Source organism: Cantharellus anzutake (assembly GCF_015039405.1).
Source record: "Cantharellus anzutake strain C23 chromosome Unknown EI90scaffold_20, whole genome shotgun sequence".
NCBI classification, from domain to species: domain Eukaryota; kingdom Fungi; phylum Basidiomycota; class Agaricomycetes; order Cantharellales; family Hydnaceae; genus Cantharellus; species Cantharellus anzutake.
In genome coordinates this window covers 1037492-1171549 of record NW_024066970.1, presented here as the reverse complement: position 1 = coordinate 1171549, position 134058 = coordinate 1037492, and the positions used below count along the sequence as shown (strand labels likewise).

The window sequence follows — 134058 nt, the reverse complement described above, 5'->3', positions numbered from 1 at the left end:
GTTCTAATGCATTCATTGTTGTTTTTATTGGAATTAGGTGGACATTGGACGTCAACCTGTGATTACCCAGAGGTAATCATATCCCAAGCTTGTTGGGAATGGACCTGTGAAGTCCATGGCTATTGACAACCATGGTGTCTCCAGGGTCGGGAGTGGGTGAAGCAGTCCGGGATTTCTCCTGGTGCTTTCCTTTGTTGTTTGACAAGTTCCGCAAGACCTGCAGAACTTGTGGGTATCCTTCCTCATCGACTTCCACCAGAAGTATTGATGGAGGGTTTCCACTGTTTTCTTGGATCCTAAGTGTCCAAGTGTTTCGTGGATATTGTCGAGGATTATTCCTCGAATGGACTTCCTTTCGTAGTTCCCTTTCGGGACTACGATTTGGGTCGTTCCTCCTTCTCCAAGTCAGGTTATCAGCCCATCTTTTATGGAGAAGTTTTTGAAATTCCCTGGGTTCTTGTCAGGGGATGGACCCTGGGTCCCCATGACCCCTCTCTCTATAGCCCACAGCCCTGTGTGTAAACAGCCTATCCTAAGGCATAACCTACTGTGGGTAAGAAAGTGTATAGATAAATAGAAAGTAGGCTACACTTGCTGGGTAAGAAAGTGAGAAGAAGGTTAACTTCTCACTTTCCCACAGTGGCCCCAATATGGCGAAAACTTCCGGGGATACCCGGAAGTCACATGAGGTGGGATCCGGGGTCGGATCATGCGGCACGCGGAGCGTGCGGCGCAGGAAGTGCGCGGGAAGTGGAGCGGGTCCGGACGCGGGTCCAGGTCCGGGCTAAGTCAGGGTATGTGCCCTGACAGTTCTCTAGGATTTCCCAGTGGATCTGGCTTTGCAAGTATCCAGATTTTATTGCCTCAATGAGGTCTTTTCCTTTGAATTGTTTTCAAAGGTTCTCTTCTGGAATTATGATTTCTTCCAGGTTTTGGGTGCTCCCCCCTAGAGCTTCCTCTAGGGTATTTCTCACACATATTGCTGTGAGTCTCTTTCTCTCTGAGTTTTTACTCAGGGTACTGCTTAGCAGCAGTTCTTTGTATTCCTCGATTCTGTCAGGGATACATTTTTGTCCAGATGGATGTCCACCGACATGTAGTCGTCAAAATGCAGATCCTTGTCTGTTGACGAGTCATAGTACTGTGAGAGTGCATCTGCCACTTTGTTCTTGTGGCCTTCCACGTATTTTATTTCGCAATTAAAGCTTGCGAAGAAGGCTTGCCATTGTTAGAACAGGCAGATGTCAGGGCACGCCTTCGGGTCGCTAGCGTAAGTAGCACATTGCCACATGACCCGTATCTCCATCAGCTTCTTCTTCTTTTCGTCTTCTTCATCTCCGATCTGATCCGATCTGCAGCTGTTGGTTATGACACTGCATGATCTTCTATCATTCTTGATCCGATACTACCGGTTATTAGCTAGTTGACTAGTTGCCACCTCTATCATGTATATATGACCGTGTGCTGGGATGGGCATGTCCCCCAGCTTTGATATCAATTAGGTTTCTGGGGCATCCTTCGTTGCGAGCACGCACGACCCTGACAGCGGATTCAGACGACTCCGGAGTGGAATTGGAGACTTAGCATGGAAGGACCTTGGCCTCAGCGACTCAAGTGGAGCGCTGTACCATTGCTGTTTGTCCATTTGGTCCTTAATTTCACAGTAGGTGAGCAGGAAGTCTCTAGGGGGCATTTCAGGTCGATTTCAGACTGAGGTTACAAGTTACTATGTACATTGTATATAAGGAGGGGTCTGGAATCAAAAGGAGTGAGGGTAGGACGAAAGGAGACAAAGGGAGCTGGAAAGAGGAACAACACCGAGGGTCAAGGGTTTGACTCAATGGTGTTTCCCAAAGGAGGAGTGAAGGGCCAAGGCCCAAGGAGGAAGGAAGGAGGTTGGGAGTGGGGAATGGCTAGCTGACTGAATAGAAAGGAAGCAGCAGCCCAAATAGGAATGAGGGAGTATAGGGGAATTGAATGGAGCAATGCAATAGTTGCAAGGTCCGACATAAGTCCGGAAAGTCCGAACTCGGAAGTTAAACTCCGGAATATTGGCAAACATAATTAAATGGAATGAGCTAATCAATACAATGGATATAAGCGGAGGTGGGGTCAAAGTCCGAGGTTGGAGCTAAGACCGGAGGTTCCGGAGACGGAGACGCAAACGGGATTCCGGAGCGGAGGTCCGGAGTCGGGAGCATAGATGTTGCATGCTCATCTGGAAGGTGTCGAGGTTGAGGTCGGAACTAGGATGTCCCAGAGTCAGACCAAAGGTGGTGTCAGAGCCGGAGGTGGGATAACCTCTTGGGAGTTGGCAAGGAGAAGGTGACGGAAGGGAAGTAGGGCTCCGGAGTCAGTTTCGGAGTTCTGGGAGCCTGGAGCGGAGGTCGGGATTGTATGGATTTGACAGCCATCTCAGGTGTCTACCTGAGTTGTGGTTTTTCGCTTTGAAATATTCCAAAGCTTTGTGGTCTGTGATTACTGTGAATTCACGGCCTCCCATGAGATCATCTTGCCATCTCATGAGTGCTTCAAGGATGCCCAGTGCCTTGAGCTCATAGGTGAAGTACCTACGTTGTGTGTTGGTGAACTTTTTGGACATGAATGCGGCCAGGTGGCAAGTCTGCCACTTTTCACCTTGTCCAATTAGTGTGCCCATGCCTGCTGGGCATGCATCTGTTATGACCCAGACATGGAGTTTGGTCCTCTCTTCTTCTGAGAGGCTTTCCGGTGGGTTCCACTGGATGGGCTTCAGGATGAGAGCCCTGCATGCTAGATATTTGATCTCGTCAAAGCATTTCTGGTGGAGTGGTGTCCACCTGAATGTCTGCTTGTTTGAGCAGATTGTCTGCAGTGGTCCTGTGTAACCACTGATGTTTGGCATGAATATCGATAGATATTCTACCATTCCCAGGAATCTTAGGACTCCTGTGTGGTCTACTGGCTCTCGCCAGTTGCGGATTTTTTCCATTTTATCCACTTGAGTGTGGATGCCTTGTTCATCCACATGGCTTCCTAGAACATCTAGGATTGGAGCAAATGGCTGGAATTTTTTCCAGATTATTGTCAGGGCACGCTGCCACTGCCGCCACCTCCTTTCCTTTTGTCTCATCCTCTCATCTTCTCTCCTTTCCTTCTTCTCTTTTTCTATCCTTATACAGACAACCTCTCTTTCTTTCCTACACTTGTAGCACGGACGCACCCAACGCTGAGCACCCCATAGGGGCACCCCAATGCTGGATGCGCCGCACACTCCTACTTGTATTTCCCCTCCAACACTCGGGATCGACTGCGGAGCCACCTGCGGAGCCACCTGCGGTAACCTTCTTCTCATTTCCCGCTTCAGGCAAGTACCCTAGTTTAGTCTAGCTTCCCACCCTAATAACAATACATTTCCCACTTCAGCCTAAGAAGCCACACAGGGATGTAGACCCAAGTGAGGGCTGCCCACTATATGGTCTTACTGCCCCGCCGCCATCCGGGCTGCTAGTGCCAAGCGCTACGCCACTACCTCTGCCTTCCTTGAGCTGTTGTAAGGGGGCAAGGGATCTACCACCCTAACGAGAAAGAGAGGGGGCCACAGAGTTGGGAATGCTCAGGGGAGGTTCGGATGAAGAGGAAGGGGGGAGGAGAAATGGTCCGGGTGCGATGTGATAAAAATGATAAATCTCGTAAATCTCACTAGAAATCAAACTAATGGGAACTCTGTCCCTACACTGTGTCTTGAGCCTGTTTGGCTTCGTATTCGCCGCTCTGGGTGCTGGTAACGTCTGCTAGAACTTCATGTTCGTTTGGGAGCACCTCTCTCTGTTGGGGGAGTCCTCTTTTTTTGTAAATACAGGGAAGAGGCAGTTATAAATATGAAAGAAATACATGGAAATCCGAATGATCCGACGGGTTTAGGACGGCAACAGATCCACAAGGAACAAATAAGAAAAAAGCAATATCAAAGAAATATTGATGTTGTTAAGGAAATAAGGAACCATGGCGATCGGAACAACCGCTGAGCCAAATCCGTCGCTCGTAACATTGTTCGACTTGTGTTGACAAGGGCTTTCCAACGATACCAAATTCGTCCGGATCGGTGGAGAATTGATGGAGATACAGAGGAAGCGGCGGAATATGCAGGTGACAGTTGCCCAATTTGGAAACTGATGGTTGTCCGTGGTCAGGAATGGCTTGAAAAAATCGGAAAAAATATAGAAAACGTGGAAGGGGTATATGGAACAATGGTAGATGTGTTTCGGGGGTGGGGTGCTTGACATCGGTGGTAGAATCGTGATAATCAGCTCGTTTGCATGGTACTGGCTGTGCCTGCCTACAACGTCTGACATATCAATCTTGGATTGGTATGTTGCTCTGGCGACTGTCAGGGGACGGACCCCGGGTCCCCATGACCCCTCTCTACAGTCCACAGTCTGGCCTGTAAACACAGCCCATCTCAGGGCATAGCTACTGTGGGTAAGAAAGTGTATAGATAAATAGAAAGTAGGCTACACTTGCCTACTGTGGGTAAGAAAGTGAGAAGAAGGTTAACTTCTCACTTTCCCACAGTGGCCCCAATATGGCGAAAACTTCCGGGGATACCCGGAAGTCACATGAAGGGTAGGAACCGGGCCCGGAGCATGCAGCATGTGGAGCATGCAGGGTGGAGGTGCACATGCGGGTCCAGGTCCGGGTCCGGACATGGGTCCGGGTCCGGGCTAGTCAGGGTGTGTGCCCTGACAGCAACTGATTCTTGGATCAGTCACATGTCTGGCATTGGTGTGATGTCAAGGATCGTGTTTGAGTCATGATTCCTCAGGTCTATTACCGTGCACAAAGATCCATCTGCTTTGCAGATACACAGCAGCAGGCATGCTCGCTCGCTGTTCGTGGGATACCACCATCCTGCTTTTACATAGCAATCTATTTTGGTCACTAGTGCTTCCTGCAGTGCTGCAGGACATCTCAGGGTGTTTTCCCGAAATTTCTTGTTTGGATCCTTCAACAGGATTCAATGGTTCACCTCCCTCAAGGGAGGCATTTCTAATGGCGCTGGTGCCATTACGGTTTCGAATTTCTCTCTCCACCACTCCCTGAGTATTTCGAACTCAGGGTTGTTCATGGAGAGACCTTCCAGATGTGGTATGTCTGGAAGTTCTAGTCCTTCCAGACTAGGATTGGGCCAACCTTCAGGGTACTTTCTTTCGATTACCCTGAGGTGTGTTTCAATCCTGCCTCCCTGTCAGGGGGGCTTCTTTTTTGGTTGTTCTCAGGCTCTTGCTTGAGTTTTCCATCTGTGTGATCTTGTTGCATGGTCTTCACTGACTCCAAGGGTATCTATGTTGCCCTTGTTCACCATTCTCACTTTGTGGGACCGGAAGTCTAAGCTTACCTGGTTTTTTGTTTAACCAGGGGGCGCCAAATATGGCATCGTATTTATTGATGTGAAGTAGTGTTTTTCTATGTGGCTGTTGATCTCAACATCCACGTTTGTTCCAAACAGGATCTGTGATATTGTTCCTTTCATCCCCATTTGAAGGATGACTGGGTTCTCCAATTGGAGAATTGGGATGTGGACTGCATGGATGAAGTCCGGCAATATAGTGTCCGTTTTGGCTCCACTGTCGAATAGCGCATAGGCTTTTATGCCTGCTATTTTTATGTGAGCCGTCAGTGTTCTCTTTGTTGAGAGCAGTCCATTTGCAGGGTATTTTCCTGCATCTTTTGAGATGCGGAATTTCGCATCAAACAAGGGGGTCTGGGTTTCAATGGACTTTTGGTCCTTCTTCCCTTTCTCCTTGTTTTCCTTGGGTACTTTGGTGTATTTCCCCAAGGCATCTTTTCTTGGTGCTTCCACCAAGGCTTCAGCAACTTTTTCATCTGCCATGTTTTCTAACTGGCATGCTACAGCCAGTTTGATTTTATAATTTATGTTGTCATAATCGACAACTGACATCAGGCCCATCCTTATGGTCCCGACGTTGACTTCCTCACCCTCTGAGTCAGGTGAGTATTGAGGTCCTTTGTATGGGTCCTCTACTTCAAAGCTTGATGCTCCGGAGTTACCAGAGTCATTCTCTGGTTTTTCGTCTGATGAGTCTTCCAACTCCTCTTCTGATGCGTTCAGGATCTCCATGGTGGCTATGCACCTTGGTTTTTCATCGCTCATTGCATTGTGTCTTGGTGTTAGAACTGGGTGAGGGCAGACGATTCCGGAAGGGAACCGGAGACTTAGCAAGGAGGGACCTTGGCCTCAGCAACTCAAGTGGAGCACTGTGCCATTACTGTTTGTCCATTTGGTCCTTAATTTCATAGAAGGCAAGCAGGAAGTCTCTAGGGGGCATTTCAGGTCGATTTTAGACTAAGGGCCCAAAACGAGTATGTACAAGCACCAATATATAATGGAGAGGGTGAAAGCACAAGGGAAACAAAGGGAGTCCGAATCGGAACAAACACAAAGGGATGGTGGAAGTGGAGCGGTACTGAAGGTCATAGGGCAGAACCTGTAGTACATCCGAAAGGAGATAGGGAGGGCGAGGCCCAGAGGGGCAGGAGGGTGAGGTGAAGTGGGGATGATGACTAACTGGCTAGAATGGGAAGAAGCAGCAGTCCAAATAGGGATGAGGGGAAAATGCAAGAGATACATTACAAGCAGCGAAAGTGCCGAAGATGATCTGTGGAGCTCGGAGGTTGCAGAGCTTACAGAGGTTATGGAGGCAGGGTTGAAAGTCTGAGGAATATTGGCAATGGTGTTTATGTAGTATGAGGTCACCAATGCAATGGACTAAAGCCGAGGTGGAGTCAAAGTCCGAGGTTGGAGCTATTGTCAGGATCCCGACCCCAGCTGGGAGTGGCCAGAGGGCGAGGCCGGGTGTGGAAGCTGGGGTACTCTCCCCAGGTGCTAACTCCTCAAAGTCGCTGAGGGGACTGGCCTCAGCCTTCACAGGGAATGAGCTGAGAAGAAGGGTAAGCTTCTCAGCCCCTGTGAGGCCGACACAAAAGGACCTAGGAACTATACAGTTCCCGCTTGCTGCTGACTTCCATAACGGGTGTGACCCGTGGGAAAGTTCTGGTGAGCTGCTCGCCAGAACGTTCCCATGGGTTCGCGCACACGTGTCATTATGTGAAACAGTGGGGGGAAGGATAAGGGGAATGGGGAAATGTGGAGAGAGGGTGGTTAGGAGAAGGGTGAGGGTGTCTGAGGGTGAGTGGGGTCAAGGGCTGTGCCCTGACAGCTATGACGGAATCTCGGAGCGAAGGTACGAGCGTAGTCCGAGTATGGGGTACGGGACAGTGGCAGAAGGTCATAACTTAGCAGAGGGTCGGTGGAAGAGGGTCAGAGGGAAGAGAGAGGAGAGAGGAAAGGAGAGAGGAGTGGAGGAGAGGAAAGGTGTCAGGTCCAAAGGTGAGTATCGGAGTGGATGGGAGAAGGGTAGGAGGGTGATGGAAAGGTGGAGGTGTCATGAGGAGGAAGAGGAGGAGTGAGAGGAGTGATGTTCAGTCCAAGAGTATCAGAGCGAATGGAGATGAGAAGGAAGCTAACTTCTCACCTTCCCACAGTGGCCACAATATCAGCAAAACTTCCGGGGATACCCGGAAGTCACATGAAGGGGTAGGAACCGGGCCCGGAGCATGCAGCGCATGGAGTGTGCGTGCGTGCGTGCGGGAAGCGTGGTGGGTGGAAGCGGGTCCGGACGTGGGTCCGGGTCCAGGCTAGTCAGGGTGTGTTCCCTGACACGAAGGTGAATATCAGAATGGACAGCGATAGGGTAGGACTCCAGAGGTGGTGAAGATGGAGGTCCAGAAGTCGGTTCGGGATCAGGTATGCATGGATATGACACTTGGGCAATCTTTCGTTTGCCCTATTTTGCCGCATCTGCTGCAAATTGGAACTGACTTTTGGTCAGTTTTCCTCGAGTTTTTCGAGGGTGTATCCTCTTTCCATCTGGGTTTCGGCTCTTTGGCCTTTTTTCCTGATGGGAGGGCTCTACTGCAGCTCGTGGTTGCTGTGGTAGTTGTTCGGGTATAATATCCCAATTTGTAGGCTGAAGACATCTTCAGCCAATCGATTATCTCATCTACACGAGATATTGCTTTTAACATCCCCTCATTTGAGAAGTCCGCTCTGATTCTATCATGAGCGATCATTTCCCTCTTCCATTCAAGGGGAATGTAGTTTAGGAACCTGGCATTGAAGGATGCCTGGTCTGGCGGTGTCACCATCTGGGACGCTGCTTTAGACAGTTCTAGGTAGAACTGTTTTAGGCTTCATATTTAACATTGCAGTACTTCTTTGTCGCATTCAATGTGGCAGAGGCTTTAATGAAGGTTCTCATCAATATGTTGAGAACTTCGAGGAACATGCCCTCATCTCCTCTGAGGAGAGTTTCATCTCGGAGTCTTATTCCGAGGTCGAACACGGGTCCCCCTAATCCACGAATCAAGCAGTCCAGATGGACTTTGTTGAATTGGGGACCTTTGCATCCTTGCGAAGCGAGGAATCCCAGTAGTTCTGTGAACCACTGCCAGAACGATTCCATGTCATTCTCCCCTGACCATTTCTTGTCAGGGAAAGCCAGCCCATTTTTTAGGGCTTCAGGCTTCACTCCCTCTGGGTAGGGAGTGGGTATTCTCACTTCGGCCATTCTTATGGCCTTTTCATACCATTTCTCCAGGTACTCCTCTTGCTCCCCTGCCTTTGCAGGGTCGCTATCCAATGGAGATCTCTCCTTTGGGGGGTTTTTGCTGGGGGAAATCTTCCTTGCAGCGTTTCTTTGGTTTCAGGAGAATTCGCCTGAAGTTGTATTTGGATTCTCTCATTGTTTTGAGAGAGTGTGGTTGAGTTACCTCTCTGTTCGAGAGGTCCATCGTAAGTGGACGTTTGGCTGAACCTTTGGTACATGCCAATTCTCCTCCTAATTTCTGAACAATGCCTTCTTTCAGCATCGTCTTCTCCTATCCTTGGGAGAAGGATCTCCTTAGCATCTCTGTTGAGTTGCTGATGATACTCCAGTGTGCTTTCACTGGTGGTTCTTTTTGTGAATTTTTCACGAGTTCTATTTTTGTCCTGGCCCGTGGTCCAGGGGTATTTTTTTGTTTCCTCACTATTTTATGAGAAGTTTATCTCCTTCAGCAAGTCCGTTTGCTTGCTGATTTTTTCAGTCAATGCGTCAATTGCCTTGGCCATTCTTTCTAGAGTTATCTCTAGACAAGCCGTACTATTGTGGTTTGTTTCCTCAATCTTTTTTTGGATCAAGTTTATCGCATTTATTATGCATGATTCCTGGTTTTCCAGGAGGAAGTTTGGTTGGGCGAGCAGTGACTCTCCCCAGTTGACATTGCCACTTCTGGGGGTTCCAGAAGGGGTTCTTGGAGTGAACACTCCACACTCGCTTTGTTTGGGCGAGGCCATTGCGGAGGGTGCTTCCCTTTCATAGAGGGGTCTGTTTGCTGGTTTTTCCTTACTTTTCTGTAAGGCTTCCTCAGCGAACTCCCTCATTTCAGTTTGCCTGCTCTTCATTATCTTGGAGACCTCCTCCGAGGTTGGCAACCTTGCCTTGTCTGGCATGGCATGGGGTAGTGTAAACAGCGGAAGTTCTTTTGGAGCTTCCATGCTCTGGGAGATCCTGCTCTCAGGCCATTTTTTCGTGCCTTCTCAGGCTGGAAGCCTGAGAAGAAGTTGGTCTTTGCTTTCCGTCCTCCATTCGGACGGAACCTGGAGCAAGTCCAGTAGTTTTTGGGATAGCCAACATGGAGGCTCTTCCCTTTGTTTTCCTTTGTCTGCCTTTGGGGCTTGACTTGGGGACATGGGGGAGGACTCCAGGGGATAGTTGGGCCCTGGAGTTTCCTGCGACTCTATCTGATCAACTTTTTGGGCTGATCGTTCAGTGCTTACGCATTTATTGTGCAAGTCAATCACCTCGTGAGGAGATCTTCCCCAGCTTGGGTTAGATTGGTATATTGTGGAGTTCTAAGGGTATTGGGCCCCACACTTACTCCATGTAAGTTTCTAAAACCTTCAGGGGCCAGCCCTGAGGTGGTTGCTATTACCGGATCATGTTGATCCTCGTCGTTGTCTGATGATGGCTGTTGATTTGAATCTCCCATGATGGGAGATTGCAGTTTCTTAATGAACTGCTCGTTTCTTTTTAGTGTCGCTGCAGACACAACCCTGCCCTTGTGGGCATGTTTAGGTGCCATTGGCACTACCAAGTCAGATGTTAAGATTGATGAGTTTTTGTGGGTTGTGTTGTAAAACACACCTCATACACTTAAAAAAGTGTGAGGTCTCAGGGTAGCTCAGCACACAGAGCCGTAAGTGATACAAGAGTGTGTATTTTATGATAGTGTGTAAGCAGTTACCCAGAGGTTCCCACTTACCCATGTGACTATATGTATCTAATTACATGTGGCTCGGGGTTCAGGGCTATTGCCCTGACAGTTACCGGGTTAGCAGGATGATGGGCTATAACCCAGAAGTGGAAAGGAGGGATCAGCCCAAAGGTAGACTTTGCAGGGAAGGCAACTGAGTTGCCTGGTGGAAGTGGGGATGTGCTTGCAGACATCAGAGCTGTCCGGAGACCTTTGGGGTTCCATACTTAGGGAGGTGTAGGTAATATATTGAAATGAGGGGGTGGTGACCATCAGGGGAGTCAGAGGGGATTGCAGAAACTGGAGGCTCTGAGGTCAGTGATGATGGAGCGGAGGCAATCCAGAAGGACCAGAGGTGATGGAAGGTGATGGCCATGGATGGATATGACAGAAGTGTCAGGGCACACCCGCCTGACCTGGCTCCACCTGCCCTGACCTGGTATCCCACTCACCTTTATTCCTCACCCTTCATCACGGTTCCTCATTTCTTGTTCTTCCTTCTGTCCTTTTGTTCTTTTGTTCCTTTTGTTCTTTCTTCTATCTTTATCTACATGGATGACCTTTCCCCATATCTATGTATTATTGACCCACCTGCAATGCACACACAACACACCCAGCCCTGGACAACCTAGACAGCCTCATGGTGCAACTGTTAGAGACCAGAAGCGAGATGAAGGAGTTGTCTCCATGGTGGAGGGCTTCAGCCTCAGTGACTCAGACCAGGAGCACTGTGCCAAGTTACATGTCTGTGCCCTAATTTACTTACTGGCAACGAGAACTAAAAAGGGGGATCAACTCTAGTCGATTTTATCACTGAAGTGTAACCTATCTACAAGTTAAGTATATAGTTACTGTTACAAAAATGGGGCCGGAAGTGCCCATTTTCGTCCATTCTGGCACAGGAATAGGGAAGGGGGTTGGACATAATGGTTTACAGGTGGTTTCACAGATGGTTTGACATGTGGTGTAACAGATGTTAGCACAGTGGGTTTTTGGTTAATTATTGATTGGTTAAACTATATTACTATATAAATCACATGATACAGAACCCATAAGAGTGTAAAATGGAAATTCTCATTTCCACAACAGTTACAGTGAGGCGGTCTCATGAATGGCAGGACCAAGCGGAGCAGAGCTAATGGAGTTAAACATTAGCTGACTGAATATTACCAACGAGTCGGGTTACAGAGTTAGCAGAATGGCAGGTGATAACTGTCATATCCATCCATGGCCATCGACTTCCACTACCTCCAATCTCTCTGGACTACCTCTGCTCCTTCTTCACTAACCTTGGAGCTCCTGCATTCCGCAGTCACCTCAGTATCCCTCGATGGTCACCACCCCCTCTTTTCAATTTATTACCTATGCCTCCCTAAGTATGGAGCCCCAAAGGCTTCCGGACAGCTCCGACGTCCGCTAGCGCACTCCCACCTCCGCTGGGCAATACACTCGCTTGCCCTGCAAGCCCACCTTTGGGCCTATCCCTCCTTTCTGTTTCTGGGTTATCACCTACCACTCCAATAACCCCATAACCTGACTTGTCGGTAATATTCAATCGGCTAATGTTTAACCCCATTAGCTCCACTCCGCTTGGCTCTGCCATTTGCGGGCCTGCCCTCGTTGTAACTATATATACTCAACTTGTACATAGGTTACACCTCAGTAATAAAATCGACTAGAGTTTACCCCCTTGTCAGACACTGGTCCGGGGTCAGCACCAAAGGTCACCGTTGCAGGCCGCTATAGGCCGCGATGGCTGTGATGCTGCGAACAAGGCCCAAGGGTAGGGCATTTGGCCTCAGCGACTCTAAAGGAGCACTGTGCCCCCTAGCTGTCTCTTGGCCCTCATTTCAGACTTACTGGGGTTGCCTTGTTGGGGTCAGGACTTAGAGGTCATGGTCAAATTGATATTAGAGCTAAGGTACAATGGGGTATCATACAGGATATATATAGGGAGAAAGAATGAATGGAAGCGGACCCGGGCCGAAGGCCGAAGGGTCCGGAAGCAAACATGAATAAGGAGCGGGGTTGGCCGCACAGCGGCTGGCAATGACTGAGGGTCAAAACAAACAATAACAGATAAATAACGGAAGGAGTGTAGGGCCATGATAGCGGTGATGGTATTGTAGCAGCACCAGACTCGGAGTTGGGCCGGAGTCGGGCACGGGAATGGTAGCGGCCCTGTAGGGGCCAAGTGGGTGGGGTAGAGGAGTCATGCTGGGCACGGTGCCAGAGGCAGACTCAGGGTGGGAAGGTTGGTGTGGCTGTGGGGGAGTCGGCCAGGTGCAGGGGAGCCTAGGGGCAAGTGGGGGAGTGAGCAGGGTGTCCTCAGGGAGGATAGGGCTGAGGTTGGGGCTCGCGCTTGCGCTTGTGTAGTGGGAATGGGCTCAGGTGGTGTCGGGACAGGCAGGGAATGGGCCGGAATGCACAGCCATGACACCCCTTCAGTTCTGGTTGCCAGTTAGTAAGTTAGGGCACAGACATGTTACTTGGCACAGTGCTCCTGGCATAAGTCGCTGAGGCCGAAGCCCTCTGCCATGGAGACATTCCTTTGTCTTGACCTGGTCTCTGACAATAACCCAGAAATGGAAAGGAGGGATAGGCCCAAAGGTAGACTTGCAGGGCAAGCAAGTGAATTGCCCAGTGGGGGCAGGAGTGCGCTAGTGGACGTTGGAGCTGTCTGGAGGCCTTTGGGGCTCCATACTTAGGGAGGCATAGGTTATATTGAAAAGAGGGGGTGGTGACCATCGAGGGAGTTGGAGGTGATTGCGGAATATGGGAGCTCTAGGTTAGTGAAGAAAGAGAAAAAAAAAAAAAAAAAAAAAAAAAAAAAAAAAAAAAAAAAAAAAAAAAAAAAAAAAAAAAAAAAAAAAAAAAAAAAAAAAAAAAAAAAAAAAAAAAAAAAAAAAAAAAAAAAAAAAAAAAAAAAAAAAAAAAAAAAAAAAAAAAAAAAAAAAAAAAAAGAGTAGTCCAGAAGGATTGGAGGTAGTGGAAGATGATGGCCATGGATGGATATGACAGCAACCCAGCACGTGTGCATGCAGCACATGCCCTCAGGATCCCCCATGGGGACACCCAGATGACTGCAGCTGTATGCAGGGTGACATGGCAAACCTCATGTGACCCAAGCCGCATGTACATAAAGGTACCTGGGGTGGAAACCGAAGAAGTAACCTTCTTCTCACAGTTCCCACTTCAGTCTGAGTGGCCAGGGACCGTTGTCCCACATCAGGCCCATCAGTACACATGCCTGCTCCACACCCCACAACGGCCTCAGTGCTGGGCGTTACACCTGGGCCCCTTCGACCCCGGACATGTCCCTGACAAGAAGTTGTCCATGGTAGAAGGAAAAGGATGGATGGATGGAAAGAGAGAGAAGAAAGAGAACATCAGCAAAAGGTCCTCAGGGTTTCACTTCAAATGGTTTGAAAACAATTGAGTTCACTTCTGAACTGAATTGAAACGTGACACCTTTACTAAAATGCTTTGGGAAATTGGTCAATTCGGCCAGTTTCATTGTATTAGAAGCAACAGGATCATCAGAAGTGTCCAAAGTTGACCGCGACAATTTCCTGATGAAGGAGGGGCAGGGTAGAGTGGGTCCGGGTCAGCCCGGGTCGGGCAGGTATGCCCTGACATCCACCCCACTGCGGAGGTCCTTACACTCGATGCGGTGTGCATGGACAAGACAAATACCGTGATGTTGGGACAAGGCCTACCAAACAATGCACTGACAATGCGGGACCTAGTGGTGGAACCAACTCCAACCCCGACTCCCTACCCATTCATGAACACAGGCAACATGCCAATTGACCCCAACAATCTCTTTGTGAACACGGAATATGTGCCATCGGTTGCCCCCCCAAACTTGTAATGCTGGCATCCTTTTCACTTTTGAGCATTATTAGCCATATGAATGGCCTTTCAATGGCAGCGCTACAGACAGAGCATTTGGATGGCACCACTGAAGAAGTGGCTGGGGCGAGCTCTTCAGCTCCAAAGAACAACTAGACTATGTTGTAAGTGCAGGTTCTAAATTTATTTTTATTGTTCCCTTTATTATATATGGCTTCATAAGGATAGAAAATCGCATATAAGCCAGAACACTTTGTAGATAGAAAAGACAGAGATCTTGTATTTTACGCCCTCTAGTGTAATACCGAGTTCGACTTGGTTCAGCGACTTCTGATTAGCTTAAGTCTCTTAACCACTTGAACTCAATCGCCGGCCTCTGCCGACGTTCAGGTCCCTCACATTTTTGTAGGGTTCACCGTGTGCATCCACACCTGCTAAAGAGTAACAGGAAAATGAAAGAAACACAAATGACTGAGTACAAGAAGCGGGCAAAGCACAGGGGAAAGATTGTGAAGCAGGTCATGCAGCACTGTTCTATTTCAATAGAATTAGAAGCGTACTGCCCTCCACTTGTTTGTTCCAGTTGGATCCCGAACGTCTTTGATAGCATGGCTCGTTAAGTCCTGCTTTAGCTGACGAGGCGACACCAGATTATCCTGGTGACTTAACCGATCGGCTAACAGACCCGCAACCAATGCAGCTGACATCGCAGTGCCACTCGCAGTCCCCCACCCGCCGCCGTTTAAAGGAACGAGAGCACTGGTGCCTTCGGCAAAAATGTTAACCGCAGGTCCATAGTTGGAGAACGATGCAACCCGAGTCGGACCACAGCTTTCAATAGCTCCAACGGCGATAGCGCGAACAGCGGTAGCAGGACTGACACTCTCTTTTACGTTTATGTTGTGGTCCCCTGCAGGGACTACAATGTGCAAACCCCTCCTGACGGCATCATTGACGACCTTATTAAGAATGCGATCAAACTCGGTGGCGAAGGATATTATGAAGATGGTATGGAATCTGGTGGAGGCAAATCGGTCGCAAGCGAGCTGGACGGCTGCGATTACGTTGGTCGTCGGTGCTGTGCCTGATTTGGAGAAAACCTTGATCGAAAAAATGGTGGGCCAGGTCGTCACGCCATAAATGTTCCCCACTGCTCTCCCGGCCACCATTGTGCCATGACCGTTGAAATCTACGAAGGCGTCACCATCATCAACGGCCTGCACTCACAAGCAGATATGGGTGAACATGTATTACAGTGCATAAAGAGATACGCACAACACCTCCAATTATACGGGTCGTCCGTCCCTGTTCAGAAACCAGGGGTGCTTACGGTCGATACCGGAATCTCCCAATATAATCTCCACTGGCTTCCTAGAGGCGCGTCCTCCGAGTTCGCCTGGGTCATCCCTTAGTTCGGCTGGGACATCGTTGACCTCTGTCACAAGCCCCTCATTCACTTCATGGAGGCCATCGTAAATGGAAACTATGGCGTCAGCTTCGACATATTCAACTTCGGGGCAACTGAAAATTCGAGAAAGCGATGCTCCAGTTACATGTGCAGAGTAGCCATTGAGCACTACGATAGTTAGCCTATCTTCGAGGCGAAATTCCCCAATATCAACTTACTTTCATACCGGTGATTGATTGAAAATTCTGACCCAGGGCTCCGGCCGGATATCCGAGTGATACCTTCGATATGATGTTCCATATCTTCACCAGATTTCAGCACACTAAGCAATGAGTCAGCCAGTATTATGCTATGCCGTGTGTTAGACATACACAATGTACGAGTCGGGCTTTACTGGACCCTCGGCTTGGTACGAACAGAAGCAGCAAGGGCCATTGTGGTAGTGAAAACGAATACAGCAATGGGAATGACCATGGTTGAGAACTTCATTGGCCAACAGGTGAGAGCACAAGGAAGACTGAGAGACGTCCATATATATAGTGTATCAGCACAATGTGAAACCCGGTTTTTGCCTTGGTCCGCGCAACGCGCGACCTGGTGTTGGTCCCGGGAATAACCGGCGACCGCCGCCTGAAGTGGCCGAACATGCCACTCTTGCAAGCCTGGTCACCATCAACATTGCCATCGGCTAAGACCTCACCTGAATCTTCCCGCAGTTGTTGTTATATTTTTCAATCAAACTGTGAACTCAAAACTAGGGCTCCTACCAGATCGGATTGATCCGCAGATTGATCAGGCTAATCAACCAGGATCCGAACCATACCAGTCGGAGGACACCTACTACTCGTGACCCAATGAATATAAAATGGTATGTGGGGATTGCTGGTCAACCAACCTTCTTAGATAGTGTTCAACCATCTGAGTAGCTGCACTGATGCTCTGGTGCACTGAGTATGCAAGGGCCTGAAGGTGTCAGGGCATGGCCTATCTGGCTACCCTGACCCCCTATGCTGGAAGGAGAGAAGCTGTAAGCTGATCCAGGTTGATCGGGAGAATGCAGGTAAAATCCCTCATTCTCTCACACCACTATCTTCCACCATGCATCACCCCTTTCCCACATCTCGCTTATGATTACCCAAATGTATTAGTCTTCTTGTCATGTTATTCTTCCTATCGGTTGCCATGTACTGTGCAGTTGCATCCGGAGTGTGACAAAAAGTACTGAACCGGCAGGTGTGACACCCAACCGGCGAACTTACCATAAAAGGAAGGCAATACTATCGGATGTTGATCATAACTAAATGTAAAAGAATTGGATGAGGAAATGGCCATTTTTCGTATTTACTTCCAAAAAAGGGAAATTTGAATTACAGTTTGCACAGCCACCCTGAAACCAGGTTTACAGTGTGACCTTGAGGCCAGCATGATGCATGACAGGTTGTTGGTCATGTTAGTACAGTATCTCCATTGTAGCTGCACTTTAGTAGGCCATGGTGCCTATGTGTGAGGTCTCAGGGTAGCTCAGCACACAGAGCTGTAAGTGATACAAGTGTGTGTATTTTACGGTAGTGTGTAAGCAGTTACCCGGAGGTTCCCGCTTACCCATATGACTATATGTATCTAATTACATGTGGCTCAGGGTTCGGGGCTATTGCCCTGACATTCTCCCCCCTTGCGTTGCATTTGCGATGCATACAAGGTTGATGGTGAAGAAAATAATGTTTTAGGAATTGGTTTACATTGAGTTTGAAATTATCAATGAGTGTTTTGTTGTTGCCACTTTAAAGTGGGCGATTTTTGTACATGTCGGTGAAGGAGAGAGAAAGGGTTTAGGGAATAAGTGAGTGTGGGCCATCACTTTGAAGTAAACGGCAATACATGGGTATCGCAGGGAGAAAAGTAGTGGAGTTTGTCGAAAATGAATTTTGACCCAAAGGTTGTATGTCTTTGGTGTTCCTCACTTGTTCTGTGAGGGTTCGTGTGTAAGTGGTGTTTACACATGAGCGGTGGTGGATGTGGGTCTTTTGACGGAGTAGAGATTTCCGCAATTGTTACTTGCAGTTCCTTGCATACAGTATTGTGTGTGGGGCCTTGAGTTGGGGGAAGGTGTTTTCATGGGCGCCTCGATGGCATATTACCATGTCACTTTCCCTTTCCTCAAGGGTGAAGGGTGGAGTCATTGCCCTGGAGGAGGGTTTTCCTCCGGGTTGTTCATCTGGACATCCAATTGCTGCATCGGATGCGATGACATAGCCTGGGCTACATTGTCGAGCTGTGGGCTCAACGAAGTGGGCGCTCCCTGGGTGGGAGCAGGTTGTTGTGTTCCTGAGCTACTTGGCTCAGGTGTGGAGTACAGTAGGTCTACTGTTCTTCCCATGGGGAAGGGTGGTCATTGGGCTGGTTGTCCAGCATGGAGACTTGCATCTCTTTCCCAGTATTTGGAAGCTTTCGCTTCCTGCTCCACAGTTCTTGCGGCATGTTCCTCAGGAGTCCTGAGTGGTTTGAACTGGGACTTTAGATTGGTGGCTTTGCCTAGACTTTCCCAGGAGATTTTTCCCTTGTTCTCCGGGGAATTATACTCCTCCACGAGTCTTGCAATACTCAGGAGTCCCAAGAAGTATTTCTTGGTTTCCTTCGCTTTTTCGCAAAGGGTTCTGTGTACCTTGCCGCTTTTGAAGGCGGCTTCGGCCTGTTTGTACCAGTGTACGAATTCTTTCCCACTCACGCTTGTCCACCAAGCGTATGCGGCGTCGTGCACCGCTTCTGACCCCGCTATTCTCCTCATGGGGAAGTTGGGGTCGATTGTTACATCGACTGGAGCTTCGACTTTGCTGAACTCGTTGAGTTCGGCAGTCTTGTATAGCATGTGGACACTTCCCTGCAGGGTAGCTTGCCCATAGGGTGCTGAGGTACTCAGCGGCCTGCCACCTCTGGCAGTGGTCCCCATTTTAGGGTCTGCCATCGGTTGCCTACCGCTCTCCCTCTTCCCCTCGACATGGGTTTGCCCTTCTGAGGGCGGGCCCTTATGCAACCTGGACAGGGTTGCCTGCCCACAGGGTGGCAGGATAGTTGGTGCCCCACCCCTTGGTGTGCTAGTCCCCATGTGGGGTCGCACCTCATGAGGCCCGGAACCATATCCCCTCCCCCTGACCTGGGAGGCCCCTGTCATAATGGGTTTGGCAGCAAGGTCTGCCAGTGCACGTGCCTCTCTGAGCTCACGTTTCAGTAATTTGATCTCCCTTTTTTGGAGATCGACCTCTCTCTCTGTGTCTTTCAGAGAGTCGAAGATGCCCTCAGCATCTCTTCATGCTCTGTTGTATTTGCACCTCCAGTGGGTGCAATGGTCACAGGCGTCTTCTGACACCCTCGAGTTATCAGACTGTGCCCGTTTGGACAGTCTGGATGAGGAGCTGCTGTCACTCCCTCGTCTCCCTCCTACGACGAGGGACTTCATCTCTTTCAGCTCCTCATGGAGCTGACCTGTCTGAGCAGCTACCACTGATGCGATGGCTGATTCCCAGCCTGCATTTGGCTGGGGTGTTGTTGGACCTGGGCCAAATTGGCCAATCCAGGGGTTGATCTGGCCAGGGAAGTTCCCTGGGGAGTATACCTGGGGCTGCAGCAGCAAATGCTGCCCCTGGAATGGCACTTGTTGTGCCATCGGTGCAGTTTGCACTGCATATGGTTGGAAGCCCCTTTGAGGAGGCTGGGGGTATGCGGTGCCTGTTAGCAACACAGATGGTTGTTGGTTCGTGGCACTCATTTGTGCTGCGTGCGTCGTGTAGTCCATGGTGCTTATCTGCGCCTGGTGTTGTTGTTGTTCTGGGGAGCCTTGCTCCCTGGGTTGTCGTATTTTGATGTCCAGTGGCTGGTTTGGATCGAATCGAGGGTTGCCTCCCCCAGAGAACAACATTTCATCGTTATGTTTCTCTTGGTGGTGGGAGGGGTTTTTGTTCTTGCATGCATGGGATTTGCTGCTGTTGTGTGTGCTTTTACATGTGAGCCTGTGGTTCATGTGGTCTAGGTGAGTTACTCACCCAGAACTTTCCCACGCTCTTGGCTGTGGGCCATCGTCCCTCGGCTTTACTTCCTCTGCCTCCATTTTTGGGGGCGTAGTGATGCCGAGAGTTCCCTGTCTTCTTTGATGGGGAGTTTTCCGGTTCCCTTACATTTTGTAATGTGAGGTACTCGTCCAGGTGGACGAGGTCATTGCAATTTCCTAGGGGTTCCCATGTGGTGTCCCCTAGTTCCCATTTAACCTTAAACCAGAGTTCGTTTTGAACCCATGTGTGGTTTAAGATTTTGCAAACTACTGCTTCGCAATCAGGGTCTTCCCCAAAATCGTAGAATATGTTTACTTCCCTATTTGGGAAGATTTCTTGGTCATTCGGCTCGTGAGGTACAAGCCAGGATACGTGGAATCTTGGGTGGATTCCACGTTGTTCAAGTTGTGGTGGCAACTTGAGGACATAGCTTGACATCTCTGGAAATGTTTCCAGAATTTCGTAAGGCCCTATGTATAAGGGCTTTAGTTTTCCTGCCCTTCCTTTGGGTAGGTTCAGCTTATCCATGGATAAGTATGCAAGCTTGCCTTTTCTCAAAGGTGGGTCCAGGCATCTTTTCTTATTTGCCTGGATTGTTTGAGCGGTGCGATTGTGTATTATCACATCATGTGCTGCCATGAGGTTTTCCTTCACCTTTTGGGCAAAGTCATTTACTGTGAGGCCCCGGCCCATGTCTATATTCCGCCCACAACATCAGTTGATGTTGTGTCGTGTAATAATTATATCACGACGCTAATTTAGCATTGCGGAAGCTTCTCTATTTATTTGTGCCAAGAATGTATAAGATTGTATATAAACCCTCGGGGTAGCTGTAAAAGGCGGATCAGCCTTTACTTCTACCCCGTCAATATACAGCCAAATCAAGCATATACTTAGACGGACTACTGAGGCCTGAGGCAAACAGGGGAACGGAACGTTACCGTCCCCAAACTAGTAAGATACCTTTCATTTACTCCTGGGTAGTCCGAGGGTGGTGCCGTTAGGCACATCTTTGGCATATGGCCATAGATTAATTCGAATGGGGCAAATCCTGTCGATGTGTTCGAGCTCGCATTGATCGCAAATTCTGCCATCAACAGTTTCGCTGCCCAGTTACATTGATCTGGTCTAACCATCGTGCATAGTATTTGTACTACTTTTTGTATCATTCTTTCTGCTTGGCCATCACCTTGCGGGTGGAATGCAGTTGTGAATTTCAACTGCACACTAGAAATGGCTGCTGTGCAGCCCTGACCTTGCTTGTGATAAGGCTTTTGCATGTGAGGTTAACCGCCACAGCAGAACAGTTTCTGCTGAATCGTTGACCTTTCCATCAAACTGGTAGGGTCTTTTTGCACCATTATGCTGAGGTTCTTTCTACCATCACGCAACTTTTATTAAGCTGTCATGGGTGTTCTTTCCCCTCTTTTTGTTTTCCATGAGCACATTACATTAGTTATTACCCAACACCAGTTAGCTTTCCCAACGCTCTCTATTCCACTAGCTTTATCTGATTAAAAGAATGCAGTGCATTGCACTGTTGATATGAATCACGGAGGAATGTGTAATTAGTGATGGTGGATGGATCGAGGTCCAAGGCACACTCAAAAATGAGTATGACCACAGTTTAGAGGTTGAATCGGAAGTGATGCAAATGGAGTTAGAGGAAGCCACAGTGTGCAGGAAGAGTCACGTTTCAAACTGAGATTGGAATGAGGAATGTGTAGTGTTAGTCAAATTCATACTCACAGAGAGCCGACTGGGTGTCTGAAGTCTGAGCTAACATAGTTATACGAGGGGTCAAGTGATTTGTCTTATCGCAGTGGTACTACAGCGGAAGTAATTGTCATATTGGGAAAAGAGGACCCTGGGTTACAAAGGATCCTGTGAACAGCACTTGTGGGGCCTAAATGTGCAGAACCTGCCACGAAGTAGTGGGAAAAATGAGCCAGAAAGATCTTATCGCGAGAGTTGTAAGAAAGGACACATGCAGAGAAGTGGTCAATACATTTTCAGAATTCCCACCAATATATTTGCAGAATTCCCACGAATTGTGGACATGCAAGAGACCTTGCAAGCAAGGTAACTGTCAAAAACCCGGATTGTAGGGGTAAATGCATGAGTCCGAATGCAGGTGGGGCTCAACTAGAGGGGGGTCCAAGGGCTCCGGTAGTGAACCGAAGCTTCTCAGGGAGCCCGGTTCTGCTGGGTGGTACAAGAGGCTCTAAGAAGGACGCGGCCTCAGCGACTCGGAGGGAGCACTGTGCCTCCATTATGTCTCAGTTAGTCCTTGTATTTCTTATGTCTGAGGTATCTTGTAGAACAGGAACGGGATTCACTCAGAGGGACTTTGGGTGGCATTTTAGTCGAGATTAGAACTCAGGAACTACAGGTTCTAATCTATGGGTATTTATAAAGGAGAATGGGAAGGACTTAGTCAAAGTCCGAAATGACAAATGGGACAACACTGAAAGGTGCCGAATGATACTGAGAGGTACCGAAAGGTCCTGAACGATATCTTAAACAGGGAACCGAGGTGTCGGGCTGAGGAGGGCAGAGTTGGAGGCCGGAAAATGAATGGGGAAGACAAATGGGTAAAGGGGGTTAGCCGACTGAATGGTAGGAAGAAGGTAGTTGTGCTAAGAATGGAAGGTGACTAATAAGTGATAACATGAGGGAGATCACCGAAGGATGCAGGTAGCTCCAAAAGCGGAGTTGCATATCCGAAGAATGTTAGGTGACTCAAATAAATGAAATGGGTGGAGGAATGGTTTAAGGGCATGTCATGGGATGTCAGAGGTCCGTCAGGATATCGGAGCAAATCCGGGGTCTCCAAATGTTCTGACTCGGGACCGAGCTTCCGGGATGGGAGTGGCCAAGGTTCGGTGTGCTGCAACCAGACCGGAGCTGAGACAGTCAGGAGGGAAGGTGACTTGGGGAGTGGGGAGGCATGGTGTAGGGGATGGTGAAGTTGTTAGGAAGGTGTGGTGTGGTGGGAGTGCATGGGGTCGGGATTCTGGGATACTGTATGACACACACCAAGTATTCAGTGTAGTTCACGCCAAAATTTTGACATGAATTTCAAGTCTCGATCTGATATGATCGAGTGTGGTAGCCTGTGGAGTCTTACAACTTCATGAAGAAATACGAATGCTAGTTCTAGTGCATTTGTTGTTGTTTTTATTGGAATTAGGTGGACGTTGGACATCAACCTACAAATGATTACCCAGAGGTAATCATATCCCAAGCTTGTTGGGAATGGACCTGTGAAGTCCATAGCTATTGATGACCATGGTGTCTCCAGGGTCGGGAGTGGGTGAAGCAGTCCGGGATTTCTCCTGGTGCTTTTCTTTGTTGTTTGACAAGTTCCACAAGACCTGCAGAACTTGTGGGTATTCTTCCTCATTGACTTCCACCAGAAGTGTCGATGGAGGGTTTCCACTGTTTTCTTGGATCCTAAGTGTCCAAGTGTTTCATGGATGTTTTCGAGGATTATTCCTCGAATGGACTTCCTTTTGTAGTTCCCTTTCAGGACTATGATTTGGGTCGTTCCTCCTTCTCCAAGTTGGGTTATCAGCCCATCTTTTATGGAGAAGTTTTTGAAATTCCCCAGGCTCTCTAGGATTTCCCAGTGGATCTGGCTTTGTGAGTATCCAGATTTTATTGCCTCAATGAGGTCTTTCTCTTCGAATTGTTTTTGAAGGTTCTCTTCTGGAATTATGATTTCTTCCAGATTTTGGGCGCTCCCCCCTAGAGCTTCCTCTAGGGTATTTCTTGCACATATTGCTGTGAGTCTCTTTCTCTCTGAGTTTTTACTCAGGGTACTGCTTAGCAGCAGTTCTTTGTATTCCTCGATTCTGTCAGGGATAGTATCTTCTGCATTTTTGTCCAGATGGATGTCCGCCGACATGCAGTCATCAAAATGCAGATCCTCATCCATTGACAAGTTGTAGTACCATGAGAGTGCATCTGCCACTTTGTTCTTGTGGCCTTCCATGTATTTTATTTTGCAATTGAAGCTTGCAAAGAAGGCTTGCCATCTCAGGTGTCTACCTGAGTTGTGGTTTTTCACTTTGAAATATTCCAAAGCTTTGTGGTCCGTGATTACTGTGAATTCATGGCCTCCCATGAGATCATCTTGCCATCTCATGAGTGCTTTGAGGACACCCAGTGCCTTGAGCTTGTAGGCGAAGTACCTACATTGTGTGTTGGTGAACTTTTTGGACATGAATGCAGCCAGGCAGCAAGTCTGCCACTTTTCGCCTTGTCCAATTAGTGCACCCATGCCCACTGGGCATGTGTCTGTTATGACCCAGACGTGGAGTTTGGTCCTCTCTTCTTCTGAGAGGCTTTCCAGTGGATTCCACTGGATGGGCTTCAGGATCGGAGCCCTGCATGCTAGACATTTGATCTCATCAAAGCATTTCTGGTGGAGTGGTGTCCACCTGAATGTCTGCTTGTTTGAGCAGATTGTTTGCAGTGGTCCTGTGTAGCCACTGACATTTGGCATGAATATCGATAGATATTCTACCATTCCCAGGAATCTTAGGACTCCTGTGTGGTCTACTGGCTCTCGCCAGTTGTGGATTTTTTCCATTTTATCTGCTTGAGTGTGGATGCCTTGTTCATCCACACAGCTTCCTAGAACGTCTAGGATTGGGGCAAATGGCTGGAATTTTTTCCGGCTTATGTAGAATTTCACCCCCTTTAGGCAAGTGAACAACCACAACAATGCTTTATTGTGGTTCTCCACCGAGCTTGTGCTGGTGAATATATCGTCGAACCAGACGTGTAGGTGTCTGCCTACTTCTCCTCGTAGTTCCCAGGTCATCACACGCTGGAAGGTGCAGGGAGCGTTGCAGTCTCCTTGCTGCATCGTGTTCGAGTTGTATGTCCTGTGGGGCGCAGAGAATGTCGTCCTATGGACGTCGTCTGGATCCATGCATATTTGTTCATACGCATTGAAAGAGGGCTCGCGGCTCTCTATGCCAACTAAGCTCATGGGGCCAAACTCTCCAAAATCCTACTTTCTTGACTAAACTTCACTATGCTCGATCCTTAACTCCGCGGTGGGTTCTCTGGGATTTCCACAAGGTCCGGGCTCAGTGTCCACTACTCACTTGTTGTGAGCTAGATCACTGCCCTTATTCCTCCTGTTGGAATTCCACACACTCACACCCTCTCTAGCGCATCCTAGCACCTTAGAGAAAATTGGGGGAGGGGGGAACTTCTTTTTAAAATCCAGTACAGGATTATATCTAATAATTATTTTTAGAAAGAATAGATGGGAAATATTGGTACAATATGGCACCTGGATACCTTATTAGGCGAAATAATAAAAAGGGTAACAGTAACAATAAAAGAATATCAATCAATATCTGAAATGATGGCAAAATATGAAAATAAAAGAAAATAAGCGATTTCTCAACGGATTTGTGGAATTAAAGGCCGAAATTGGAAATGTAGCCGGAGATAACTCTCACACAGCCGATAAACATTTTTACCAATTTATTAGATGCCGTGGGAACGAGTGAGGCTGGAATTCTGGGTTGCCGCTTGAGATTCCCACACCCACACATACTCGTGACCTGCTGTGCCTAACTTCTCCAACACAGAACTCCGTCAATTCTCCAGCGTTTGGGATGTTCTTGGTACCGTCAGAATCGTACGAACTAGCACTATTTTTAGATACTAATTCCATACCGAGTCGTCGCATGAATGAAAGGTGGTTTTCTAATTGTGGAAACAGGTATCCGAGCCGGCGCTGCATGTGGGCGATTATCCCACCTACAGTGTCCGACATATCGATCTTGGATCGGTATGTTGCTCTGGCGACTGATTCTTGGATCAGTCGCATGTCTGGCATTGGTGTGATGTCGAGGATCGTGTTTGAGTTATGATTCCTTGCATCTATTACTGTGCACAAAGATCCATCTGCTTTGCAGATACACAGTAGTGGGCATGCTCGCTCGCTGTTCGTGGGATACCACCATCCTGCTTTTACATAGCGATCTATTTTGATCGCTAGTGCTTCCTGCAGTGCTGCAGGACATCTTGGGGTGTTTTCCTGAAATTCCTTGTTCGGATCCTTCAACAGGATTCGATGGTTCACCTCCCTCAAGGGAGGCATTTCTAATGGCGCTGGTGCCATTACGGTTTCAAATTTCTCTCTCCACCACTCCCTGAGTATTTCGAACTCGGGGTTGTTCATGGAGAGACCTTCCAGATGTGGTATGTCTGGAAGTTCTAGTCCTTCCAGACTAGGATTGGGCCAACCTTCAGGGTACTTTCTTTTGATTACCCTGAGGTGTGTTTCAATCCTGCCTTCCTGTCAGGGGGGCTTCTTTTTTGGTTGTTCTCGAGCTCTTGCTCGAGTTTTCCATCTGTGTGATCTCATCACATGGTCTTCGCTTACTCCAAGGGTATCTATGTTGCCCTTGTTTACCATTCTCACTTTGTGGGACTGGAAGTCTAAGCTTGCCTGGTTTTTGTTTAACCAGGGGGCACCAAATTGGCGTCGTATCTATCGATGTTAATTACATCGAAGTAGTGTTTTTCTACATGGCCATTGATCTCCATGTCCATGTTTGTTCCGAACAGGATCTGTGATCTTGTTCCTTTCATCCCCATTTGAAGGACGACTGGGTTCTCCAATTGGAGAATTGGGATGTGGACCGTGTGGACAAAGTCCGGCAATATAGCATCCATTTCAGCTCCACTGTCGAATAGCGCATAGGCTTTTATGCCTGCTATTTTTATGTGAGCTGTCAGCGTTCTCTTTGTTGAGAGCAGTCTGTTTGCGGGGTATTTACCCGTGTCTTTTGAGATGTGGAATTTCGCATCAAACAAGGGGGACTGGGTTTTGATGGACTTTTGGTCCTTCTTCCCTTTCTCCTTGTTTTCCTTGGGTACTTTGGCATATTTCCCCAAGGTGTCTTTTCTTGGTGCTTCCACCAAGGCTTTGGCTACTTTTTCATCTGCCATGTTTTCTAACTGGCATGCTACAGCCAGTTTGATTTTGTAATTTATGTCGTCGTGATCGACGACTGACATTGGGCCCATCCTTATGGTCCCAACATTGACTTCCCCACCCTCTGAGTCAGGTGAGTATTGAGGTCCTTTGTATGGGTCCTCTACTTTGAAGCTTGATGCTCCAGAGTTACCAGAGTTGTTCTCTGGTTTTTCGTTTGATGAGTCTTCCGACTCTTCTTCTGTTGTGGTTGCGATCTCCATGGCAGCTATGTGCCTTGGTTTTTCATCACTCGTTGCATTGTGTCTTGGGCAATCTTTCGTTTTCCCTATTTTGCCGCATTTGCCACAAATTGGAACTGACTTTTGGTTGGTTTTCCTCGAGTTTTTCAAGGATGTATCCTCTTTCCATCTGGGTTTCAGCTCTTCAGCCTTCTTTCCTGATGGGAGGGCTCTACCACAGCTCATGGTTGCCATGGTAGTTGTTTGTGTATAGTATCCTGATTTGTAGGCTGAAGACATCTTCAGCCTGTTGATTATCTTGTCTACATGAGATATTGCTTTTAACATCTCCTTGTTTGAGGAGAAGTCTGCTCTGATTCTATCATGAGCGATCATTTCCCTCTTCCATTCGAGGGGAATGTGGTTTAGGAACCTGGCGTTGAAGGATGCCTGGTCTGGCGGTGTCACCATCTGGGACGCTGCTTTAGACAGTTCTAGGTAGAACTGTTTTAGGCCTTTTTCTGCTTTGTATTTGATGTTGCAGTACTTCTTTGTCGCGTTCAATGTGGCAGAGGCTTTAATGAAAGTTCTCATCAATATGTTGAGAACTTTGAGGAACATGCTCTCGTCTCCTCTGAGGAGAGTTTCGTCTTGGAGTCTTATTCCGAGGTCGAATGTGGGTCCCCCTAATCCATGAATCAAGCAGTCCAGATGGACTTCGTCGAATTGGGGACCTTTGCATCCTTGCTTCGCGAGGAATCCCAGTAGTTCTGTGAACCACTGCCAGAACGATTCCATGTTGTTCTCCCCTGACCATTTCTTGTCAGGGAAAGCTGGCCCATTTTTTAGGGCTTCAGGCTTCACTCCTTCTGGGTAGGGAGTGAGTATTCTCACTTCAGCCATTCTTATGGCTTTTTCATACCATTTCTCCAGGTACTCCTCTTGCCCCCCTGCCTTCGTGGGGTCGCTATCCAATGGAGATCTCTCCTTTGGGGGGGTTTTTGCTGGGGGAAATCTTCCTCACAGCGTTTCTTTGGTTTCAGGCAAATTTGCCTGAAGTTGTATTTGGATTCTCTCATTGTTTTGAGAGAGTGTGGTTGAGTTACCTCTCTGTTCGAGAGGTCCATTGTAAGTGGACATTTGGCCGAACCTTTGGTACGTGCCAATTCTCCTCCTAATTTCTGAACAATGCCTTCTTTTGGCATCGTCTTCTCCTATCCTTGGGAGAAGGATCTCCTTAGCATCTCTGTCAAGTTGCTGATGATACTCCAGTGTGCTTTCACTGGTGGTCCTTTTCGTGAATTTTTCATGAGTTCTGTTTATGTCCTGGACCATGGTCCAGGGGTGTTTATTTGTTTCCTCACTTTTTTGTGAGAAGTTTATTTCCTTCAGCAAGTCCATCTGTTCGCTGATTTTTTCAGTCAACACGTCGATTGCATTGGCCATTCTTTCTAGAGTTATCTCTAGACAAGCTGTACTATTGTGGTTTGTTTCCTCAATCTTTTTTTGGATTGAGTTTATCGCATTTATTATGCGCAATTCCTGGTTTTCCAGGAGGAAGTTTGGTTGGGCAAGCAGTGACTCTCCCCAGTTGACATTGCCACTTCTGGGGGTTCCAGAAGGGGTTCTTGGAGTGAACACTCCACGCTTGCTTTGTTTAGGCAATGTTAGAGATGGGCAGATTCAGACGACTCCGGAGTGGAATCGGAGACTTAGCGTGGAGGGACCTTGGCCTCAGCGACTCAAGCGGAGTGCTGTGCCATTGCTGTTTGTCCATTTGGTCCTTAATTTCACAGTAGGTGAGCAGGAAGTCTCTAGGGGGCATTTCAGGTCGATTTCGGACTGAACCCACGAGTATGTACAAGTGCCGATATATATAATGGAAGGGGCAAAAGCACAAGGAAACAAAGGGGAACCGAATCGGAACGAAGACGTCCGAACAGGGACAAAGGGAAGAAGGAGCGGAGCGGTACCGAAAGGTCATAAGGAAGGACCTGTGATACGTCCGAAAGGAGGTAGGGAGGGCAAGGCCCAGAGGGGCAGGAGGATGAGGAGAAGTGGGGATGATGACTAACTGGCTAGAATGGGAAGAAGCAGTAGTCCAAATAGGAACGTGAGAGATACATTACAAGTGGCGAAAGTGCCGAAGGTGATCCGCGAGGCTCGGGGGTTGCGGAGCTTACGGGGGTTATGGAAGCGGGGTTGAAAGTCCAAGGGATATTGGCAATGGTGTTTACGTAGTATGAGGTCACCAATGCAATGGACTAAGACCGAGGTGGAGTCAAAGTCCGAGGTCAGGACTATGACGGAGGCTTGGAGCGAAGATACGATCGGCATCCAAGTAGGAAGTACGGGACAGCGGTGGAAGGTCGTAACTTGGCGGAAGGGTGGTGGAGGAGTACCAGAGGGAGGAGAGAGGGGAAAGGTAAGGGGGAAGGAGTGGCAGAGAGGAGGGTTGTCAGGTCCGAAGGCGAGTATCGGAGCAGACGGGGGAAGCGTAGGAGGATTACGGGAGGGTGGAGGCGTTTGCAGAGGGGGAGTGGAGTAGGAGGAGGAGGAGTAGAGGTGGCGTGGGGGGTAAGCAGGAGGTGTGTTGCCAAGACCGAAGGTGAGTATCAGAATGGCAGCGGTAGGTTATGACTCCGGAGGTGAAGAGGGTGGAGGTCCGGAAGTCAGGTTGGGGTCGGGTATGCACAGATATGACAGGCAAGGCCATTGCGGAGGGTGCTTCCCTTTCATAGAGGGGTCTGTTCACTAATTTTTCCTTACTTTTCCATAAGGCTTCCTCAGCGAACTCCCTCATTTCAGTTCACCTCCTCCAAGGTTGGTGACCTTGCCTTGTCTGGCATGGTGTGGGGGAGTGTGAACAGCGGAAGTTCTTTTGGAGCTTCCGCACTCTGGGAGATCCTGCTCTCAGGGCATATCTTTGCACCTTCTCAGGCTTTCAGCCTGAGAAGAAGTTGGTCTTCGCTTTCTGTCCTCCATTCAGATGGAACCTGGAACAAGTCCAGTAGTTTTTCAGATAGCCGACACGGGGGCTCTTCCCTTTGTTTCCCTTTGTCTGCCTTTGGGGCTTGACTTGGGGACATGAGGGAGGACTCCAGGGGATAGTTGGGCCCTGGAGTTTCCTGCAACTCTATCTGATCAGCTTTTTGGGCTGATCATTTGGCGCTTACACATTTATCGCACAAGTCAATCACCTTGTGAGGAGGTGAAGGATCTTCCCCAGCTTGGGTTAGATCAGTATGTCGTGGAGTTCTAGGGGTATTAGGCCCCACACTTACTCCACGTAAGTTTCTAAAACCTTCAGGGGCCAGCCCTGAGGTGGTTGCTAATGCCGGATTGCGTTGATCCTCATCGTTGTCTGATGACAGCTGTTGGTTTGAATCTCCCATGATGGGAGATTGCGGTTTCTTAATAAACTGCTCGTTTCTTTTTAGCATCGCTGCAGATGTGACCTTGCCCTTGCAGGTGTGTTTAGGTGCCATAGGCGCTATTGAGTCAGATGTTAAGATTGGATAGTTTTTGTGGGTTGTGTTGTAAAACACACCTCATACACTTAAAAAAGTGTGAGGTCTCAGGGTAGCTCAGCACACAGAGCTGTAAGTGATACAAGTGTGTGTATTTTACAGTAGTGTGTAAGCAGTTACCCAGAGGTTCCCACTTACCCATGTGACTATATGTATCTAATTAGATGTGGCTCAGGGTTCAGGGCTATTGCCCTGACACTATGTATATACCCTGCCTTTGCTGAGGATGGCACCTCAGCATTAACAATGACTAGGATTCTTGGGAATGTAGTCCCTGACAGAAGGGTCTGTTAGAAATGTTGGAGGAACCATGTGCTATGAGGGTACTCCAATGGAGCTAACCTGAACAGCCACATTCCTGCATTAGTGTGGGAACATTCTGGGAGAGCAACTTGCCCAGAATCCATGATGTGACTACTTAGTCACAAGACCTCTTTTGGACTAACCTGTGCCAGGCCACAGATATATTCATTCATTTTGAATTCATTTCTTTTCCCTCAGTTCTTCACGCATATTAGCTGAGACTGAGCTTCACACTTCTAGTCCAGCTCTGAGATCATAAGTTGCTCATCAACAAGAAATGCATGGCAAGGGGATTCAGACTGTTCTGGAAGTGGAACAGGACTCAAATACAGGAGGACCTTGGCCTCAGTGACTCAAGTGGAGTGCTGTGCCACTACTGTTTGTCCAAGGGGGTCGTTAATTTCAGGATTGATGAAGGACCCAACCTCTGACCTACTCCATCATTGTTCCAGTCCACTTCCAGTTTAACTTTGCTCTGTCTCCTCCTCACCTCCACCTTACCCTCCAGTTTGCCTCTGGTTCACCTCCACCTCTGTCAGGGCATGCTGCCCTGTGCCACGCCATGCCACCTCTTTCCCCTCACCCTCCTGTCTTTCTTCCTTCCTTTCTTTCTCCATATGGACAACCTTTTCCTTTACACCTGTAGCATGGATGCATCTGACATCAGGTACCCTGCATGGGTAGTACCATGCCACCAGATGTGCTGCACACCTCTACTTGTATCTCTCTCTTCTTTGACACTCAGGATCATCTGCAGAACCACCCGTGACAGCCCAGCTCCATCCGGGGCTGATGTGGCATCCTCACATGACTGATTCCCACTTGCATATAAACTGAGCCAAACAGAACTGTCATATCCATCCCCAGCCATCGACTTCCGGTCCCTCCGATCCCTCCGGTCTACCTCTGCTCCTTCTTCACTAACCTTGGAGCTCCCGTATTCCACAATCCCCTCGGTACCCCTCGATGGTCACCACCCCCTCCTTTCAATTTATTACCTATGCCTCCCTAAGTACGGAGCCCCGAAGACTTCCGGACAGCTCCAACATCCGCTAGTGCACTCCCACCTCCGCTGGGCAATACACTCGCCTGCCCTACAGAGCCCACCTTTGGGCCTATCCCTCCTTTCCGTTTCTGGGTTATCACCTGCCTTTCCGTTAACCCCGTGACCTGACTCATCGGTAATATTCAGTCGGCTAATGTTTAACCCCGTTAGCTCCACTCCGTTCGGCTCCACCAATTGCAGACCCATCTTCGCTGTAACCATATATATATCCAACTTGTACATAGGTTACACTTCAGTAATAAAATCGACTAGAGTTAACCCCCCTTGAGTTCTGGTTGCCAGTTAGTAAGTTAGGGCACAGATGTGTTACTAGGCACAGCGCTCTTGGCATAAGTCGCTGAGGCCAAAGCCCTCTGCCATGGAGACTTTCCTTCATCTCGAACCTGGTCTCTGACAAGAACCAAAGAAGCAACCTTCTTCTCATTTTCTGCTTCAGGCAAGTACCCTAACTGTCATATCCATAACAACTCCACCTCACCCCACTCCACTCTGCCACCACTCCAGTCCACCTCCAGTTCACCTCCGCCTCTGATCTCCAGTACCTTCTCTGGTACCTCTTATCCTCATCCTATACGATTATTAATATTTATATCTACCCAATATTACTATGGACCTCCTAGGACCTCCACCCACTCTGCAAAGGTTTTCCCACTTCTAGTAGCTGTTGCTAATTCCACCCTTCATCTACCCACTCCACAACACTCAATAAGGCGATTCTCTCACGAGCTCGCTGACCTGGCAAGTGGGTAAGTCCCCCTTGGGTTTTCCCCTTTGTTCCCATTTTGTCTTCTATTATGTATATAAGTCCTGTACTGTAGTTGATGGCACCTCAGTGCAAAATCGATGACTAGACTACCCCCAGAGTTCACACCTTCCTGTTCTGAAGTTAAGGACCAGACTCCTAAGCATTACCAAATGTAGGCACAGCGCTCCTCTCCAAGTCGCTGAGGCCGCAGTCCCTCTGCTTGTTCTCTACCTCTGGCCTCCTTCTGGGGAAAGGTCCAGGGACACTGCCCTCCTTGCATGTTCTTGACACTAACTTAGTTTAGTCCTTCATTTTAATAACAATACATTTTCTGCTTCAGCGTAAGAAGCCAGGGAGGGATGTGAGCCTGAGCAAGGGCTATCCACTATACCACCCCACTACTCTGCTGCCACCTGAGCTGCTAGTTCCAGGCGCTATGCCTCTGACCCTGCCTCTCCTGTGCTGTCCCTGACAGCAGGAGAAGGTTTCAACCTAATCTCCCCCACCTCCTCCAGCATGGTAACCAAAGAGCAGTACCAGGACCTCCTGACCAGGTTCCAGGAACTGCAGGCCATCCTCAAGAGCCAAATCCAAAACCCACTGCCCCTGCCCACACCCACACCTGCGCCCACACCCATAGCTGCACCTATGTCAGAGATCTGGGAATGCTGTCAGAGACTAGATTGCTGTCAGAGACTGGGATATTGTCAGAGTCGGACAAACTGTCAGAAGATGGATGGGAGATGGATTGGGTTCTGTCTGAGTTGAGGTCGGAGGTGATGCAGAGGTCTGTTGGAGCACACACATGGATATGTGGGCGGAAATATGTGGCGCATCCAGAAGTGCTGTTCAAGGTTAGCAGAGTGGGATCGTGGCCTCAGCGACTCAGGTGGAGCGCTGTGCCCTGAGCTTGACGTTTGGGGGAGATCCCATATTTATAGACTGACACTCACAGCGGACTTCAAACAAGACTTGCAGGTGGAGTGGACCTGTAGGAGGAGCGCGGACTCCGCAAGCACGGACTCAGAGGGGGGGAAGCCCCCTTTGCAGAAGGAGGGACTCAGACCAGACAGGGGGGGTACTCTAGTTGATTTCAGACTGAGGTCCCCGAAAGTATTTACAAGGTATAAGTAGGTAAGAGAAATCAAAAGAGGGACCAGTCAGTCTGGCGCGGAAATAAGCGGAAATGAGTGGGGACTTGTCAAACTAAACCAAGGACAAGAACCTGGGAAATGGGAGGCAAGGAATGAATAAGGTCAAAGCGGATCAAGTACCAATATTGACAGATTAAATGAATGAATAGGAAAGTGCAATAGCACATGGATCAAATGCCAATATTGGGGTGAACATAATAGGCACTCAGCAAGGAATGAATGTTATGTTGCTGAGTGACAAAAATGGCCAGAGGGCAAAAGCGGAGGTCAGCACGCGGCGCCGATACAAGTCTGCAAATAAGCGGGGTCGGTGCAGTGCCGACACAAGTCCGTGAACAGAGGTTGATCTGCCAGCACTGTCACACAAGGACAGCATGAAGGCCAACAGAGGTACAGAGGGAGTGGGAGTGTTGACCTGACCAGAGGTGTCAAGGGCAACCAGAAGTGGGCAGAGGGTGTGGAATGCATGGAAGCGGGGCATGGCTGTGACCACATAGTGGGAAGCGATGAGTGTGGTTCAGATGGAGACAAGGCAGGCATGACTGAATGCCGGGAGCGCCAAGGGCTCAGGAACTGGAGGTAAGGTCGGAATACCGGCAGTGTCTAGGTTCTGATTATTGGCCAAGTCTCATGCAATAAGGCAGGGGGCCAGACATGGGGTTGGGGCTGGTTAGGATGGGTTTCGGGTTGGCAGATTCGCCTATCGGCATTGGTTTGCTGCTGATGGAGCCCCGGGATTTGTTGGTCATGACAACCTAAGCCTAAAGCACCCAAGGTTGCCCCCCCTATGGCCTTCACTGGCACAAGTGAAGACCTTGACCACTTGATGGTGGAATGTGGGATCTACTTCCATGTTGCAAGCAGGAGCAGAGACCAAACTCTGAAGATGGTAGGAAAGCACTCTCACTCACTCCCCAAAGGATTAGGGAAGAAAGTAGGGGCTAGGGGTGTGACAATTGACAGGTCTGTGAAATCAACTAGGGGGAGAACTTGAGGTAACACTATGTAATCTTCAATTTCTTGTCGTGGTTAAGGGCCTCTGTTGTTAGTAGAGTGCGGAGTTGTCCAGAAGCAGAGGAGGGACTCAGGAAAGGAGGGACCTTGGCCTCAGCAACTCAGGTGGAGCGCTGTGCCATTGCTTTGTTGTCTAAGGTGGTCCTTAACTCAGGTTAGCAGGGGGAGTCTCTTTGGGGGACAATCCAGTTGTCATGGTCAATTTCAGACTGGGGGTACAGGAAACTATGTACAGAGTGTATATATAATAATACAGGAGTGGAGTCAGAGGACAAAGGGAACTGGAAGGAGGACAAAGGGGGACTGGATGAGGGAACAACCCCAAGGGTCAAGGGTTGGAACTCTATGGTGCTTCCCAAAAGGGCAAGGCCAAGAGGGGAAGGAGTGGAGTGGGTTGTGGGGAATGACAGCTGTCTAAATAAGGAGGAGGCAACAAGAGGATTAAATGACACCATACAGTAGGGACTGCAGGGTCCGGAGTTGGAAGTCAAAGTCCGGAATATTGGCTAGATGTAATAAATGAAATGTAATAAGGAATACAAGGAGCTAAGACAGAGGAGGAGGTCAAAGTCCGGAGGTGGAGATGTGACCAGAGTTCTGGAGGTGGAGGTGATGGGGTTCCAGTACAGGAGTCCAGAGCCAGAGGTGTGGAGCATCACAAACTCTGGTCTGGAAGGTACAAGGTTGGGATCAGACCACAACACCCAACATTACCTCTGGTCCAACTCCGGTTTACTCCGGGTCTGATCCCAACCTCATACCTTCCAGACCAGAGTTTGCAATGCTCCACACCTCCCGCTCCAGACTCCTGTACTGGAACCCCATCGCACATCCACCTCCGGAACTCCGGTCACATCTCCACCTCCGGACTTTGACCTCCTCCATCTTATCTCCTTGTATTCCTTTTACATTTCATTTCTTACATCTTGCCAATATTCCGGACTTAGACTTGCAACTCTGGACCCTGCAGTCTCTACTGTATGGTGTCATTTAATCCTCTTGTTGCCTCTTCCTTATTTAGACAGCTGCTTCCTTTCCATATTAGTCAGCTGTCATTCCCCACAACTGTTAGAGACCAGATCGAGACGAAGGAATGCCTCCATGGTGGAGGGCTTCAGCCTCAGTGACTTATGCCAGGAGCACTGTGCCAAGTTACACATCCGTGCCTTACAGCAACTGTCAAAAAAATCTGCGCATCAAATCTTGATGAATATATCAGGCAAAACATGTGATTTGTGATTTAGGAAAAAAATCACCGTGTCCCAATGGCACCACCAAAAAAAGATATTATTACTCACCGCTCTGCATAGTGGGCAAACACCTCAAACTCACAGCCAAGGATCTAATCATCACGATGCCTGACTCAATGAGCACACACGAAATTTCAGCAGTAACCCAGCTGTCTGCATGCACCATCCACAAGGATCTCTGTAATCCTGTTGGAATCCACAAGTGACCGGAACCTGCTGGAATATTCTGGATTGTTGTGGGAACTCCCTGTTGGAAGTTACAGCCCGACACCACTGGCGGTCCTAGGACCGTACATTCACGCTTTGAGAGCTTTGGGAAGGAGGCGCTTTTAGGGCAATCGACAGTGAACATAATGTCGCTTTGGCCCTTTGTTTTCACACTTTGGCTACCGCTCGCATTTCACTTCAGTGGCGTAGAACTGACATTAAATGTATATAAGGACAGGACTTGCACTGAGAGCCGATACATCACAATAGACGTATCGCGCTTCTCAGGTAAGTCCATCCATCACTACGTACAGACATCACAATAGACGTATCGCGCTTCTCAGTTTAACAGGTTATCAGCCCAGCTCTACTCCACCGCTTTGGAAAGTCAACCAAAGACGCCTGGCACTGTTGAACTACTTGTTCTGATTCGCCATACCTTACTTGTTCTGGACTAGCCCCGAGGAACACACTATGACCCTGAAAGACTCAACCATCGATAAGGCTGTCTTTGCTATCGCTAAGTTGAAAGGTCGCGACGACTGGAATAGATGGTCCACCAATCTCCGCTTCGCCATGGGTTATACCTGGGGATATCTAGATGGAAGCCTAGTTGAACCATCCAATAAGACAACGACTGAACATGCACAATGGATCGAAGGGGAAAGCAATACTCGCCGAAGGCTGTGGCTCTCCCTCAGTGACCCGGTCCAAGACAACGTCTTCCGTCATGCCCAGAGCACTGCTGCAACCTTGTTCCAAGCCTTGAAGGGTGTTTACCAACACACTGGAGCTTCTGCCGAATACTACGCAAGGACGAAGTACTATGAGGCCAAGATCAGCGATTATGAATCTATTTAGGATTTCTTATCCGGCCTCATGAACCTCGCCCATGAAGTAAACAAACACATACCTGGTGACCGAGGAAGCATCGAAGACCGTATGATCGCCATGCAACTCATTCACTGCCTCCCATCCTGCATGAGCACCTTGCAGACCATGCTTGTCCAGAATGCCCCAGCAGCGACCAGCGACATGGATTGGGATCTTGACAAGCTGAGGAGGGAAATAGAGACTGAAGAACTCCGTGCCCGAGTAAACGGAATGGACCTTGGAACAAAAGTCGGACCCACACATACTCCGAAGGCACTCGCCGCAGAAGAAAACATGAAGGGAAGAAGGAATGACCCTACTTGGGTAACGCGCCAAACGTGTTGGAAGTGTGGAAAGATGGGCCATCTCCGAACAAAATGCACAGCGACAGAAGCTGAAAAAGAAGCGTATCAGCAGAAGAAAGCTGCCGAGAAGGAGAACGCAAACGCAACTGAGGAGGCGAAGGCTTTGTGTGCAGAAAGCGTTGCAAATGCTGCGTCAATCACCGATGCGCCAAAGCCCTGGATCGTGGACTCAGGGTGCAGTAACCATTTCTGTCCAAACAAGGACGACTTCATAGAATACACACCTTTTGACCCCCCACGCCAAATCGCTCTTGGAAATGACAGTCGCGTCCCCTCCTTGGGTGAAGGAACCGTCTTGATCGGCTGCGTCGCTAGAGGGAAGCATGTCACCTGTCGGATCCAGAACGTACAGTACGTACCCAGCCTCAAGTATGGTCTCCTGTCTTGCAGGATCCTGATTTGCCGAGGAGTCCGGATTACGTTCGGTTCCGATGATGTCTGCAGAATCGAGGGAGCAGATGGGAAATTAGTTGCTGAGTCACGAAAAGAGTTCGCACCCATGTTCTACCTGAATCACCCATCCTTGCAGCTGACATCTACCATGACTGGGAGGGCAAACCCGGCTGCGGAAGCCCCCATCCCCTCTTTCGATCTTCTCCACAAACGTCTAGCCCACCCTGGTAAGGATGCGTTGAATGAGATGATAAAGAATGGATCAGTTCTGGGAATGGAGAATGTTCGGGATGACTCGAAGGGTTTTGATTGCGAAGCGTGCATTAGGGGGAAGATGACGAGAGGTCCTTTCGGGAGGGGACATGAGATAGCTGACAGGAGGCTGGGGTGAGTACACTCCGATGTCTGCGGACCTATGGAGGTGACATCACTTGGAAAAAGCCGATACTTCTGCACACTCATGGATGACAAGACGAGCTTCACTTGGTTCTATTCATGCTCACTTAAATCAGATTTCACGGCGTGGTTCATCAAAATGGACACATACTTTGCGAATCAGTACGGGACCCACGTCAAGATCTTGAGGATGGATAGGGGGGGGAATACCTGAACTCCATCCTGGGGACGTATTGTAAGGACAAAGGTATTGACATGGAGCAGACAGTCCCGCACACGCCTGAGCAGAACGGAGTGGCTGAGCGAGCTAATCGGAAGATCTTGGACAAAGGACGAACCTTACTGAAGGATGCTGGGGCTCCGGACTTTCTATGGGCCGACACTTTCGCCACAGCCATCTACACCATGAACCGGACCATTGACACTCACTCAAATGCGACGACGCCTTTTGAACGATTTCACAGAAGGAAGCCGAATGTCGCGCACATGAGGGTATGGTTCGCTGACATATTTGTTCACCAGCCGAAGGATTTGGGAGCACAGAAATTGGGGGAGAGGGGGCGGCGGCAAAGTTTCTAGGGTACCCAGAGAGTTCTTCCGGATACAAGGTGTATGATGAACGGACTCACAAAGTCAAAATTGTCCGCGCGCCCATTTTTTGGGAAGAAGCGAGGATCCAGCCATGTGCCGTTTTCGAATCAAGGGCACATGATGACCCCAGTGACGAGTCAGATGATTCGGATCACCTGACAGAGGCGGCAACCCCTGGACCCACGCCTGTAAGTCCACCTTGTGATCCTCTCACCGAAAGTCCATCAGATCAGTCCCCTACACCTCCCACCGTGCCTACTGCTGCCACCCAGCCCGTTGCTCGACCACAGAGGGAACGGCGTCCACCTCATTGCTTTGATCCATCAGACTATGGCGCACATGGCCGGCACAGAGACAAGATCACGAATGTATATGAGGATTTTCTGAACGAGGTACCGATTGCGGCGACCATCACCACAGAAGATGTCCTGGACATTGTATTGGATGAGGCCCACCTGGCAAACCCCATACTGACTGAGGACACCGATCTACCAGATGCTCCAACCTTGCGAGAGGCCTTGGCTGGGCCCGAGCGGGAACAATGGCATGCCACCATACTAGAGGAGCTTGCTGCCATCTGGGATGCTGGCACCTGGGACCTTGTCGACCCATCCTCAAGCATTCGTAACGTCATTGGCTGTCGATTTGTACTCAACAAGAAGCGTGGTGCTGATGGAAAAGTGACCCGTTTTAAGGCCCGCCTAGTTGCTCAAGGTTTTGGTCAATGGGAGGGAATTGATTACTTGGAGACGTTTGCTCCCATTGTAAAATCGGCCTCTCTACGTGTTTTTCTCACCATATGCGCTCGCCATGGTTGGAAAGTCTGCCAGATGGATATCAAATCGGCATATCTCAATGGGGTACTCTCGGAGGACATTTACATGCGTCAGCCAAAGGGATACGAGGAAAAGGGGAGGGAACAGATGATTGCGAAGCTTAAGAAGGGGCTCTATGGATTAAAGCAAGCTGGACGGGAGTGGTACGCAACCTTACATGACTTCCTGATTCAACTTGGATTTCGCCGAACACATGCTGACCACTCGGTCTTCGTATTCAAACGAGGACGATCCATCGTAATCATTCCCGTCTATGTTGATGACAAACTTCTTGCTGGGAACGACGAAAAACTGCTTGCATCTATCCAAGACACCATCGGGGACCGTTTTAAAGTCTCCAGCAAAGGAGAAGCATCATGGATCCTAGGGATCCGAGTTCGCCAAGACATATCAGCCGGCATGCTATCAATAGACCAGTCACAGTATATCAAGGATATCCTTGCTCGCTTCAACATGACAGACTGCACGCCATGTGTCACACCGTTGCCCACTGGGATACACTACAAACCGGCATCAACAGAAGAACATTCGAAAGTTTCCTTGTACCCCTTCCTCGAAGCTATTGGTTCTCTCATGTATGCCGCTCTAGGAACTCGCCCGGATATCTGCGCGTCTGTAAGAGCGCTGGCACCATTCGCATCGACTTTCGGACAGGAACACATCGAGGGACTCAAGCACGTAATGAAGTATCTCGCAGGGACTATGAACCGAGGGATAGTATACACAACTGGGGGAGAAGACCTCATAGGTTATACTGACGCAGATTGGGCGAACGACGTAGTAAACAGGAAGTCGGTATCCAGATATGCCTTCCTCTTGTCTGGGGGGGTGATTTCGTGGATGTCAAAGCAGCAAGTAGGTGTGGCAGGATCCTCGACGCATGCAGAGTACGTTGCAGCGGCCGAAGCAGCCAAGGAAGCGATCTGGCTCCGATGGCTCCTGGAGGAATTGCACGAAGGAACATCCAGTCCGACCACACTACACATCGATAATCGAGCTGCGAATCTACTTGCCCGAAACCCCGTCAATCACACTGCAACCAAGAGCATCGATGTCAGGTACCACTTCATACAGGAATGTATCGCGGACAGAACGATTGACCTGAAACTCATTGGGACGAATGATATGGCGGCCGACATACTCACGAAGTCCTTAGCCAAGGTAAAGCACAATCACTTCTGCCTAATGCTGGGGATGGAGTTTGTGGCCTAGATGGATACGTGGATGTTGGGCTGTGGGGGAGTGTTGGAAGTTACAGCCCGACGCCACTGGCGGTCCTAGGACCGTACATTCGCGCTTTGAGAGCTTTGGGAAGGAGGCGCTTTTAGGGCAATCGACGGTGAACATAATGTCGCTTTGGCCCTTTGTTTTCACGCTTTGGCTACCGCTCGCGTTTCACTTCAGTGGCGTAGAACTGACATTAAATGTATATAAGGACAGGACTTGCACTGAGAGCCGATACATCACAATAGATGTATCGCGCTTCTCAGGTAAGTCCATCCATCACTACGTACAGACATCACAATAGACGTATCGCGCTTCTCAGTTTAACACTCCCCAGGTAATTCCAGGACATTCATGCTTGCATATGTGCGCTTGCGCAGTTCCTTATTTTGCGTATATTCACATTGTAATACATTTTGTGTGTGTATAACTATATACGCACAGATGTGCATTGACAAGAAAGTTTCTAGCTTACTTCTGCGAGTTGAGTAGCGAATTGCCTTATCAGCAATCCCCTGACCACCTTTGCTGAGACCCGTGGCCAACAACACTCTTAGTATTCATGCTATATCATGCCTCACATGAATACGGAAGGGGCTCTTAGACCCCGGCACCACGAGCGCTAAATGCCGAGTGTATTGACACTGAAATTTACCCTGATTTCCGACCATTTTTGGACAAGCACGAGATCCAACTGGGGTCATGCATCCAAATCTGACGCGCAGATTTTTTTGACGGTTGCTGTAATTTACTTACTGGCAATGAGAACTAAAGGGGGTCAACTCTAGTCGATTTTATTGCTGGAGGTGTAACCTATTTACAAGTTGAGTATATATCGTTACAGCGAGGGCAGGCCCATAAATGGTGGGGCCGAGCAGAGTGGAGCTAACAGAGTTAAACATTAGCCGATTGAATATTACCGACAAGTCAGGTTACAGGGTTAGCGGAATGGCAGGCGATAACCCAGAAGCAGAAAGGAGGGATAGGCCCGAAGGTGGGCTTGCAGGGCAAGCAAGTGAATTGCCCAGCGGAGGCGGGAGTGCACTAGTGGATGTCGGAGCTGTCCAGAAGCCTTCGGGGCTCCGTACTTAGGGAGGCGTAGGTAATATATTGTCAGGGTTCAGCACCCTGCCCTAGGGTGCCCCAGACTCCCCAACCAATCCCTTCCTTCCATTCCTTCATTGTTGCCTTGTTGTTGCCTTTCTGTGTTGTGTATCCGCGCGCACGGGATAGCGTGGGAACTTTCTGAGCGAGCAGCTCACCCAGAATGTTCCCACGGGTCACAGCCACAGTTCTGGGCAAGCAACTTGCCCAGAACGTTCCCACGCTTACTGGGCACTGCCACCTGGATGTTCCCTCCGGGTCACACTACACAACTCTAAGAGCTGTGGGCATGTGACCCATTCCTTTATATAGCAACCATGCAGGGAGATGAGACCTTTACCCTTCTTCTCATCTCATGCCCCGCATAGTGTGAGGACAGGTTAGATGGGGGCTGAGGTCAGGGAGCCTCCGAGTCCGAGGCCGGGCCCTGACATATATTGAAAAGAGGGGGTGATGACCATTGAGGGAAGTGGAGGTGATTGCGGAATACGGGAGCTCTGAGGTTAGTGAAGAAGGAGTGGAGGTAGTCTGGAGAGATCGGAGGTAGTGGAAGTCGATGGCTGTGGATGGATATGACAGTATCCCCTTCTTAGGCCTGAACCCTTGAAGGCCCGGAATTAGTAAGGTGAGGGGAGCTATACTTACAGAATGAAAAAAAAATGAAAAAAAGGAAGTGAGGAGTCGAGGTTCCTAAGGAGCTTCAGGACCAGGCTTGTCTGGGTACCAGGAGTGGAACACTTCAATGAGGTCGGAGGTGTGATCGAGTTCACTGGCAAGGAGCCATTGTCTCTCCTCATCAGTCCCTTCATAGCCTAGCCACTTGACCAAGTAGGCAACTTGTTGTGTCTACCTCAGTCGATCTTGGAGTCGAATATCTCCTCAATCTCGAACTTCATTTCGCCTTCAATTTCTATGGGAGGTGGAGGTGGCTGGTGGCAGTTCAGAATGACATTTGGGATGGAGGGTTCAATCTGCAAAACATGGAATACCAGGTGAATGGCTCACATGTTTTCTGGCAGGTGGAGAGTGAGGGAGTGGGTTCCAATGTGGGCAATGATCTCGAATGGGCCGAGGTTTTTCTCGGAGAGCTTTTTGGAAGGTCAGGTGGAGCGGAAATACTTGGCCTTTACATAGACCGAAGTTCCCACCTCGAAAGCTGGGGCAGGACTCCGATGGGAGTCTGCTGGGCCCTGATAATGGATCTGAGCAAGGTGCATTTCCTCGCAAAGGAAGTGATGGAGGGAGTCAAGATCTACAGAGTACTCTTGGGCACGTACTGATGTTAGGTCTCGCTCCAGGTGAATGGTGATGTTTGGATGGTAGCCTTTGTTGGTGAAGAATGGAGAGACGCCTGTGGTGGCATTCAGAGTGTTGTTGTATGCAAACTCCACAAGAGGCAGGAGTTCGGACCAATTGTCCTGCTGGTAGTTACTATAGATACACAGGTACTGCTCAAGCATCTGTGTCAGGGCCCGGCCTCGGACTCGGAGGCTCCCTGACCTCAACCCCCATCTAACCTGTCCTCACACTATGCGGGGCATGAGATGTATAGTAAAAGGAAAGATAATATATACACTTGCCTATGTGGGGCATGAGATGAGAAGAAGGGTAAAGGTCTCATCTCCCCGCATGGTTGCTATATAAAGGAATGGGTCACATGCCCACAACTATACAGCTCTTAGAGTTGTGTAGTGTGACCCGGAGGGAACATCCAGGTGGCAGTGCCCAGTAAGCATGGGAACGTTCTGGGCGAGTTGCTTGCCCAGAACTGTGGCTGTGACCCGTGGGAACATTCTGGGCAAGCTGCTTGCTCAGAAAGTCCCCACGCTATCCCGTGCGCGCGGATACACAACACAGAAAGGCAACAACAAGGCAACAATGAAGGAATGGAAGGAAGGGATTGGTTGGGGAGTCTGGGGCACCCTAGGGCAGGGTGCTGAACCCTGACAGTCTGGTTCATCCATTCGGTCTGTCTGTCTCCTTCTGGATGATAACTGGAGGTGAAATGGAGGTGGATGTCAAGGGCCTTACCAAGTGAACGGAAAAAATGAGAAACAAACTCCAGATCCCTGTCAGAGGTGACATGGGAAGGAACTCCATGCTTGGAGAACACATGGAGGAGGAAGAGCTTGGCCAGTTCTGGAGAGGTGATGGTATTGTGGGTAGGAATGAAAATGCACTGTTTGGACAGGCAGTCCATGACGACCAAAATGGAAGTGAATCCGGAAGAGGAGGGTAGCTGTTTGATGAAATCCATGGAGATGGAGTTCCAAGGATGTTTGGGGATGGGGAGTTGTTTGAGTAAGCTGTAAGGCTTATGATGGGGGACTTTGGCACAGGCACAAGAAGTACAGGAGGAGATGTAGCTCTTGACAAAGTTATGGATGCCTGGCCAGGTATACTCATGATGGACTAGATCCAGAGTCCGATTTTGACCGAAGTGCCCGGAAAGCTGGGTGGTCGTGTTTGTCTCGCAAAACACGGAGACGAAGATCGTTGGAATCCGGAACGTAGATGTGGTTGTCCAGCCTTAACAGGCCTTCGGCATCAATGGACCAGTGGGAATTGGGGAGGTTGGGGGAAGCAAGATGAGAAGAGATTGTGGTATCAGAGGAGAGGGAGGCTAGAATGTCTCGATGAAGAGCCTCTGTGTCGACGAGTATGGCTGCTTGGATTACTGTAGCAGCTAGGAATGTGGCTCATAAGGACACAGTGAGCTGCTCCGAAGTGAAGACCGGTCAGAAGTTCTGCAGATTGACAGGAGCGTAGTCCATATCCCCTTCTTTGGGATAGATGTCCCAGCGTCTAGTCAACACATCTGGTTTTACTCTGAGTCTTCTGGGACAGAATTGGACAGTCATGTGGAACTGGGAGAGGAACTCTGACCAGCAGGCTTGCCACCAGGTCAAGAGTTTGGTGGTGGAAAAATACTCGAGGTTCTTGTGGTCAGTGATGACATCAATTGGAGTTCCTGAACCTTCAAGGTAGTGATGCCATGATCGGAATGCATCATGAATGGCGAGCAGTTCCTTATCATGGGTGTCATAATTGAGCTCCAGCACTGAGAGTGTTCTAGAGTGGAAAGCGATGGGGCGAATCTCTCCATCATCACAACGGATGGACAGGATTCTGGAGATCACGTAATCAGAGGCATCGGTTTCTACAATGAGGGGGGCGTCAGGTACCCAATGTGTCAGGATAGGGGCAGAAGTGAAGGCTTCTTTCAAGGTGTTGAAAGCAGAGCGACAGTTGTCAGAGAATAACCAGGGGGCTCCTTTATGCATAAGGCATGTCAAGGGGACCACAATGTTGGAGTATTGGTGGATGAAATGCCAATAGAAGTTAGCGAAGCCAAGGAAGGACTGGACATCCTTGACTTTACGGGGCTTGGGCCAATCTTGGATGGCTTTAACCTTCTCAATAGACATGGTGAGTCTGGAGGGAGAAAGGCAGTATCTGAGATATTCCATAGTGTCCATATGAAATTCGCATTTCTTTGGATTGGCATATAGGCCATGTTTGTGGAGTCTCCTAAGAACTTCTCGGACATGCTCCTGATGTGAAGCCATGTCTTCCAAGTAGGTAGGGATGTCATCTAGGTAGACTACCACAGAAACGTCCAAGAGGTCAGCAAAGATTGTGTTGACAAATCGCTGGAAGGCTGCAGGTGCATTCATGAGACCGAATGGCATGACAAGCCATTTGTAAGAACCATAGCGTGTGCAGAAGGAAGTCTTCCATTCATTGCCTGCTGCAATGCGAACCAGGTGGTAAGCATGCCAGAGGTCGAGTCTGGTATAGACTGTGGCATGGCTAGGTGCATCAAGGAGGTCTGAAATGCGGGGGAGTGGATAGCGATCCTTTTTGGTGATCTTGTTCAGCCCCCAGAAGTCAACGCAAAGATGGAGGGATCTGTCCTTCTTGTGGATGAAGAGGACCAGTGCCGCATGAGCGGAAGTAGTGGGACAAATGAACCCGGAGGCTAGGTGTTCACCTAAGAATGCCTGGAGATCCTCAAGTTCCAAAGTAGAGAGGGAGTACATAGTACCCAAGGGTGGTGAAGTGCCTTCCTTGAGGTCGATCTTCAGGTCATGCTCACAGTGTGGTGCCAGCGTCAAGGCTTTGCTCTTACTGAACACATCTGCGAACTCATGGTACTCCTTCAGAATGGCTGAGAGTTCAACGGAATCAGTGTGGGATGAGGCAGCCCTCAAGCAGCTGTCCTCAGAAGGGATGGTTAGGCTGAAGGATACCAATCCTTCAAGTCGACAAGCCTTCACAAATGCGGAACAGCTGATGAACTCAATAGATGGTAATGGAGGAATGGGAGCCTGTGGCTGAGGTGCTGGCAGAACATCAGATGGTTGGATGTCGGACGATGGCAGTGGTGCCAGAGACAACAGGGGAGAGCTCAGAGTAACTGTCTTGGTAGGTTCGGAAGTTTGGAATGTAGTACTGCTTGAGACCCAGTCAATCAATGGATTGTAGTGGGTAAGCCAGTTGTGTCCTAGGACTAGGGAACATGATCCATCCAGTGATGTGACAAAGAAAGTCGTGGGGGTGATGTTTCCGGAAGCAAAGCAGAGGGGAATATCAACGGCATGGTTTATGATTGAGTTAGTGCTACCATCAAAAAGGCATAGTTGTAGGGGCTTAATCTGATAGTGTGAGGACATCGCAGCCGGTTTGGCATATCTACATTTATTCACACCTCAGGTGGTTCATGGTGATTTGAAGGGAGTAGGTCTACTCATTCATTTCTAACCCATCCCCCGCTCATAAGAATCCATATTCTTTATGACAGGATAATATTTTAAGATGATCAACGTGCCTCAATTTGCAACTTTGGTCTGTCGATGTTGCTCAATGATCAATCACCCTCCACTACAGCGGCTATGACATCAAGTGTGCCTTCCCCTTCATTTGGTGGAACAATTAGGTACCATCAGCAAAAGTCCATTATGCTCCGGAGCATCAAGAGTGGCTGGAGCATGTGGGAGACAAAACAGCAGATTGGGCACTCCTGGAGCCAATAGTGTTCTCCTGGGAGGGGGTTCAGGAGCAGCTGGGAGTGGTGAGGAGTATGTAATGTGCCAGGAGCAGTGGGAGGAAAATTTTTGGTCTCTAAAAAGTTGAAAAAAAAAATTTAGGGAAAAATCAAAAAGAAATTCAGGAACTATAGCAGACTCCTTCCCAGTCGCTCACATGATTTCTCCGAGGTTTAGCCGCAACTTACGTTGCCTCTGAAATCTGTCGAGCGACTGGTACAACTTGCAACACGTGATGTTCCCACGCTAAGTTGTAATGAGTTGTACATAGGTTACGGAATATAATTTTTAGTATTTACGCATGCGGTCATTGTACCCAACCCAACCCGTGGAGACTAAGGGAGCACATCCAAGGTTGTGAAGTTAATATCCGGGTGTGTGCGAAGATTAACAGTTTATATATTACTTGGTTGCCAGTCACTTGTTTGTGCCTGGTGGTATAAGTGGTATAGCGCTAGCTGGGGCTATGCAGTTTTTTTGAGTGGCACATGTTCGATTCTCACTTAGGAAACTTTTTTTTTTCATACCCTCCACTCCTTAGTGTACAGAAAACAACCATTTCACACAATTATTCCATGGGAGGGCCCAAAAAAGGTTTTCCTAAGTGAGAATCGAACATGTGCCACTCAAAAAAACTGCATAGCCCCAGCTAGCGCTATACCACTTATACCACCGGGCACAAACAAGTGACTGGCAACCAAGTAATATATAAACTGTTAATCTTCGCGCACACCCGGATATTAACTTCACACCCTTGGATGTGCTCCCTTAGTCTCCACGGGTTGGGTTGGGTACAATGACCGCATGCGTAAATACTAAAAATTATATTTCGTAACCTATGTACAACTCATTACAACTTAGCGTGGGAACATCACGTGTTGCAAGTTGTACCAGTTGCTCGACAGATTTCGGAGGCAACGTAAGTTGCGGCTAAACCTCGGAGAAATCATGTGAGCGACTGGGAAGGAGTCTGGAACTATAGTGCCTTTAAAGTGCTTTCAGGACATATAATTATTTGCAAAATTGAGGAAGAAATGATGGAGAAAAATGGAAAATACTTTCGGAGACCCGAGAAATAATGAGAACTGAATTGATGGGAAAGTCTGAAAATTGAATAGGAAAGTGAGGGGAAGCCTTGTAAGCATTGTTATTTTCTGCTGTTCTGATTTTTCCTGATTGTTCTTGGTCTCACTCCCAGCTGCTCCTGGACCCTCCCAGGAGCTTTCAGGAGCTTCCAGGAGTATTGAGGAGCAGCTGGGAATGAGACCAAGAAGAATCAGGAAAAATCAGAACAGCAGAAAATAACAATGCTACAAGGCTTCCCCTCACTTTCCTATTCAATTTTCAGACTTTCCCATCAATTCAGTTCTTGGGTCTCCAAAAGTATTTTCCATTAGCTGCTCCTGGACCCTCCCAGGAGCTTCCAGGAGTATCCAGGAGTATCCAGTAGCAGCTGGGAGTGAGACCAAGAACAATCAGGGAAAATTAGAACAGCAGAAAATAACAATGCTACAAGGCTTCCCCTCACTTCCCTATTCAATTTTCAGACTTTCCCATCAATTCAGTTCTCATTATTTCTTGGGTCTCCGAAAGTATTTTCCATTTTTCATTTCTTCCTCAATTTTGCAAATAATTATATATCCTGAAAGCACTTCAAAGGCACTACAGTTCCTGAATTTTTTTGATTTTTTTCCCTAATTATTTTTTTCAACTTTTTAGAAGTCCCTATTTTTCAAATTTTCCTCATTTCCCTCTATATCCCCCCTCATTCCCCCCCTCATTCCCCCCCTCATTCTCCCCTCATTCTCCCCCTCATTTCCCCCCTCATTCTCCCCCATTTCCCCCCCTCATTCTCCCCCATTTCCCCCCCTCATTCTCCCCCATTTCCCCCCCTCATTCTCCCCCATTTCCCCCCCTCATTCTCCCCCATTTCCCCCCTCATTCTCCCCCATTTCCCCCCCTCATTCTCCCCCATTTCCCCCCCTCATTCTCCCCCATTTCCCCCTCCCCCATATTCTGCCAGCCCCATATTCTGCCAGCCTGAAAGTGATTAAGTTGCCAGATTAATCATATATCAGGCCATAAATTTTGACTGTGTATTGGTGAGTCTCAGTGTCCTTGATATATAGTATAGTGTTTGATCTAAATGTTAAGCAGTGTCTTGTTGTGTTAGTCTTGTGGTAGGAGGTATTCATGGGGGATCTTCCCTCTTTTTTTCCTTTTTCATTTTCAAATGCTCCAGGAGCTCCCAGAAGCTTCTCACCCCTATACACTTTGAAGCATTTAAATTGTATTTACTGGATATGTTTGTGCACAAAGCAATGCTCCAGGCCCTCCTGGGAGCATCAGGAAATTGTCGCAGTCAACTTTGGACACTTCTGATGATCCTGTTGCTTCTAATACAATGAAACTGGCCAAATTGACCAATTTCCCAAAGCATTTTAGTAAAGGTGTCACGTTTCAATTCAGTTCAGAAGTGAACTCAATTGTTTTCAAACCATTTGAAGTGAAACCCTGAGGACCTTTTGCTGATGAGTGCCCTGGAGTACCTAGCCAACTCCAGAGGAAATGGGCTGTTCCTGGACCGGCCAATCTCCTCCTGATTCTCCTAGTGCTCTCGATACTCTGGAGCACTCAGGAGCATAACAATTTTTTGCTGATGCGCCTCACCTCGCACCGGAGTTATTGGATGATGTTGAGAGGAGCGCTTCAAGTGATGTGTATGCTTTTGGATGCACTTGTCTTGAAGTAAGCACTCACCAGATCCCTTTCTTCAATATCACTATTGGGATCTTGTGGATGCTGAGACGTTGTTGTGCATAGATATTGTATGATTTGGAACCTTACCCCCACATTCGCTCCGATGGAGCTGTCCTCGATGCAATTCACCGTGGGGCATTACCCTTTGATTTCATGAATCATCTGGCTCCTACCTCTACATCGAAAGTCGAGACACTGTTTTGTGATCCAAATTCCCTTGTACCTCCCTTGGTGGCTGAGATACTTACCTCATGCTGGAACTTCGAGCCTGGGAAACGACCCTCTGCTCTTGAGCTTCGAGAGAAATTGGGTAATATTGGGATTGGTGGTTCAAAGTAGTAAAGTCATAGTGAGATGTGATTATTCCAGACTCACCAAGGTCTCACTCTCGATGGTTGTGCGGTTGGCCATTTTGATCCTGTACTTATTATGCTCTGGGCCTTGTCCTAGTCCTTGGTCTTCGGCATCCTGTATATCACATCCCTTGCTTTGCTTGTGCCCTGGTTGGCAGAGATGTTCAGATTCATGCTATTTTAATTTACCCTCGAATGCAACCGTTTTATGCTTTGAGGAACTCTAGCAGTTCTTGTAATCCAGTGTCAAACCCCAGTAAAGGATACATGCAATCTGGATGACGGATAGGTACTTGCGGCAACACAATTTGTTTACATTCACATGTTTTGCAGGCTAGGGGATACATTGCTTAGAATACTGTTCCGTCGCTTTCAATGTCAATAGGCGGTCCACCGGTGCTAGGTCGCTTTTGCTTCGCAATCTCACGCCCGCCCTTCCACGTTGCGCTTTCCAGAATTTGCGGTAACGATAGATTCGTTGCCCAAGTTTCTTGCGGATGGCAGCAGCAATTCGGTCCCTAATACCCCACGGCGCCACGATTTGTTGTTGTATCTGTGCAGTGTTAAAGAAATAAAGAACGTACAGGCATATAACAGTCATTGCTCGCCATTCGATAATGGCGGGTGTGAAGGTTGGAAACGAGGAATGTTGGATGAAGGATCGGGATAGAAGTTGGCTAATGAATCCTTTTTGAGTTTCAGGACTTCAAAGTCAACGAGGAGACCACCTGCGTCGAAAAATGAGTTTCACTACGCCCGAACTGAGTCGATGACGGGCTTCACCATTTCGATACTCTGGCAAACCAGTCATATCCTCAAGACCTTCAACTGTCCAACCCAACACCTTTTCGATCGGTTCAACCAAACTGTATGTTAACCATTGTGTAAGTTTATGGAAGGGAACATAGTCGTCGGCATCTTTTTCGGTGCTTTCGTTAAGCACAGCACAGTGCCAAACGTCCCCGAGAGCTACGCCAGCAAGAGTGTTGCGTACGGGCCAAATGGGTCGAAGACCATAGATGAGAGCATGGAATAAAGATGCTACGTGGATCCCTCTCTGGTTTGGTGAGAAAATTTGGGACTCTTTTTGGAGAAAATCTGTGGCACTTTAGATGAGGAAGCACGAATGGGAACGTCAAGGTTCGACAGCTGACCAACAATATTTCCGGACGTGCGTCGGGTCCGAAGTATTCGGTGTTTCGTTTCAACGCCCCTGCGAGGTTGACTAGAAGACTGGTACGGCCTTCAAGACCCGCCATGAGGTTTGAGTTTGTGTCAACTTGAAATACAGATGTGGTCTTCTCGACGGTGATTCGAGATAGTCCGGCGGCTGTCGAGGAATCAGCAAGGAAGCCACGCAGAGCGATGTCATCATACTGACCATCAACTCTGAAAGGTTGTTCGCGGTCCCCCGAAAAGTGCCCTTCCACGAAGGCGTCAAAGCTAGCAACAGCAAGCCCCTCCGATCTCGCAAACTTCTTGCCGCTGCTCTTTTCTGTGTATGTCCAGACGTTGCCAGCGCCAGCATCAAGCAAGACAGAAACCAAAATAAGGTCGACCAATCGCTTCGTTTGTTCTAGTACAGGGACCACAGTCTCCTTCCATTGTGTAAGCAGAGGTCTGACGCGTTCTCGGCCTGCGTCCAAGTGCCTCCATCGCCCGTGGGGAGGGATCTGGTAGAGCACAAACGCCCCTGTTCAAAATGAAGAGATAAGGGGAAGGCAGGAAAATCATACAGTATCGAAATTTTCCCCAAAGTCTCTCTTGTCGAGCAAGCTGATCGGATGCGTTCAAATATGCGAGCGTAGTAACATACCTTGATGATGTCAATGCAGAAATCAACGACTTGATCCTCTTTTTCAGGGAAGTACTCGAAGCAGTGGAGTTTCCCTTGAAGAGCTTTTCCATGCACGCGTGAACATCGTTCACGAATGGCAGGCAAGGTCTGGAGGTATGCGGCCTTTTGCTCGGGTGGTATAACCAGGGAAATATTCATTGTGAAAGTGGACAGATGGACGCAGTCCCAATAATGGGGACTCTCAGAGCTCTGGAACGGGAGAAGAGATGAAGAGAGCGATCACCGTGCTCGTCAGAATCGTTGGGAGTTGCCAAGGTGCTTGTCCTCGTTTGGAGCGAATGCTTATGCGTGAGAAACCTTTATTGATCGGTCGATCTCAGGAACAAAAATTTCGAGCAAAGCGTATGAATTCGTGACTTCAATGAAAAACTCTGATCAATGTATATATATGTATGCCGAAACTCCTGTTTATGAGATAGGAGAGCTGAAAAGAAGATCGGAACGTAGCACTAATTTCGTCCCTCCCGTGACTTCTCTCCCCTCGTGAAGCATGCATTCGCGACCGTGGCTAGTGCGATATCAGAAATTGTTGCGACGCGGGTGATACGTCTTGGGCTGCTTACCGATGCAATAAAGCGGATCCTCGCCGGAGCGGTGCAACTATTTCAGTCATGGTCTGCCTTTTTCCATTCGTTGGCTTAAAAAAGACAGTCTAGTGATTTGGTTTGGTGCAGTTAGTCAAGTCTGACCACAGGCTTCAACCGGCCCACAAATCCACTGACCTCTCCTCCCTCTACGCCATCTTCCCTTCCGGTAACGTACACAAGGAGAGTCCACTCGGACCAGACCCTCACCACTCGGACCATCAGCGTTAACGGAATCATCATAGTGTCGGCCAAAGTATTGTCCTTTTGAGTATCGATATAACCGAATATTTTCGTTCATCCCACACGGCACTGGCACTGGTTTCTGGTTCTGAACGAAGGATGGGACGTTGGAGACATATGGATGAAGTGCGGAATACAGTGTCCGTGCAAAGGAGGACGAAGCAATACTTAGTCGGTCTGCAGAAGTGATTCAGATTTGTTAAGAGCAACATTAGAAGCGCCAAGGACAAACCATTTAGTCTGGTTGCTTCTCCGCGCTTTGGAGGGGGTGTTTTTACGAGATTCAGCTGGCCTATGAATTTGGCAAAGGCAGCACACTCGGAATGGCTGAGGAAACCCTGAGCCCATCCATCGTCCAGCTTAGCCAAATGCCATATCGATGGCGATGAGATAGATACAGACGTGTATAATCAGGATCTGATTCGGCTCATATTCGACACAGACAAGATCTTCCTTTGGGGCGATCTCTGGCCACTCGATGGCGGTATCAAGGACAGTTGTCGTGGATCGAATTTTTGGTTTCGGCATTGCGTCTCCTATCCTTTCGAAGAAGTGCAAGAATTGGTGTCCGAGGTAAATGACCAGGAAGGCGCGCCAAGTTTCCTGAAATGGCCCCCGTGATTAAACAATCCCATTGCCACGTGATGACCGACCCCTCATTGACACAAGCACCCGCATTCGCCATGATGAACGAATCCGAGCCTTCAACGCTCAAAACGCGACTGAGGAGGGCCTCTGCTGGTGCATCTCAGGAGAGTTCTCCAGTAAATTCTATGTCTCAAACAGTAGATGAGACTGCTGCGGTGGAAATGCGAAGGGCTCGAGCTCGAGAGCGACAGCGGAGGAAACGGGAGAAGGACCGTGCTAAGAGAGCGAACTCAGGTCAACCCGGTGAAGAGGCGCTGAACAACGAAGAAGATCAGTTGGCGGAAGAGGAAAAGAAGCAGCGAATGCGTGAAAACGCGCGAGCCAGGCAAGCAAAACACCGGTTGAATGTCAAAGCTCGACGGCTAGCCGCCTTTGATCTTCCTGTTGAGTTTTCTGGGGGTCAGGGTTCGCCTCTGGTAAGTAATGTTCTTCATCTCTGGAGTCCCTAATTTTGGCTCGCAGGAAATGGTTGACAGGATCGACCCGGCACTTGTGGCCGAAGGGCAGAATATACAACCAATCCCTACACCACCTCCGTCCATGTTCGGGAACACCTTGATGCTCGCACTTACTTGCTCTCCAACACTGAAAGAAGCCTTGCTACGCTTGTATGAGATACGAAGCGAGGATCTGCCTTCATTGGAGGCAACTATCTCCGCTGCCTTCGACCATTGGAATCAAGAGGTACGAGGAAAATAGTTCCATGTAAGGTTTCAACAGCCTAACTGAGTGACGTAGCGGCTTGCTGCCACGGGAAGGATGCAACCTCCCTCGCATATCCTGCCGCCAGAGTTACATGTGCCATCACACGCTGGTTCTCCCACCAATAGACCAAACTTTGCTTCGACTAGCTCAGCACCGCCGCGGCCTCTTGTGCCCCATCCTCATCCAGTAAATCCGTTCACCGATCACCGATACTTTGATACCACAAGTATCGACGCTAGCTTGAAGCGCAATGGGCATTCTAATGGCATACCTATAATGGATTCGGTATATCCGGAAGGTACCCTTGAACCTGCTCTTGAAAGAACTCTGTTCATTTTCTCCTAGGTCCCATCGAAAACCCGCCCATTGGAATCCCACATCCTCATGTTTCCACTCCGCCACCAGTTTACGTTAGGCCTACAAAGCTCTGGGATGACCTCATCCAAGCGCGAGAAAAGGCTTTGGCTAAATATTTTGAGACCATACCGGGAGCGCTCAGCGGTCGGTCGGGTCGTTCATGACCACTTCTGTAAAGCAAACACCTTTGTTAGAGGCTCGTTGCTGGTCGGTTCAGCCTTCTGACTCGGACGACACGCTAACACCTCCTTCCATGAGACCCTAGTCTCTTTACCTTAATCCGTGGGACACTTTTTGCTGATCCTGCAATTATCACTATAATATCCCAACTCTTACCGGCCGGCCACTTCCATAGCTCCTATGGAGATCAGGATTAGAGCCTATCATTTCGACCCCTCTGCCTGGGAAAGATCCTCATAACCGAGCTCTTTATGTTTTTCGCTCATGCGTGCTCATCATCTCGCAGACCCGTTAAGCGGAGCACCTGTGGGCTGGATGAGCTATTTCTCCAGGGGCCGTCAAGAATGCATCTGCCATCCTACCAAGTGGTAATGCGCGACAGGTTTATCCTTGACGCGCAGATGTGTGAATTATGCCCCGAGCCCGAGTTTAATGGTTTCTCCCTGTATCAGGGACTCGCAGGTCATATTGAAAGTGTCCTACACCTGTCGTGAATCAGAACTTGGTTGGCGGTGGAGATAAACGAAGATGGGCATCGAGTTTTCGGAGGCTTCGACTGCTCGCAGGGAATGGATTGGAACAAGTGGATCACGAAGATTGAGACTCCCTTTTTACGTTTATACTCGCCGTATGGTTCATCTTCACGCCCTGTTTATTTACATTCTTGACGCGTGAGGGCAGCTATGTATATATAGTGATCGACACGTGACATGGCACTTGTTTACTCCAAACAACGCCAAACTATCTTCTGTCCATTTGCCACCCTCTTCAGTAGGAGAATACAGGGAAGTAGTGTGGAATAAACCCAAGGGTTTGGCTGTCTGTGAGGCCGCCGGATTATTCATGTCTTCTACCTCAGCGTCCGCAACATCCACTCACTCAAATGGTCTGCAATTGTGGGTTAATGAGACGCGTCGGCAGCTCGCACTGGCCACTCAAGAAGATGAATTCACCCACTACGTTCAGTCTAATGGTTTCAACTGGTTGGCTAGTTACGTTCAAGGTGTATTGAGTGACGAGTGAGCATCGTTCGCGATCAGTTTATTTCGGTTCTCAGCTCACGCCCGCAACGCCTAGGTCTATTGTCGAACTTGCAAAAACACCAGGCAGGCAAAAGTCCGCCAGGAAAACTCGCTCACACATGGTGGCTAAGGCGGCATCTGCCGTTAAACTCAAATCCATCAATGTGAGCCAGGCGGATGTTCCGCGACGTGATCAATATGACGTTCTCCTCGTATAGGATCAGCTTCAACGCGAGAAAGAGTTTTCAAAGCCGTTATCACCGATATATTCCCCAAAAAACTTCAACGAGCCCTCATTCGAGCGAAGAACAGTGATAGCGATGAAGATTCTGAGAACGTTGCGCCGTTGCCAGCTGTCAAACCTCACATGGCTCGCGTCAGAAGCGGCTCCCCTGCTGTTTTTGTTCCAAAACGAGGAAAAAGTGTGAACCTTGTCGCGTCGACGCCCCCCTTGTCTTCCAAGAAGACACCCCATTTACTTGGCCCCCAGTCTCCATCTCCCGCGAGGTTGCTTCCTGTACAGCAGATTCGGGTCGTGGGGAACCCCCTGCCTTTCCCAAATCCGTAACTGCGGTCCCCCGTTCATTTGATGAGAATACACGAGTCGTCTCCGAACTTGTGGAACCAAAGGCTGGTCCAGGGGGAGGCAGTCCATCAACGCCTCAGAAGAATCCACCTGTGCTACCTATGCCAGCTACAGTCGAACATAGCGCCGCAAAGCGTGAATCAAGGAAGAGCTTCGTTCCAGAGTCCCTTCCACCCACACAAGCCCCATCTGGCATCAAGTTAAGCGATTCTGACGTCCCCCCTGAGTCGCAATTCCCCACTAAGGAGCTGATATTTTCTCGCGAGTCGAATCTCCTTGCTTCGCATCCTGTACTGGATGAGACTCACACGGCCCCCTTCTCTCCGTCCCCACAAGCGGGGCCATTCCTCCTCGGAGTGGGCAAGCTTAGTGAATCAGAGCCTCAGTCGAATGCTCCTTCAACCGTTGACGCCTTCAGCGTAGATTCACAGAGAGAGTCGGAGCAGCAACTCTCTGTGATCCCTGCCTCTACGACCCATTCAGATATTATCGTCCCCACTAAGGAAGACAGTTCACCTTCGGACTCAACCAAATTTGGAAGGGGCTCCTGGATAGTTCGCGCTATGGGAGATTCTACGAAGACAAAGCCAACGCCAATGCGGTCGAATTCAAATCTTGCTTCAATGTCCACTTCAAAAGCTGCGGAAAGGGACACCAGTACCCGCAGTTCGGCACCCGCCATTACACCTCCGAAGGAGCAACGTGAAAACTTCCCGAGTGTGAAAAGGAAGTCAGATGACATTGGGGAAGATGGGTTATTGAGTCGTCCAAGCAAAGTCCAGAAGGTTCAATCAGAAGACGTTCCCCGCGGTAATCCCGTTGGACTTTCTGGGTCCCACGACATTTCAACCTTCAATGGCCAGCCAGTTGCGGGTCCTTCTCGTTTGTCGGCTGCGCCCATCCCCATGGAAGCTGCCCCAGTGCCAAAGTGCGGACTTGACAAGCTCCGCGAAATGCTGCACGGCATACAGCAGCCACATCGTTCCAACGCTCCCTTAAGGGCTTCATCCATACATCACACGAGCTCAAACGTGCCCCAGGCCAACACCCGAACATTCAGCCTCAGTGAGCTTGTTGGGGATCCTGACCGGAGTGAGGCGAATGGAAGTGATGATCACGATGTGTCTGATGATGAGAGCGCCCCTAGTAGCGATAAGGAAACATCGCTCGAAACTGGAAACGATGAGCGTGTAGCCGCTCCAGATAACAGAGAGACAGATGATGTGAGCTCTGATGTTGAGCTTGAGAACGTCCAGACCGAGGACGATGCCGTCTTGATCAATCCCGTTGTTAGCTACACGCCTCCTGATTCTCCCCCGGCGACTCGCTCCAATGACAGCATCATTAGTCAGGCTTATTCCATCCCTGGGGCTGGGTCTTTAATGTCCACTGCGTCCGAAAGTCGTAACTTCAGGTCAACATCTTCGATAAAGCTCGTAAGCGCTAACCAGCCGTCAAACGCTCCACCATCGCCTTCCCCACCTCCCCCCGCGGCCTCCCCGCCCGGTTCATCTATGCTTTCGGCAGCCCTGGGTACCCTTTCCTCCATGATAACGGTACCTGCTCAATTCTTCTCATCAGCACCCAAGGCGCCAACATCTAGCCCACTCAGATCGCAACCTACCACAAACTTTCTAAAGCATAATCCTTTTGCGCCCTCACCCGAACCTGGACTCGCCTCGTCCGTCGACTTGGCAATCAATCCTTTCCTCGTGTCGCCGACCCGGCCCACAGAGGATTTCCATCAGTCTTCACAGCCGCGCAGATCCCGGACACCCCCTCGAACCCAAGTTGAGTCGCAGTCAACAGTCTTCTCTCAGGCTAGTGGTGCTAGCTGGTTCGCACCATCAAGAACTGCGTCCCATGTGTCCTTAAATTATGAAACTGATATCACGGAGTCGCAAAGTGCTGAGTCGCAAAACGTTGCGGTGCAACATGACACCCAGGCACCCTTTAAGACAGCGACGGCACTATCAGAGCAAGATCTGGCTTTGCAACAAGATATGACGACAGCAGCAGTTCCGAGCGCTGCGGTACCCCAGCCACTGAAGGGCTCAGTATGTCTGCGCATAGATTTATTGGCAATGGGCCTCACTAATACCTCGCAGCAGGATTTACAAAGGCTCGTTGTTGTTATTCCGAGCTCCAAGTGCGTGTGGTTAGAATGTCGATTAGATCCACACTCATTCTCATTTTAGTCCCCGCCCACACTCGGTTGCTGAGAAACCTACGGGCCCCAAGAAGGTTCAGAGTCAGAAGCAGATGAAAAAAATGGTTCATTTTCCTGCCTAGAAATTGCGCTCTTGCTCGCTCGGCTCATATCAGACCGTTTTTAGGATGTCAACAAGAGCTCTAAGACTATCCAGGAGGACGCTCAGAAAGCAACCTTTAATGTGCCGTCAAGTTCCAAACAGAAGCAGCCCCAACTTGAACCTGACGCAGCCGAGAAGCGCAAGCGAGACAAGGAGAAAGAAGAAATCAATGCGCCCATTCGCAAGGCTGTGGTACGTACAGTTTCAATTCAGAACACTTGCTGCTCAGGCTGGCCACAGGCTGATACGGAGGCTTTGAATAACCTCAAGAAACGTAAACTTGATGCAGAGCCCAAGGCAAAGGAAAGGTTTAAGCCTGTACCGAAAGCGCTTCATACCTTCAAGCAACCCACATCCCATACCCTTGCTCAACATTCTCAGCCGCAGCTAGGTCACAGTCGTACACAGTCCCAACCCCGCGCCATGCCCAACAAACCAACGCAGAAGCCTCAACAAAATGTTTCATCTTCCACACTCAAAGGATCGTCTGAGCCTCCCCGACCCGGTATCTTGACGAAGACAGCTCTGGCTATGACCAGCGCTGGTGCCAGCACATCGACGTTCCCAGTTGTCAAGCCTTCTCTTGATAGTCTGAAACAGCAGGCATCTCTCGAGGCGCTTATGGCACAGGAACGCGCCAAAGATTTGCAGGACCAGATTGAGAGCGAGAATATAGTTTTAGCCGATATTCAGAGCGAGTGAGTTGATCAGCTGAAATTTCCTCTTCCCCTGTCACTAACGGTAACGTTCAGGTATGAATTCTCGGATGAAGAGGGACCGCCGCGCCATGTTAATCATCCTAAATGGACCTATGGAGACCTGCTAGACAATGACCTCAAAGCCCAAGGGAGATTGGACCCGGATGGGATTTTTGGATCAATGGGCCCATTGCATATGGAGCAGGTGTTCAAACCCTCGAGGCCCAACAAGTTCCGTCAACGTACCAGCTCGGCGAACTGGAATTCAGGTGACGGATTGACTCAGCAAGAGATTGTTAATTATCGAATCAGGATGGGTTATGATAAACCCGAAAGGAGGTAATGAACCTTGGATGCATTCTGTTTGTTTTACACATACACATCATAATGTACAGCACACAGGTCAATGTTGAAGGATAGACCATTTATTGCTATTTTCGAAATTATAGTCAAATTCAGTAGTTCAAAAATCGTGCTTCTCTACGATTGGACCAGGAGTCTGACTTCCAGCATGCAACAATAGCCCCAACATGATGCCGCAACTTCCAACATCGTAGCACAGGATGCGTTTGAAGTCTTGGTATGGACATAACATAAGCCGTGACACTCGCTCATAATGCGTTCTCCGTCGATTTCTTTGATGACGTCGTATGATGATTGACCAAATCGACCGCGTTTGTTACCGCGACTGAATTAGTGCCATATCAAAACCCCGCTTACCGAAGCATTTATTAGCATTTCTGATCCCTCAGAGTATGTCGTTGAAAACCGTCATCATTGGTGGCCATGGAAAGGTCAACACCTCCATCTCGTCTTGTCTCGCATTGGTCATCTCAATTGTGCATTCTATAGGTGGCACTACGCCTGGGACGTTTGCTGGCCGGAGCGGGACATTCTGTTGTATCTCTCATCCGCGACGAATCTCAGAGTGCTGATATCTTGGAAACTGGCGCCACGCCTTTGACTATCTCGCTGGAGGAATCTGACCCTTCAGATCTCGCTAAAGTCTTCAATGGCGTCGATGTTGTGTACTTCTCCGCTGGTGCTGGTGGAAAGGTTAGCTAGCTCCGGCATTCAAAGAGCGTATGTTGAGAACCGTGCTGACCGTCCCTCGAGGGAGGAGCCGAAAGGACCAAGAAAGTTGACTACGAGGGTGCCCTTAAAGTCTTCGACGCCATAGAGAAAGTTGAGGAAAACCCGCCCAAATTGATTCTTGTTTCTGGCGTCGACGTCCGCGATCCAGACAGGATCCCGCACACTACGTATGCAAGGAAAAAAACACTGACCCGGATGATATCTCCTCACCCTGTCCACTCCGTAGAGTGAGCAAGACAAAGAAGTATCCAAAAGAATACGAGCTCGGATCCCTGACTGGATGCATTGGAAATATGAAGCCGACAAGAACCTCGCCGCCCGGACCAAATTCAACTGGTTCATCCTCCGTCCTGGTGGACTCGCGGACTCGCCAGGCACAGGGAAGGCTGATATTGGAATTACTCATATCTCTCAGCTCATACCGGTTCGTTAACACGAGGGTTGTGGGAATATCTCACTCACAACTTTGATAGCGTGATGACGTTGCACAGGCTTTGTTCTTGTTAGCGAACAGGAAGGATATCTATGGCCTGTCTCTTGATATCGTCGGTGGAGATACCCCTATTCAGGAGGGTCTAGATGCTGCTATTGCTAAAAGGGTGAAGGCCTTGGACGTTTCCGTCTGATTCAACCCCACTCTTGGTAGCATCGCATATGTTCTGTCGTGTGTGTACATTCATTCTGTATGAAGTTAGAAAGTCCTGTCGTCTACCTACAATTGCGAAACGGTGAATTAAGCTTTTCCCGAAGGCGAGATGTGAGGTTCTAATTACTGAGCACGCTATCGGATATCAAAAATCATGAAGTTGCGGTCACCCTACACATGGTTTGAATGAATTTTGTGTTGCGAGGTATAGCTTTAGCAATGACTGAGATTCGGGGCAGGGAACCAACCGGGACGGGGTCTTAGCTCAGTGGTAGAGCGCTCGCTTTGCACTTCTGGAAAGTGCGAGAGGTCTGGAGTTCGATCCTCCAAGTCTCCATGTTTTGTCCTCACAGCTTTATATAGTTGCCTTTCATACGGAATTCGGCTCCCGGCACAAAGCCGGATGTTCTCACTGAATTTCTCCTGTGAATAGTGTCTAGATATTACCCGATACCCAGTCCTTGTCGAATTCATCTTCTGGTGGAACTCCCCTGCAAGCAGGCCGGGTGGTCCCCCCGTTCCATGATTTTCTGTCCCACCGGATTCCGCCCTTTTCTACCCGACCAATTTTTGGCTTCCAAACCAATTAAATAAGTGGAAACACATTGGCAACTCCGAACTTGAGGTGGCAGAAATTAGTTACGAGGTGTTTACTTGTTGGACCCAGACCTGAACCCGCTGTAACGTATAGGGTATTAAAGAACATAGGCACCTAAATCAGTCGCAGGATCACATTTGCAAAGGGCATCCTTACATATCCTTGGCTGATTTGGCGGATGGGGATCAATTCCGTGTTCAATCCTCAGGAGGACTGGTCCGTGATCGTTACGCGATACTACGTAGGCGATCATCAGGTTCGCGATCGATCCGAACTTCTCCACTGATTTGATGCAGGAGGCATTGAGACATAGGCCCAAGTTCAGGTTCTAGCGCACCCCCCCCCCCCCAACTATATATATCTCACCCTATAATCAAGAAAATCTCACCGGAAACGGTCTTTCTGGATTCGGGTCAGTGGTTCAATGCCACTGGCACCATCGGGCTGATCTCTTCCAGAATCGTCGATCCAGTTGAAACATGGAGACGTCGGTACCATGCCTTGAGCACTTGGGGGGACATCAGCGACTCCGTCGTAGTATGCCTGTGCGGTCGGATGTACTGGATGCCCCTCACTCGGGCAACACTCGGGTACTCCGGCAGACGCAGCACAACAACTGATTTTTTTCCGGTTCGGACTTCTTTCTCCTCAGTCACGTGACCCGTTCACGGTTATTTAAACCTGAAAAAATTTCTCATCTTGGACGTTTTCCGACAACAATCGTCCGGTAATTATAACTTCCTCGCTTGCTTGACATCACTAGCACTGGTTGTCCAAGCGATTTGTTGAGCGAGGTTTCTGGAGCTGGAGGAAGACTAAGAGTAGGTCCGCTTTTAGCTCCTTTGTGTTAGTCCTTCAGAGGGCTATGATGCATGTTTGGAATAGCGGGACCCACATCAACTTTTTTTTTTTTTTTTTTACGCATTGTCAGAGGGTTGGTTTCAAAATGTGATATGTTGTATCTGTACTAGCCTTGTCCTTGAGGGAGGACTGCCGCTCCGATTCGATAGTAGGCGTAGATATGACCGTGTGGCCTACAAAAAGGTCCTGCCTTGTAAAAACCCTTTCCGGATCATCAAGTATATGATGTGGAGAGTGACGGCAAGCACCTTTCCCAGAATCAATGCTGACCAGAGTTGCACATCGCTGAGCGCTGCAACAAGTGTCTTCAGTTCGGGACCTGGGCGTGCTCAGGGGCTCTATACATCACTTCCGTGCAACTACGCGACTATTTTCACTTTCAGTAAAAAAAAAAAAAAAATCGGTGGCTCCCCCTTTCTTGCGCGGGACGTATATAATTGCATCGATTCTCGCTATATAAAAGAAAAAATCTCCTGTCAAGCGTTCGTACACAGGGCTTTCACATTTGACAACCACTGTGTGGTCAATGCCGTAGCTAGGTCATAGGCATAGGAAAAAGAAGCATACGAGCACCCTCACTTTAACGTTCGCCCTCCACAAACTACCAGGGAGAATTCCTTTTTTTTTTTTTCACGTTGGAAGTGCAAAACACCCCAGAAAGATCCCTGGTGCGGCACTACGTTCGTTCCAACAGACAACTCACCATTCCCACTAATCAACTGAGCCTCAATTAGCGGGAACGCAAAGTGACCTACCAGCTCCAGGGTGAGTTATAATTTTTATGACATGCACTACAAACTTAGCGTGCCAGCCTTTCTTGCCCGCCGGCCCCCCCCTTCTCACCGACCAATGGCTGGGCACGGAGCAGAATCCCTCCGCGGCGATTTTCGAAATATTGTTGGAAAAAAAAAAATTTACGGGAAGATCATATTCCGCATTGGATCTGCATACATACATACATACATACATACGGTTCCATTCGTTGGGGTCCCTGGTCATCGCATCATACTACTCTCTACTGGTGTGTGTGTGTGCCTTGCATGGTCGCGTTCCAGTGGCTACACAAGAACTCAAGGAGCAACTGTGCGCATGCGCAAGTTGCCGCAATGAGCGCCCAAGTGCCAGCTAAGGCTTCAATCACAGCATCTACGTCGGAACACATGCACACCCGCATCCGGATAATTGAGCAGCTCCTGCGTCATCTTGTGCTGTGAAGGTACTGCGCAGTGCGTACCACCCCTGTTCAGCGTTCTGGCACTTGATTTTGTTACACAAACTCATTGTTTGAGATGTTGATTCCCCCCGTGCGCGCGCGCGCGCGCGTATCTCAAGAACTCGATGGATCGACAGGTTCCATCTTGCTAGCCTGCTAGTCTGATTGGTGCTCCGGCCAGTTCTTTCTTGGTTCTGAATTACTATGGTTATTTTCGAGCGAAAAAAAAAATGGTTGCAGTCCCGGCCCGGGCCCTATCACCCCTCAATTGGTCACAATGACGTCGATGATAATAGCCCAATTGCTAGTTATACCGCGCACGGCCGCTCCTCATCGGTCCGTCACCGACCCCTGTTCTCCGCGCAGCGATACGCCCTCATAGTATGTGAAAAGTGTTTTTACGTTTAACCCCATGAGCTTGAGCTTAGTGGGTAATCAGGACAAATCAATCGTTCATTTGCATTTGCGCGAGGCACAAATGGACCTCGCTTGTACGCGTGATGAGGCGGTCATTAACCGCATGCTTTTTGTGCTGCAAAGCTAACATTCAGAAAGGGCACACCGAAATAATTTCTTCATCGTGTACCTTGAAATTTTTGGGACGTCAATCAAGTTAGCCTACATGTTAAGTACTAATGTTGGTGGTGTGGCCTATGTGTTTACTAATGTAGGATGCATGCAAAGGAAACCGATTCTTGTCCGTGTCCACCTTTCCAACGGATTAGTGTTCCTCCTCGGCCACTCACCCCCGTGAGGGTAACACGATTATGAATGTTACATCTCGCATCTGTGGTACCGTCCTTACCGACAACATTGAGCTCTCGCTAAACGAGACCTGGTCATCAGAGGAATATTTGCCGATCTAAGATTCGGGGGGATTTGTCAACCAACTTGACGATGGTGCATCCTTTCGGTTACTCCACCTGACACACACGTACACGAGGACAACAACCCCCCCCCTGAATTTTAGGGTTTAATGGCTGCAATCCGATGATCTTCGTAAAAACTCGGGATCGCCAGGGTCATGGGATTCACTCAAGAGAGGGCACACTTTAACCCGATCGAGTTCGAGGTGGATCGAGAACTGATAAGAATAGGGGCCATCGAAATTGCCTGCACCTAATCTGGACAATAAACTGACACTTTAGCTAAATTCGAAAACAAGCCGATCTTTAGATCATTCCGGAAATCTATCTTGTCCGCCCTCTGCGTTTACATGCAGAGCTAATCATCGAATTTAGTTGTTCGGCTTGGGAGATAGTATGTATGGATGTATGTATCCTCACAATTCCCAAACTAAGAATTATACCAAAAGTGGAAAATGCCTCCCTGCTTTTGCGGCTGGAGGACCCTGCATGGGCGCTTGTCTTTGTGCTTTTGCTTGCACAAAACCTTTGTTTTCTGAGCGTTGATTCGATGATTATACTAGTCGGATCACTAGCCAGGGGTGGCTGACTCTAGATCCCGCTTTACAACATTTCTCCCTAATTTTTTAGGCTCTCCGTTATAGTTATAGTCTCTCGCTTTAGAAGAGGGGCCTAGTGATAGTCTTTTATAAACGTTCGATCCAATGGAAAATATGGGAAACCATGATATAAACCGGCGCGCTAATCTTGGAGCTCTTCACAATAAGGGAATGCAGTGTTTTTGCGTGAGGGGCAGTATCGGGACGACATCAATAATGCCGCTGACAAGCGCGCGCCATCGCCGAAGCTAGGAGCCGGGGAGCTGTTCGTTACTCCTCGATCTGGGTCCTCTCGCACGCAATTAATTGATCTTCCGCTTATGCCATTTGTCACCAGAATAATACCAGTTATATAGGCTATTCACAATATGTGTATCGGGCGCGCGTAACAGCGGAAGCACTGCTGATTCTTCACTGCAATGCCTGTTGTGGGATTCCGCGCCCCTACATGAAGACTGCTGGTGGCACTGGTGATGATATTTCAAATAAGCTCCAGCCGCTGGTGTCTTTTTATGTCTGGGGTTGAGCGCTTTTCGTATGCGGCGCCACTTGAAACTCAAATAGCCTTTGGATATATATATATATCCACAATTTCAAATTCGAACTTCGGTAGTTGCCTCGATGTAAATACAATTATACATGCCCGCACCGTTGTCTCCAACATTTCCTTGTTGGTGGCTGGGAACCTCAGTGCCTATTATATTAATTTCTCCTGACCGGCTCAGGTAGGCAAGATCCCATCAGGCTTATTTATTCCTGATGTTCATTTCGAACTTGAGGGAAATGATGATAAATCCCCGAGGGGGGGGGAAAAGGAAAATGTCATACTATTACCCATCCGGCGTTCCCTCGTTTCAAACTCTGGTCTTGTTACCGTTGATAGGAGGCTCTCAACCCTGGTACGGTTACCTTTGATGGTCTAGCGTCTTTGCCATGGGTAATGGATGTCCCCGCGATGTCCCTCAGGCTTGGGGGACTCTAGGATTATGGAAGCTGTTCCAAACGGGATTTTTTCGGGATTCTCCCCTGGCTACGGAAGTGGGGATTTTATAGTTAGCCTCCCAGTCCGCTCCACCATAGAGGGAGGAAGAAGTACTCCCCAATCTGGCCCCCCACCACCCTTTCCATCGGATTCTGTTCTACAATGTCCTGGGATACACGATCCATAGGCTCAACCAGCGATGAGTATCTCAGCATCACGTCAGACACATCATCCTTCTCTACCCCTTCCTCTCCGACAAGTGAGAAGACCGAGTGGTTCGAGAGGAGTGATGAAGGAAGAATCTTATCCACTGGTAGCGCGGATGTTATCGACTTTGCTGTACATAAACTTCCCCCATTCCCGATCCCGCAGTTCCTTCGCAGGTGGACGATGCCGATGTTAGTACTCCGGATAAGTGGGTTCGTCGCGAACCCAGCATGATTCGACTTATGGGGAAACATCCATTCAACTCCGAAGCCCCACTCGACAAACTCTTCGCTGCTGGTTTCCTCACTCCCACGTCCCTCTTTTACGTACGCAATCATGGTGCCGTCCCTTACGTGGACGCCGATCGAGCCACGAATTGGAGATTGCGTATTTACGGATTGGTCGAACGTGAAGCGGAGTTCTCGATCGACGATCTAAAGGGTATGTTTCAAGTCGTCACTCTCCCCGTCACCTTGGCTTGCGCTGGAAACAGACGAAAAGAGCAAAACGTCGTCAAAAAGAGCGTTGGGTTCAACTGGGGTCCAGCGGGCGTTTCCACTGCGCTCTTCACAGGTGTTTACACTCGCCGACGTACTCAACTACGTGCGCCCCTTCGTCCAACTTTGGCAAAACATCATGTCGTATTCGAAGGAGCCGATACGGATTTGCCCAATGGACCTTATGGAACGTCTCAGACACTGAGAGATGCTGCGAACGTTGAGAAAGGGATGATGATCGTGTGGGGAATGAATGGGAAAGCGTTAGCACCTGACCATGGGTTCCCCTGAGGATGATCGTTCCGGGTCAGATCGGGGGGAGGTCGGTCAAATGGTTGACGAGCATCGAGGTTAGCGATAGAGAGTCTCAGCATCACGTAGGTTTTGCTTCATTTTCCATCGCGAGAATTTAGTTGAGTTTACGTCTTCACTACACTACACTACTACTACAGCTTCACTTCTTTGATAATAGGATACTACCCGCACAAGTGACTACCCAACAAGCCCGTGATGAAAAACACTGGTGGTACAATAGGAATTACCTTATCAACGATCTCAACGTCAACAGCGCTATAGCACAGCCCAGTCACGACGAAATAGTGGAACTCTCGAAGCCGACGAGAGCATCGTACGATATCAGAGGGTACGCTTACTCTGGAGGAGGGCGGGGAGTCATACGAGTGGAGATCTCGCTGGATCATGGTGACTCGTGGAAGATCAGTGACATGTATGTAAAATGAATCACTGTCCCGACCCCATTTAACAACCCGGCCAAGTGGGCCTACTGACAAAAAACGACGATCTTTTTTTTTTTTGTTTTTTGTTTTTTGTTTTCAGAGTGTATCCAGAGGATCTGTACCGAACGGTGGCACTTGAGAGCAAGTTTTACGGAACGCTGGACTTGACTGAGCGTGACACTAGTTTGTGAGTCGTTGCCCGCCGTTCAAAGTTCTTCTTTCCCTGAAATACTATCTATATATTCTTCCGGTTTTGGAATAATTAATATCGAAGCTGCTGGTGCTTCTGGAAGTATACTGCATCCATCGAGGAGCTATCGAAGAGTGATGTGATAATGGTCAGGGCCATGGACGAAAGTCTTGGAATTCAACCACAGGATATGTATTGGACGTAAGTCTCCTTTTCCCCCGCGCGCACCGAAGCCCCAGAACTCATAGTCGTTTCGCAGTGCCACCGGAATGATGAAGTAAGTTTTTCCTTGTTGTCGTCATCATTTGGGGGAGGGGGGGGGGGTTCTTTCGCAAGCCGAGGCATGATTTTTTTTTTTTTACTTAGCAACTGGTGGTTCCGTGTTGCTGTCCACCACGAGGTCAAGGACGGCGCAAATATTTTACGCTTTGAGCATCCAACGTTAGCTGGTGTAGCCCCTGGTGGATGGATGGAGGTAAGTGTGTGAATCGTTATTTTGTTTTTTTTCAGAGTTAAACTAACTCCGGTTCCACATCGTAGCGAACTAAAAATGCTGGCTTGAATCCTTTAATACCAGAATTTGGTGCTCCTAAAGCTAAAGAGCAAAATAACCACGACGCTGTTTCTCATCGGCCTCAATCTCTGGAAAGGCGCGAACAGGTTGCTAGCATGACTAACTCCGAAGCGACCCGGGTTATTCCAATGGATGAACGCCTCTCACTGACTATAGGCGAAAAAAGGAAATCCGTCTTTAGTATCGTGGATGGGAACGTTTACGATGGCATGGGTTTCTCCGAGGAGCATCCGGGAGGTGCAGACTCGATTCGGTTAGCCTCAGGCTCAGGCGAGGCAGATGCTACGGAAGATTTCGTTGTTATTCACTCCGACGATGCGAGAACCAAGTTGAGAAAGGTTTGTTTATAGTAAAAATGGATGTTTCGACGCTGACTGTAAGTTGGACTGACTCACTTTTTGTGTTTAGTTCCACATTGGGAAGCTTCAAGATAATGCTGCCACTGAACAACTACTAGGAGACGACACTGGCGTAGTACCCGACGACCCCTCGTCCGTATTCTTGGATCGACTAAAATGGAAGATAGCCTCCCGGGCCCTTGTCAAAATTACCAGTGTCCCACACAATTCCTTCATCTACCGCTTTGCGCTCGAATTACCAGAGCAACCCTTGGGATTGCCTGTCGCCAGCCAGCAGACCGTGTTTGCTCGATTGCAAGGGAAGACGACAACTGGCCGGAGATGGTCCAACGAGCGTACACTCCCGCCGTCTCACAACTGGGCGAACATCATGGTCGTATTGATTTACTGGTCAAGTTAGGTCCTCCTTCCTTCCCGGAATAGCTTGAAGAAGATGCGAAGCTGACTCCCACCGATATTAAGGCTATACCACCTGTGTGCTGCGTTCCCGCTCGGTGGGAAATTGACAGTCAGTTCCTATGAGCTTGTTGTTGTTGGCGATACCGTAGAGCTCAAAGGGCCTCTCGGTTCTTCAATCGTCTGGGGAGGCAAAGGCAATGTGATTTATGGAAAGGTGCTATCCCTCGAGGAAGACGAGATCTGGGCCGGGGCCTCATCCACGGGGGAAGTGGAATCACTCCTATTCTTCAAGTCCTTTGCAACGTTCTTCACGACAAAGAAGATTTCGGAGACGCATCTTTACCTCCTCGACGCAAACAAAATGTAGTTGGGTATATATTGTGGAGTCGAGAAGAGCTTGACACGTTGTACGAACAATACAGCGATAAATCCCAAGCTCAGGATACCAGTATCACCAAGGGGACGACTAAAGATAACGCCATACGCCTAGCTAGTCGACCACCGCCCGTCGAATGGGCTTCCGGTCCTCCAACGGATGATGCGATGGTATTTGTGTTATGCGGGCCTAATGGTATGATAAAAATGATGCGGTGAACTTGCCTGGGTGTTGGAAAGACTTGTATATATGGGATGTCTCCAAAGTGCTTTGTTGTGTTTTAGTTTTTGTTCTGTTTGGAAAAATTCGGGGCAGGTGCAAGTAGCACGGAGAGGTACTACTAGGGGGGCCAGACTCATCAGATGAACAAACAGATGTAAATAGCTGTCCTGTAGTTCCAACTTCTCCCATGTCTATCTAATGTTACAAAAGCAAAAGTCATAGAGGCTCATGCATGGAGCTAGTCCTGCCTAAACCACCCATGATCGATGATCTTGTGTTTCCATTTCCAATGCCACTCACTCTTTTACATAAGGTTAAAGCCGAAACAAAAAAAAAGTTAGTCATTGGATCAGCACGGACTCCAATTGGGGTCTATCCTTATCGATTCTTTCACAGTTTCACTGTATATGCCGATCGCAGCCAGAACTCCTTAAAAAGTCAAGTTACTTTCAGAGCGAAAATGGCGATCGTTGTCGCGCATTACCGGCCCACAATAGCCTCAATCAGTCAATGAATTAATTCGACGATAATGGCCGGCCTCGTTCTGGATAAGTGCGTGCCTTGATCCCCCCCCCACACACACACACCATGTGACCGCTTCAATTAATCATATCGCTCCGTCACCGACCGACCCCTCTGCCCTATTAGTCTCTGCGCAAGTTGACGTTGGCGGCCTCCTGTCCTGAAAAGTGTTCCTAAGTTTGCCCCCCCCCCCCCCCCATGACCCCAAATTCGCTCATATACGTTATGTTCCTAAAAACAAAAAGGGGGAGTGGCTGCTTACTAATGTAAGAATCTTACCGATAATTGAATAAATCCACACACCGTTTGGGATGGAAGGGCCGGATCGGAAAACCGTCAACACAGCCCACGCCACCACGTCCTCGGCTACACATCATGTCCCCGTGGGCGTAACACGGTTATGCATGACATTGCCATTCATAGACATTGGGGTTCGAGGGTTGTCCCCCCCCTTGCCAACAAAAGATTGGCTTCCTTTTCGGCTGCGCCGCACCAAGGATTCCGAATTCATTACTTAAGCCGATCACGAAACAGGGCCCTGAATGAAAGGATTATGCAATTCAATTACAAAAAACCGGGATCGCCAGAAGTGATGAAATTCATCCAAAGTGTCATGCTCACCTGATCATCCCGACTTGGAGAGATGGGAACTACAGAATGGGTCAAAGAGCGGAATCCAACAAAGCAGTCCACTGACAGAAACAACAGCAACTATCCCCTGGGTAGTAAGAATCGCCGGGGCTCTAATCACTTGCCTTGTTCTCGTGTCCCTCTGTTGGTGTGGTGTTGAATGAATTGTCACCCGTCGACTCGATAGGACGGATGCAAGACGTCTGAGATCAATAGGGATGAATGAACGCCACTAGCTGGCGACCGCTTACGCTCGCATTGGCATGCAAGTAGCCAGCTGAATAATATTAATGTTCGGGATTCCGGAAGGGGACTAGCTCGGTGCATTATGTAACGGAGAGGATCAAGATGGTGTATATGTAAGCGCATTTGAATTCTGTCGGAAGGGGCTGAATTCCAAACCCGCCCGATGGATGAACTATACTTATGCTTATGTTAGAATAGGTCAACCGCAAGATTTATGTAGCTAGTTTTGCCGGAGCAGAGCATCAGTGGAATTTCAACGGAGCCACATGAAGATCATTGGCTGAGTGAGTAATTTAAGCAACTAGATATTACATAATGGGGTGCGTTCCTCACTGTAATTCCCGCGCGGGATTCCGGTCGGACTGAGCAAGCATCGAAGAAAAAAAAAAACGGACGCCCGATTTAGATCAATAGCCTCACCATTTATTATTTATTTATTATTTGCTATGTTTGGATGGATCGCATGATCTTCTTCCAATTTATCCAAATGGGGCGGGCGGAACTGTCAGGTGTAATAGGCGCTTAATACTATTATTTCTCACGCCGCCAATAAAGTCGCCGCCGATAAAGCAAATATGTAGCCTTCAAATTCAATTCACCGAGATGTCAATGGCACGCTTTTGTCTTCGTTCGTCTCCAACAAGTTTCCTGGCAGAACATTCATATTTCTTTTTGGTCGGCCCGGGAATCTTGGTTCCAGATGGTCATCTAACTCCGGGCTCGATTGCCCATAACCGAAAAGGCTGATAAACTCTGGAGAAAATGGAAAAATGTCATCAACCGGGTCTTTCACCGTCCTTCGATTCCTGTTATAGATTCCTTAGCTACTCTATCGTTCCGTATGGGGAAAGGGAAAGGTACTGTCTCCGAAGGAGTATTGGATGAAGCCCAGTTATGGAATCAAAAATTCTTATAGTTAGCCGACTAGCCAGTTTCCCATCCAGAGGGTTGTTTTCAGGGAGACCTACTTCACAACTTGACCCACCACCTTTCAGCTCTCTCAGATTCTTTACGAGTTCTACATCATGCCAATGTCCTTGGACACCCGATCTATAAGCTCAACCTCAACGAGCGACGAGTATCTCAGCATTACGTCGGATACTCCATCGTCCTACAATCCTTCCTCTCCAACAAGTGAGTGGTCAGAGCGTGATGGAGAAACCTTGGAAGTACCCGCTACTAGTAGTAGTAGTAGTAGTAGTAGCGCTACTAGTGCCACCGGCGATGTTACTACTATCGCTATCGACTTTGCCGCGCATAAACGTCTTCCCCCCATCCCCGACCCCGCAGTTCCTTCGCAGGTGGACGAAGCCGATGTCAACACCCCGGACAAGTGGATTCGTCGCCACCCTAGCATGGTTCGACACACGGGGAAACATCCATTCAACTCTGAAGCCCCATTCGACAAACTCTTCGCTGCTGGTTTCCTCACTCCCACCTCCCTCTTTTACGTACGAAATCATGGTGCTGTACCCTACGTAGACGCCGACCGTGCCGCGAATTGGAGGTTACGTATTCATGGATTGGTCGAGCGTGAAGTGGAGTTTTCGATCGACGATCTAAAAGAAAAATTTCAGGTCGTGACGCTCCCCGTCACTCTAGCTTGTGCAGGAAACAGACGGAAAGAGCAGAACGTCGTTCAGAAGACCCTTGGATTTAACTGGGGCCCAGCGGTCCTCTCCACTGCACTCTTCACGGGCGTTTACCTCGCCGACGTCCTCAAATACGTACGCCCCTTTCGTCCAATGACAAACAAGCATGTCATATTTGAAGGTGCCGATACGGATTTGCCCAATGGACCTTATGGAACGTCTCAGACGTTGAGAGAGGCTTCTGACATTGAGAAGGGTATAATGATCGTTTGGGGAATGAACGGTAAAGCGTTGTCACCCGACCATGGGTTCCCCTTGAGGACGATCACTCCGGGTCGGGTTGGGGGAAGGTCGGTCAAATGGCTGACGAGCATCGAGGTTAGCGACACAGAATCTCAGCATCACGTAAGTTTCCTTTCATTTTGAATTAGGTAGATCTAGCCTTTTTTACTTACTTACTTTCTCTACAATATCTCACAACTACAACTACAGCTTCACTTCTTCGACAATAGGGTATTGCCAACACAAGTGACTGCCCAACAAGCCCGCGACGAAAAGCACTGGTGGTACAATAAGAATTCCCTTCTCAACGATCTCAACGTTAACAGCGCTATAGCACACCCCAGTCACGGTGAAATAGTGCAACTCTCGAAGCTGCTGTCATTGCAGACAGTGGCATCGTACGATATCAGAGGGTATGCTTACTCTGGAGGTGGTCGGAGAGTCACACGAGTGGAGATCTCGCTGGACCAAGGTAGCTCGTGGAAGATCAGCGACATGTAAATGAATATAGTTCCCCCCCATTTGACACCAAGTGGCCCTACTTACTGATATGACGTACAATTTCAATTTCTTTTCAGAGTGTATCCAGAGGATCTGTACCGGATGGTAGCATTTGAGAGCAAGTTTTACGGAACGCTGGACTTGACCGAACGTGAAACTAGTTTGTAAGTGAATAAGTTCGCGTCGACGTTCTTTTTTTTCTATCTCTTTTTCTCAAAAATAATAATAATGATTTCTCTTCCGGTCTTTGGTTAGTTGCTGGTGTTTCTGGAAATATACTGCATCCATCGAGGAGCTATCGAAGAGCGATGCGATAATCGTCAGGGCCATGGACGAAGGTCTTGGAATTCAACCACAGGATATGTATTGGACGTAAGTGGGGGATTTTTTTTTTTCCTTGCGCACCGAACCCAAGACTCATGGTCACTTCCGCAAGTGCTTCCGGACTGATGAAGTAAGCCCCTTCTTGTCACCTTTTTTTTTTCCCCCAACCCGAAGCATCATTTCAGCAACTGGTGGTTCCGCATTGCTATCCACCACGAGGTCAAGGACGATGTTGATATTTTGCGTTTTGAGCATCCAACGTTACCCGGCGTAACTCCTGGTGGATGGATGGAGGCAAGTGTTGAATCATTGTTCTTCATCGCGAATCTTCCCCCCCCCCCAAGAAGAACTCCCAAGGTTCTCACACTTTCATAGCGAATCAAAAATGCTGGCTTGAATCCTTTAAGACCAGAGTTTGGTGCTCCCAAACAGGGAAATAACCACGACGCCGTTTCTCGTCGACCTCTACAAGAGAAGTGCGAACCGGCCAGCATGACTGACCCCGAAGTTAACCGAGTCATTTCAATGGCTGAATATCTCTCGTTGACCAAGGGTGAAGGAAAAAGCCCTGTTCGTCGTGGATGGGAATGTCTACGATGGCACGAATTTCCTTGAGGAGCATCCAGGAGGTGCGGACTCGATCTGGTTAGCCTCAGGCGAAGCAGATGCTACAGAAGATTTCATCGCCATTCACTCCGACGATGCAAGAACCAAGTTGAAGAAGGTGTTTTTGTACAAGGGGGAATCGTTGATTTTGTTGGACTAACTAGGTTCTCTTTTGTTTAGTTCCATATCGGGAGGCTTCAAGCGAATGAGGCCGAATCACAGGGAGACGACACTACCGACGCACCACCCGACGATGACCCCTCAGCATCTGTAGTATTTTTGGATCGACGGAAATGGAAGGCCGCCCGCCTTGTCGGGGTGACCGGTGTCTCGCACGATTCCTTCATCTACCGCTTTGCCCTCGAATCGCCAGAGCAGCCTTTGGGATTGCCTGTCGGTCAGCACGTGTTCGTTCGATTGAGAAGGAAGACGACTGGGGAGATGGTCCAACGAGCGTACACTCCGGTCTCACAACAAGATGAGCACGGTCATATTGATTTACTGATCAAGTTAGGTCTCCGGAATTGGAAAGAAGAAAGTAGAACTGACTTTGCGACACCAAGGCTATACCTCCCGTGCGTTGCGTTCCCGCTCGGTGGTAAAATGACCGTTGGTTTCCATGAGCTTCTTGTTGGCGATACCGTAGAGTTCAAAGGGCCTCTCGGTTCTTTCGTCTGGGAAGGCAAGGGCAATGTGAGATGGAAAGACGTCCCTCGTTCAGGAATACGTCATCTGGGCCTCATCTGTGGAGGAAGTGGAATCACCCCCATACTCCAAGTCCTTCGGAGCGTCCTTCACGACGAGGACGATTCGGAGACGCGTCTTTACCTCCTCGACGCCAACAAAACGGAGTCGGACATATTGTGTCGGGAAGAGCTTGATACGTTGTACGAACAGCACGGCGATAAAAAAGCCCAGACTAGTGGATACGCCGCCGCCGCCGGCGGGGGACAAGTCCTCCTCCAACGACTAAAGATACACCATACGCTTAGTCGACCACCGCCCGAATGGGCTTTCAGTACGGGAAGGATCGATGATGGTATGTTGGAAGCTCTTATGCCTCCACCGGCGGACGATGCGATGGTCTTGGTGTGTGGACCTGACGGTATGATAAATGACGCGGTGAAGCCTGGGTTGGAAAGACTTGGATGGGATGTCTCCAAAGCGCTTGTCGTGTTTTAGTTATGTCTGTGCTAGGAGACCAGGCGAGTAGGACGGCCTCGATCAGGTTTGGACCTTCTTTACAATCTCAATTGTAGCTGTTGGCTTATGTAAGCCGTGAACAACTTTGACTCGACGCCTAGCTCTAAATCAACGGTACACCCTCCCGTATCACCTCGACCCGGGATCCTATAATGCAATCTATTCTGGGAGACAGCCCCATACATAGCATTTGGAACCCTCGATGATGTATTCTCATTGAGAGTCACAATCGTCCAAGAGAGCTGCCTAATAGGCTCTCTGGACGGTTTACAAGCTTCCTGCGTGAACTAATTGACCGTTTCTCTAGCGTGGCTCGAAGCATTTATACGAATAGTTCGTTTCGAGGGCATTTTGGAGTGTATGGGTTTATGAGGACATTGTTAGCATTCTGATCATCCACAAGGTATTACATCGGTTTATGCATGACGGTTTACCAGAAACGGCCCACCTAGATTTTTCAACTTCTAAGCGCTTGACGGAATAAGTGATTCCGGCTCTATATCATCACAATGGCTCACGCATTTTAATTGGTCGTTGGGGGGTTTCTCGTCGTATCAAACTGAAAGTTGTTTTTGGCGCTCTGGGGCCGGGGGGCGTCCTTGCCCTCCAATCGGTACTGCCAACACTGCACTTGGGCAATTGAAGGTGGAGTTGGTGCGTGTCTTCGAGACTTGTCACTCCTCTCATTAAGATGTTGACAAGCGTCTCTACTCGATAACATCTACTTGATCTACTTCGCCCTTTCTCTCGTCATTCGAAACTAGCAAACCATATCTTACTTACTGGAGTATGTGCCACACAGTGGACCTGTTTTCACTCCCACGAGGACATATGAAGGACTTTCAGGAGCCTCTCGCTGCCTATGAGGAACTTATATTTGCTGACTTGGCCGTGCTGCCAGTCATGGTCCTTGCCTTATCGTGTACTCTCTGAGCTTAGCGATCAGTAATAGTGCCGCTGCAAGCACGTGAATCTTTCATATTTTCTTTCAGTCCGATGGCAGGCATGACATTGGGTCTGCAAACATAGCAGTTGAAAAGCATGTCTCCTTTTCCAGGAATGAACATTCAGCACAATCCGAGGATCACTGTGGAAGAAGGCCAACTTGATGAACATCAGGCCTTGCATGAGCTACCTGGATTCGACTGCTGGGATGCTGGGACGCATCTGTCACACCCGATCCTGGCGCAGCACTACATTCCTATCCCAAACTGCCCACGGATAGCCTTACCAATGACTCACCAACTTTGGATAAGTTGTTCATGATCATCGTATCCCTGAGTGTCAAGTGGGAACATAAGTGATCTGCAGCTGCATTTGCGTCTGGTGCCCGAAGACTAGTTGCCGTTGCCTCGAAAATAACTTGTCTCCATCAGCGCATACTCATCCACGGATGGAAGGGAATATCAATTCTTCACATTCTCCAGTATAACTGGCGTATTTCACCGGAAGAGCCTGATGTGCGAAAGAGAACCCTGCGACTGATTCCAAAGGAATGAGAGCTACACCATGATCGTGGGGTCTTCAGGCAGGAGTTGGCTTGATGGCGAGGATGTGGGGCATCAGGTCTGACGATGCATCGATGGCTAATAGGAATATATGGTGCTTCGATCACACTTGCTGCAATTTGCTAAAATTTCTCCTTAAATAGACAATGCTGTTGAAGGTGTTGAGCGAAGAAAACGTGTGAGACACAATAATGCTCATCGGACTCAACTGCACAGAGAAAAATTGTGATTACCCAAAAAATAACACAATTGGGTACATCAATCGGCGGCAGCTCAAGCATTCACAGGCTAACCGTAAGGCTCCGACCATCGACGGCATTAAACTCCCGAGTGGACAATAGAAGGAATTACGCGAGAACAACCGCGATTCGCCTGGCCAAAACGCCTTTGCTTGTCGAACTCTCTCCTACGCCAATGAGGCTGCGGTACCATATTCCAATCAGCAGCGGAGCAGGGTTCATATCCGGCTGCATGTGGGTCTCCCATGGGCAGTCAGGGCGGGCGGTGCTCCTGAGCTCAAATATGTGATGTTGGATAGAAGAATTAGACAGGAGCGATGGAAACGTCATTCACGAGCTATGTGTTTCCTCAGTGCCGTCAGGTCCCGGCCCCTTTGGCTAAGGTTTCGTGCGTGTTAACGTCCAATACATTTCAGCGTGTATCATTACGCACTGGAATGCTTGAAGAAATCAGGGTTCGCGTTAATGTACATTTCGAACAACATCAGCTGAAGAGGTAAGTAGACGCAATGCCGCGACCCACAAGAAGGTGCTGCTAACTGTCAGTCTGTTGGCAGGATTCCGACGTCGACCTGTCGAACAGTCAGGTTAATTCGACAAGTTGGCTAAAACTGTGATGATCACAACGTTTCGAGCCGGAGTAGCAAGAGTCATCCAGGACATCAGACCCCATGGCGCATACAGTATGGGCCGCTGCGATTGGTCCGTTCGGAACGCAGTGTTGCGTTTAGTCTAGGGAAGCTACCGCTTCAAACAACAGATAAGCCATTGGCAACATTTCGGATGTTCAGTCCCCGCTTTGCACCCTAGCTACCGTCTTTTTCCTCCGTCATCTCCGTCGCCACGAGACCTAGCACGTCATCCTATGATACACTGCCTTCTTGCAACAAGAAGGCAACACGGTCTAACGCGACCGGTCCCAAGGCAAATGATAACCTCGGCACTGCCGGAGTCGGCCCACCTGAGGTGCTGAATGTCAGGTCCAATAACGCATCTATGGGACCCTCCATCCTTAACGCGCGTTTGCCTGCCCCAGCCAGGCAAATCGATGCGCCTCCACAAACCGCTGATAATGGCGGGTCACAAACGCTTCCGCGGCCCTCACCTGCCATGGATGACCGGCTTGATCGTGTCGAGCAGGCCTTAGCGGGCCTAATCGACGCGTCCCATCGTGAGATGCAAGACAAGATAGACATTGTCCATTTTACTGGCCTCAAAGGTGGCCTGGACGCATATGAGGCGTCCATCAACGAGCTGAGGACGGACATCAAGCGCCCTCGCTCTGAATCGGCTGACAGCCGATTGCTCACTAATGTGCCCTATCCCGGCACACTTCCTCCTGTTCCTCTCTGGCATTCAGAGAGGTCAAAGACGGTCCGTACGACCGTTCTCCGGTTTACACTGGAGACACAGCTCCTTCAGGCTCTGCTGAGGGACAACTCGCAGAAGCGCTCCGCGTTTCGACTTTCTCTGGGGCTGTCAAATGTACGGCCCCTACCCCTCCCTCTCGTTCCAAGAGGCCAGAAGCAGTTCCTACGACCGCTTCCCTGTGGGGTGATGCGCTTACCAGCCCAGGCTGGATGCCAGCTCACTGAGCACCCGCGCACTTTGACCGTTTCCAGGTTAAACTGTCCAGTGGTCCTTACCACCGTTCCTGGACAACAAGCGTCATATGGACGCCTAGGGATGACGCAGGAGACACGCCTCACGTCGGTTCCAAGCCAAATTGGTGGCAGCCTGCCCCTCCAGACTGCCAGCTCACGAAAGCGCTCCGCGCTTCCGTGATTCGCTCCGAGCTTTTACGTGCTCCCATCATCTGAATCCCCGGGTCTGGGACCGCTCATATGCTCTTCCCCTCCCGATGAACCCCCAATCCCGGAGTTCCGAAGGAAGAGCAAGTCTCCCAAGGAAGTTCTCAGCAGAGGCTGGAGAGCTGTGATACCGGCGTAAAACCGGTGGAGAGACCGTGGCATAAACCGTCTACAGCCTCTCACAATGAGAGGGGGCTGGCAGTAAAGTTGTGCGGACTGTTTTCCAGTCTGCGCAGTCTCCCCATTCCGGGGGGAAAAGGATCAATACTTGATCCCCCCTTGGAGTCGCTGTTTCCCTTCAAATTCGAAGGGAGTCGATCAGCTTTCTCGGCCGATCGCATACGGTGAAGCCCAGTATTTCTCCCTGCCAGGAGGACATTGCTTGCCATAGCGGCATGCGTACCTCTTTCCGTGCATCTGCACTGAACCATCGAATGTACAAACTGAGGCAAGTAGGCATTGGTGAATCTGAAGCCGAGCATGTAGGGCATGTACATACGATGTTCCAAGAGGCCCAGAACTGGCTTCGTTTTTCAAGCCTGAGCCAAGTCGTGATGCGCAGAATCACTCATTCGACAAGATGCCGAGGATGACCCGGAAATCGAAAGCATTTAGCTAGGGTAACTTCTCTGAGTCACTACTCCAAGTTGCGATGAGTCCCACAATGGTTGTTCAGGGAGAGCAAGAAGCTTTTGGAGCCAGTATATTTGCGAGAATTTGAAAGCCATCAGAAATTCAAAATTTGAGAATACGTTGTTCGATGGTCTTGGTATAGAACAATGTCCGACACTTGTCTCCTCTCCAGGCTAGTGATTATACATGTACTATGTAATGAAAAAAAGCAAGCGAAATGATCTAGTAGGGGACTTCGTGAAACAGTCTGGAGACGCTCTCGCCGTAGTGGCTACGTCGAATGACCTCACCCAGGACCGAAGCGATATCGATGACTTCAATTTTGTTGCAAGCGCGTTGGTTATCATGTTGTGGTATGGTGTTTGTCACCACCAGTTTTTCGAGACCTTTTGTTGCCTCAATCTTCTTGAGTGCGTCACCGGACAGGATTCCATGTGTTACAATAGCGATGACTCGTGAAGCTTTGCCCTCGACGAGATGGTGTGCCGCGAGGCATATGGTGCCACATGTATCCGCCATGTCATCGACAAGGATCGCAATCTTGCCCTCGCATTGTCCGACGAGCACCATACGCGAGACTTCGTTAGCCTTCTTCCGCTCTTTATGAAAGATGGCGAAATCTACCCCGAGCCGATCGGCGATTGAAGTGGCTCTGGCGGAAGCGCGCATGGGCTTAACCAATAACGGCAACCCAGTGAGGCATATACGCACCGTTTTGCACCTCCAGCATCTGGAGAGACAATGACTACATCTTTGATATTGAAGTTTTGTCGGATATAGTGGAGAACGGAGGGTTCGGCGTATAACTATGCCAACAATGAGATATATGATGTTCAAACACCGATTGCTTACACTATCAATCATGGTCGTCAGCTCTACGGCAGGAAGGGGAATTGGGAGGAAACGACACAGACTTGTCGACAGGGACATCAAAAAAGCCCTGAATCTGCGATGCGTGCAAGTCCATAGTCTAAACCAGAACATGGTCAAAGCGCATTGAAAAGCCAAAAGCATTGCTTAGCATACAATGACATGGTTGCAACCGCTGTTCTGCAACATATTTGCAACAAGCTTTGCGGTTATTGGAGCACGACTTTTGTCCTTTTTGTCTTGACGAGCATAGGGAAAGAGTGGTATAACGGCAGTGATCCTTTTAGCACTCGAAATCTTGCAAGCATGGATCATGATGCACAGCTCCATGAGGGAAACGTTCACAGAGAGTCCAGGTGGTCCACAACCAGTGTTAACGATGTATACGTCGGCCTCGCGAACAGACTCTCCGAGACGGACTGAAGTTTCTCCGGCCCCATTGCGAGTGACGAGTGCTTTCGACAGCGGTAGACCAATTCTGGGGATTGTAATGGGGTCAACCAACAGGCGGGAAAAGCCACAGAAGTGAAGCTCCGCGCACCTGTGAGCGATAAGCTCTGCAATCTCAGGATGGCTGGTGCCTTGAACAATTTTTTTCAAGGTGAGACCCAAGCGCTTATCAACGGTCTGGAGCCAACCAACCAGAAAACACTTTGATGCTACTGCCCCCTAGCATAGTGGCAAGCAAAGAACTAACAAACAAGGGAGTGGTTAGTTCCTGGATGACGATCACGAACGGTCCATGCGTTTATGTATTATATGAGGGGCGAATACTTCCCCGATCAGGCCAATTCGGCTACCCACAAATCTACCATAAACAGGAAGCATTCAATTGCTACAAACGTGCAAAGGATGATGCGACAGGGCAACACCCGATAACCATGGAGGTGTGAAAACTGTGAAAAACCATAGAAAAGATATTGAAAAACGTAAAAAAAGCAGCAACACGCCAAATCAAAAATACAACAATTGGAAGAAGGCTGGGATGGTCAAAAATTAGGGCGGTTCAGAATAGCGAGGAGATTCACATTCGAAGGCTGAGTAACAGGGGGCTTTGGACCTGATATAGTCGCAGGCTGAGATTGAGGATTTACAACAGGATCCATCTTTCTCATGTCCCCGTTAATAGGATAAGGTACTGAAGAATTATAGCGATGAGATGCAGGTGCGTGAATAGGGGGAGCGTCCATACTCTGGATTGGCACTGGAGGTAAGTAAAGGGTGGTATTGTGAAGGGGGAAAGCTTGGACTGGGGTAGACCTCACTTGCGGTCCATTCAACAAATTCAATATATCATTCCTTGGTGCGACGTTGCTGTGTGAATTCGGTGGTGGGATGCCAGGGATAGGGAAAGGCATCAAAGGTTTAGTTCCACTAATCATTCTATAGTTGTTGGGTACGGGGTCAAGGCGTGGCTGCAACGGAATGACTGGTTCTCGAGGCTGCGCCAGAATTGGATAGATTGGGAGGCTGGTAATGTGGCGAGGGAGCGTAGCGCCCATGTGTAGCCGAGATGGGTCCAATTGCGGCGCTCGTGGGGTAAATAGCTGAGACGGTGAAATGGCGGGAGCTCGAGCAGGATTGACGACGAATGGCGAATCCTCAATGCGAGGTTGGCTGGAAGCAGAAGGATGCGGAGAGGATGACTTTGGCAATAACTGTGTGCTGAGAGACTGCAATAACGCAATACGCTGTGCCTGGCGATTTGAATGAGGGTCAGGAGACACATTCGTGATCGATTTTGCCCCGCTGGACACGGAGTTGGTCACCGAAGATACCGATGCTTTCCTGGCATTTGAAATTCGTCTCGCCTCCACCGAAGGCGGAGCAAAGTGCTCGAGCATCGAGGAGCCATTAGAACGAAGGGCCGAGGGTGAATGTTGTGATGTGGAGGCTGTCGAAGTCGAAGTCGAAGTCGAAGTCGGAGACATCAGTGGCTTTGTCCCTACAGTACCCGGAGGAGACGCGGCGGGTTGAGCAGGCGATTCGTTCGCAACCTTTGCGGAACCAAATGCATCAAACGGGGAGATGAAATCGAATTTAAGCTTCGGTTTGGCACTTGGCGGACGTGAACACTCATTTGGGCTATCATCAATCTCCTCCGAATTTGGCGGCGTAGGTGAGGAAAACGAGCCTTTGACATGCTCTTCAAACAGCAGTCTTGACGAAGCAGGTTTCAAATCGTTTTTGGTAGCATGTACCATGGATGGGGTCGTCTGAGGTGTTGGAAGGGCACCTTGTGTAGATGGTGTGGTGACAGGGTTCAGAGACGGAGAATCAGCAGGAGCGGTCATATTCAATGAACCAAGGAGGCGGGACAGGTGGCCACTTTCAGGATTGTGAAGTGTAGCAGAAACAATTGCGGGGTCGTCGGGCAACGGGTGATAAGTAGGGGCATTCTTATTTACGGAATAGGACTGGTCGCTAAGTGCTTGGGATGGTGGATGTTTTGCCTCGGCAGCTCTTAGTCGCTTAATAACTGACTTGAGAGGTCTGTAAAATCCTGTATCAGTAACTAGCCGAGTACAGACGATTCAGAGTGACTCACCCAACGAAAGAGGAGATTGCATAGAATTTGAAGGATGTTGGACTCTTTGTATTCTTTTTCCATGCAGGTAAATCAGATAGATTGAACCATTGAATTTTCTGCGGTCACCAGTTAGAAGGGATACCATGGCCGAAACTCAGGGACACATACACTGATCTCCTTACGAGTTTTGGTCTCGAACACAGTGTCCTCGGGGACATTGGGAATCACAAACAAGGATGTGCGCTGATCTTTTACGGTTACCCGAATGACAGCATCGAGGTTGATCTTGTCCGAGATATCGTAACCAGTTTCTTCCATTACCTCACGAGCAGCACACTCGTGTTCAGGTTCATCAAGATTGATCTTTCCCCGAGGAAAGCTCCAAGCCGCACTGGACTTCCACCCTTTCACCAATACACACTAGTAAAGGAGATTGAATAAACATGGGGGAAATTGATCTCTCGGCACCCATCGTACCTTCGTCCATGACGGATCTATCATGATGGCACCACACACAGGGACCGTAGTCTTATACGCCATGAAATCCTGAAAGGCTTGGTCATGGGCAGGACTCCAATGAACTAGCAAGGGACATGATTGAAAAAGCATCCCAGAGAAAGTCTTGAGGGGGAGGGAAGGGAGGCTAGGCTCTTCATCGCGGATGTAATCCTCGTAGTACCAATGGCTGTAGATATGGATCAGTGAGAAATGGGGATTGTGGCTATGGTGAAGGAAAGATATTCACGCCTGCTCGACCTGAAAGCATATCCGCTCGACTGACACGAGCTCCTCTTCTGGAAGATTGAGGATAAACCGACTGGAATCAGGCAAATTGAGCGTAAGATAACTCTTAGGGATGATAAAAAAGCCGGACGCACCTCGAAAGGTCTTCCAGAACCTCTTCGATGGAGATATTTTTGAAGGAGAAGTGCTTAGCTCGAGCATCAACATCTAACGTGGATGTTGATGCCTCGATTGATGAAGGCCCAAAAGGCGCCATAGCGCACAACGAGAGCTTCAATAGATGAAAGAAAAGGGAAAAGAAAGAAACGGGGGTTTAAGTTCGAGAGCTTGAGGAACGCGAAACGATGGTGGGTTTGAGATGTTGGTGGAAGCTTACGTAATCCGGCGTCTCTTTTAGTTCCCACCCATCGTGCTGTCTGGGACAAAGAACCCTCTGCGTCTCATTGCTCCTTCGCTAGTCTCATTGGTCCCTCTCTAGTCTCATTACTCCTTCTCTAGGATAGCGTCGTGGTGTTCTGCATGGATGCTGGCTTCTGGAACGTTCACTTCTGGGACTTCTTGGAACTGGTGTCTCCATTGCCGAGCCGTGAATGACCCAATGTTGATGATACTGCGCGTGCACTCTAAGCTACTTGCTCCTCTTGAGCTGCTATCGGATTCCACCCACCTGATAGAACCCCCCGAGGTCAATATCTTCCATCTCATTTTGCGGTGTAATATACCATCCACCCATCCTTGGAACCCTCTTAACCCCCCCAGTGACGATCCATGGTGTACTACCTTCTCCCGAGGGCGGGATTTCTGAGCCTCCTGAAAACAGAACGTCGATAATAATATCCCCATCGCCACAATCCAAAGCGCCCTGAAAAGGCCCGGTATCCTCTCTGTATGGCATCCATCGGATTTTCTCCAGTGATAGCTTGGGGACGGAGTTGTCCCCCCACCCAAGGACATCCTGTACCAAGCCCTGGCGAACTTCCCTGGCCCAGTTGAACACGCGCCCGATTTGATATTTCACAAACGCGTCACGGCGTCTTGTCGCCGTTTCAGCCAAGGCATGTTCCAGAGCTCTAAATTGCGCAAGGGATGCCTCAGCTTGGTCTGGGAGCCAGGTATCCGTGCATCATAGTTAATTAGAAGCCCTTCTCTGTACGCTTCCCGCGCACTTTGGAAGTGTGGCAGCGGTCCCGTGGGGAGTGGATTTGGGCCACATTTCATAAAGATGTTGCGAAGAGCGCAGTGACCCTGCAAGAACGTGGCAAATGACTAGTGATCGTTCTTGTAGTCAGCAAGCATAGTCGTACTGCGGCATTGTGGGCTACTGACATCGCGTCGCTTATGCCTAGTTGGTGCTGTTTGACTATGCCCTCCCGCAGACCCATGTTGCTCGGATAAGACATTGCCAGAATGGTCAAAATCTGACCATTTCCAAACATTTCCAACATCAAGGGTCTCAAGGCCACACAACTCGTCCCATACAGTATGTTCAAACCATGTATTTTCCATGAGATCGAAGGATACTTTCAAATCCGTCAGCCTCGAAGGGTTGGGCATGGAAGTGACCAAATGAAAAAATTGTTCCATCTCGATAGGCTCGTGTAGGCGTAACGAACTCATATGAATGGCTCGCGACAGCAAAAACGAGCAGAATGTTACATCCCGTAACGATGAGAACGACATCGCCAATTCCTGTAATTGTTCTCCACACCTGCGAAGCAGATCAGTGCATGTTATGGCTCGACCGCCGAGCCATGATCCCCTCATATCAAGCGAACGAACTCTTGATGCATCGGTCAGGGCACTTGCAATGGGTCGAAGTGGCGAGAAGGATAATCGTATCCACGTGAGTCGGCAAGGAAGCTGGGGATTATTCTGACGTGCTGTACGCAAGGCAGTCGTGCGATGATGGCTCCTGCGATGTGTTCTGGAGTCCCGCAACGAGTATCCTTTGTCCAATCGCTCAGGAGTATTCGTACTGATCTTCATAATTATATAGATACAACGTCAGCTTTATGCTTGCAAATAAACGGGTGATGGCTCCTACCTAACGCAATACGCGTTCCTCCAGGGGACCCCCGCGAGAATCTCCTTCAATGGGCTTGATGTGACGTCCGTCGTACATAAAAGTTTTAGAGTATAGAAGAGATGGGGGCAAGTGATGGCCCGACAGCTTCTTGATGCTAGGCTCAACCGACGAAGATCCTCAGTAGAAGAAAAATGAGCGACCAAGCTGAGGACCAGTTCCAACTTGGCTTCAGCTTCCATAGCTTTCAGGTCCCAGACAAAGTGGTCTTCCCTCACGTCTGACGAACGGACGTGGATCTGAAGTGAGGTGAAAGTCTCAACTGAAAATTTCCTCTGATAGGGGCAGTTGCCCGTTCAGCTGTGCGCTCATGTGGCCGTGCCATTGATTTTATGCAATGATTCCCAAATGGATCGTGGGGGTGTAATCAAGCCGCCGGGCGCCTGACGATGGCACATTCTATTAACCCTAAGATACGGCCACTCCCGGTGCTTCCAAACATATTGCGGCTCTTCAACGGTGTGGCAGTCTCCGATGTTGAATGAGCGATACATGAAAAAGGTGAACCTTGGCCGGGCGGCCGCCTGCCAGTGTCTTGCGGCTTCCGCTTGTTGGTGAGTGACGCTGTTTTCCTGTGCGCGCATTGATTGTGCATGCTCAAACAGAAGGACCAACTCAGACAACCGTTCCTGGTCAATGTTCCTGCTTGCTGGACGTTCCAAAATATGAAAAATATATTGAAATTCCACTTCCATTTAGTTCAGGCTGGTTAAACGTGTTCGGGCGAGAATGCAAAGAGATTGAGGCCACTGAGAGCTGGCTCTTTCAAATTGCGATGATTGTAGCAAAGGAGGGCAATCTGGGTCGAAGCCATCTCAGTTTAGACGAAATACTTGGTGAAATCGATGCCAACTTACACCTCCAGCTTCCACGTTAAAATGCGTCCCCAGAGCGGGTGTGAACTCCATCCAGCGCGAGATGAACACGCGGGAGAAATGGCCTAAACATACAGGTTCCCAAGGGAGTTTCATCCGTGGTGACAGCCAACCCACCATGTGAGAAAATCATGACGTCTTTTTTGCCGTGACCTTCTTCAAAGTACTGACGGTGATACTCGTGTACCTTTGCAATGACCTTGTCCACTCGAGCTGTCATCTCTTCGACGCTCTCTCCTCCAGGGCACCTTTAGGGGAAAAAAGAAACACCCGAGTCCGCGTTAGGCTATCTTGTGGGAGAATTCAGAGATACCAAAATCCGTACCCATCTGTCCAGATGGCCCATCCTGGCTTCCTCGCCTGTATCTCGGCAGGCTTCAGACCTTCAAAATCGCCATAATTCCACTCTGCGACTTCTTCGGTTGTGTGGATTACCCCTGGCTCTCCGGGTCCCTTACAAGTCGAACTATCATCCTCCGCAGGAGTAAATTCGTGTGTATGACCATCAAACAGCAATTCAAAAGTCTTTCGGGCACGCTGGCGAGGCGAAATCCAGACTTTTCCTATTTGCGTTGGATCGAGGAATTCTAGAATAATAGTGAAGAAGGTCGATTATGGAATAGAATGTTGAATAGTAACCAATCGGGATTTCGATGCGTATACTCACTTCCAGGCCCTGCGATATGTGGGGCTTTTTTCTTGATAATTTCGACCCCATTTTGAGTCAAAGGAATATCGCTGCGACCAGTCTAAAGACAACCAAACCTTAGTATCAAAGCTTCAACGCGGTGCGAGGAAAACATAATTGAGGGTATAAACCTGTCACTGACGTGACGACCTGAATACAAATCCGCAATCATATTATGACGGCCCAGACGGTTGTGGCATGGCCGGCATGAATTCGAGGAGCGAAGGACACTGCATTCAGCGTGATCAATCGAAGCTCGCACCAAGAGAGGACAGACCATTAAGACTCCACTCCGTCTCGCCTTCAAGTATGCTTCCTTAGGACCAGCTTGAGCGCAGGCAGATTGATAGCGTACCATGGCGCATGAGAAAAAGACGGGGCAATTGCCTCTTTTCGGTCATCTTCGACGACGTGGTTAGACTAAGATCGTGTGAGGGTTTAAAAGCAAGAACTGCCGGACCCTCCTTTTGAGAGGAGAAGCTGGTCGAGACGATCGAGAATCGAGAAACGGTCCTAAATTACGTCACGTGTGGGTTGTGATCACGATGGACAAATGGAAAAATATGTATTATCGTTATGGACGCACATGTTTTGGTGGACTCCTGAAATACCAAAAAAAAAAAAACAAAAAAAAACAAACAAACAAACAAACATGTTAGAGTAGCACGCGACAACGAATCCGATTTGGGGTTGGTGACGACAATTTACCACTCTTTTACGGAGGGCGACTTGGGATCGCATCGGGACCGAGAGGGGGAGTTATGGCCAAGTCTCTCAGAATCTAAGGGACATTGACGCTGATCGGAGAAATCACCTCATCAAATGGGGCAAGTGCTACTCACCTCAGCCCTCTGATGAGGACTTAATTGTTTCCAAACATCCAATACCGGCTTCCCCTTCGCATCTCTGATAGCACCCAGCTGATTCCCAGCAAAGCCACCAACGATTGCCCCAGGAATACCGCCGACCACGAGTCCGAGACCCGCCCCTCCCGCTGTACCCACGTGCGACCAGCATGATGTGTGTTGCTCACCTTCGCGACGAAACAGATCCCTGTACGCGGTTCCGGGGTTACCCTCCGGATTTGGACGCCAAACTTCAGTAGCGGAGGAATCAGCCATATCTGGTACGTTGGAGCCTGTGTCCCGCGAAGGACATTCGGGCGAGCGGCGCGCAGTGTCGTGGCGCCGGGGGTTACGTGATGCATGCTCTGTTCCCATGGCCCCATTTCTTTGCACACGCTCCGCATTTTGACTCCGGGGTTTAGTGGAGGAGGAAGGGACTTGACCGGTTCTATCCTGTGCGTCGGAGCTCGTGTCCCACGGGCAATATTCATGTGGACGGTGCACAGCATCGTACTCCCTGCGGCGCTGAGAGCTAAGTGATGCGTATTGCTCCACTTCGGGGCTCGGCGGGCCCCCGAACTCATTTCCGAGTACATCCTCCGCATTTGGACGCCGGAATCCAGTGGGGGAGGAAGGAAATGCACCGTTTGTGTCCAAGCCCGTGTCCCGCGGACGATATTCGGGCGAGCGGTGCACAGTATCGTGGTGCCGGGGGTAATGTGATGTGTATTGCTCCAGTCCCCTGGCTGCATTTCCTGACACACGCTCCGCATTTCGACGGTGGGGTTCAGTGGCAGAGGGAGGAATGGACCGGCTCCATCCTGTGCATCGGACCTCGTGTCCCATGAGTAATGTTCATGTGAGCGTTGCACAGCATCGTACTCCATGCGGTGCTGAGGTTAGGTGATGTGTGTTGCTGGCGAGGCAGCCCCCCGAACGCATTTCTGGCACATCCACCACATTTGGATGCCGAAATCCAGGAGGGAGTAAACCGGCTCTATCCGGTGCATCGGAGCTCGGGCAATATTCGGCTGAGCGCGCAGCATCGTATTCCGACGGCGCCGGAGGTCTGACAAGACACGATACGCATACTCAATAGCCTATGAAAGCTCCACTATTGAGTACTAATAGTAGAAAATGGTTCAAGGGGACTTTTACCCGGAACCACTCATTTTGCTCTTCAGGGGTGACATTGGGGTTCCTGTCAAGATAATTTCTGCACAACCGTGTGGGAAGCGTAAGAACATTAGCTTGCAGCAGTCACAGTCACCTTAGAAGCTCATAAGCAGCATGAATGTCCTCCAAAGTAGCAGTAGGAGGGACGCCTAGATGTCATAGTGATCTGGGATACGAGGCCGCCTTGACATTGCGAGAGGTTTTTCGGAAACTTGATTATCTGAATTGCAGGGAGAGGTGCACTTCGACAAGGTTAGAAGATTAAAGTTTGGTGTTCGAGTTCACAAGTCCACAACATGGAAAGTGGCTGATGGTGAGGAATGTCCAATATTTAACTTTGATAAGCAGGAATATAACCAATCCCATGTGATTGGCGATCATTTTACTGGTGGGCGCCTCCCCCGCGCGCTGTTACCAAACCAAGAGCCTTCAAGGACTAAGCCGTTGCAGACGCCACCACTTATTACCCCGGATTCGCGTCATTGAGCAATCAGGCTTTTCCAGTTTCGAAAATCGCTGGGGAAAAGGGTGTTACGAAACGACCAGGATAAAGCCCTCTTGTTCAGGGGTCCTCAGTTAATAGAGGAATCTAAACATTCGTCCGCCTTACATTGGTTCCATGTCTCGGGAGAGTGGAATGTGTTCCCTGCTGAATTGGGCGTCTCGCGAAATTTTGCGCAAGACCTTAGGGATGATAAGCACTGAAACGACCGTGCAGTGACACGGAATCATGGTTCGGAAACATGACGACACATAGCTCCTGGTAGGTGAGGAGTCCACATAGGAATGTTTTCTTCGCCGCTTGGCCTGATTAGCGTCTTCCGGTCTGCTCCACCACTAGGCCGAAGTAGCCCCTATCTCTAATCAGGGTGAGCTTAATGATAGTACGATGGGAAGTACCGCTGTGCCTTGGATTGTGTTGATTTTTGGAAGGGTTGGCTTGCGATGCCACTAATTAAGTGCAGACACCTGGACACGGAATCTTCAGGGCGGTAGCCACACGTGTTGCGCATTGATTCACAAATAGAGCGCTCGTTTGTTAATTTCGGGAGCTTCGCCGCGATCTAACTGTCCATGGCTAGGACGAAGGACCTGATGATGCGTATCGGATGCAATCGACAGTCCCAGCAGGATGAGACGATGGGACGGCTCAAACCGAAAACAGCTGTGTGGAAGTCGTGTTGTTCGACTACTGTGTTGCGCATTCCAGGCCAAAGTGTGGCAGATGGTTGTGACACCATCAGGACGTAAGCTAAGTCCCGGGATCCATGCTTCTTGTTGTTAGCACCACCCAGGAATAGCTACCATATCGCGGCTTACAGAGCCCTGCGCGAATACTACATCCTGGCCCGCCAACACCGACTTCCTTAGCCGGGCGGTGTAAATGAACACAGCTCCTAGCGGTCAACCAACCGTCCATAGCTGGACTTGCTGTGTCCTAGGGCGCGCGGGTCGCGTATTGCGTTGAATAGGTTTTGTATTACGGGAGCTGAGATCCAGACTCTCAAAGTTTTGGAATACATTCCCTGCGGCTGAAGGATTCACCCTAACAAGCAACAGGTCCCCATCTCCGTGTTACATCGTAACTGAAGACAATATCCCTCATCACAGCCTCAGAAAAGGTGCTAGAATCCCATACCCCGCTGGATGGTTCCAAACATAGCTAAAATGTTCGTTTCCATGGCCCAGTTCTCCGTTGGGGAATGGCGCAGCAGAGCGCTCGGTATTCCATAATCAGGCCCCGCTGAGCTGTGCAGGAGATCGAGCATCTCCATACGCTCTGCGCGTCAAAGGCCTCATCGCCGACAACATGTCCGTCGTAGCAATGTCACAGAGTCAAAAGGCTAGCCCCTTAAGGGCCAATGATCTCAGACCGTGGAGAATCCAATCCCCACAGCCCTTGAACCGTGCTCGAAGGGCTCGCTAAAGAGCGCTGCCAGTAGGACCTCGTCGAGGCTAAGGGAAGTAGTGATCTTCGCTGGGTCGTGGACGAAAACTTAATTTGCACCGAATGAGAATAGGATTGAAGGTGGGAGCCATCACTTTGTGCTCGGTGGCCAACTGTATAGCAATTGGTGTTCTCGTTAGTTGCACAAAATCCACAGGCGCTGTAGCAGATTGTATTGGAGTCGAACGAGGCTAAGAGCAAATGAGTTTCGTGAACACATTGTCCCGCTCGGAGCCAGGCGCCCGAAAGACATTGGCACAGCGTTAGGCCATTCCGGGTAGCTCCCTACAATACCACCCCCTAGCCTAAAACGGACCTAACGATTGGTGTTGCATCATTAGCAGCAAGTGGTAAAAGGACAAAAGAATTCGGCCAAGATTTCCAACACAGCCAGTCGGCAACTGCCATGCGCCACTTCCTGGATTGAATGGCTCCGGACGGATCGTGACTTGCACTGCAGGAGATCCAAGCATTCCAACTACGAGAGCCAAACATCCTCTGCAATGGAGAAGTCGGTAGGCACATTATCCAGATGCACAGCTCTGTTCTCAGTTGATGGGATGGGCGAACTCGCACCCGTCCTCATGCATGATCACGCAAGATGATGATACGTGGGTACGCTCAAAAACCTTGAAGAAAAAAAAGATGCCTCGTGCTTACCACCCCCAGAAGACAAGGCCGAGTTCACCAATGCAGGTACTGCGGAGCGCGAAGAGGTCGTGTGTGCGAGTGTCCCTCTGGTGGACCAACAGGACGAGAACCACTCTCTTTTCGAGAGCTGATGGACGGGAACCCGACAGACGACTAGCGGCTATGGAATTCCATCGCGATTGAACAATGTTTGGGGGTTCAATAGTGGCAGATTGGGGTGATCATCGATACATCGCAACATGTTCCAAATGGTATTTTTGAGTCACAAAATATCAGTGCGGAGCCCACGACAACCAACCCATCTTAAGGTAGACACGCAGTGGAGGTCATACATGTATTGCAGAGTTCTTACGTTCGTTATATGTACATGGGTCACAAAATACGTTGCTGGGCAAAGCGGTATGGGATAAAGGACGGAAATTATAAGTGGGTTGGCAACCACAATATTGATGACTATACTGGCTGTTGAAGATCCAAAGGATGGGAGAACACCACGCTACATTGAGCCAATAGAGCCAAGCACTTTAAAGGCCAAAACTTTCAGGATCTACAGAACGGGTGGTAAAATCAATGTTAACAAACGGTCGCGCGGGAATTGGGGACATGCCAATCACCTCAGCTTTCTGACTGCCACCCAACTGTGCAAAAACGGAAATGACTGGTTTTCCCTTTGCGTCTCGAATAGCACCGAGCCGATTTCCAGCGACACTACCAGCTATTGCTCCAGGAATATTTCCCAGTATGTATCCTAGAGTGCCTCCGCTCAGCGCACCCAGGTATGACCACCATGATACGCGCCTCTCCACTTCAGGGCGAAGTAATTCCTCGAACACATCTCCGAACACACTTTCCGGATCCGGACGCCGAAACTCTCCCTCGGCGTCCATGCCAGCTGGATTCGAAGCTGATGATGAAGCTTGCTCAGCACGCGGCGTGAAGAAAGATTTGAATTGCTCGAAGAAAGCTGCAGATGCAGCTGGGTCTGTGGTGAAGAACGGAAATGGGCCAGCCCCAGTCCCTGCGTCCGCGCCCGAGTTCTGATTGGCACCCCCACTCTTCGACGAAGAATATCCGCGTGAGCGAAGCAGAGCATCGTATTCCTTACGGCGCTGAGGGCTAGATAAGACATAATATGCATCCGCAACAGCCTATAGAAGCTTCACTGTTGAGCAGGATTGATCAGAGGTTTTTCGAGAGAAACTGCACACCTGGAACTGCTCTGTCATTTTCTTCCTCTCCTCAGGGGTAGCATCAGGTTTTCGGTCAGGATGAGTTCTGTGATTCCACGGTTAGGAGCAATGAGAATGTGGGACTCATAGTAGTCTTGCTTGCCTCAGGGACTCCTTCTTATAAGCAGCACGGATCTCCTCCAAACTGGCAGTAGGAGGAATACCTAAAAGGTCATAGTACTGTGGGATCTGAGGTTGACTTGACATGGCGAAGGGCGGTCAGGGTCAAGACAATCCTGAGAGTTAGTAAAGAGGAATGTCGCTAAACGGGAGCGGGATGGTGTGAACAAATGTGTGCGGGAGTTTATGAACAAGTACGTGGCCACAACAAAGGAGTTTTGGTGGAGCCGAGGTCCTGATGACGTAAGCAGTGGCATTTTTTATCTGTCTGTGCTTTGTTCGACCCCCCACCGCGCAGCTACCAAAAGATCGGTCCCCTTAGGCTTCTTCTGGGCAACCTTCCTACTCTTAAGAGCCTTTCATATAATGCATTGGTATGCATTTAGTGGGAGTTGCTAATCGTCCACACTCGCAAATTCTGCCGTGTGGACAATGTCGCTCTGCTGAAACGGCACGCATGCAGTTCGCTTAGACGTGTACTTCTTAATGCCTTCGAAGACTGCTCGACGGCCGAATTGACCTTCGGTGGGTAGGCATGAAATAATTCTACTACCCGAATAAGTTCTTCTCGATAAAACCCTTCAGACTATGAACTAGGAACACAGCAAGGATAAAAATGGTGTGGAAGCAATTGTCCGTCTGACAGCTCTCTGGCTGTTTAATGACTGTATGGTAGGTCTGAGAGTAGTAGAAAGAAACTTGTTGTCGAATTGGAGGCGCTTGCGCATCATCTTGGTGAGGCAATAAGCGCCTATTACAACGGCTAGGATAGGGAATAATTCAACATCCAACTCCCGCTACGCAGAATGATGGCGGTCTTGCAAAGTAGCGAACGGCCGTTCAGCCTCAAGGCACGATTGCAGGGCAGTCTCGTTGGTAAGAGGAGTTGCTGGAATATGTTCCGTTTTAGGGAGCCATTCCTACTCAAGACTATGCAGACACCCAGAGCCCGAAGAATATCACGCGGTAACATGGGCGCGGGTAGGGCTTCGCCAGACCTTTTCTATATCGCCCGGTAGTATTACCCGATCAGTGCGATCGTTACTCGGTACGTGCGTGTACATGTTGCATTGCCCAACAGGTGTGATACCGCAATCCGGTGACAAGATCAAAGTGCTTCCCTTGGGTTGCATTATCAGATTGCGCTAATAGGCAATTAATGTACAAATTTCAAACGTGAGATTTTGGGGCGGCAGCCAGTCGTGAATCGCTCGCCGATTCTCGGCATTGAGACTAAGGATAGGAGCTGGTGCCTGATAGTGCCCCAGAAGGAATTGGGGGGTCTTTCTTTCGCTACGATGCGAGTCCTCGAACATCGGCATGATTAGGTAACCAACTCAGAATGCTTTTCTTACAGGGAATCGATAGGTAGGCTATGGATGCGCAAGTTGGCAGCTGGGTTCTCTTGCAGGATCTCCTCCTTATGGTCCATGCTTACCGCGAACTGCTGCAAGTTTTCGACCGGGTAGGATCAGCACATGTTCCGATAATATTACCATTACGATGTCAGAGAGAGGGCTAGAATCCTCCCCTACACAATCCGCAAACATATCATTTGAATTTCTTGTATACATAGGTCCCAATTTTCTGGATGTGTTTTCCTCATCGCAATGTGGAATGTGCTTCCACGCATGGGAAATGGGGCGATCATGAATATTGACGAATGAATGTCATTTAAATTTTCAAATAATCCATTGCTATATGTGACAGCGTTGGCAAATTGGCGCGACCCTGTCTCTCCTCTCAGTCTCAACGTGATTGCTGGTCACTGTGCTCTATCATTGGCAACTGATCTCAACTCGCGAAGTTGTATATGAATCACTCGTCTTTTGCTGATTGTACCAGTGCTTTGCCACCCACGCCCCTGCTTCGCATGAGGTCACAGAGTCTATCTGGATTATCGTCAACTCTGACTTATGGAACTTCGTGTGATGATACACGACAAACATCCACCGGACAGGCATCCTTTCCAACAATGGGTTTTGTTAAAACCTCGCCGCCCCCTTCGTCTTCCCGTGCTTCACTGACATCTTCGTTGATCACTCGTGTTGTCCGTTCTGCGCCCAGCAGAGTTTACTCATCGCATCGCAGAAGAAGAAACAAAAGCGTTAGCTTCCTTAATGTGGAGGCTTCAAACGGCACCCCCGCCCTCCGCTGCAATCATTGGGAAGAAACACGCTATGGAGGTGATGCCGCAAGCGATGCAGGACCAGTGGCACTGAATGATCGCTGGCTAGAACCGGCGCGTTTCTGGGACCATCACCCTCAGAAGCGCGTGCGGTTCAGTCGATCTCCAGTTGCCAGGGCATCGCTCAACGAGACTCCATCGATATCCCCATCTCGATCAGCATCCCCCATAGTACAGGTGCGTGCCCGATTAGGATGCAAATCCAGGGATGTTTCCAATGATTTTCACGGTCCAGGGGCTCAAGTGTTCTGGCGACATTGCATCTACAACCGAATCCTCCCCCCATTTACCCTCATCGACACGTGTCCAGACATCCTTACTCCCGTCAACCTCCAGCGTATTCTTCGTCAGGGCGCCCCCCGCCCCACCACCATCGGCACATGGGAGCGATGTCGAAGACAACGACACTCAACCTGCAACGTCTCGATCATCCGGGATTGCGGGGCTTCCCACGTCGGGCGTTTCTCCCCGTGACGTGGGGCTTCCAGCTTCCACTTCCGCATTTTCGCTTGGGGCCATGGATGAAGCACTCAGCCGACTTCAAGACTCCGATACCGGCCAAAGCCACGAAGACGGTCTCCATGACTCAGATGGGGAAGGGGTGTGGCCCGGGGGTTACGGTACCGTGTCTACATTACGGAGTCCCCCTCATATCCAGGACGCAAGCTACTTCATGCTCAAAATGCAAGCCTGGGAGGAACGATGCGGCCATATCAGTCAGTTTGTTCGTGAGAGAACACTAGATGACCAGTCAAGACGTGCAAGTATGATATCTGGGAGCAGCACCTATTTATCTGGGCCAGGGGTGCGGGGTCGGAAGAGAACTTTTACGGAGCACCAATGCGATTTGGACAACGAGCCGGATGTCGCTGATGACTCTGAAAGCGATGAACATCCGTATCGTGACTCCTGGTTCTGTCGAGAATCACGGACTGACATTGGCGTCTCGGCCCTTATGGATACCGATGATGAACTGATACACGCCACTCACCAAAATGTGGAACAATTTCATCATGCCACACCCAAAGCTGCTGCTGCTCTCCTCCGGACCTTACCCTGGCCCACTTCACCTAGCTCAACCTCATCATCGTTAACTGAGTCTTCTGTTTCGACGCCTCACTCTGCGCTCTTATCCTCACAACCCTTGAGTGATCGATCTTCCATTTGGCTTCCCTCCAAGGAAATCTCTTGCATCTTGCAACCGACGAACGTAGCTCTCACTGGAAGCACCTTCATGCCTGGAGGGGAACAGGGTGATATGGATATGTAGATCGTTCTTCATTACATTGCTCAAACGTCATGCTGTCTCTCCCTTCCTGATCCTTATCGATCCTTAGCTTGCGGATATCTGGCACTTTCATACACTTCCACATTTTCACCTGCCACCGACCTGAGGCGCTGGCATTTACGTCGGAGGAAAAGAATCCTGAATAAGTTAACTTTCTCCCCGTTTGTTCCCGGGGTTTTCCCGGATACTGCACCACCTTTTTAGATGCCCCATCCTTCTATAGGTTGCTTGGGGTGTCGCTCTTCTTTCTTCCAACCTTCGCTTCCTGATCCTCATGTTCTTCGTGTATAGGTGTTAGTTCACCATGTGCAACGCGCGTGTTCTGCTGTATGTAATGCCTTTTTGGAGCTACGAGCGTGTGATGATGAACCAAGTACGGACAATGCTGCAATTTTCACACGTCCTGGCGTGTGAGCTTGAGAAGGTGACCGTGACCGAATATTGTTGTGACAAATGATGGCCATTCTCCAGTTTTTGGGTTTTGTGGTGCCCCTCATCGGGCTCATCACCACCGCAATCCTCCTACGGCGCTTTGCATCGTTTATACACGTTTACTTTCTTCATAGGAGTGCAATTCAACGTTATGCATTGGATGATGATACATTCGCTGTCGTTACGGGCGCAACAGGAGGCATGGGCAAAGCGATCGCAGAAGACCTTTATGATAGAGGGGTATATTTAGTCATTCATTAATGTGGAAGCGGCGATTGATACCTCTTTCTGTGTGTTAGTTCAACCTCGTTATCCATGGTCGCAGTCAAGAGAAATTAGATAGGGTGAAAGAGGAACTCTTGCAGCGGGGGCCCCTCAAAAAGATCGTGCATACCCTAAGAATTAATGCTGAAGATACTTCCACATACGATTTCTCTTCTCTGAAAGGGTTGAAAATCACTGCTGTTTTTCTGGTGGCGGGTGGGGCGTCCGTACAAACCGTTCCGTGAGTACATATACCCTTCCTCTCGGGCGAAGATCAGAACGTTCATGTTGATCTGAATCATATTCATCACCAGTTATGACCAGGTATCGTCTGAATATGCCAACGGTGTCATTCGCCTCAACGCTCTCTTTCCCATTGATCTCCTTCGAGCCCTCCTCCCTCAAATGCGCGCCGCAAAGGTGCCAATGCTGGTCGTCGGAATTGGTTCTATTACTGGGCGTTATCCGGCGCCATTTTTATCCATCTATTCCGCGTCGAAATCTTTCCTTCTCCGATTGATCCACGGACTAAGTATCGATGAGAGTTTTCATGATCCTTCCGCCGATACCACCTTCCATTATATGAACGTCGGAGAAGTGATTAGCCCTGGAAGTTTCACGAAGGAACCGAATCTCTTCTGTCCTACGCCTGAAACGATAGCTAGGGCTATCATTCGAGTTGTTGGATGTGGTCATCGCGAAGTCATCCCGTACGTGTGGCACGTACCTGGAAAAGTTATGCTGGATATCTTTGGGGACAGTGTGGCTGCCAAGATCATGGGAAAGCATATGAACTTGGGCGAAGGGAAAAATAAGAATGAATGAAGGCGCATCCATCGACACACCCAACATACCCCCTCAACAGATCAATCATGGCGAACCCCGTCCATCCTGATTCCTTTCTGTTTCTTTCCATTTCACGTTTCTCTACGGGATTCTTGGTGCAAACGGTGCCATGGAAAGAGTGAGTTCGCGTTGTCGTACCCCCCGAGATCCCTTCTAATGCATACGGAGAGAACCTGGAAGGATGGTTTTGACAGTGTTGTTTGCCACTTCTGGATGTCTGCTCACACCCATGATTCACAGAATACCCCTTCTTCAGTATTTATTGTGACACATGTATCCAATCCATGATACTCCGACCTTCGAGGCACTTTTTCCTGTTATAAAACTCGTTTGTATGGTCTCAAGTTCGATAACGGGCTGAGTGGTGCTGCCAAGTCAGAATCTTTATATTCAGGAATCGAGGGCGGTTCCACGTCCCAGAGTGAAAAAGATTATATCTTCGGGAATCGGGGATGTGAATACAATACGACTCAGCAACATGTCGCCCTCTTAGCACTGACTTGTTGGACCACTTCTTCCGATCAGCCCGACGGCAACGTTTGTCGGACATCCTGTGTTAATGTGACTCGATCGTCGCATAAGCAACCCTCCAAGGCTACATTCACTCGAAGGGATCCCCGGTACTATGGGAAGGGTCGACGGCACCTCTCTCCGTCGATGTGGCAACCGAACCAAATGATAGGATTCAGTGGCCAGCATTCTTTGATGGGATGTGGGCCGCAAGAAGGCTGTTGAAGTTTACTGCGGTATGAGGAGTCCCGTACCCCACTGAGCCCCAGAATTCTTGGCAAAGCGCTTCGTTCATTTTAGAACTCAATTGTCAATATGGGTCGTCGCCCAAATTGTGATCAGGGACGATAAATAAGCCCACATCAATGACCGATCGAAGAACGAACATTTAAGTTATCCCTGACTCTCTTTCGAACATCATCGCATGAGGCCTCAAGGCATAGTGGGATCCTGCCTAGATCAACTTTCCTTGTTCGGCAGACTCCGTCTCAACAGCCAAATTAGGCGACCATGTGAACTCTTTTGCCAATCTTTCGCAGTGCCCAGCTCTGATGCGGTTGACTGTACCTTGCCCCCTGCGGCGCATGAGGTACCTTAGAGATGCTCTCTGAGGTGGGCTGCTGCTACAAAGGCCACTGGAAGTAACTTAGACAATGCGGCTTTAAACAAAGAACTTTCAGGGTAGTTGGCAACCACTACAATAGCTATTGTCCTTGTATTTAAGGCAGCCTCTTTTGCTGCCACTGACTGTGTTTGACAACTCGTCTAACATTCGAACTCTTCCATATCGCTGTGCGATAACTTGCTCTCTGGCTGGAGCTTCGTCATTCACTTTCAGCTATCCCTCGACACACTTCTTGTTCACAATGCATCGGCCGCTCTTATTGCTGTTTGCCGTTACCCTTTTCGAATCAGTGCGCTCGCATGCCGGTGAGTGGGCTTTTCCCTGAGCTGTGCGTCCGATTCATGGATTACTGTTCAGCGATGTTCCACCCTTCGATGTGGGGGTTCAATGCTACTGGCGACACTCCCTTCTTTGGGAACGGTGTTCCAGGAGAACACGATAACCGACCCGTTGTTCCTCTGATTAATCGAACATTCGAGCAGTGGTGGCTCCACGGTTACTCCGAATACCCACCTCATCCCGAAGGTTAGTAGTGACTTTCGGTTTGAAAGTTACTCATTTCAACGGCCTTTGGTACAGACATCATGCAGCTTCCGGCCGGAGGCTCCCAAATGATTGAGATCGCTTGTGGAAAACAGTTCACGTCGTATTGGCCAATGGTCGCTTCTACGGACCAACGTAATGGGGATCCCTCCCCATGCCGTATGTCATTTTGATGATTCGTGTGAACCACTCACCGACAGAAATATACTGTAGCGGGTAGCAACACACAGGAGTTCCACACAGGTGGCCTTAATGATCTCGGAGGTTGCGCTCTTGCCATATCGTACAAGAGTAACGTATCTCAAGTTGCTCCTGAAGATTTCACTGTCTTCAGCATAAACCAAACTTGCGTATGGGAGCGTGAAACATATTTTCAAGTGCCAAAGGACATGCCACCATGCCCAAACGGGATGTGCACCTGTGCTTGGTTCTGGATTCACCAAGCGGATGCGGGTTCGGAGCAAAGTGAGTTTTTCCACTTTTTTTCGAAGGTACATGGGACTTATTCGGCTTTCATCCAGACGTGCGTGCTACCTCAGCTCATGCAATTTCTAATAACTGACAGGTGTTCTCGTGGGTCAGTATATGATCGCGTTCCAATGCAACATTGCGAACGCTACTGGAACTGTCCCAGTGGCGAAAGGGAATCCTGCCCGGCGATGCGGTGATGATCCAAGGTACAATCGGCCTGCCAATCCCGCCAATTGCACGTACGGCGCACGTGAGCCCGCATATTGGTATCAGTTTGAAGAAAATAATGTGAGTTTGTGCCCAACGAAGGTTACCTCCGGCTGAATCCATTGGGTCCAGTTCTTTGAGGATACTCTGGACCCACCTGTCTACACACCTCTGTATGGCTGGACGGATGGCGCACAGGATGACATCTTTCGTACGGTCCCTTTTGGGACTGACCCCAACACAGTTCCAAATCCTATCACAATGTCGGGATCTACAACGACACCTACACCCACGGAATCATCGACCACTTCGGTTACTCAGTCCTCTTTCACCTCTTTGACTGTATCGACTTCATCCTCCGCCTTCTCTTCATCTTCATCCTCAACATCGACGCCTTTACCAAGCCCGCAAAGATTAGAGACCGTATGGTGAGTGCTACCCTCGCCCATTCCCATGTATTCCCAATTCTAATGTTTCGGTGCATAATTCAGTATGCGCCCGACGGAGTTCTCGCGACGACCTGGAGTTATGGCTGTCCTTGCGGACCGTCTAGGCCTTGGCTCACTACGCCAGAGACAGACAGCAAGGCGCCTCGTCAGAGTTGAGGGACGTTTTTAAATGGGCGAGCATTGAAGCTATGACTCGATTTACCGACACTTTACTTAATTTATGTATATTTGATGGGCGTAATATTGTAGACACCAATTTGTGATAAATGAGCGCATGCGCTTGATCTTGACCCTAGTTGGAGGTGCGCCAACCACGGTCATCGTGGTTACCGTCGAGGCTAGCTTCCGGAGTGACTATGCATCATACTGAAGTCCCCAGATCGTCTGGGTCTCAATGTCTAGAATTGTGAACGGGTTTGAATTCATCTATGCTTAGGCTGTAGAATGTTGGATCTCCAGTGTGTACTCATACAGGGTGTAACCACATCGCAGACGCATTCTCGCAACGCATGTACATATGTATTTACATGTATTTGCATCGAACATGATCTGTGCATGCCATCCCGACCCATCAGGTCCTGACAGCATCGGCCGCCTTAATAACTATGCGCACAGATTGCCCATGACTGCCCCGAAGCAGGGAATCCTACCGATGCGGACAGATCTAAGTGTGTCAAAACGATGGACATGTTTGTGGGGATGATTTTGTGTGGCCCAGAAATTTCTCGACCGAGTCACGCCTTTGAGCCCCTCTTTGAAGATAAATGAATGCTGCGCAGTGACAGATAGCCGAGATGTACAGGCAGAACGAGATCCATTACACTCGGAAGCCACGTTCACATGCAGGCGTGCAACCGGAGGTCTGATTCGCAAACTTGGTCACTGGTCCATATCGAAAGAGGGAAAGGCCCTCCGATACATCAGGCATCAGTCCACACTAACATCCCCCTACCCTCTGTTAGTTTGAAGTACCATTTTCCCAGGTCGGGTGACCATGGCGTATGCCGAGCGGCATTACCATCACCACTGACAATGGATCGGGTTGGAGTATCACCATCCGACCTCAGGTGCTACCGCTGCCTCCGTAGCCTTGAGTCTTATGCTTCTTGGTATCAATGCCTGGACTGCGAACAAGTTCGTTTATGCTTAAGTTGTGGAGTTGCGGGTCTCCACCCACCACCTGCTGTCCACGATGTCTGCCATCCAATGCTTTATTTCAGGCGCCAACTAGGCTCAGCTCCCACCATCCCATGGAGCGTTACGCGCACGAGTGACATCGCGGTTATCGATCTAATCAGGGGTCGGGCCCTTCGACGGAAGCCACAGCATGATGATGTCATTTGTAACTCTTGCCGCAAACCCGTCAGAGGGCCAAGGTATAAGTGTATACAGTGCAGTGATTTCGATTTGTGCAATACATGCATGGTGTCCCAGGGCTATGTTCACTCTCGTTCACATCGATTTATTATGTTTTTCGAGACGAACAGTATCGTAGTTTTTCCCGGGGGTATAGATCCTTGTAGCATATTTCCAGTCCCGGATAGAGCATTCAGGCCGCCAATCCGAGACAGTCCTCCGTCCAGATCTTCTCACAGCGCCGCGCGATGTAACTCGTGTGGCCGTCCAGAAATCCAGGGGATCCGATATAAATGCTTGACGTGTCCAGGTCAGTCAGATTGTAGCCCAGACGACGTCGGGATATGCTCATTTGAAAGGTTAGATTTCAACGCATGTCGCGTGTGTTTTAGGTAAGTATCGGCAGAGCTTGTGTTTCCATCATCGGAGCCAAGTGATTAATGGAGATCATGCCAGACGAGCGCGCACGACCCATTCTGATCATTCGTTTGTGAGGGTAAATTCCAATTCTGACATAATCCAACCAAGTGACACTCCGACAACCGTCCAACATGGCGTGTCGTGTCATCATTGTGGTGGCCGAGTATGTGGAGCACGCTATATGGTGAATGCGCCCTTTTCTTGATCGTTTACCGGTTCCTCAATGGAGGATATATTTATGACTAGTGCCTGTACCCCGCTTGCCGAAACATCAATTTCTGCGAGAGTTGTGAGGCATTGCCAAGGCCACATCGAGTCCATCCCGCTTCGCATCCTCTCGTGAAGTTCAGAGAGGATTATGTGTCCATGACAACAATTGGCCCACAAGATGGGGACTCGGGGATGCCTAGATCCTATTGGGAGGCCATATTTGAGTTTGCCCACACTTCGGGGCTCCCTCTGTTAGGACGTCTCAGGCAAGGTGCTCCCCAAAATGCTTCTTTGAATTTTCCTTCGACCGGCCCTTCAACTTCTTCCTCGGAAGTGACTGAAAGGCTCAATCAACCTGGGTCAAGACACGGCACGCAGGGTTCCCAGAACGTTTCTTCTTTAGCGGGCCCTTCAGATCCTTCCTCAGCGAGAACCGATCGGCCTGTACTGGGACGTCAGACCCCCGAGAGACCCCAGGATGTTTCTTTGAGCCATCCTTTAGCTGGGCGTCCGAATGCCCCTCCGACGATCGCTGAAGGACGTACCCAATCTCTATCAGGACCCTACATCCAGGACAGTAGTAGTTCTTTGATTCACCCCTTAGCGATAGCTGAGAGGGCCAATCGGCCTGTGTCACGACATCATGCCCATGATATTCCCCAGGTCATATCGTCGAATACTCCTCTGGCTCGTCCTTCAAATCCCTCCCCGGAGACAACTAACAGGGTCAATCAGCCTGTATTAGGGAGTCGTATCGAGGATTCTTCCCAAACGACTGCTTTGGATCCTCTGTTAGGAAGTCCTCGAAATTCCGCCTCAGCTATGGCTGAAAGGGACAGTCAACCTCTGTCAGGAAATCGCATCCAGGATGTTCCCTTAAATCCTGGTCCTTCAAATCCTCCCTCAGCGACGACCGAAAGGACCGGTCAATCTCGGATCCAGGGTTCTCCTCAGAATGATGCTTTGAATCTTCCTTTTCCCGGTCCTTCAATTACTCACTTAGATCCTCTAGCTGGCCCTTCAAATTCTCCCACTGTGGAGACTGAAGGTACTAATGAATGCCCAATATGTTATGAGGACATGGCAAACAATGAAGTCGTCGGTGCGAATTGCGCCCACACACTATGCACTTCTTGCAAGGAGCAAATCATCGCAGTGGCGAGGGCGCATGGCCGGAGAGCGACTTGCCATGCTTGTCGACGGCCTTATCCCGATCAGGACAATGGAGAAATCAGACCTAACATCTTGAATCCTCGCTTTCATGACTTGCTGCTTTCACTAATGCGGAATGGGCAGCATAACAGATGATCCACATCGAGCCCTCCTTCTCTGTCAACTTCTTGAGCGCTTGAATCTGTACCATTTTATTTCTTTGTTTGTTGTATCTTTTATCGTTCCAGCGGAGTTGGCCGAATTCCCTTGTACATTTGTATGTCTACTCGTTATTGTACATGTCCTTGTGACTGGGTGCCAAAGTGCGGAAGCCTCGGGTTTCTTCACATATGTCAGAGGCTAGGCATAGCTAGAGCTCAGTCTGGTTGTGGATACAATATTGGTGTATGGGTGTTGAGAGGAATCAGTGTCTAGTATGCGGCGTTCCTCGTGACTTTGGCGCAGCACGATTATCAATATTCGCATATTACTCACCACCGCAAACGATCAGCCCGATAATGGATCAGATAAGAGTTTCACCGCCATCTGATTTGAGATGTCACTGCTGTCGTTGCAGCCTTGCATCCCATGACTCTTGGTACCAGTGTCTGGATTGCGAACGAGTTCGTCTGTGTCTGGATTGTGGGGATAGGAACCACCCATCACCTGCCGTTCACGATTCCAACCATCTTATGCTCTGTTTAACACGCCCCCCTGGGTCAACTACCAATATCCGATGGAGTGTCACACACACTGATGACGACGCAGTCATCGATTTCATTCGGGGCGGGCAATCCGAGATAGGCCAAGGCACCATGCTTTTTGCGATTTCTGTCGCGAAACGATCAAAGGCCCAAGATTTAAGTGTATACAATGCAGAGATTTCGATTTATGCAATCTCTGCATGGTATCTCGTGGTTCTTCACACACGCGTTCACATCGTTTCGTCATGTTTTACGAGACGGCGCACATGGCAACCCTTCGCCGGGGGATCGATCCTCGTAGCCGTTTTCTAGTCGCGAACGGACTCCGTGGGTCCCGTATGACGCGTGACCCTAGCGTGCGATGTGACTGGTGCCAACAACAAATCAGCGAGGTCCGATATAAATGTTTGACATGCCCAGGTTAGCCAGATTGTTGACTCAACTATGCTGGGAATTGCTCATTGGAGGGTTAGATTTCGACGCGTGCGATGCATGTTTTAGGTAGGTGTTGGGAGTTCTTGGCTGCCACATCCTAAATCATGATTGTGTTAGGCGCATGCGTGGGGCTCATTCTGATCATTCCTTCGTCAAAGTGAACTCCGATTCCGACATCATCGAACCGAGTAACATTCCAACTGTAGTCCGACATGGAGTGTCATGTCACCGTTGTAGGAACAGGATACGCGGGGCACGCTATATGGTAAATGGCTCCTCTTCCTCCCCGCTTGTCGATCTGATGAATTGACGACCAGTGCCTGCACCCTACGTGCCGGGATATCAATTTCTGTGAGAATTGCGAGGCCTTACCGGGACCAAGTCGAGCTCATCCTGCCTCGCACCCCCTCATAAAGTTCAGGGAGGATTACACAGCTGTAACATCAACGCGTTCGCGAGGGGAGGATGTAAAAATGCCTAGATCCTATTGGGAGACCGTGTTCGACTTCGCTCGCAGTTCGGGAGAAGCACTGTTAGCACGTCGCACCCAGGATTCTCCCGGAATAACTCCTCGAATCGTTCTTTGGTTCGCCCATCAAATTCTTCCTCAACAGCGGCCGAAAGTACCAATGAATGCCCAATATGCTACGAGGACATGACTAACAACGAGACTCTCGGAGCGAATTGTCCCCACACATTGTGCACTTCTTGCAAGGACAGGATCATCGCACAGGCGAGGGCGGAAGGTCGGAGACCGACTTGCCATGCATGTCGTCTTCCCTATGTTCGTCAGAACTCGGATCAACTTGTTGAAGTTGAGCCTGACGACATGGTCTTTCGCTCGCAAGGTTTGCGGCTCTCACGATTGCTTGCATCTATGGCTGTAATGGGAGACCCTTGAAAATTTCTTGTTTTTCCGTAGCATCTCATCTAGACATCTAGTTTGTTTCACATCATGGAGTTGTTATCTGGCTGGTGGCCAGGTGGTGGCAATCTCAAGTATAGCAATTCACATCTCGTATATATTTATCACACTGCCATCTTCCTGTCAATGTCATTCGGTCTTGACCTTGTTTTTCTCGGCATATGCCGATAACGCACCTGTCTGAAATGGATTCATCCCCGCCATGTTACTCCTGTCATTGCGATCTTGGATTCCATCGTCATTGGCAATGTCTGGATTGCGACCGAAGTCTGTGTTTAGAATGCAAGGACGTGTTTGACCCATCACGCGCCGTTCACGATGCCAACCATCTCATGCTTTGTTTATCATACCTCTCTCGGTCAACTCCCATCGATACCACACGCACTGATGATGCCACTGTCATTGATTTCATCAGGGGTCGGGCAATTCGTGACAGACCAATCCACAATGCAGGCTGCGATTTCTGTCACGAAACGATCAGAGGTCCAAGATTCAAGTGCATACAGTGTAGAGATTTCGATTTTTGCAATACCTGCGTGGTGTCCCATGCTTATTCGCACACGGATTCACATCGGTTCGTCATGTATTACGAGATGGCGCGCATCGCAACCATTTGGCAAGGTATCAACCCTCGTGGCCTCTCTCCGATCGCGGACGGAGGATGTAGCGTGCGATGTGACTGGTGTCAACAACAAATTGAGGAGATCCGATATAAATGTTTGACATGCCCAGGTTAGCCAAATTGCGACTCAAATCCCGTTGGGAAACACTCATTTGGAGGGTCAGATTTCGACGCATGCGACACATGTTTTAGGTATGTATTAGGAGTTCTTTGCATCCCTATCTTGAATTAGGTATAGAATCCGCTAATGATTGTGGTAGACGAATGCGCGGGACTCATTCTGATCATTCCTTCATCAAAGTGAACGCCGATTCCGATATCATCGAACCAACCAACATTACAACCATAGTCCGACATGGTGCGAACTGTCACCGTTGTAAGACCAGGATATTGGGGGTACGCTATGTGGTAGGTGCCTCCATCTTCCTTCCGGCCTGTCAATCTCTTAGTGGGAGATATGTTGGCTTAGTGCCTACACCCTGCGTGCCGGGACGTCAATTTCTGTCAGAACTGCGAGGCCTTACCGGGACCAAGTCGAGCCCATCCTACTTCACACCCCCTCGTAAAGTTCAGGGAGGATTATACATCCGTAACATCCATGCATTCACAAGGGGAGGGTTCAGAAATGCCGAGATATAATTGGGATGTCGTCTTTGAATTCACTCGCAATTCAGAACAAGCGCTGTTAGCACGGAGCGCCGAAAATCCCCCTCAGAGTGATTCCTCGAATCGTTCATCAGTTTATCTATTGAATTCTTCCTCAGTAACAGCCGAAAACGCCAACGAATGCCCGATATGTTTCGAGGACATGACGAACAACGAGGCTCTCGGTGCGAATTGTCCCCACACACTGTGCACTTCTTGCAAGGGCAGGATTGTTGCACAAGCGATGGCGGAAGGCCAGAGGCCGACCTGTCATGCATGCCGTCTTCCCTATGTCGTTCAGGACCCGGATCAAATCGTCGATGTTGAACCGGATAACTTGATCTCTCGCTTGCGGGATTTGTGACTCTACGATTACTAGCGTTTATGGTTATAATGGGAGACACCCTGACGAAATTCTTGTTTTTCTTTCATCTCCCTTTTTTAGCGCTCCGATCTGTGCTATCTCATCGAGACATCTAATTTGTTTCACATTTCTCCTAGTTAACGTACTCCTCCTTTTGGGCTTTCTGATTATCATTTTCATTCTAGTAGGGGAATTCGACTGTACAAAATATCACATGGAGCTGAGTGCCAAGAGGCGTGAGTTCGATGACGTAAGCTCGGATCGCCGAAGTTCAGCTCGTCCGCAGTCAGCTTGCTTTCCCTCTCCACATCCTCAGCTTGCAGTGTAGTAATTCGCAATGGATTTCAGTGGGTATCATGATAACGGGAGGGATTAAGCTAATCGCGGCCTTCAACAGTCTGCATTCCATTAGTATGTAAGTGGTGAATGGTGTTTTGGACGATGTAGGGGTTCTATGCTACTGACAAATCCACTACAAAAGTCGGTTGTCCGACGAAAATCAGTCAAACTGATGATGGCACTAATGCTAGAGTGGGTTTGTTCTCTTCTTACCAAGATCCGATTTCGTTGACGTGGAATTTCAAATGGCTAGGTCTGTCCCCGGTGCCACAATAGTACGCATCCGCAACTGCCCTTTCATTCCGCTCACTTTGATAATTGGATGAACGCTCATCCATCTTCCTGTTAGTCTCCGTTATCTCGGCCAAATCACGAACATGGTTCGAATTGTAAGCACCCAAAGCGCTTTTGAGACAAACAAACCTTTCACTGGCTTCTCGCATATGTCATTTCAGCTGCTTCGTACCTCTTATCCCCATGTCTTCGCACCACATCTGGTTCTGCGGAATTTGTAGCTGGGAAGCTCGTCAAGGTCAAGGCTTTGAGCCTATGTTACCTGGTCAGGGTCCTCCTCCCGGTCCATGGCAGCAAGGGTGGTATCCTGGGCCCCAGTCGCCACCCCGAGCTCATGCGCCACCAAAGAATTCCTAGCATGGCAATGGTTGTATGCTCTGGTGACGGTAGCCAGAAAGACAGTCAATAAGGAATGGAATGGACGTTCGAAATTTTGCTTGTATTCAGATTGTGTCATGTACTCATCCTACTGTGCATTAAGTGCCAAATGTCGCTTTGAATTTGAATTCACAGGCGCTCGCGCCTATGATCGAGTAGTAAATGGCTCGAGAATAGTGTACAGGCTTCATTATGCATGGCTAGCCAAGGGAGTAAGACAACAAATAGTGTTACAACGATAAGATATGGGTGAGAGCGTTTGGTTGGACATATATGCCTGTTGGTCTACGAGGGTTAAGAAAATTAGTTCCTAGAACCCATGTAAAACAAAAGAGATATATACCGTCATCATGAATGATTTTTGTTCTTGAGCGGCGCTCCACCGAAGAACATGTCAAGCCCGCTATCCGTTCCTCGTATGTTATAGGAGCAGGGACACATGGATGGTGCACAGCACCGGGTTGGTAGACTTTCTCGGGGAGGGAAACAGTAGATGCATCATCTGGAATAGGAAGTTTCTCCACGCTGAAATAGCTGGGAGGGCGGGGATGACGCTCGATGTCTTTTTGTAATTGGGTCAGGGCAGCCATTCGGCGTCGGTATTGTCTTATGATGAAGGCGATAATGAGTGCCAAGAGGAGCAGCACGCCACAGGCTGTTCGGGGGAGATGTCAGTGATCAAGCTGGATCCATAAGGAAGATGACGTACAAAACAACACCAGGATAGTGGTATTGAAGGTAGACCAGTGACTGCTGGTCGCAGATGTCGGGGAGAATGTAGGAGAAGGGATGACTGATGATGTAGACGACATGGTCATTGATCCCGTTTTTTCTTTTTCAAAGTGGACGTTGAGAAGTAGGAGAGGGAACGTCAGGTAACTTGTGGAGGAGCATGATCCTGCCACCAGCGCCTAATATATGTCTTCCTGGGTGAGTGTCGACGTCTCATCACCATCGTAGACGCCCAGAGTGATGGTGAGTAGACTCTGAACTCGAAAACAAAAGATTTGTTTGGTGTCTCAATACATCAATAGGAAAACCCTGTCAATTGGAGCAAACCCTCGTTGTCCTGGTGAGTTGATCAGACGTTCGGCACCTGCCGGATATGAATCTCATTTCACACGACTAATCACGACGGTAATCGTGCCGCATGGTCCTTGCGTTGCAGCGCTGACAGTGATGGGGTCCTGCGGGTGTTCTGGTGGTTTGTGGTGTCTATATACGTGACTTGATTTGGCTCAGTCAACATTAATCTCACTTTCATCTTGCCATGGAGGGATTCTTCGCTTGATACATTTTGACCAGTTGGCGTACCGTGGCATTGTAGACTTCATCCAAATTGTAAAGGAGCATCATCAGCACATCCAGGACGCAAAATGAGCAACAAGTAGAATTTTAGTCATTATGGCATTATTTTAATGATGGTGATATTGGTTGTACTTCCTCGTACATCTTGTATGTAGAGTCTCCTCAAGTATTCCGACTTATATTGTAGCGTTGCCCAATCCCCATCTGTGGTGGCAAAGCGCGCGGATCCGCAAAGCGTGGAGTGTTGTCTGGCCAAAAGTATGCATATCCCTTTTGATTTACTTCTTTCTTCATTCCTCGTTTCTATTTCAGGAGGCAATCAAAAGCAACTAGAATTTGAAAGTGATGATAACAAGCACCAAACAATGGAACATCGAAGTCAGCCCGTCCATAGCAAAAAAAAAAACGGCCACCGCGCGCAGCCATTTCCATGGCTGCCCTCAACAAGAGGCCTGAACCAGCCGCTAATATACCCGGTCCATCTCAGAAGACAAGGCCCTGACCAGTCCCTCGTGTTGCTGCCCGCAAGAGTTGAAATTTCTTCGCTTACGACTTTGTTTTCCACTCTCGGATCTAATTTACTCTGTGTCTTGCTTAGGATATGCTGTCCGTGCTCAACAACTTCGCTGCATTTTTTACCATCTTTCAACAATTCCTATAGCCTGATAGAATTAGTGTGGCGTAAGCTTTAATTGTAGGGCTTTGTAGGCGTAGCTTTTTTTTTTCTTTCCTGGAACTTCCTTGTATGCCAACGTTGCTATTCAGCGAACGTCGTTGCGTCTGAAAGAGAGAAAGGTTTTGGAACGTCTCCCTCAGGTCTCTAACCCGAGTTCTGAGGTGAGAACAACTTTATACTCATTATAATGTCACCTATGTTCCCTTGTACACCAGCATCACCAAACGTGACGATGGTAAACTGCGTCTTTTATTCAAATTGAAATTTCGGTAATACGCGATAGACTTGTTGTAAACGCGTCGTTTCAAAGATGGCAACGGTTCACTTGCAGTCCAAAAGTAATACAGAGGAGAGAAATATAACCAAGTACTTACATACAGCACTCCAGCGCCCATATTTGTTTCTCTGCAATAATATTCTAGGCTTTTCTACGCGGTACCTTCCATGCATGTGACCCACGTTCAACACTAACTTGTGGTAAACACGAAGGTATTTTACTGTTTTTTTTATCTACTTTAGTAGAGGCTGGGAACCTGCATAGTTTTTTAGGTGACCCCAATTCCATGTTGTGAGAACTGCGGGCCGCCGTGGGAACCTGCACCTGACCAATGAACAAGGATTACAACAAACGATGGCAAATTTGATCCGCTCAGCGAAATCTGGAAGTGACTGGACAAGGAACGAGCTAGCTGCTTACCACATCGAGTGCCATCGCGAAGAACCGCTCGCGTTTTTCGGTGTTCAGGCCTTACCGCAGCCACTTGTTGACCCTGAGCTCCTCACTTCCCTCGATGCAGCACAAGCAGCCGATGATCGGAACGCTGAGCTTCTCAATCTTTTAGATATGGCGAATGCACCCCGCTCGGGCGAATCTGCGGTTGACGATTTTGCGGCTGGGCTGTTCAGGGCCCTCGGTTACGCTAGACGCAACCGAGTCGTTCGTACTCGGACAGACCTGAACCTTTTCGTTTGTGGCGAGTTCAGACACGCGAAAAACCGATGTCTGCATAATAGATCGTGATCAAAACGATATTCTTTTGCTCGTTCAGGAGGACAAACGTTACGAGGAAGGTGACGGCGCAGACCCTGAAGCGCAGCTAATCGCAGAAGCTATAGCCGCATTCGACACCAACAACAAGCAGAGAGTCAGAGCCGATCTGGATTCACTTGACGAAAAGGTTTGCCCCAACGCCTTCTTTCCGTTGTCATACATAGTTGAATATGATCAAGATAATGCCTGGCATCACGATGATGGGCACGGCGCCGACATTCTACAAGATCCCCGTCACAAATGATTTGCAACAGCATGTGGCTCAGGGCACTTACCCCCCCAACCCCACCTGCGTCATGTTCTGTCAGCCACCGGTACCTCGACCTGCTCGCCGGTATAGTGAGGGAATGAAGCCCCTCGATAACAGGTGTCAGATCCTTAGTTGTTACGAGGCTTTCAAGACCATTATTGGAATCTGATCTCACACTGTTTCAGGAACACATGAACTTTTTTGAGGATACTGTACACACATGACCAACAACCGGATGGTTTTGGACCGTGACAAAATTTTATGTCGGACATTCAACCGGCAGGCCTGAATTTAGCGTGACAGCCAACCGGGAGCCAGGAACAGCGTGACAACGGAAGTGCCCGGCCAGAGAATTTGAAAATAATAATTGAACTGAAAATCTTGTGTTCAGTTACACCATACTCAAAATTTATGTAGTTTCTTTTCTGGGTGGCATTATGGATGGATTTTCTCTTGCTCGCCGCATTGCTTCTTGTGCTGATGAAGCTATCACATACAAGAATCTTCCTGCCTTTCTCATCGGACCCTACTTCCCTCATGAAACCCTGTCCATCAGGGAATTCATTTCCTTCCAGCTTCCTCCCATTCAACCCCCCACAAAAAACCCTGGGGCATGCCTCAGTCATAAACCACCATCTATGGATCTACTCTCAGAGGATGATGTCTGTGCAGTGGATTGTCCTAGCCAACTAGAAATGAGGGAACTCATCACAGAGTTTGAGATCAATGATGAGAGCTCTCTTACCTCAGTTGAGATTGCCACTAGTTGCGTCCCAATACTCATTCTGGAAATTTGAAAGATCCATTTCCAGTTATTGGATCTTCAAAATTTGTGGAATGACTTGCTTTGGCAGGCAGAGGATTTGATAATGTGTTACCCCAGTCAGTGATTTGCAATAGAGGCAGCCCAATGGAGACTTACTTCATGTGGGTGGAACAAAGAGATCTGAGGGGTTTCACACATGGGACAGTGCACCATTGGGGCTTTGATGTGATATATCTAACAGAATAACTGCTTGCTCTAGTAGTAAAGCTCAGTCTCACTATATGTGCAAGAACTGAGGAAAAGGGAAACTAATTCAAAAGATTGAATATAGTTTGTGGACTTCACGGATAAGTCCAAAGTGACCAAAAATAAGTAAGAAGAAAAGGTGTTGTGACCAAGTAGTCACGCTACCGTGGGAATGTGGCTGTATGAAAACTCGTCCGGCCTCCCATAGCACATGGTTCCTCCAACAATATCTCTGTTTCGTGCCTGGTCACAACAGATATTATTCATCATATTGAAATTTTACAAAGCAATGTAGAAACTACGAACCCAATGGTTAGGCTGATAACCCTGCTTGAGACACAACTTCTTGCTGGATTGTCAGGGCACACACCCTGACTAGCCTGGCCCTGGATCCTGCCCTCATGTGACTTCCAGGTATCCCCGGAAGTTTTTGCCATATTGGGGCCACTGTGGGAAAGTGAGAAGTTAACCTTCTTCTCACTTTCTTACCCACAGTAGCATTGTGTCAGGGCATACCCTGCCTGACCCTGCGCCACGCTGCCCTACTCTGCTCCCCTGCCATCACTCCCTGCTCCCCCTATCCCTTCTTTCTTCTTTCTTCTTTCTCCTTTCTTTCTATTCCTATTCTATGGTCGACTTCCTCTTTCTCCATGTATGTTAGAACTGGGTGAGGGCAGATGATTCCAGAGGGGAACTGGAGACTTAGCAAGGAGGGACCTTGGCCTCAGCGACTCAAGCGGAGCACTGTGCCATTGCTGTTTGTCCATTTGGTCCTTAATTTCATAGGTGGCAAGCAGGAAGTCTCTAGGGGGCATTTCAGGTTGATTTTAGACTAAGGGCCTAAAACGAGTATGTACAAGCACTGGTATATAATGGAGGGGGTGAAAGCACAAGGGAAACAAAGGGGGTCTGAATCGGAACGAAGGCGTCTGAACGGGAACAAAGGGATGGTGGAAGTGGAGCGGTGCTGAAGGTCATAGGGCAGAACCTGTGGTACATCCAAAAGGAGATAGGGAGGGTGAGGCCCAGAGGGGCAGGAGGGTGAGGTGAAGTGGGGATGATGACTAACTGGCTAGAATGGGAAGAAGCAGCAGTCCAAATAGGGATGAGGGGAAAACGCAAAAGATACATTACAAGCGGCGAAAGTGCTGAAGATGATCCATGGAGCTCGGAGGTTATGGAGGTTATGGAGGCGGGGTTGAAAGTCCGAGGAATATTGGCAATGGTGTTTATGTAGTATGAGGTCACCAATGCAATGGACTAAAGCTGAGGTGGAGTCAAAGTCTGAGGTCGGAGCTATGATGGAATCTTGGAGCAAAGGTATGAGTGTAGTCCGAGTTTGGGGTATGGGACAGCAGTGGAAGGCCATAACTTGGTGGAGGGTCGGTGGAAGAGGGTCAGAGGGAAGAGAGAGGAGAGGGGAGGAGAGGAAAGGGGAGGAGAGGAAAGGGGAGGAGAGGAAAGGGGAGGAGAGGAAAGGGGAGGAGAGGAAAGGGGAGGAGAGGAAAGGGGAGGAGAGGAAAGGGGAGGAGAGGAAAGGGGAGGAGAGGAAAGGGGAGGAGAGGAAAGGGGAGGAGAGGAAAGGGGAGGAGAGGAAAGGGGAGGAGAGGAAAGGGGAGGAGAGGAAAGGGGAGGAGAGGAAAGGGGAGGAGAGGAAAGGGGAGGAGAGGAAAGGTGTCAGGTCCGAAGGTGAGTATCGGAGTGGACGGGAGAAGGGTAGGAGAGTGACAGAAGGGTGGAGGTGTCATGAGGAGGAAGAGGAGGAGTGAGAGGAGGAGCAGGAGGAGGGTGGTGAGAGGAGAGGTGTTCAGTCTGAGGTGAGTATTGGAGCAGACGGAGATAGGGTAGGAGAAGGATGGAAGGGTGGAGGGTAGGACTCCGGAGGTGGTGAAGATGGAGGTCTGGGAGTCGGTTTGGGATCGGGTATGCACGGATATGACAATGTACCACCACACCCTAAGGCCACTGCCTCTATCGCTGCACCTGCCGCATGCATCCCTGCCTGCACAGCGGCCACCCTTGGGATCTCCCATGGAGACACCTGGAATGGTGCGGCTGTGTGCAGAGATGACATGGTCCCTTTCATGTGACCCTAGCCGCATGTATATAACAGCACCTGGGGTGGGAACAGAAGAAGCAGCCTTCTTCTCACTTTCCCACTTCAGACTAAGTGGTCAGGGATAGGGCTCCTAGCGGATCGGATCGGTCTGGATCCAGATCAGAATCCGCAGATTTTTAGAGGTTTGAAACAAAAACTGTATCTGGCGGTTAGAAATCCGCGGATATGCGGATCAACCGCGGATTAAAGATAATACGTTCCAAAATTATATTTCGTTAGAACGGCCCTGATGAGAGCTTTCTAACAATACCAAATATGTCCATATTGGTGGAGAACTGACAGAGATATGGGGAAAATGGCACAAAAGATGGGTGTCAGATGCCAACTTTGGAAATAACGGGCCTGGGTGGTTAGATAGGACTTGAAAAAATTGGGAGAAAATATGGAAACATTGGAGGGGTATCTAGGAAAGTGGGATATATTTAATCCATGGATAATCCACCTATCTGCGGACTAGAAACTGCAGATATTATCCTCTCAAAAGCCACAATAGGGTAAGAGTTACAGTAAATATAGGGAATTTCACCCTTATTTGCCTCAGATCTCCTGCATATCTGCAAGCAATAAATCATGTGATAAAACTGCAGATAATCCGCAAATCCGTGGATTAAAAACCATGGATATTTCCCTCTGAAAATCCAAAACCGGATCTGTGAATTTCTGGATGCGGTTGCGGATATCTGTCATATCCATCCCTGGCCATCGACTTCCAATCCCTCCGATCCCTCCGATCCACTTCCGCTCCTTCCTCACTAACCTCGGAGCTCCTGTATCCCGCAATCCCCTTGGTACCCCTCGATGGTCACCACCCCCTCCTTTCAATTTATTACCTACACCTCCCTAAGTATGGAGCCCCGAAGGCTTCCGGACAGCTCCGACGTCCGCTAGTGCACTCCCACCTCCGCTGGGCAATACACTTGCTTGCCCTGCAAGCTCACCTTCGGGCCTATCCCTCCTTTCCGTTTCTGGGTTATCGCCTGCCTTTCTGCTAACCCCGTAACCTGACTCGTCGGTAATATTCAATCGGCTAATGTCTAACCCTGTTAGCTCCGCTCCGCTCGGCTCCGCCATTTGCAGACCCGCCCCCGCTGTAACTATATATACTTAACTTGTACATAGGTTACACTCCAGTAATAAAATCGACTAGAGTTTACCCTCTTCAGTTCTGGTGGCCAGTTAGTAAGTTAGGGCACGGACGTGTTTACTAGGCACAGCGCTCCTGGCATAAGTTGCTGAGGCTGAAGCCTTCCATCACGGAGACACTCCTTCGTCTCGACCCGGTCTCTGACAATATCCACAGATCATCCGATCTGCTAGGAGCCCTAGTCAGGGATGCTCACCCTGTGACAGGACCGCCACTACACATAGCCGCTACTCGTTGTAGGCGGGATAATTGCCCACGCACAGAGCCGGCTCGGATACCCGCTTCCACCATTCAGAAAACCCCTTCCATTCATGCGACAACTCGATACGGATTTGACATATAAAAATAGTGCTAATTCGTACGATTCCGACGATACCAAGAACGTCCTAATCGGTGGAGAATTGACGGAGTTCTATGTTGGGCAAGTTAGGCACGGGCATGTGCGGGCGTGGGAATCTCAAGCGGCAACCCAGAATTCCAGCCTCACTCGTTCCCACAGGGTCTAATAAATTGGTAAAAATGTTTATCGGCTGTGTGAGAGTTATCTCCGGCTTGATTTCCAATTTCGGCTCATAATTCCGTAAATCCGTTGAGAAATCACTTATTTTCTTATATTTTCATATTTTGCCATCATTTCAGTTATTGATTGATATTCTTTTATTGTTACTGTTACCCTTTTTTATTATTTCGCCTAATAAGGTACCCAGGTGCCATATGGTACCAATATTTGCCATCTATTATTTCTAAAAATAATTGTTTCTTATAATCCTGTACATACCGGATTTTTGAAAAGAAGTTCTCCCCTCCCCCAAAAATTCTTTAAGGTGCTAGGACACACTAGAGTGGGTGTGAGTGTGTGGAATTCCAACAGTAGGAATAAGGGCAACAATCTAGCCTGCTGTCAGGGCCCGGCCTCGGACTCGGAGGCTCCCTGACCTCAACCCCCATCTGGCCTGTCCTCACACTATGCGGGGCATGAGATGAGAAGAAGGGTAAAGGTCTCATCTCCCCGCATGGTTGCTATATAAAGGAATGGGTCACATGCCCACAACTATACAGCTCCTAGAGTTGTGTAGTGTGACCCGGAGGGAACATCCAGGTGGCAGTGCCCAGTAAGTGTGGGAACGTTCTGGGCGAGTTGCTTGCCCAGAACTGTGGCTGTGACCCGTGGGAACATTCTGGGTGAGCTGCTCGCTCAGAAAGTTCCCATGCTATCCCGTGCGCGCGTGTGTACACAACACACAAAGGCAACAACAAGGCAACAGTCAAAGAATAAAAGGGGGTAAAGTAGGTGGGGAGTCCGGGGCACCCTAAGGCAGGGTGCTGAACCCTGACAACCCAGAACTACACAACAGACCGGCCCACCAAAAAACTTGACCACAAATGGATCGGCCCCTTCCCAATTACCAAGGTAGTATCCCTGGCAGCAGTAAAGCTGCAACTCACCCCGCAGCAGGAGGGGATCCACCCAGTAGTCTCAGTCACCAATGTCTGCCCCTACCTCCCAGACGAAATCACAGGATGCCCAGCCAACCTGCACCCAGGCCCAGATGTGGTAAATGGGGAAGAGGAGTATGAGGTAGAAAAGGTCCTAAACTCCAAATATAGGTATGGACGACTCTGGTACCTCGTCAAGTTCACTGGCTGGCCACACTCGGAGAATGAATGGCTTCCCTGGGAGAACTTGGAGCATTCCCCAGACCTCATGGAGGAATTTCACCAAGCCCACCCCACAGCCCCCAAACCGACAAGGACCAGAAGACCCCACCAACCAAGAACACCAGCCACTTCGAGGCGAAGTGGCATAGAGGGGGGGTGATGTCAGGGCACAGCCCTTGACCCCACTCACCCTCAGACACCCTCACCCTTTCCCTAACCACCCTCTCCCCACATTTCCCCATTCCCCCTATCCTTCCCCCCACTGTTTCACACAATGACACGTGTGCGCGAACCCGTGGGAACGTTCTGGGCAAGCAACTCACCCAGAAATGTACAGCCACAGCCGTGGGAACATTCTGGGCGAGCAGCTCACCCAGAACTTTCCCACGGGTCACACCCGTTATGGAAAGTCAGCAGCAAGCGGGAACTGTATAGTTCCTAGGGTCCTTTTGTGTCGGCCTCACAGGGGGCTGAGAAGCTTACCCTTCTTCTCAGCTCATTCCCTGTGAAGGCTGAGGCTAGTCCCCTCAGCGACTTCAAGGAGTTAGCAGCTGGGGAGAGTACCCTGTTAGAAACCACCTCCGCCTAATGCAGGCATTTAGTGTAATGGTAACACACTCTTGGTACCTATGCAGGGTTCTGTGGTTCGACTCCCAGAATGTCCATATTTTAGCATTTAGGTTCCCAAGACCACGTGTACAAATTCCAACATACCCCAGCTTCCACACCTGGCCTCGCCCTCCAGCCACTCCCAGCTGGGGTCCGGATCCTGACAACACTCAACCACCATTGGATGATCTCCATTGCCACTTCCATTGCTCTTGATGGGCCCCTACCAGGTTTGTGAAGAGAGTCCACGAGAATGACTGTTGATTCTTTTGAGTCAATTATGAAAGGGATCCAATGGTTTTTGTTGACAAGTAGGATTCCACTGAGGTGAGTCACAACTCCAGATATCAGATCACTCCCAAGTTGATGGAGTGTTTTGTAAGTGGGTAGCCATTTATATGCTGCAAAGATTGCACTCCCTTGAGAAGCACATCCATGTCAGGGGACAGACCCTGGGTCCCCATGACCCCTCTCTCTACAGCCCATCCTAGGGCACAATGTGTCAGGGACAGCTCCAAAAGCGGCGAGGTCCCAGCATGGGGGACTCGATGGGACAATGCAAGAGGGCTAGCAGCTCTCTATGCCGACTAAGCTCGTGGGGCCAAACTCTCCAAAACTCCTACTTTCTCTCTAGACTCACTATGCTCTTGATCCTTAACTCCGTGGTGAGTTCTCCGGGATTTCCGCAAGGTCCGGGCTCAACAAATCCACTACCCACTCGTTGCAGGTGTCAGGGTTCAGCACCCTGCCTTAGGGTGCCCCGGACTCCCCACCTACTTTACCCCCTTTTATTCTTTGACTGTTGCCTTGTTGTTGCCTTTGTGTGTTGTGTACACACGCGCGCACGGGATAGCGTGGGAACTTTCTGAGCGAGCAGCTCACCCAGAATGTTCCCACGGGTCACAGCCACAGTTCTGGGCAAGCAACTTGCCCAGAACGTTCCCACGCTTACTGGGCACTGCCACCTGGATGTTCCCTCCGGGTCACACTACACAACTCTAGGAGCTGTATAGTTGTGGGCATGTGACCCATTCCTTTATATAGCAACCATGCGGGGAGATGAGACCTTTACCCTTCTTCTCATCTCATGCCCCGCATAGTGTGAGGACAGGCCAGATGGGGGCTGAGGTCAGGGAGCCTCCGAGTCCGAGGCCGGGCCCTGACATGGGTGCTGAGCCAGACCCTGTCCCCAACTTTGTACCTTGGTGCTGCTCTCCGGTTTCGGTCATAGTACTGGGCCATCTCATCTGCTGCATGCTCCAGGGCTGCCTTCACCTCTTCCTGCATTTTCATCATGCGAGAGGTGAAGTCGTCAGCTGCTTCGACCTCTGATGTGTGGTGTAGGAGAAATAATGGTCACACTATGGAAACCCATTATGGAAATATGCCAGATAAATCACAAAACCCCATATGACAAGTAGATATGAGAAAATAGAAGGACCTGAATTTTAATGAATTTTGACGAGATTTTACGAATTATTACGACTACATATGATAAAATGGAAGAAAGAAAATTAGCAAAAATACTTCAAGCTTAGCATCAACGAGACGGAATTCTCGGGGGAATTTATAGCAAATATTAAACCAAGAAATAGGACAATCGACCAAGATTTGACTATAAAAACAGCCAGAGAACCTCCATGGAAACTACTTTCCCATGTCCGCACATGTAGCTGAGGATGGAAGTACCATGGAACAAGGATTCCTTAGGAACTAATGCAAAATTCAAAGTTGTGTTTATAATAGGAAATGTAGATGTCCCCCAAACGGACCCAATGAAAGTAATTACAGCCATAAACGACGGAGATATGACTAAAACTCCCGGAAAATGAGGACAACTTTTAAAAAGCAAGCGCGAAGAACAACCAGTAACGACCGAGACGAGCTTGATAGCCCATTAGAAAGGAAGGGATCTAGTTTTAATTCACCCAAATTTTCATAATAAAAGGATCACGCATTAATGAGATATCCAATAACGGGAATAGTGACATCAAAAGTCCGGGCTCAGGGAAAAGACAATGTTTACGAAGTATCCATAATTAAAACATACAACGAAATTTACACGGAAATTATGAAAAATAGGGAACTATAGTTATGCAAATTTTCAGCCCAAACAGTCCAGCTGTTGTAAAGTTATACCAATGATGGGAATATAGAAATCCACATCATGTTTAATGACACGTGAGGGTGGCAATGCGAAGGGAACCGGCCATCGGAACTGAGATCTGCACTTCAGCAGATCGCGAAGACCAATTTCCATCCAAATAAGGAAGAGCCCAGTCAAAACAAAGCATGGAAAGTGCAAAACAACCTTAGATCATGAGGGAAAAATCTGAAATAAATCACGGAAGCCCATATGAAGGATATAAACACCCGCGCATACCATAAATCCCAAACAATTAAAAAGAAACAGCACCCGCATACGAACGACTACAGGAACGATGCACATGATTACCGAATGTGCACGCGAACTTTTGCTAACTCGACGAATACCAGGACATAGAACACAACTTTAGTACCATTGGAAAGGTGGGAATAAATGAAAATTTATGATACCAAGAACGTGAAAAACCATCGAGAAATGAATGAGATACAAGGACATGAAGTTAGAAACCTGAAAACGCGTGGGAAGACAGCTTCAAGAGGTCCAGAGCCCTAAATAAAATACATAAAAATATGATATCTTCGAGGACGACCTACTATAACAACGAACAATACATATGGAGGATTAGGATATGATAATACAAAGGGGAATCAGGGAAGATGAACAAAATCCACGAAATCCACTAAACTACGATGGACCATGGCAGGAATTTTAGGGAATGATATTCTAATGAAGTGGAGAGCTATAATACATTTGTTTGAGTAATTCTTGACTACTAGCAACTTTTTCTTTCAGTTTTAAACCTGAATAATTCACTCATTTACCATTTCAAGTCTCATTTTAACTAAGTGTCGCTGAATAAAAATGGAATAAATCAGCTGAAGGTCTCAGCGCAGCCGTACGCATAGTAATGCGAAGTTTGAATTCAGAATCACCGAGTCATAGCAAATTTAATGGTAAATATGAGGAATTTGAAATAGGAAACTGCAACAAATGCAGTGCAGTCAAGTTCTAATTAACCATTAAAATAGCATAGGCGAGGAAGGACAATAAGGATTCTAGGTGTGGTCTGGCCGCAGTATGGTCACGGTTCGGTGCAGCAAGGCGCAGTGGAACTGTAGCATGAAAATTTCATTTTTTATTCAGTTTGAGAAAAATACACTGTAAATAAATCCTGTAAATACAAGGTATAGCATGAAAAAGGAAGGCGACCCAAGGAGTATAAAAGGGAGACCCTTTCTGTGACTTTTCGCCCCCTCAGAGAAGTAAGAAAATAGAGTATTATTTTTCTCAAGCATTTCTGGTTGTCACTCCAGTGCGAAAAAGTGATATACAGTTAAGATTGCCACTGTAGTAAAAGGCAGCAATTAAGGAGAGAAATATTAAGTAGATATTTCAACAGGAGAGCTGGTTAACACTCCAGATTTCAAAGTGTAAACACAAAACAGTTATTCTGCTACTGTTAAAACAAGCAATAAAATAAGACAAAAATAAAACAAACTCAAGGGACACTCCAGACACAATCCAAATCCATTAACTGAGTAGAATCTTTGAAACTTCACCAAGTAGAAGATTTAATTCAAGTTAAAATTCCATATTAAACAACGCTACACAGAATTACACCTAGAGAAATTAAGAAATTTCAATAAAGGAACAGCTCTGCAGGGCTCGGTTTATCTGTAGGTCAACTCCCAGAAACTTTTAGACTAACCCATAAAAATAGAATTAGCCAAAACACTCGGATTGGTACTATATTTACAACAAATACTACTAGTACACTTCCCCATCCTAACTAAAGAACCAGGGAACAGCTTGGTGGTGGTCTTGTTTGAACCTCCCAACTGACCTTCCTTCATTCTCTCCTTCAACGCTACAATGTACCATCTTGCCTGGTCGTTCAAGATGGGCAAGCCCTTGCAAGAGGACGTCGACACCTGTACTGACTGGTACAGGGTGGCTACAAACAACTGCACCTCACGAATGTGTATGTCGCACAACGACATTGAGATGGAGGCGAAAAGACTTCCCGACCAGTACCCCCCAGCTCGTATTGCACGGATGTACATCCTCATGTGTTGATGGATAAAACCAATGACTGACAACGCTTGTGAGCATCATAAAATTCAATGTCAGGAACGAGCACTTATGTACTCGAACCCTCCCCCAACGTCATACTCAAACCCACCTATGATGTACACGAGCCCACACCCTGTGGCGTATTCAAATGCCCCACCTCCGCTGCAATACCCCCCTCCGACGTATGCACACTCATCGGTGTACAAATCCGCCCATGCACCACCAGTGCATGGGTGTGCTCCCTCCACTTCTCATGGATGCGGCCATCCTGTGCACCATGCCCATTACTCGCACTGTCGTCAAGACGAGGATTCGTCCATGAATGACGCTGACATCGAGACTCGTCACTACGACGACAACTACCTCAGCGATGATGTCGCTGTCGATGCAGCTAGGTCCACAACAACTCGTAGGACCACATCAAATCACCCATCTGGGTCCGCACCGCGTAAACGGATGAGGAACTGATCCCCTCATATCCATACCTTCGTCAATGACAATGCCGTCATTGATTACTCACTTTCGTCAACGACAACATCGTTGATTATTCATTTTCCTCTTCATCGACAACAACTCTGCCATCGACGACCTCCACTGTCAACATTGTCATGGTGGACGATGGTATTTAATAAACTCACAATGACAAGAAAGTCATTTCATCATCGACAACTCTGTCATCGAGATCTGGGTGCATATGTTCCAGGAGAAACTCTAAGTGGGCTTCGCCTACAAACTACTATTATAGCCTCCTGCAATGAGTGTGCCCCCATTTGCATACATCTTTCGTATGTAGAACATTAAAATTTTATTTCTTTAAAATGCTTGCTTTCCCCTTGTGTATATATGCTTGTACCCTGTCTGCAATTTAATATCGCAAGGGAGGAGGATGTGGGGCCCCGGCCCATGTCTATATTCTGCCCACAACATCAGTTGATGTTGTGTTGTCTAATAATTATGTTGCGATGCTAATTTAGCGTCGCAGAAGCTTCTCTATTTATTTGTGCCAAGAATGCATTAGATTGTATATAAACCCTTGGGGTAGCTGTAAAAGGCGGGTCAGCCTTTACTTCTACCCTGTTAATATACAGCCCATCAAAGTGTATACTTAGACGGACCAACTGAGGCCTGAGGCGAATGGGGGAACGGAACGTTACCGTCCCCAAATAGTAAGATAACCTTTCAGGTGGACAGCAGGGTACTGGGTCAGGCAGGGCCAGGTGGAGCCAGGTCAGGCGGGTGTGCCCTGACAACTAGGCCATTGGAAAAACTCACCAAGAAAAACCTTGGGCCATTCAAGATCATTGCACAGCCAGGCTCTCATTCACACACTCTCTGCCTCTGTTAGAATGGGCGGAAACGGATGACTCCGGAGTGGAATCGGAGACTTAGTGTGGAGGGACCTTGGCCTCAGCGACTCAAGCGGAGCGCTGTGCCATTGCTGTTTGTCCATTTGGTCCTTAATTTCACAGTAGGTGAGCAGGAAGTCTCTTGGGGGCATTTCAGGTCGATTTCGGACTGAAACCAAGACGAGTATGTACAAGCGCCGATATATATAATGGAAGGGGCAAAAGCACAAAGAGAACAAAGGGTGACCGAATCGGAACGAAGACGTCTGAACGGGAACAAAGGGTAGAGGGAGCGGAGCGGTACCGAAGGTCATAGGGCAAGACCTGTGATACGTCCGAAAGGAGGTAGAGAGGGCGAGGCCCAGAGGGGCAGGAGGATGAGGGGAAGTGGGGGTGATGACTAACTGGCTAGAATAGAAAGAAGCAGTAGTCCAAATAGGGATGAAGGGAAAATGCGAGAAATACATTACAGGCGGCGAGAGTGCCGAAGGCAGTCCGCGAAGCTCGGGGGTTGCGGAGCTTACGGAGGTTACGGAGGCGGGGTTGGAAGTCCGAGGAATATTGGCAATGGTGTTTACGTAGTATGAGGTCACCAATGCAATGGACTAAGGCTGAGGTGGAGTCAAAGTCCGAGGTGGGGACTATGACGGAGGCTCGGAGTAAGGTACGAGCGGTGTCCGAGTGCGAAGTACGGAACAGCGGTGGAAGGTTGTAACTTGGCGGAAGGGTGGTGGAGGAGTAACGGAGGGAGGAGAGAGGGGACAGGTAAGGGGAGAAGGAGTGGCGGAAAGGAGAGTAGTCAGGTCCGAAGGTGAGTATCGGAGCAGACGGGGGAAGCGTAGGAGGATAATGGGAGGGTGGAGGTGTTGTGAAGGGGGAGCGGAGTAGTAGGAGGGTGGTGAGAGGTAAGGAGGAGGTGTGTTGCCAGGACCGAAGGTGAGTATCGGAACGGCAGCGGTAGGTTATGACTCCGGAGGTGAAGAGGGTGGAGGTCCGGAAGTCGGGTCGGGGTCGGGTATGCATGGATATGACAGCCTCCCCAATACCATGAAGGCTGTGCACCCAGTCTTTCATGTCTCCCAACTCAAGCCTGTGACACCCAATGCCATCCCCAACTGGGAACAGCCTCCGCTGCCACCAGTTGAGATTGATGGTGTAGGATGGGCATACTCCAAAATGTGGAATTTTTCGCGATATATACATCAAAAATGGGCACTTGCCCTTGTACATTATTAAGGATCGAGAATGAGAAAAGTGAACAATAAAAGAGAAAAGAAAGGGCTTTCATACGAACTGAATGAATGTGTCCCCAAAGGAATCAGTTGAGAATTGGTGGAGAAATCGCACAGAGGAATCCTCTTACATTTAATCCATGCACTTGACCAAAACTCAATCAGAAAAAGGTCAAAAGTCGACAGCAGAGGATGATCTAGGGGTCATTAATTGTGGAATAATACCCATAGACCCAGCACAGAATCTCATCCAGAATGGAAGAGTAGTTGTGGAGAAACCAAGGGAATTATCTGACTCCTGGACTTGATGCATGTCATGGGACTACACGAGAACATCAGATGGTCACATTTGGGTCAGCCTCAGCGAAATTCCAGAGGAATTTAAGCTAGGAATATGCGAGAAATGCAAGGGATATTGTCAAGGAACTTTCGGAATTTTGGGAGATAATTTAGTTCAAGTTTCCCTGTGCATGGACAATTGTATCATGGATCCCACACCACTGAATTCCCGTTCTTAGCCAATTCTACACCAAATTCCACAAAATCGGTATCGTTCGAAAGCCACAGTTGAGGAGAGTCGGATGGTATTAAGGGACGAAGTTTTGACGCAGTGGTGGGCATGATATGACGAAGTTTTTGATTTTCACTTCATTTTTCTTTTGTTCTTTGGGATTTTACTCAAGCCAACAGTGCCTGAACCTTACCACCATTGGTGGTGGAGGCTTACTCTAGCCAAAGCCATTTGTTTCGGAACTATTCCTTGGCACAATGTAGTAATTCGATATAAGTATGTACTTTAGTTAGGAAGAGAAGCAAATTCCCCCCTCTTCACATCTAGCTTGGAGTCAGTGCACTCTGGGGTGCGATGAGAGGCTTAGTAACTAAAGCTAAGGAAAAATTTGGTCCTTAGGGCAATTCCACCAGTTTAGTTGAGTGGTTGGTTTTGTCTGCTAAAAACATCAAACCTAGTACAGTGGACCTCCCAACCCCTTCCCCCCCCCCTTCTTCCCTGAGTTGTCAGGGAGTGAGCTGGAGTGTTCCCTTCCTTCTTCCCTCTCTCTCCCCTCTGAAGTCCATTCCTGCTTGCAACAACAAACTCGAGTACGAGATTGCCGAGATCCTAGACTCCAAGACTGACCAATGGTGCAGCTGCAAACTACTGTACCTGGTACGTTGGCTTGGGTATGAAGGCACTGACGAGGAGACTGAGTGGCTCCCCACTATGGAACTGGAACACACCTCAGATCTTGTTGCCGATTTCCACACACGATATCCAGCAAAGCCGGGACCACAGCATGCTTGATGGCAGAGGATGGGATTATTGATCAGTAAAGGCAGAGTCTAACAACAGAGACGAATAAGAGTCAGAGGTACTAGTCTCAGCCTGCCCAACCCTCTCCCCACCCAATCTTGCACCTCGCTCCTAAGCCTCTGCATTTTCTCTCCTCAACTGCATGTCCAATAGGTGTCGTTCTTCAGCATCAGTGACATATTCGAGTAGGTGGCCAGCCATAGTGGTCAGGCCTGTCAGAGTCTTGTTCACAGCCAGGATCGCCTCATGGATTCACACAAGGTGATCCTCAGTAGAATGCTCCCCCTCCTTGTCCAATTCTTTGTCCTCCATGTCCAGCACTTCTGTGTCCTCCCTGGGCCCCTTCACTCATGGGCACTTCATCACAGGCGCCGTCCACTCTCCACGTCGACATTTCTGCTTCAGCCTCTGGCACTCAGCGCAAACACCATGATTGCCTGTGCCCAGGATGCTGGTGACCTTACGCTGGACACAACAATCGCAAGGTGGAGGTTCATCTCCCACTGTAGATGGTCAGTTACTGGCTGCAGGATGCTGCGATCGAGATGATCAAGATGATCAGTAGCATCCTGCATTCCCAATCAGTTCGATCAAGGCTACTCACCTTCCCTGTCACTGACTCAGTCGCTTTCCTCTTCTTCTTCTCCTCCTCAGCAGCGAGACAAGCTGCTGCTAGTCATTCTGCCTTGTGGCAAGCCTCTTCTGCACGTTGCAACTCTTCCATGTGATCAGCCTCAACCCGGCGCCATCTGTGCTATTCCTGGCACTTCTGCAGCATGAGCTCCTGTTTGTTGCCGGAGTCATACTTGAGATCTTCAGTGCTCCAGGAAGAAAGGTCTATCATGCAAGCTTTAGGGGGCATCTTGGGATGCAACAGCAAATCCTTGATCAGATCACTATTGGAATCAAAACTGGCACAGTCCACAGGATTCTCATGCATGCACATGGGACTTCAAAGGTTCAGTCCCAAGGGGGGGATAGTGTCATGACCTGGCAATTCCCATGGTCAGGTGCTCACTCCCACCCCTTTTCCCACTTCCGCTCCAACCCCATCCACTCTGCTTCCTGCCCATCACCATCTAGATGAGCCCATCACCCTTCCCCATCTTAGGTACCTTTTTCATGGCCCACAACGGGCCTACATTCATTCCCTATTTACCCTTGTTTTCTTGATGGTGTAACAGGTCTATCAATCTAGACTCGCGACTCAGGTCTGGGGGGGGTAGGTCTCTCTCTCTATCTCTCAGGTAGGTATGGTCCTTGGGAGTATGGTGCTGATACTCTCTCTAACCTCTAACTAACTGTCTGTACAGTTGTCATGGAAGAGTCCAATACAAATATAAAAGGAAAGTCACATGCATGAATGAATGAAAATAGTAAGGAAAATAAAGAAAAGGTCATATCTCCTCAACCACTCCACCAAATCCGACGATCTTGGACTCGTCAGAACCATCTCCACAGTCTCCACAACCCCTACTATTACCATGACTCACCAATCCTAGTCCCTGATGCAGTAGGGGTGAAGGGTGCAATAAATGTTGGTTTGGCCTGCACAGACTTGTCCCCACAACAACAACCATGCATGGCTGTCCTTCTCCCACATTCTTTGTTTGTTTTCATCCTTTCTTAAAGCCGCCTGCAATCTCTGTGAGATCTGGTGACTAATTCCCATTCATTCTGTTATACTTAAATACCGGTTGTAAACTACCTCATACCCCAGTTTGAAAATCAACTAGGGTTACCCCCTGTGTGTCTTGTCTGACTCAGTCACACCCCCTGTACCCTGAAATATCGGGGCTGTGTCAAGAACAAGGTGCAACACTCATGGATGAGTCATTGAAGCCAAAACCCCACCTCGCCACGATTGTCAACCCTGCCCTTAACAGGCTGTTACACCAAGACAGTGGACCTTAATGGTCGCCAACAGCGAACCACAGTAACATTTCCCATGCCCCTGACAGGTTGTTAGACAGAATCATGAGATCATCGATGTAGAGCGCGATGATACAGAAGATCTTCCCCTTCCCATGCTGAACAAACACAGCATGATCAGAGTCACATCGGAGAAACCCAAGTTTCCTGGGTTCCTCTTTCACCTTCTCATACCAGGCTCTGGAAGCCTGCTTCAGCCCATACAAACTTTTCTCTAACTTCCAAATCATGTCATCCTTCCCATAATCGGTGCAGCCCACTGGTGGCTTCATATAGATAGTGTGTTCTAGGTCACCATTCAAGAACATGGTTTTAACATCCATCTGATGGACTTCGAGATCGAGCTGTGCAGCAATAGTGAGTAGAATCCGGATTGAGACCCATTTGACAACAGGTGCGAATGTCTCATTGTAGTTGATGTGATAAACTTGACCAAAACCTTTGGTCACAATCCTAGCTTTATAGTGCTCAATCGTTCCATCAGCCTTTTTCTTTAATGCAAATACCCAATGACACCCAATGATATTACAAACCTCAACCTCATCAGTTTTAACTGGAACATATGTCCAGGTGTCTTTGAGGGATAGCAGTTTGCTTCAAGCCATGCATCAGAGTCGGGCCTGTTCATGGCATTGTTATAGGTGAGTGGCACTTCAGTTTGTGCTACATGAGCATGTTCGACACCCACTGGTTGGGTGTCTACAGGCTGATTGGCCCAATTGTAGGAAGTGACAAAATACCGGTCATCGTCATCTCGGATTCACATACGCTGTAGGGGTGGTGGTCACAGACACCCCAGAACAGGTGATATATTGGGTCTCACATGCAGGATAAAATGTTAGAAAAACATACAGTGGAAAGTTGGCTAGGAATTAGGTGATGAGGTTATAGTACGGATGGTAGAAGGCATCGAGGCGATTCCAACGCACGTTACACGAGGAGAATCGGTGAGGAATTGACAGAGATATGCAGATTCCAGTTGTGTATCATGATGCATGTCACATGTTCATTGTGCATGCGTGGGAAATGGGGTGCACAGATGGTCCCTGGCATCCCTCAGGCTTCAGAAAAATAGGAATAAATATCCATTGTTTATGGTATGACTTGTCAGGAGGATGTGCCAATTTTGGGACCATGGCGACATGTGGTTAGAAAGTTAGGAAAAATGTGCTGGATATTCCCCACCTCAATGCTATCTCACTCAATTCTCCATCAAATTGGATGTGGTTTGTTGCGTTGAATAGCTGTAGTTTAGGCGAGTTGGTTGACATGAAGGGAGTGCAGTTGTGTCAAGTGGTTTGGGCTGGAGATGCAGGTTGGGTTTTCTGTGGCCACTTTCTATTGTTTAATATTTTGTTGCTTGTGATATTGTGTTTCCTATTCTATTTTCTCTTGTGACGTGACCAGATGAGTCATATGGAACATGCTGGAAGCTCACAGACGCGTTTTCAGGGTGGTTTGTATATAATATTAGCTAGTTACATTTTGTAACAGAGATTTCCCCTCCACTACGTTTAGATCTGGTCACCAAGTGAAGTGTGCTGGAGGCATGGTCAAGTGCAGTAGTCTTGAGGGAGGCAAGGAAGCCTCACAGTGTCCTCAGGGAGATCCACATCGAGTTATAGGATGCCGAGTCCCAGTTGAGTTTTCAGTTCAGTCTTGATTCTGTCCAAGGAAGCCGCTTGCTGGCCCCCTTTTTTGTTTCTCATCCTGCTGGGTGGGAGTAGGTGTGGTGTGAAGTAGTAGAGGTTCAGGTGGTGGTGGTGGTAGGTTGGTGTGCCACTGTGCTGCACATCCATTCCCTATCCCTTTTCCCCTGATATCCCCTCCTTGTGCTTCACTACCCTGCTTGCAACACCATTCATGCATTGATCATCAGGGAGCTTCTGGGATGACCTTGTCCTCCACATCTCCCCCTGAGAGTTCATCACCCTGTCCTTCATCCCTGACTTCTACCTCCTCACCATCATCTATCTCATTGATCTTATCTCCAATCTCCTCTCCTTCTCCCATTCTTCCATCACCATTCCCATTTCCTCTTGCCTCTTTGTCCTTATCAACAACATGTGACGATGGCTCTATGACAGAGGATTCAATCATAATGCATTCAGGTTCCGGAGACTCCTTGAAGAAATGTACATCGTGAGATTCGTGAACCTTGCAGGCTTCAGGCTCATAGATCACAAACGCCTTCTTGCCGACAGCAAGACCCAAGTGGATTCCCATGATAGACCTAGGGGCAAGCTTGTCCCATTGCTTTTTGGGGATAGCAAGCGTGGCTTTGCAGCCAAAGGTACATATGGTGGAGACTGATGGCTTATTTCCCATCCAGAGTTCATGTGGAGAGATGCCATCAGGGAGTGTGGAGTGGGGAACAATGTTTTTAATGAGCATGGTGTGTCGAAGTGCATAAGGCCAAGCTGTTCGACCCACATGCGACTTCACACTTTTGAGCATGGTGATTATCATTGTAACAAGGGTTCGGTTGACTCTCTCGGCAATGCCATTTTCTTGTGGAGTATTGGGATTCATTTTCTCATGGACAATACCAATCTCCCTGAGGTAATGTGAGAATTCATTTGAGAAATACTCACCACCTCCATCAGTGCACAAGACTTTTAATCAGGTAGACAGTTAGGTATTGGGAGTGGTCGTCAACGAAGGTGATGAAGTACCAATATCCTTCGCAAGTCACAGTCTGGACTTTGCAAACATCGGAGAACATGCATCCAAGAACTTCGTTTGAACAGGTGAGTGTCTGTTTGGGAATGGGGAACATGTGTGTCCTGAGGCCTTGCATTCTTTGCAGTAGATTGAACCTCCCTTCCCATCTCCAACTACTTCCATACCCATGGCCACCCCACCACAGACCATCTTCAGTATTGACTGTGTCGAGGTGTGTCCTAAGCAGGCATGCCAAACATCAAGAGATGCCATTACTGTTGTTGTTCTAGCAACCAGCACAGTATCAACATTCCTGTCCCCAAGGGATTTGGTGATGAAAGCGCATTCCAATCTGGCCACAATGCAAGGCAATCAGTAGAGACCACCCAGAAGCTTTGGCAATACCAAGTAGTTCGTTATTTGGGTTGAGAATTCAGCAATTATTGGTGGAGAACTGTACTTGAGCTCCAACAGATGTCAAATGTGTTATGGATAGGAGGTTAGTGCTGATCTTGGGACAGTAGAGTACATTACTGATGATGACATGGCGATCATCAGTTCCATTGTTCAGGACAACCTCGATTTCCCCTGGCCAGTAGCAAAGAGAGCATGCTTGTCACCTAAGTAGATGAGATGGGGAGGGTGAAGAGGTGAGTATGTTGAGAACCAGTGTCGATTCATCCAGATATGAGATGATGCTCCAGAATCCACAACCCATTCAGTCATCCATGCATGATCGCTCTCTGCAACAGCTGCATGTCCCTCCACTATGAGGACATCAATTTTGGCATCTTTTCTCTTGGTCCCCTTCGATGAACTCTGTCCTTTGTCCACCTTAGGTGGATGCTGTCCCTCCAACCTCCCCCTTCAACCCAACACCACTCAAAGGTGTGTCCGAGTTTGCGCTTGCAGTTTGGATTCGTGCAGTGCAGATGTTCCTTGTTAGGTTTCTTTCCATTGGACTTACTGGAGTTTTTATCAGAGGCTTTCCTGGGTTTGGCAATGAGAACAGTGGATGACTTTGACTTGGATTTTTGTTTTTCCTCACCAAGGATTTCCACTATAAGTTTCTTGCAAGATATTTTCGATGTGTTGTCAATGTCAGCAAGGGTTATCACCTTGAGTGTGTCATACAACTCTGGTAATGCTTCCAAGACAATCATTGCAAACTTAGTATCAGTGTAAGTGTTGCCAAGGGTTGCCAGTCAGTCTCGTAAATCATGCATCTGGATCAGTTGAGGTTCCAAGAGTTTGGAGTCATCCAGTTGGAATTGATGAAGTTGAGTCATGTCACAACCATGCACTCTGACCTGGATGCCGGCCCTTGTTTTGTTTTGTTATCACCTGACCCATTCAGTTTCTTTACTATATATATACTTGTATATTACATCATCATAACTTTAGTCTGAATATCGACTAGGTTTTGTCCCCCCTAACAAGGCAGCCTCAAGTCACCTTGAAATGTGGGCACTGAGACAGTAGGTGGGCACAGCGCTCCTTCAGAGTCACTGAGGCCGAAGCCCAACCCCCCAGGGCCTTGTTCCTTGAGCTGCCAACCCCATACCTAACAAGTCATTATTCTTGCTGCATCCAGTGCACTAGAGGTGTGTCGTCAAGAGTAAGTCCTATCTGTGTTAGTGCAGTGTCATTCTTCTTATTCCATTCTATAGCAGCAGGATTGAGTGTTTTCGTGTCATCTTCACCAAGATTAGGAGTAGGGGGAATATGAGTGGAAGGATGGATGGAGGATAATGAATGAGGGTTGACAACTCCCCAGAGTCCTCAATCTTTGAGGACCATCTGGCAACACATGGACCACATACGATAGTTATGACCATCATTTTTTAGCTTTTCTATGCTGTAAAGACTTTTGGAAGAAGTATCAGTGGAAGTGGTAGTGGCCATGTCTGGGCTCATAACCTATTAGAATAAAGACTATGTCACGTTAGACTCAGACTCAAATAAGAGTTCTTTATTGTAAATACCTGTCACATTAGACTGCGACAAGAGTTATACATGAGTTATAAGGTAAAATACTGAGAAATAGTTCTCACCTCAGACTCAAATAAGAGTTCTGAGGGAGAAAAGTCTAAGAATTCCTCTCTTATATACGCAACATTCCTGAGTGGCAACATTGTCATACAAAGGGAGTTTTAAGTTGAACAAGAAAGGGCAAAATGCCCCCAATGCCTCATAGCGCCCCAGAATAACTGCTACGAATAACTGCCACACAACTTCCTGATGTAAACAAAGTTGGTGTTCTAATAACTGCTTCTTCCCATTTAGCCAGTTAGTCATCCACCCCATCCTCCTGCCCCTCTGGGTCTTTCCCCTTGCTACCTCCTTTCAGACACACCATGGA

At 48.9% G+C, this 134058-nt stretch overlaps 27 protein-coding genes and 2 non-coding genes across 29 annotated transcripts; 19 read left to right on the top strand and 10 right to left on the bottom strand.

Annotated features, from left to right (window-relative positions):
- Window positions 1-14502: 14502 nt before the first annotated feature.
- EI90DRAFT_3055589 (peptidase S8/S53 domain-containing protein) lies at window positions 14503-16365 on the bottom strand. The gene is made up of 5 exons (XM_039060153.1): window positions 16138-16365; window positions 16014-16102; window positions 15838-15968; window positions 15504-15787; window positions 14503-15428 (listed from the first exon to the last, which is right to left on the bottom strand). Exons 1-5 carry the CDS (start codon window positions 16264-16266, stop codon window positions 14760-14762), a joined length of 1302 nt encoding a protein of 433 aa, XP_038916864.1. The 5' UTR covers window positions 16267-16365; the 3' UTR covers window positions 14503-14759.
- Window positions 16366-50415: 34050 nt separating this feature from the next.
- Window positions 50416-52061, bottom strand: EI90DRAFT_3145476 (DUF1688-domain-containing protein; the record flags this gene model as incomplete). Its single annotated transcript, XM_039065296.1, has 7 exons — window positions 50416-50555; window positions 50707-50793; window positions 50849-51163; window positions 51213-51395; window positions 51447-51738; window positions 51802-51828; window positions 51882-52061. 7 exons carry the CDS (start codon window positions 52059-52061, stop codon window positions 50416-50418), a joined length of 1224 nt encoding a protein of 407 aa, XP_038916863.1.
- A 270-nt stretch (window positions 52062-52331) lies between these two features.
- Window positions 52332-53278, bottom strand: EI90DRAFT_3145475 (uncharacterized protein; the record flags this gene model as incomplete). Its single annotated transcript, XM_039065295.1, has 6 exons — window positions 52332-52431; window positions 52487-52575; window positions 52646-52699; window positions 52740-52927; window positions 52983-53088; window positions 53153-53278. The coding sequence occupies 6 exons, from the start codon at window positions 53276-53278 to the stop codon at window positions 52332-52334; spliced, it is 663 nt and encodes a 220-aa protein (XP_038916862.1).
- A 404-nt stretch (window positions 53279-53682) lies between these two features.
- On the top strand, window positions 53683-54758 carry EI90DRAFT_857124 (uncharacterized protein). Its single transcript, XM_039068175.1, has 3 exons — window positions 53683-54082; window positions 54137-54401; window positions 54449-54758. The coding sequence occupies exons 1-3, from the start codon at window positions 53822-53824 to the stop codon at window positions 54622-54624; spliced, it is 702 nt and encodes a 233-aa protein (XP_038916861.1). The 5' UTR covers window positions 53683-53821; the 3' UTR covers window positions 54625-54758.
- A 612-nt stretch (window positions 54759-55370) lies between these two features.
- EI90DRAFT_856989 (uncharacterized protein) lies at window positions 55371-56220 on the top strand. Its single transcript, XM_039068173.1, has 3 exons — window positions 55371-55659; window positions 55718-55826; window positions 55881-56220. The coding sequence occupies exons 1-3, from the start codon at window positions 55484-55486 to the stop codon at window positions 56088-56090; spliced, it is 495 nt and encodes a 164-aa protein (XP_038916860.1). The 5' UTR covers window positions 55371-55483; the 3' UTR covers window positions 56091-56220.
- Window positions 56221-58578, top strand: EI90DRAFT_857009 (uncharacterized protein). Its single transcript, XM_039068174.1, has 3 exons — window positions 56221-58305; window positions 58360-58397; window positions 58447-58578. Exons 1-3 carry the CDS (start codon window positions 56350-56352, stop codon window positions 58538-58540), a joined length of 2088 nt encoding a protein of 695 aa, XP_038916859.1. The 5' UTR covers window positions 56221-56349; the 3' UTR covers window positions 58541-58578.
- Window positions 58579-59181: 603 nt separating this feature from the next.
- EI90DRAFT_2918444 (uncharacterized protein) lies at window positions 59182-59601 on the top strand (the record flags this gene model as incomplete). Its single annotated transcript, XM_039054654.1, has 2 exons — window positions 59182-59258; window positions 59313-59601. 2 exons carry the CDS (start codon window positions 59182-59184, stop codon window positions 59599-59601), a joined length of 366 nt encoding a protein of 121 aa, XP_038916858.1.
- Window positions 59602-60013: 412 nt separating this feature from the next.
- Window positions 60014-60979, top strand: EI90DRAFT_2918629 (NADH(P)-binding-domain-containing protein; the record flags this gene model as incomplete). Its single annotated transcript, XM_039054659.1, has 5 exons — window positions 60014-60052; window positions 60111-60314; window positions 60375-60520; window positions 60582-60777; window positions 60827-60979. The coding sequence occupies 5 exons, from the start codon at window positions 60014-60016 to the stop codon at window positions 60977-60979; spliced, it is 738 nt and encodes a 245-aa protein (XP_038916857.1).
- Window positions 60980-61253: 274 nt separating this feature from the next.
- On the top strand, window positions 61254-61336 carry EI90DRAFT_t119. The gene has a single exon. It is a non-coding gene; the product is annotated as a tRNA-Ala (tRNA).
- A 262-nt stretch (window positions 61337-61598) lies between these two features.
- On the bottom strand, window positions 61599-62206 carry EI90DRAFT_3055577 (uncharacterized protein). Its single transcript, XM_039060152.1, has 2 exons — window positions 61964-62206; window positions 61599-61879 (listed from the first exon to the last, which is right to left on the bottom strand). Exon 2 carries the CDS (start codon window positions 61848-61850, stop codon window positions 61695-61697), a length of 156 nt encoding a protein of 51 aa, XP_038916856.1. The 5' UTR covers window positions 61851-61879; window positions 61964-62206; the 3' UTR covers window positions 61599-61694.
- Window positions 62207-66280: 4074 nt separating this feature from the next.
- On the top strand, window positions 66281-69801 carry EI90DRAFT_3289106 (Mo-co oxidoreductase dimerization domain-containing protein; the record flags this gene model as incomplete). The annotated part of the gene is made up of 12 exons (XM_039067149.1): window positions 66281-66457; window positions 66502-67085; window positions 67295-67549; window positions 67660-67746; window positions 67834-67950; window positions 68009-68026; window positions 68116-68224; window positions 68290-68661; window positions 68732-69077; window positions 69192-69444; window positions 69504-69652; window positions 69773-69801. 12 exons carry the CDS (start codon window positions 66281-66283, stop codon window positions 69799-69801), a joined length of 2496 nt encoding a protein of 831 aa, XP_038916855.1.
- A 2215-nt stretch (window positions 69802-72016) lies between these two features.
- Window positions 72017-75673, top strand: EI90DRAFT_3280670 (uncharacterized protein). Its single transcript, XM_039066776.1, has 11 exons — window positions 72017-72340; window positions 72379-73074; window positions 73162-73448; window positions 73530-73616; window positions 73708-73824; window positions 73889-73906; window positions 73962-74070; window positions 74152-74292; window positions 74336-74500; window positions 74563-74891; window positions 74946-75673. Exons 1-11 carry the CDS (start codon window positions 72230-72232, stop codon window positions 75562-75564), a joined length of 2679 nt encoding a protein of 892 aa, XP_038916854.1. The 5' UTR covers window positions 72017-72229; the 3' UTR covers window positions 75565-75673.
- Window positions 75674-77094: 1421 nt separating this feature from the next.
- On the top strand, window positions 77095-79583 carry EI90DRAFT_3289104 (uncharacterized protein; the record flags this gene model as incomplete). Its single annotated transcript, XM_039067148.1, has 6 exons — window positions 77095-77151; window positions 77237-77269; window positions 77435-77720; window positions 77780-77828; window positions 77968-78034; window positions 78143-79583. The coding sequence occupies 6 exons, from the start codon at window positions 77095-77097 to the stop codon at window positions 79115-79117; spliced, it is 1467 nt and encodes a 488-aa protein (XP_038916853.1). The 3' UTR covers window positions 79118-79583.
- Window positions 79584-79998: 415 nt separating this feature from the next.
- On the bottom strand, window positions 79999-81322 carry EI90DRAFT_3122893 (phosphoribosyltransferase-like protein; the record flags this gene model as incomplete). Its single annotated transcript, XM_039063547.1, has 5 exons — window positions 79999-80428; window positions 80488-80582; window positions 80803-81124; window positions 81188-81227; window positions 81289-81322. The coding sequence occupies 5 exons, from the start codon at window positions 81320-81322 to the stop codon at window positions 79999-80001; spliced, it is 921 nt and encodes a 306-aa protein (XP_038916852.1).
- Window positions 81323-83190: 1868 nt separating this feature from the next.
- Window positions 83191-84176, bottom strand: EI90DRAFT_2918800 (DCP2-domain-containing protein; the record flags this gene model as incomplete). The annotated part of the gene is made up of 5 exons (XM_039054665.1): window positions 83191-83292; window positions 83345-83596; window positions 83654-83861; window positions 83922-83993; window positions 84055-84176. 5 exons carry the CDS (start codon window positions 84174-84176, stop codon window positions 83191-83193), a joined length of 756 nt encoding a protein of 251 aa, XP_038916851.1.
- A 411-nt stretch (window positions 84177-84587) lies between these two features.
- EI90DRAFT_3055542 (uncharacterized protein) lies at window positions 84588-86592 on the bottom strand (the record flags this gene model as incomplete). Its single annotated transcript, XM_039060151.1, has 5 exons — window positions 85965-86592; window positions 85764-85900; window positions 85247-85698; window positions 85087-85186; window positions 84588-85021 (listed from the first exon to the last, which is right to left on the bottom strand). Coding segments are annotated over exons 1-5 (1344 nt in total), but the record flags the coding sequence as incomplete, so codon positions are not given.
- EI90DRAFT_856204 (histidine phosphatase superfamily) lies at window positions 86231-88050 on the bottom strand. Its single transcript, XM_039068172.1, has 8 exons — window positions 87922-88050; window positions 87844-87867; window positions 87709-87716; window positions 87546-87627; window positions 87204-87465; window positions 86996-87126; window positions 86861-86943; window positions 86231-86802 (listed from the first exon to the last, which is right to left on the bottom strand). Exons 1-8 carry the CDS (start codon window positions 87965-87967, stop codon window positions 86713-86715), a joined length of 726 nt encoding a protein of 241 aa, XP_038916849.1. The 5' UTR covers window positions 87968-88050; the 3' UTR covers window positions 86231-86712.
- Window positions 88051-92496: 4446 nt separating this feature from the next.
- On the bottom strand, window positions 92497-93669 carry EI90DRAFT_3055531 (DnaJ-domain-containing protein). Its single transcript, XM_039060150.1, has 4 exons — window positions 93519-93669; window positions 93395-93461; window positions 92801-93334; window positions 92497-92733 (listed from the first exon to the last, which is right to left on the bottom strand). The coding sequence occupies exons 1-4, from the start codon at window positions 93620-93622 to the stop codon at window positions 92683-92685; spliced, it is 756 nt and encodes a 251-aa protein (XP_038916848.1). The 5' UTR covers window positions 93623-93669; the 3' UTR covers window positions 92497-92682.
- Window positions 93670-95510: 1841 nt separating this feature from the next.
- Window positions 95511-96993, top strand: EI90DRAFT_3122889 (uncharacterized protein; the record flags this gene model as incomplete). Its single annotated transcript, XM_039063546.1, has 2 exons — window positions 95511-95900; window positions 95959-96993. 2 exons carry the CDS (start codon window positions 95511-95513, stop codon window positions 96991-96993), a joined length of 1425 nt encoding a protein of 474 aa, XP_038916847.1.
- Window positions 96994-97229: 236 nt separating this feature from the next.
- EI90DRAFT_855788 (uncharacterized protein) lies at window positions 97230-98652 on the top strand. The gene is made up of 4 exons (XM_039068170.1): window positions 97230-97683; window positions 97743-97948; window positions 98022-98417; window positions 98469-98652. The coding sequence occupies exons 1-4, from the start codon at window positions 97465-97467 to the stop codon at window positions 98530-98532; spliced, it is 885 nt and encodes a 294-aa protein (XP_038916846.1). The 5' UTR covers window positions 97230-97464; the 3' UTR covers window positions 98533-98652.
- Window positions 98653-99561: 909 nt separating this feature from the next.
- EI90DRAFT_3055522 (uncharacterized protein) lies at window positions 99562-101649 on the top strand. The gene is given in 8 exon segments (XM_039060149.1): window positions 99562-99993; window positions 100046-100213; window positions 100268-100390; window positions 100445-100696; window positions 100709-100710; window positions 100814-100990; window positions 101042-101337; window positions 101401-101649. The coding sequence occupies 8 exon segments, from the start codon at window positions 99930-99932 to the stop codon at window positions 101525-101527; spliced, it is 1209 nt and encodes a 402-aa protein (XP_038916845.1). The 5' UTR covers window positions 99562-99929; the 3' UTR covers window positions 101528-101649.
- A 423-nt stretch (window positions 101650-102072) lies between these two features.
- On the top strand, window positions 102073-104116 carry EI90DRAFT_855928 (uncharacterized protein). The gene is made up of 5 exons (XM_039068171.1): window positions 102073-103024; window positions 103079-103106; window positions 103171-103318; window positions 103381-103677; window positions 103772-104116. Exons 1-5 carry the CDS (start codon window positions 102199-102201, stop codon window positions 103832-103834), a joined length of 1362 nt encoding a protein of 453 aa, XP_038916844.1. The 5' UTR covers window positions 102073-102198; the 3' UTR covers window positions 103835-104116.
- A 949-nt stretch (window positions 104117-105065) lies between these two features.
- EI90DRAFT_855572 (uncharacterized protein) lies at window positions 105066-106203 on the top strand. Its single transcript, XM_039068169.1, has 5 exons — window positions 105066-105620; window positions 105674-105701; window positions 105753-105900; window positions 105953-105986; window positions 106052-106203. Exons 1-5 carry the CDS (start codon window positions 105401-105403, stop codon window positions 106114-106116), a joined length of 495 nt encoding a protein of 164 aa, XP_038916843.1. The 5' UTR covers window positions 105066-105400; the 3' UTR covers window positions 106117-106203.
- A 922-nt stretch (window positions 106204-107125) lies between these two features.
- EI90DRAFT_3055514 (uncharacterized protein) lies at window positions 107126-108270 on the top strand. Its single transcript, XM_039060148.1, has 4 exons — window positions 107126-107292; window positions 107347-107374; window positions 107443-107590; window positions 107652-108270. The coding sequence occupies exons 1-4, from the start codon at window positions 107142-107144 to the stop codon at window positions 108189-108191; spliced, it is 867 nt and encodes a 288-aa protein (XP_038916842.1). The 5' UTR covers window positions 107126-107141; the 3' UTR covers window positions 108192-108270.
- A 71-nt stretch (window positions 108271-108341) lies between these two features.
- Window positions 108342-109307, top strand: EI90DRAFT_855327 (uncharacterized protein). Its single transcript, XM_039068168.1, has 5 exons — window positions 108342-108538; window positions 108589-108606; window positions 108673-108726; window positions 108880-108919; window positions 108986-109307. The coding sequence occupies exons 1-5, from the start codon at window positions 108529-108531 to the stop codon at window positions 109179-109181; spliced, it is 318 nt and encodes a 105-aa protein (XP_038916841.1). The 5' UTR covers window positions 108342-108528; the 3' UTR covers window positions 109182-109307.
- A 125-nt stretch (window positions 109308-109432) lies between these two features.
- Window positions 109433-110014, bottom strand: EI90DRAFT_3015978 (uncharacterized protein; the record flags this gene model as incomplete). Its single annotated transcript, XM_039056948.1, has 2 exons — window positions 109433-109857; window positions 109912-110014. The coding sequence occupies 2 exons, from the start codon at window positions 110012-110014 to the stop codon at window positions 109433-109435; spliced, it is 528 nt and encodes a 175-aa protein (XP_038916840.1).
- Window positions 110015-111817: 1803 nt separating this feature from the next.
- Window positions 111818-111982, top strand: EI90DRAFT_2885864 (uncharacterized protein; the record flags this gene model as incomplete). Its single annotated transcript, XM_039053960.1, has 1 exon — window positions 111818-111982. A coding segment is annotated over one exon (165 nt), but the record flags the coding sequence as incomplete, so codon positions are not given.
- Window positions 111830-112680, top strand: EI90DRAFT_3055506 (uncharacterized protein). Its single transcript, XM_039060147.1, has 3 exons — window positions 111830-112127; window positions 112171-112364; window positions 112417-112680. The coding sequence occupies exons 1-3, from the start codon at window positions 112031-112033 to the stop codon at window positions 112654-112656; spliced, it is 531 nt and encodes a 176-aa protein (XP_038916838.1). The 5' UTR covers window positions 111830-112030; the 3' UTR covers window positions 112657-112680.
- Window positions 112681-119013: 6333 nt separating this feature from the next.
- Window positions 119014-119086, top strand: EI90DRAFT_t120. The gene has a single exon. It is a non-coding gene; the product is annotated as a tRNA-Thr (tRNA).
- The last annotated feature ends 14972 nt before the right edge of the window (window positions 119087-134058 follow it).

Excerpts from the sequence above, each read along its gene's own strand:
- EI90DRAFT_3055589 (XM_039060153.1), bottom strand. The coding sequence starts at position 16,266 with ATGTTCGGCCACTTCAGGCGGCGGTCGCCGGTTATTCCCGGGACCAAC. Across the intron at positions 15,969-16,013 it reads CGTACCAAGCCGAGGGTCCA|CATAATACTGGCTGACTCAT; the intron begins GTAAAGCCCGAC and ends CACACGGCATAG. Across the intron at positions 15,429-15,503 it reads TGAACAGGGACGGACGACCC|GCCGTTGATGATGGTGACGC; the intron begins GTATAATTGGAG and ends TTGTGAGTGCAG.
- EI90DRAFT_857124 (XM_039068175.1), top strand. The coding sequence starts at position 53,822 with ATGTTCTTCATCTCTGGAGTCCCTAATTTTGGCTCGCAGGAAATGGTT. Across the intron at positions 54,083-54,136 it reads TCGACCATTGGAATCAAGAG|CGGCTTGCTGCCACGGGAAG; the intron begins GTACGAGGAAAA and ends TGAGTGACGTAG. Across the intron at positions 54,402-54,448 it reads GGATTCGGTATATCCGGAAG|GTCCCATCGAAAACCCGCCC; the intron begins GTACCCTTGAAC and ends ATTTTCTCCTAG.
- EI90DRAFT_856989 (XM_039068173.1), top strand. The coding sequence starts at position 55,484 with ATGTCTTCTACCTCAGCGTCCGCAACATCCACTCACTCAAATGGTCTG. Across the intron at positions 55,660-55,717 it reads CAAGGTGTATTGAGTGACGA|GTCTATTGTCGAACTTGCAA; the intron begins GTGAGCATCGTT and ends CGCAACGCCTAG. Across the intron at positions 55,827-55,880 it reads TTAAACTCAAATCCATCAAT|GATCAGCTTCAACGCGAGAA; the intron begins GTGAGCCAGGCG and ends CTCCTCGTATAG.
- EI90DRAFT_857009 (XM_039068174.1), top strand. The coding sequence starts at position 56,350 with ATGCCAGCTACAGTCGAACATAGCGCCGCAAAGCGTGAATCAAGGAAG. Across the intron at positions 58,306-58,359 it reads CCCAGCCACTGAAGGGCTCA|GATTTACAAAGGCTCGTTGT; the intron begins GTATGTCTGCGC and ends ACCTCGCAGCAG. Across the intron at positions 58,398-58,446 it reads GTTGTTATTCCGAGCTCCAA|TCCCCGCCCACACTCGGTTG; the intron begins GTGCGTGTGGTT and ends TTCTCATTTTAG.
- EI90DRAFT_3055577 (XM_039060152.1), bottom strand. The coding sequence starts at position 61,850 with ATGATCGCCTACGTAGTATCGCGTAACGATCACGGACCAGTCCTCCTG.
- EI90DRAFT_3280670 (XM_039066776.1), top strand. The coding sequence starts at position 72,230 with ATGGAGAAACCTTGGAAGTACCCGCTACTAGTAGTAGTAGTAGTAGTA. Across the intron at positions 72,341-72,378 it reads CGACTTTGCCGCGCATAAAC|GTGGACGAAGCCGATGTCAA; the intron begins GTCTTCCCCCCA and ends GTTCCTTCGCAG. Across the intron at positions 74,892-74,945 it reads CATATTGATTTACTGATCAA|GCTATACCTCCCGTGCGTTG; the intron begins GTTAGGTCTCCG and ends TGCGACACCAAG.
- EI90DRAFT_856204 (XM_039068172.1), bottom strand. The coding sequence starts at position 87,967 with ATGACCGAAAAGAGGCAATTGCCCCGTCTTTTTCTCATGCGCCATG. Across the intron at positions 86,944-86,995 it reads CGTCATGATTTTCTCACATG|GCCATTTCTCCCGCGTGTTC; the intron begins GTGGGTTGGCTG and ends CTGTATGTTTAG. Across the intron at positions 86,803-86,860 it reads TTAACGTGGAAGCTGGAGGT|ATTGCCCTCCTTTGCTACAA; the intron begins GTAAGTTGGCAT and ends GCTTCGACCCAG.
- EI90DRAFT_3055531 (XM_039060150.1), bottom strand. The coding sequence starts at position 93,622 with ATGTCAAGTCAACCTCAGATCCCACAGTACTATGACCTTTTAGGTATT. Across the intron at positions 93,462-93,518 it reads TATAAGAAGGAGTCCCTGAG|AACTCATCCTGACCGAAAAC; the intron begins GCAAGCAAGACT and ends GTGGAATCACAG. Across the intron at positions 92,734-92,800 it reads GTGGCAGTCAGAAAGCTGAG|ATCCTGAAAGTTTTGGCCTT; the intron begins GTGATTGGCATG and ends CCCGTTCTGTAG.
- EI90DRAFT_855788 (XM_039068170.1), top strand. The coding sequence starts at position 97,465 with ATGATGGCCATTCTCCAGTTTTTGGGTTTTGTGGTGCCCCTCATCGGG. Across the intron at positions 97,684-97,742 it reads AAGACCTTTATGATAGAGGG|TTCAACCTCGTTATCCATGG; the intron begins GTATATTTAGTC and ends TCTGTGTGTTAG. Across the intron at positions 98,418-98,468 it reads GGTCATCGCGAAGTCATCCC|TGTGGCTGCCAAGATCATGG; the intron begins GTACGTGTGGCA and ends CTTTGGGGACAG.
- EI90DRAFT_3055522 (XM_039060149.1), top strand. The coding sequence starts at position 99,930 with ATGCATCGGCCGCTCTTATTGCTGTTTGCCGTTACCCTTTTCGAATCA. Across the intron at positions 100,214-100,267 it reads ATACCCACCTCATCCCGAAG|ACATCATGCAGCTTCCGGCC; the intron begins GTTAGTAGTGAC and ends CCTTTGGTACAG. Across the intron at positions 100,991-101,041 it reads ATCAGTTTGAAGAAAATAAT|TTCTTTGAGGATACTCTGGA; the intron begins GTGAGTTTGTGC and ends CATTGGGTCCAG.
- EI90DRAFT_855928 (XM_039068171.1), top strand. The coding sequence starts at position 102,199 with ATGCAGGCGTGCAACCGGAGGTCTGATTCGCAAACTTGGTCACTGGTC. Across the intron at positions 103,025-103,078 it reads TAAATGCTTGACGTGTCCAG|ATTTCAACGCATGTCGCGTG; the intron begins GTCAGTCAGATT and ends TTGAAAGGTTAG. Across the intron at positions 103,678-103,771 it reads CTTCAACTTCTTCCTCGGAA|CGAGAACCGATCGGCCTGTA; the intron begins GTGACTGAAAGG and ends ATCCTTCCTCAG.
- EI90DRAFT_855572 (XM_039068169.1), top strand. The coding sequence starts at position 105,401 with ATGGTATCTCGTGGTTCTTCACACACGCGTTCACATCGTTTCGTCATG. Across the intron at positions 105,702-105,752 it reads GCGTGCGATGCATGTTTTAG|GCGCATGCGTGGGGCTCATT; the intron begins GTAGGTGTTGGG and ends TGATTGTGTTAG. Across the intron at positions 105,901-105,952 it reads TACGCGGGGCACGCTATATG|TGCCTGCACCCTACGTGCCG; the intron begins GTAAATGGCTCC and ends ATTGACGACCAG.
- EI90DRAFT_3055514 (XM_039060148.1), top strand. The coding sequence starts at position 107,142 with ATGTATTACGAGATGGCGCGCATCGCAACCATTTGGCAAGGTATCAAC. Across the intron at positions 107,293-107,346 it reads TAAATGTTTGACATGCCCAG|ATTTCGACGCATGCGACACA; the intron begins GTTAGCCAAATT and ends TTGGAGGGTCAG. Across the intron at positions 107,375-107,442 it reads GCATGCGACACATGTTTTAG|ACGAATGCGCGGGACTCATT; the intron begins GTATGTATTAGG and ends TGATTGTGGTAG.
- EI90DRAFT_855327 (XM_039068168.1), top strand. Across the intron at positions 108,727-108,879 it reads TGGCACTAATGCTAGAGTGG|TCTCCGTTATCTCGGCCAAA; the intron begins GTTTGTTCTCTT and ends TCTTCCTGTTAG. Across the intron at positions 108,920-108,985 it reads TCACGAACATGGTTCGAATT|CTGCTTCGTACCTCTTATCC; the intron begins GTAAGCACCCAA and ends ATGTCATTTCAG.
- EI90DRAFT_3055506 (XM_039060147.1), top strand. The coding sequence starts at position 112,031 with ATGGCGAATGCACCCCGCTCGGGCGAATCTGCGGTTGACGATTTTGCG. Across the intron at positions 112,128-112,170 it reads TAGACGCAACCGAGTCGTTC|ACACGCGAAAAACCGATGTC; the intron begins GTACTCGGACAG and ends TGGCGAGTTCAG. Across the intron at positions 112,365-112,416 it reads TGGATTCACTTGACGAAAAG|ATAATGCCTGGCATCACGAT; the intron begins GTTTGCCCCAAC and ends AATATGATCAAG.